This window comes from Anas acuta, chromosome 23, assembly GCF_963932015.1.
Source record: "Anas acuta chromosome 23, bAnaAcu1.1, whole genome shotgun sequence".
Taxonomy (NCBI): Eukaryota; Metazoa; Chordata; class Aves; order Anseriformes; family Anatidae; genus Anas; species Anas acuta.
In genome coordinates this window covers 7273512-7416394 of record NC_089001.1, presented here as the reverse complement: position 1 = coordinate 7416394, position 142883 = coordinate 7273512, and the positions used below count along the sequence as shown (strand labels likewise).

Below are 142883 nucleotides of genomic sequence, written 5' to 3'. Positions count from 1 at the left end.
TTTGGACCAAACAAACAAACAAACAAACAAACAAACAAAACTTTCCCCATGCTAAGCTAGCGAGACATTGGAATGAATCAAATGGCATCATAGGGATTTATTCATTGAAATTTTGCCTTTGGGATTTGCAATCTTGCCTTGAGATTTTGCCTTTTTCGCCCTGGAGGAACTTGCTCTGCAGATGGATGGGGACAGCTTTTGATGTCCTGGGGTGGCCATGGGGGCTCTTCCATAGGACATCTTTCAACTTGCCCCCTTTGGCAGGGAAAAAAAAGCAAGGAGGTTTTTTTTTCTACCTAGGTGCAATATTAGATATATCACCACATATTCCTCTGAGTGAAAAAAAATGCCGAAAAAAGTCAACTGAAAAAAAAAAGCAATACAAAACAAAACAAAACGAAATAACGCTTGTATTTATTCCCATGTTGGTTGGTGGCCAAATACCATCGCCTGCCGGCATTGGAGGTGGGCTGCATCTATTCAGCTGGGAGCAGCTGTGTAGGAGATTAGCCAATAATATCTCAACAGAGAGTAGAAAAGCTACAGTGAACCTCAAATCACTTTTGCTCTTATTTATCCAAGTGCCTGCAGCTCCCATTTCAAGGTAAATAAAATGGGGACAAACACCAGAGTCGAAAAACAAGCTGTGTCCAGCGCGGGTGGCCATACGGAAAGTGCATCAGGCAGTGGGTTGGCTTCCATGGGTATGCAATTAATTAGTTGGCTGCATTTCCAATTCGGTTGTGGTTGTTGGTATTTTTTTGTTTGTTTGTTCGTTTTTTTGTTAGGTCCTATTTTGGGGCAGGTGCATCTGGAGGTTTGAGGGAAAGCAGACATAAGGACTCCTGCATGGCTGGCAGGGATTTGTAGGTCATAGAATCACAGAATCGTGGAACATCCTGAGTCAGAGGGGACCCACAAGGGTCTTCAAGTCCATCTCCTGGCTCCATATAGGACAACCCAAAACACAGACCCTATGTCTGAGAGCATTGTCCAAATTCCTCTTGAACTCTGACAGCCTCAATTCTGTGACCCTGGGGAGCCTGTCCCAGAGCCTGACCACCTCTGGGTGCAGACCCTTTCCCTAACCCCCAGCCTGACCCTCCCCTGTCCCAGCTCCATGCCATTCCTTCGGGTCCTGTCGCTGTCCCCAGAGAGCAGAGCTCAGCACCTGCCCCTCTGCTCCCCTCGTGAGGGAGCTGCAGGTTGCCATGAGGCCTCCCCTCGGCCTGCTCTGCTCTGGGCTGAACAAGCCAAGGGACATCAGCCACTCCTCACACGTCTTTCCCTCCAGACCCTTCACCATCTTTTTAGCCCTCCTTTGGGCACTCTCTAGTAGTTTTATGTCCTTATGCCCAAACCTGCACACAGTGCCTGAGGTGAGGCCTCACCAGGCAGAGCACAGCTGAACAGTCCCTTCCCTTAGCGCCAGCTAGCAGCGCCATGCCTGAGGCACCCCAGGGTGCGGTTGGCCCTTTTGGCAGCCAGATCATGGTGATTTGGGTGTTTTCCATGGTGCCAATGTTGCCATGGTTGGGGCAGAGTGCTTCCTTCAGTGTGGCAGTGATAGGGAGGAGTCATGTTGTGGGTTAATGTGGTGTTGGTTAGAGAAAGGGCATTTCTGAATGCAAAAGGATGATGAGCACCATGTGTCTGCAGCCAGAGATGTTAGAAGAAGGTTTTGCTTCTTCTCATGGTTCTTCCATCACCCCAATAAAGAAACACAGAAAAATGCTTTTGGGGCACTGTTATTGGAATTTCTAGTGGTGTTGCTTGGTGTCTCTTAAGTGAAGGGAAATCAATGCTTTTTCCTGACAGACTCATTTTTGCCCACCAACTCCTTCTCCTAGACAACCCCTCTTCCAATAGAACAACAACAACAACAAAACTTTGGAAGCAGACAGTTCCTCTTCTTTCCACAAGTTAGGACAAGGAAATATTGAACAGAGGAGATTTCAGCTTTGGGAAAATTTCCATCTCCACTGGGTCCCTCAGTAGCATTTTGAAAAGTTCCTCTCAAGTTTGACCAGAATTGATGGCCAAGGCTACAACCACAGAGTGCTGTTTCCCGCCTAAATTGCCAAACGAGGTGATAAATAGTCTCTTTGGGGGGATTTCTTTTAATATCTGAAGTCACTTTATAGCAGTATTTGATTTTTATGGCAGTCTTTGGGCAGTTGGTTTAAGTCACGCTTCTGTGTAGCATAGCCACTGACACAGGATCAGCTCTCAGAAAGGTCAGTGCATTACTAATTGCTGCTGTTTAATAAAAGCACAAAGAAATCTACATCCAGAAGTTGCTCACAACCATGCTTTGTTACTCCAGGCGTGTGGGAAGCAGATAATCAATTTTCAAGAACTTTCAAGAATTTGCCTTTTTCTTGTTTGGAATTTGACTAAAAATAATGCAATTCTCAACTTCTATGGAAATAAAAGTACAGAATGATGATGATCTGGGAACATCCTAACATGAAGTTTCTGGAGTGTTACACTGCTAAATGTGAACTTTATAGCTTCCACTCATTTTCTTTGAATACTAATAACTAACAAATGTGGATTAACACCGATTAACAGGTCAACAGTGTGGGTTAACACCACACCAAACACTCTGCAGGGTAAATGCCTCATCAGCACTTATGCTCAAATTGCCAGATTTCATTCTGATGAAAAAATCCTGAAAGTATGCATTTTACCATGAGAAATGCCAGATTTCCTGGAACTGGATTTTTAGTGGAAGATTTCTGTGATTTTTTTTTGGTGTGCACTGACTGCAGATATCGGTAGTAACACCTTGCACTGAGGTGCACATAGCACATGCAGCTCAAATCTATCACAGGCTTACTGCAGGCTATTAATAGTTTATTAACTCTGTTTAAACTCTGCCTAAATGTTCCTGGTGTGCCAAGTGTCTCTGCATAGAAATTATGAAGAAAAGAGCTTTTTCATAGAATTACAGAATGTGTCAGGTCACGTTTGCAACTTGTGCCGTGCCCTGCATAGCCACATTTCTGAAAATAATGGTGTACATATAGTATTTGTGAAGGACGGGGGATGTTGTCCTTCTTTTTGTAAGAATTGGAGTGTCACCAAAAAGAAATGCTTCCTGAAAGCTTATTTCAAGAGTTGTTTCTTTCTTTATGAGCCAACCCAAAACCTGGCGTTTTGCGTGTGCAACAAAAAGCAGGCTGAGGTTTGCATTTGCTGCTGCTTATATTGGAGTGACTCAGGTAACAGGAGATTGATCAGCCCCAAACTTTACAAATTCATTCCCATAAGAAGGAAAGAGTTTTTCCAGCCCATTCCTGCCTATGGGGAAATAAAAGTTTGGGGAAGGGATTACAGATGACAAAAAAATTCTGCCACTGGAAGATTGGTGGGAACCTATAATTTATATTTGCTGTCATTGCTAATCCTCACCCATGGGGATCCCATCATTTGATCTCAAGCACTCTCTTCCTGCCAAACATGGAAAAAATACATTCTTTTTTCATCTCCCCACTTCACTTTGCTGTGATGTTTCTTTGTCTTCTGCCAGTCCCTGGGTATTGAGAGTCAAGCCAGGACATTAATATTGATGCAGACCTCAGTTATTAGGAGCCGCATTTCTGAGCGTGACAGCAGCATATAAATACTATTACTGGGTAATTAGTGAGCATCAAGCTGAGTTTGGATCTAGCAGGGCTTAGTGTCCTACTTTTGTGGGGTTTTTCTGCATGGAGTTGTTGGGTTTTTGCCCCCAGTAGGAGCTGAAGACTGGGTGGAAATCCCAGCTTGGGAGCGCCTGGTTGTTCAGTGAAATGGAAAGAAGCAAAACAGAGGTAAATACAGAAGGAAAAAACCTTTCAGGGTTTTTCATTTTTGAAAACCTTGTGTATTTGAAGTGTAAAGTTGTTTCCGAGTTTCTTAATCAAATTTTCCCATTTTTTGTTTGCTTCTATCCCTTCTTCCCAGAATGGAGTTTCTTGGTTTGCATTTTCTCCTCCTGTGCCATGTTTTAATTTTGGTGCTGCAGTCTTGTAAAGTTTGAGAAGGCTTCAGCATCGCCAAAGGGCAAATGCAGCACTGCTGCTCAGCAGCTTGCTGAGGGCCAGAAATGTTGCAGATCTCCCAGCCTACCAGAACCGCAACCATCTCATGCTTAAAAAAAAATAAATAAAAAAAATGCAAAGGGGAAAAATAATAAACAACTAATTCTTGGGGGGGGGGGGGGGGGGGGCGGGGAGGAGGAGGGGAGAGGAGTAACATCCAAAACATCTGGGTTATGTTGGATCTGAAAAATAGGTGCTCCTTGTGTTTCCTCACTCTCCAGCCTTTTCTAGACTGGGGACACCCTTTTATTTTACCCTCTCCTCCACTTCCTTCCCCCCAGCATATTCAAGAAGCATTTTTCCACCCAAATGGAGACAAAGAGACAACACAGGTCCGTGGCTCCATCCCCAGATCCTTCGCTTGATCCCATGCTGGTGCCGTTACCAGCTTCTACTGAAACACTGTGTGAATAATTCAGGGGCATTTTGCATCTTTTATAGCTCTGAACTTCAACTAAAAGGAGTTTTGAGATGGTGCTGCTTGTGCAATAAAGTATGAATGTGGCTGAAGGCGAAAAACCTCAATCTTGCATGACTGAAAAGGGACGTGGATGGGGAGGGTGACAGCAGCGGTTGCTGGGGAAGCCTCTGAATGCTGAGAGCTCTTAGAAGTGGTTTAACACATTATTTTCATGTGTTGACATGGGTGAAAGGGCATTCACTTGCAGGCTGGAAAGCACAGCTTGGCCCCAGTGTTTCCCTGACTGGGACTGTCAAGGGAAGTGGGAAGGTTTAGGGTTTGTCATTCCCCATGGGGAGCCAGCATCTTACCACCGCCCTGGTTTTTGCAGCTCGGTCGCTGCTGTTCTCTAGTGTTGGGTTTCCTTCTCCATGAGGTGTTTGAGCCAAATCATACTGTTTTAAGGACTCTTCATTGTTCGAGGCAGTTGCCGGGGATGAACATGAGAGGTGCAGCCTCATTAGCGGTGTGCTAATGGGCACACGTCCATGTCCCCTGCTTTGGGATGCTAGCAGAGGACTTTTCCTTCAGGGGTTGGCTGCAGCCCTGGGGCCATGCACCAACATGCCACCAACATGCGGGCTTTGGCAGGCGTCTGCATCAAGAAGCTGGAAAGATTTAAAATTCCTCACTAATTTCTTTTCCACAAAATAAATGAATCTTCAGAAGGGCCTTTTGTCACAGCTGCTAAGCCATTAAATTTATCTGAGTCGTTCACAATTTGTGATGGGACTGTTAATAGCCTGATGTGGGGATCAACATCACTTAAAGACATGGAGGTTGGTTTTTTCATTCCCCCTGCCCCCCCCCCCCCCCCTTTTTTTTTTCTGTTTTCCTTTTTTTCCTTTGGTTTTTAAGTTGCTTCTGGATTTGCCCCAGAGACACAAAGCTGTGTTTGGAAAACGTCAGCTCTGTGTCCCCAGCCCCTTTGTCACGCCAGGGCAGCTCGGGCTGAAAGCACAAACCACAGCCCACCCAGGGGGAAGTGCCGCCCTGCTACTACTTACAGCTTCAAAGTACCTGTCCATGATATGAAACATGCCATAAAATGAATATATTCCAGATGTCCCTACAAATTTCTGTCGGCTTCGCCATCCACCTGAAGGCGGCTGATGTGGTGAGGCTTCTCAGCATCTGTCACCTTGTTTCCATGGGGCTTCACTGCCCAAATGCATGGGCTGGTGGATTACTCGGCATCCCTGTGGCTAGCAGGGCAGTGGAGGGGGCCAGCTGGCCTGCAGGGTGATGGGGTGATCTCCCTTTTTCGGATCAGGGAAAGAGGTCTCTATCCTTACGTTTTGGTGAGATCTTCATCCTCGTCGACACAGGGAACCTCTCCTTGGAAGGTCTGCATAAACACATTAGGGAGGGTCTCCATCTTTGGAGTTTGGGGGGGTCTCCATCCTCAGGGCTGGGAGGGCCCACATCCTTGGCTTTTGAGGATCTCCACTTTTGTAGTGTGTGTGGGGGAGGGGGATTGCCATCCTAGGAGCTGGGTGTACTTCTGTGCTTGGGGTGAGGGGGATCTTTATCCTTGGTTTTTGTGGTGCTCCATCCTTGGAGCTGAGAGATCTTTACCTTCAGAGTTGGGGGACCTTCGTCTTTGGGTTATGGGGATCTTCTTCCCTGAGGTTGCTAGAGTTGCTTTGTCCTTGGAGTTGGCAGATCTCCATTCTCAGAGACAGATGTCCATCCTTGGACGATCTCCATACATGAGGATGGTGGCAGTGGTGGGATCTCCATCCTTGAAGGTTCTCCCTGCTCAGGGCTGGGGGAATCTCCAGCCGTGGAGGGATCTCCATGTTCAGAGGACCTCTGTCCTAGATCCTGGATAAAACCAGGACCCATTGCTTCTTCCATACAAACCACCTTGCATGAGAGCCATGAGTGTCTGGGCAGGCTTCTGCCCTTGGGCAGCTGCAGTTTTGGTATGCCATGAACCTGTACCTGTGAGAGATGCGTACTTTGCAGCCAGCTTAGCAACCACAACCTTTAGTTATTTAAAAGCACCACAGAAAACACACGGCAAATGTTTGGTGTTGGATAGGGGTATTTTCAGAAGACAGGACAACAATTTCCTTGGTACCCTCAGTATTGGGGCCCAGTTGGCTAAAAGGACCGTATAAAAGCTGGAATACTGGTGGTGTGGAAGGCAGTGAAATAGGTACAAAGCTAGAATTATTATTCATAGCTAATACGTTGCATGGCACTAATTAATTTTTAAACAGACTCACTGGGGACCTCATTGCTAAAACATGATGTTTTCTCCTCCGGCACCATAACTGTTAACTCAAAACAAAGCAGAAGAAAGGAAGATGAACCTCAGCACCCACAATACAGCATCGGAGCCGCCCACTTGTGAAGGGGATTTCTCCAATGGCCAAATCCTGCCACCAGGGTTGGGCCAAGGTCAACCAGATACACTCCTCCAAGGGGATTTTTTTTGGGGGGTGAGTCAAATCCAGCTTCCCTGAAGTGCAGAAATGTCACCTTAGCTGAGAGCATGCTGGGAGCAAAGGGAAGAGCTATTTTTGGCTCTGCTCTCACCTGTCTCGCTTTACCCAAGCATGGCTTTCCTGAATATTTTTAGCTGTGTTTTATTACCAGTCTTGCAAGCCCCAAACCAGGGGATCATACCATTGCACTGTTACTTGCCCATAGACAAGTTATTTTATTCAAATACTCTTTGGGAGTGCTAAGAACAGACTTCCCTGAACATACTTGTAGTCACTGGCATCTAGCAGAAATCAACATCCAGATATATTTATCTGACATTTCCCATCACATGATGTGTGGACTACTGCTCCTAACACAGCCAAAGTTGTAAATACTTTATCTTTGTGTTTAACTATTCTTTTTATCAGGCTGTCCTTTTCTCACCATCCCCTTGAATCTACCTATTAATTCCAACACTTCAAGTTTTCATCAGGGTGCATTTCTCCAAAAGAATGAGAATTTATCAAGCTTCTGCAAAACTGTTTAAAAAAAAAAAAAAACACATCAAATTTGATGGTTCTATTTCCACCTCCATGTTTACCTTTGCATTTAAAAATTAGGAAATTTGGTGGCTCAGGCCAAACCTTCCCTGCTAATGTCCAGAGTAGGTGATACCAGGGTCTGGTCTAAACTGGACTGAGGGAGAGGAATTATAACTGCAACATTGCAATATTATTATTTTCAGTTGTTGAGGGGAGGCTTTGTTGGGTGCTGGTAGCAACCCCAGGGTCACAGAGTGCTGCAATCACAAACACCCCCAGACGGGGTGATTTCTGTTTCCATATGGAAAAGGGATGTGGCATCTGGTTTCACTCCCAGCAGCTGGCAGCTTGAAGCCTGTGTTTTGCATGGTGTGGAGTAAAGAGAAAATAAAGTGTCGAATTGTTTGGCATTATCAAGGATTTCTGCTCCCCAGGACTCCTGCATAAAGAGATGGAAATTTTAGCTGCTGGAGCCAAGAAACACACAGAAGTATATGAATTTATTACATTTTATCTCATTCCCCTGCAAACAGTACTGGAAATGTCAAAAGATCATCTATTGTTTCATCATTTATAAAGAATTTTTGTTTTCTAGTTGTAATTTCTTTGATGCATGGCTGAGGGGAAGGGAAAGAAATTGGAGCAGGAGACAGCAGGTTGAACGTGCAGTTTGTCTGGCCGCAAAGCTACATGCATTTAAATTTCTCACATCCCAGTTTTTAATTTAACAAATGTAATTAAGGATGGGGTAGGTACTCGGATTATTCATTTACTCCAGATGGAAAAATTAAATTGAATGCAAATTCTGTAATCAGACATGAAGTTGAGAATGTCAGACGTGATGGGGAAGCGTCAGCACATTAATCGGACCACTTTCCCTAAACAGCCCCCAAATCTAGAGCCAGGGATTATTTGAATAATTGAGCTGGCATTTGATAAGATATCTGATTGCTGATATCTCCTTAAAATGGAGCCCTAATTGTAATTCTCCATCAAGAAGGATTAATCTGTGTAACAGAGTGCACTGGGAATAGCGCAGTGTCAGGCTGCCTCACTTGAGTTTTGGTCTTTTATTGAGGGCTGCTATTCCCAGCAAGTGTGCCAAAATGATTTATCACTTCTCCTGGTACAGTATACATGAGATGGGAGGCCAACAGATATCACGGCTTGGCCCTGGAATTTCAAGTCTGCCTGAGTCCCAGCAGTGTTGCCCATAGCCTTGGGTGTTGGGGCTGCATTTTGGACGTGCCTCCCATCCTTGCAGAGGGATTTCTCAAGAGTTGCACCAATGTTTTAATGTTCATACTAAAGATTGCCTTCGCTTCCTTTCTTCGTGGTGCAATTAAACCCTCAGTTACCTGAGAAACAGAGAAACAGGGAGAATTGCCCCCATCTTCAGAAGATCTCATTGGACCATGACTCTGGCCACTATGCTGGTCCTCTGATGGGTCACAGCCATCGGAAAGCTGTTGGGAGTGGATGGACATTGACTCCCAACTCAGGCTTGGCTGGGGTAGCAAGAGGAGTTTCCCCTCAGTCTTGTGGCAGATACCCAGTCACAATCATGGATTTCTTTTCTTGCATTTCCTCAGCAATTATGTATTCACTTCAGAGAAGTAGCTTTTCTGTAGTCTTTTTCACAACTTGCAGCATTTGTTCCTCTTGAAACAAGACATGGCAGGACAGAATTTGCTTCTTAAATCCCACACCATGGCAGATACTAAAAATAATTTTAATTGGTCACTGTTTTTGCTGAAAAAGATTATTTAAATTAAAAACAAAACAAACAAAAAAACACCCTTCAATATTGAATATCTGGAGTTGTAAACAAACAATGATTGCAGTCTTTCTCACCTCCTGTATCTAGCAGTAAATGAAAAAAAAAATATGGCAAAGAGATAAAGCTTCAAAGATATCTTGTTTTAAGAGCATGCATATTGTGGAACAAAATGTAAATGAAATTTAAAAAAGAAGGGGAGGGGAATACTCATGAGCCCTACCTGTAGATGCTAGAACTGCCCAGCAGTGAAAAGGGCAGCTCATATCTCTGTTTTCACTAAAGTAAAGCCAAGTGCAGCAATTTCTTCTTTTTTTCTTACCATCCCACCTCCTCCTGTGGCTGGGTGCTAATATCCACTTCTGTTAAATGGGTGCATTAATTATGTCAGCAATGTAATTTTAGCCCGAGTGCATGCATTCAGACATTTTCTTTTGTTAGCATTCACACTCCAGAACCAGAAGGGCAAGATTTCCCCCCAAAACTTAAATCACTTGAGATGAGTTGGGTGTTATCTTCAAGGTTGCAAATTGCTTGTTTGCTCCTCCAGCTGGAGCTCTTAATTCAGAACAATTAGCATGCCATTTAAAACAGAAACAAAGCATATGGAGGTGATCCCAGAGAAAAGAGCCTATTTGGTTTGGAGAGCCCCGGCACATTGCCTGACATTTGCAGAACCAACTGCTTGACTCCAGTTTGTCTTTCTTTTGAATTCCAACTGAACTGGTGGGCATGATAGGGAGTGATATGGATACCTAGCAGCTTCCCCCCCAAAAAACGTTGAGCACTACGTTGAGTGATGCTTTCTATCAAAGCAAGAACCAACTTGGTCTCTCCAGTGGACTAGAAATAAAGTGTTCATTGCTGGGACAAATTCACCATTGAGAGAGTATTGACACCACTGTGTCTAGCCCTAAAATATTGCATATTGACCACACCTGTGAATACTAGAATAGTGCCCAGCTTGCTTGACAAAACCCCTTTGCAGTGTTACAAAATGCCACTCCAGCTCCCTCCTTCAAACCTTTCTGCAGCATCATTACAGGTACCTGCTATCTACTTGCTCAGGTTCCTTTTTTTGATGCAGGTGAATGACAAAAGTGTAAATCTGGAAATAACCCCCCCAAACTTTTCCGTGGTGAGTGAGCTCAACCTGTTTAATGAATTTCTGTGCCAAGCAATGAAGAGGTGAGCTACTTGCTTTTGTGCAAGGACATAAAGCACTTTATTAGCACTTTATTATGTGAGACTGTGTAAAATATTGCTATGCTGGAAGATGCTGCATTTTTGCAGTCTGGTGGCAGCTCTTGGGACAGTGCCTGCCTGCTTGCCTTCCTTCCTTCTTTCCATGTCTCCATCGTTTTTGCTCATGTGGCTCACCCTATAATTGTACAACATTTGATTAAAAGCACTCAAGAGTTTGTTTTTTATGTGAAAAAGAAAAAAAAATCCAAATATTTTCCCTCAAGTCTTTGTAGGAATCAGCATTGCCCAACATGGGTTGTATCACAGGAGTTTTTCTGATTCCCCCACAAATGATCTGTACATCTTCCTAATGTGCTTTTCTGCCCTAAAGCTGGCACTAGGGTTTTTGAGAAGTCCTGCAGCATGAATTCCCCCAGACCTGCAGACAGTCAGGCTGTGAAAGCCACGCAGGTTGTCTTTAAGAGCTTTTCTGCAAACCCTTTCCTGCTATTCCCTGTCTGAGGATGGATGGAGGCAGCATCGGCAAATCTGAATAACTAATCAGAGTCCTCATTAACCCCCCGCAGAGATGCTCAAACATTCACTTTGCTGTTTGTGAAGCAGAAAAAAAAAAGAGGGGGGGGGGGGAGAGGGTGGAGGGGAGAACAAAAAACAAAACCCCAAAACCAAAAAAAAAAAAACAAAAAAAAAAAACCCACCCTGCATTAAAATTGATGTGTTATTAATCCCACTGTTCCAGACCTCATGGGCACCGAATTTTCCTCCATCTCGCCTGAGGCTGAACAGTATGGTGCCACTTCTGCGGGGCACTTTGACTTTCCATTATTTATCGGTGTGACGCTTTTGTTCCCCATGCCCAGATGTGCACACGTGCATGGGGGGGGTGGTCTCCAGTACTTCCATATGTGCCCCCCCCTTAGATAATGCAAATCGCCTATAGAGGGGCTGGGCTCTGCTGGTGGACTCAACTGGCTCATATCCTGGACTGCGCCTCACCATGGTGCTGGGTGCCATGGCTTCACTGTTGTGGAAGAGCAGAAATATCGCATGCATATTAGCATGTTTTAAATCTCTTTTTGCTCTCTTTACTCTCTGAGCAATGAAACAGGTTAGGCATCATCAGGTTTAGCCTATGGATCTGGGGAGGTGGAAGCATGAAAATGCCGTATTGCTCTTTGCACCTGCAAGCATTCCCACCTTGCAGCTCTGAACCATGTTCGGAGGCTGCTGAAGTTAGAAAAGAAATTGCACAGCTGGGAAAAAGACACACAAATCAAAGGTTTTTCTTGCAATGCTCCTCATTCCAGATTGCACTGGCTGTTGGAGCTGCATGACTGTGCTTGGGGAGCCACGATCACCCCTTGGCTGAGGCTGGAGCTCCTAAAAGAGTAAACCTGAAATTTGAGCTTTTGTACTGTTTTGAACATATACAGGGTTTCTCTAGTTTTTACCACATATGTAGAGTTTGGGGCCGGCACAGCTTGCAACAGACTTCCAGGTGTAGAGTGGGTAATGAAAATATTTCAGCAAAGCATTATTAGGGGGACTTCACTGTTTGTTAGTTTCACTCAGGTCAAAGGAGCTGGTATTAAATTTGTTAAAAACCAATAGCCACAATTAAACAGCACTGACCTGCTGACATTGGAAGCATTGTGATCTGCTCACACTGGAAGCAAGGTAACTTGACAGAAAACATCTTCAGTCAGAGCTTAAAAACCCTAATTTTTTTGCAAAGATCCTGGATTTTTTTTTTCTAACTAAATATCATCTTAATTAGCATTTACTTACCCTTATTTAGATGTTTATTAACAGAGATGCTCTAGCGGACCATTTGTTTGCAGCCTGGGTACAGGCTCAGGTCCTGGGATGCTGGTACCTGACCTGGGATCCCATCTCCACTGTTGTATGTCATTCAGGTTGGGAAGATGGGGATTTAGGATGTTTTGGGGATTGCCATTGATGCAATCTGTGCAATGATGTGATGCAGTCATGTTATTGCCACTGACAGGTGTCTCATTTGTAACCCTCCTGCGGATGCTCCACGTGACAGTGGGTACCCACTACACTGTGTGTCTCAGCAGCTTGTGTTGCCTGCAGTGGAACATCTTGGAGAGGCATCCCCTCCATTCCTCCTGCATCAGGAGGACTTCAAAGGCCTCTGCTAAACTTCAAAGGATGCCTTTTGAAGTTGCTAAAAGTGTGTGCTGGCTGAAAAAGATTTATCTCCCTTTGCAAGGGTGTTTGGGGAAATGTTGCTGGTGGGGTTGGCTATTTGCACGCTTTGTGACAGGGACAAAAATTGCATCTTTTGTGCGGAAACCACACAAATGCTGTTTATGTCCTGTCAGTGCAGGTGAATGCAGCATCCAAGATCTCAGCCCTGATCACCTCCAAAGAAGAAAATCTGCATCACTTGGGACTGCAGAGTCTGCCAAAGCTATTTTAGCACTAGCAAAGCCCTATTTATCTGCTTCTTTTCTTCCAGTTCTCATGTTTTGTTCCTGCAGCAAGCCCAGATGACAAAAGTCATTCCCATGGGAGAAAAAAAGACTCTATGGGGATGACAGATTGCTGCAAAATACAAAGTTTTTGTAACATTGTCGGGACAAATCCAAAGCAGGTCAAATCCTGGGTCCTTGACAGGTATTTGGCGTCAGCCCTTGCATGCTCTTCCAAGGCACGAGCCCGTTGTTTTTTTATTCCTGATCATAAATATCCTTAATGATATTTAAGCTGCTGTTGCAGTTGGAGAGTTTGGGAACTCAAGACCCATCTGAGTGTTTAGCATAGCCCAGATTAAGCTTCTAAACCTTTTGGCAGGACTCACACATGCCTGAGGAGTCAAGAGGCTTCTTGCCCTTCCTGCTCCTTCACCAAGGTTTCCATGTTTGGAGGTTTTGGGTCCAATTTCTGGATGGAAGAAGAAGGTTTTGGAGCAAGAGCAGATGCAGAAATGGGTGCTAAAACAATAGTGTTGAGAAGTCAGATGGTATTTTGGAAGGCTGGGTGGAGAAATCACATCGGTGATACTGAAACACTGTACAAACAGCTATTTTGCATTATCACTGTTGGGCTGTTTCTGCCTGGTTTTGCCTTGAAATCACCCACTTGCTTCCAACATCTGGAGGCCTCAATGTCGCCGAGTTTTCCAGGAACGGCACTTTCTGTGGGACCTTCCCCATGGCCCCTCCTCTTCTGTACCCTTGGCTGCAATCATGGATATAGTGTGTGAAGGCATGAAAACGTGAGTGCTGTCATTACAGGGGTTTCGGGGTAGACTTACAACCAGGGGGAATGGCTGTCATGAAGCTTCCACAAGGCGAGGTGCGGCTTTCTGCCGGTGAGATGTTGAAGATGTGTACCACAGGCATGTTGTGCAGACTGGAGGAGCTCCTCGGTAGTGGTGTGTGGCATGGTAAATGTACTGGATGGATCCTGGGGATCTGAGGAGCGCTCCGCCAGGTGATACACATCCAGTGCGTATTATCAGATGTATACCGGAGGTCTGAGGAGCTCTCTAGAGGTGATGTGTATCGAGGCACATATATCAGATGTACATTCAAGATCTGAGCAGTAGTACATTAAGGGATACTAGACATATGTTGGTGATCTGAGGAGGTCCATACAAGATAACATATATCGAGGTAGACGGACGTATTGAAGATCTGAGGAGCTTTCCAGAGGTGGTGTGTATCAAGGGATGTAGATGTTTAATGGAGATTTGCGGAGCTTTGTAGAGGTGTTCTATATAGCAGGGTAGATGTATTTGACATACATTGGAGATTTGAGGAGCTCTCTAGTGGTTATGTATATGATACATACTGGGAGATGTATCAGATATATATTGGACATTTTAGGAGCTCCAGACCCGTGGCGTATATCATAGATGTATGTATCAGACATATATTGGGCATGTGAGGAGCTCTCTAGAGGTGATTTATATCAAGGTAGATATATCAGACATATTGGAGATCTTAGGTGACATTTATCACTTAAGACAGAGGTAATATCTAGAGCTGATGTATATCTGTGTATATATCTCAGAGATCTGAGGAGTTTTGTCTCCTATTGCCTGGTTTTGCCTTGAAATTACCCACTTGCTTCCAGTATCTGTTGGAGGGAGGCCTTGATGTTTTCCAGGTTTCCAGGAATGGCACTTTCTTTGCTCACTTTTTTTTTTTCAGAAAACACGCAAAAGGCATTCATGGCCATGCCAGTCATTATTCAGTCCAACTTCACTTTTTACTTTTGTCTGATATGCAGAAGGTTTTAGGCAACACATATCTTTTTCTTGGTTTTGGTGGGTCTCTGGTTACTGTCCTGCCAAGGACTAGCACTGATTTGCCAAATTTCAAGTTGCCTTTACAGACCTTCTCCTGTGTTGTTGTTTTTCCCTTTCCCTTTCCCTTTCCTTTCCTCTCCTTTTTTTTTTTTTTTTTGTCATGGGAAGCACTGCAGAGAGGGAGATCTGTGAAGGCATTTAGTGAGATAATTAAAGCTGAACTGAGAAATACAGTAATTTGCAGACATGCTTAAGTGGGTTAGGCAGCTAAATCCCATTTAGGCAGGGAAATTTTGCCACTTGATCTGGTTGGATGGGCCTAGAAATCCTAATCTCAGCCTCCTTAAAGACCAGATCCTTGGAAGATGCAGCATCATCTCTAACATTTGTATGGACTTTTTCTTATTAAATAACCTCTTGATCCAGCTCTCCTTGTTTTTGAATTGTTTTTTTCCTAATTCACGCTGTCTGAGCTGGAGTGTAAAAGGCATATTTACACTCAAGCAATGATTATAATTAACCCCAGGGCTGGTGACAGCCAGTGCAAAACAGGGGCATGGCCAACAGCAACAGCAGTTTCACAGCTTTTCCCCTGTTTTCTCCATTTCAGACCCAGATCGTACTGCTAACCCACTGTGAGATCCCATGCCGGGGATTTGCCACCACTGAGGAGCAGCAAGGGACAGGACAGGACATAATGGCAGATATTCCTTTACAGATATGCTGGCAACGAGCACGTCTTCATTTTCCAGACATATCTTGGTTCACCCTCTAAAACTCTGATTTATTTTTGCCCTTCCTTGGAGATGTCCAGAGCTGCCTGGGCATGTCCCTGGGGTCTGATCTAGCTCAGCCATTGGCCCAGCTTTCCCAGGGGGGAAAGCTTTTCCAAGGGGCTATTCCCACCTGTATTTTCCTTGGTTCTACTTTCTGCCCCATCCTGGAAAAAGCATGCTATAAGAGCAGACTTGCCTGTTGGCGATGGCCACAGTGGCTTCACTGATGATGCCAAAGAACCTAGCACAGAAAGCTTCATCCTCTGCTTAATATTTAATCTTGTCATTTCACTGTTTTCTTTCAGTATTCAATATTTCACCATTTACTTTCCCAGGTTGTGCATACCCAGAAGTCTTGCTTTTGGGGCTGCGGGAGAACACCTGAAGGACAGCAGCTCCCTGAGCACCCCCCAAACGGTAAAGTGGCTTCATTTTATATTAACAGGGCAATAATAGATATTAATTGACAGGAACATGGTGACCTCAGTGGGGCTTTATTTGGGGGATTTCTGCTCTTCCTGGTACCCCTGTAATTATGTTGCCTCTTCCCTTCTTCAGTGAGCATTTAGAGGGGAATTACATATTTTTGCTGAGTTTTCTGTTATTTATTTATTTATTTTCGAAATCAGGCAGCTCAGGGAATCTTGCTTTAAAGCTCAAGTATTGAGAACACGTTGTTAAAAGCCATAAAGCCATGGCTAGCCTAGAGCAAAACACAGATTTCTATTTAAAAATACCCAAAATATGGGCTGTTATCACTGCAAAATATTGGCAGATCAGTAGGATATGGAGAAATGGTCACCAGTTAAAAATAACTTGAACACAGAGCTTAAAATAAGATGTATATGAAACCAAGGGTCTCAGAGTTCTTTAGTCAGACCCAATCACTAAAATTAGGGCTTGACAGAGTGACAAATGTGTTAGCTCTGTGCCAAAACTGTAGGCACCCAGAGGGTGACAAAGAAAATAAAACTCTGTTGGCTGCAACTTTCCTCCTAACGGAGCACAGAGGAATCTTTGGTCATTAACAAAACAGACTGAAAACAGAGGTGCTACTTTTGATTTGTGCATATGTCCTAGAAAGGCACTTTATCTCTTCCTAAATCAGTGAAGATTAGAGTGGGCACATCTCAGGGGAAAACCCCAAAGCTATTTCTGTTCTTCCAGCTCAAAGTGAAGCTTTACTTGGTCTGCTGAATGGCAGAACACAGTGCAAGACCTTTGGCTTCTTTTCTTTGAGTTTTGCCTACTCTGACAGCACTTCTAATAAATGGCAGCCAATAATGGCAGGATTATATTCCCTGGACTGCCCTTTTAGCCCCAGTTTTCACCAGTGACCTTCCCTTGGCCAAAAAAAACAGCATTAAGTGTGTGATGAAGTGGCTGAATTTCTCATAATTCCAGATTGGATGTGGGTTTGCCCCATTTCTATTAAAGGTGTAGGTTGGGTTGACCTTGAAAACGCTTCTCTGGTTCATTCATGAGGGCTTGGGGTCACCACGTGTACTTCTTTTGGGGGCGATCCTCCATACCTTGATGCTGTCTTTGCAATGAGTATTTTGATGTGAGCTGCCTGGTGCTTATAGGGCTCAGTGCCCTACAGATTGCTTTGGGGACATTGGATTGCTCCTCTGGAGGAAGCCACGGATATGGAAAACAAGAGCACATGCCCGTGGAGGACACAGCCTGGCCTCCAGCAAGGAGGCCAGACCCAATATATGCAGCAGACTGTGGCGAGGGCATGCAGACATATCCCACTGAAGGTATGGAAAGACACGATGCTGGGCGCATGCTTCAACATCTTCTGGAGCAGAAGGCTGATGTTGCTCTCGGCAGTTAATGATAGAAATTACCTACCCCAAAAGCCACCTTCTGAGATGGTCCCCTTGTTTTCCAGGGACAACCCCTTTTCCGCTTTCCTCTTGAAGCCTGTACATCTGTGGAGATGCAGCTCTGAGGCTAGGTTGTGCCTTTTTTCACTGTACAAAAAAAAATTGGCACATTTCACACCCTAAACACTTCGCAGTCTTGCTTTATACACATTTCATTTATTGGGTTGAGTTCAAACTAGGCTTTTACTTCCATCTCACATATTTTGGGGTCTACCATTTAGAGTAAAATGGAGAAGAGACTGTATTAAATATCAAACAAGCTTAAAGGAGCTCAAAACTATTTGTAACTCCCTAGTTAGCTGGAGACTGTATAAATCACCACATCATGTCTCAAAGTGCTCTTTTGTCATGAAGGCTGGAAATATGGGGAGAAAAAGCTTTCAAATGGGCAAATGAAAGATATTTAAATTGGGACAATTAATCTAGTGGCTCACATCACAGTCATTGATGTCTGGGTTGAGTTTCAGTAGCAGAAGCTGCTATGTGTTGGCTCTGGGACATGGACAGCACTCTGCTGATGCCAGAAAGCCTAGAAATTTTTTTTGTCAAGGAAAACTCATTGTGTCTTGTGGTCTGGAGAGCCATTTCTCATCGGGAATTACACAGTTACAAAAAAAAAAAAAAAAAAAAAAAAAAAAAACACAAAACGTAAAGATCCACATCCTTTTCCATGGGGGGAGTCAAGACAGGGAGAAGACGGAGAGCTGCAGCAGAGGGATGCGAAGCAGAAACTCAGCGAGTTGGGAGCTCTGATTTATCTGCCATATGGGAAAGAAGAAAACAGCCAGCTCCAAAGGGATTTCTTTCCCTCTCCCAAAGGGAAAATTTACAAGCGTGTTAGCAGAATTTAGTAAGAAACAAGGCAGATTTAAGTGAGAAAAGGGTTTTATAGGTGTGCCATAGCATTACTCTGCTTTTGGTGCTTTCCACAAGCAGGGAAATCTTTGCTTTGGTTCTTGTGCATGTCTCGCCACCCACATGTCTGAAATCAGGGAAGGTGGGCTGTTTTAATCCAATTCCTGCAATCTGATCAAAAAGCGGGTTTCCACTGGCATTTACCCACTGTAATCATTCACAGAGGTGTTGGGAGATTTGTGTGAAAACTGCAAGCATGGACACCCCAAAAAGGTTTTACTACAAACTGCACTGTCACTCATAAGATGTTTATGGGCTGTAGCAATGGTTGCAAAAAGCCATTGCCTGTTATCTGCTCCCGACTGCGTAGTTTGTGGTCAGATTTTTGCCAGGATCTTTGGAGTATCAGGGTTGGCTTTTGCACCAGTGCTGGTATGATCCACACTTGGCAGTGTTTGCGCCGGCTGAGAAATTGGTGATGGACTGCAGGATGGAAAAATGTAGCTGGCAGTTAAACTTCTGCTGAACAGGATTAACTTTGTCCTCCAAAAAGCTCTGTGACAAGGTCTGATCCTGGCTGGGACTTTGGAGTGAAACCTCCCCGTTTTGGGACTGGTGTGGGATCAAAATTTGGTGTTTGGGTGCTGGAAATGTGGCTGTGCAGCAGTTCCTCTGTCATTGGATTAGCAGGTTGCAGTCAAAAATGAAGTGTGTAAGGCAAGTTTTGAAAGCATTGGGCAAGATTTTAATCATAAATTATTCCCAGTTAATTGCTTGCAGCAAAAAACTGTTAGAAAATTAATCTGCTCCCTATTTTTGTTAATACTCTCCAAGTAATCAGAACCTTTTACCGGACAATTCATGTCTGGCATGAGGATGTTTGCACATTTTTAGGATCATCAGCTATGTTTCACTTCAAAGGTTTTCAATTTGCCCTCCAAAAAAACTCACAATCTGCTCTTTTGGGAACTTTTGCTGGGCTAGGGGCTGTATTGCCCAAAATTCAAGTATTTTCATGTTACTTTGAAGAGGCCTCTTTGATGTTTCCCTGTGCTTTTTTCCCTCAGCTTTTTTTGGAAGGTGCTTTAATGGTCTCCCTCTATAAAAGTAACACTTTAAAACGTGTGTAGGTATCTCAGCTCTCCACTTAAAAAAAGAACAAAGTTGTTTAATGCTGCCGTTCAAGGTACATTAACCTTGTCTACTAAAGCTCTGACTGGCTTTTGCAGGTTTTATTCTTGTGTTTATGTTGCAGAGATATCCCTGGAGCATTTTAGTTGGCAGCAGGGATGGGTATCTTTGGAGAGAAGAGAAGTATTTAGTGGTAATTGTTGTTCTCATCAGAAATGCACCACCGCAGCTCCCCCCCCACACCTACTCCTTTCCATGCAGCTGGAACTGGGGGTGATTTGCAAATGCAAAATGCTCTTTCCCCCACCAGGGGAGAGATTTCCCATCCTATGGGGAAGTTAGTTGTTTTTCGGCAAGTGTGTTTTGGCATCCCCAGCAGTGCAGCGTGTCCCTCTCCCTTTTATTGGTGCTTACGTATCAGTCAATAACTTTTCTAGAAGAAGAAAAGGGGTTTATCATGAAGAAATACCAAATCCCAACCTTCTTTAGACCATGGCAACAGCGGAAGCCGAGGCTTGGTTTGCTTTTTTTTTTTTTTTTTAATTGGGAAATAACTCAATAATGAGATGTCAGGAATATTGCAAAGGTTGGCATTTAGGGAACTGGTGTCTTGGCTGCTCCTGGTGCAGAAACTCTCCTGGAATGGAGTAAAGGAAATCTGGCTACCAAGTATTTAAAATATATATATATATATTTGCTGGCCCAGTGGTATTTCTGGCACATATCTGTAATGAGGCATCATGCAAGCCCACTTGGTAGGGAGGAATCATGAGAATCAACTGAGAATGGGTAATATCTTGAAAAATGTGTTTATTCCCCATTTTTGACCATTTAATAGCATCAGGTGTGTTTTTAGTGAGCTCAGGGTGGCAGTAGGGGGTTATTTTAACAGCTTGTGAGAAGATGGTGTTCATCTGCAGCTGGAAACTTTTGTTTTCAGGGAGATAGGTGAATCTTGACACTGAAGGTTGGCGGCAGGGGGAGGTTCAGACAGCAGATATAAATTTGGTGTTTGGGGGGAGGAGAGTCGCTCCTGATTCGCTTTACAGGCAAGCAGATGGATGCTGTCACCTGCAGAGGGTGAACCTGTCCCTGCTCATGCTTCAGAGCAAGATGTATCGTTCTCTGGAGGTTCCTCTCCCTTCCTGTCAGCCGTATTTCTTCATTTTAACTTATATACACATATATAATGAATGCATATATCATAAACATCAGCATGCGTAACCCCTCTGTGAAGACAGTGGCATAAAAAACTAGCAGCCCCTTGCGGAGCATGACTAACACACCATCATTGCGAACCCCCAGTTTAAAAAAAAAAACAACACCTTTTAGAAAAGTAATCTTCCACTAATACGCTGAAATACCTTCCTGTGCCTGGAAAAACACACTGAAGTGCCTTGAATAATTTTGCAACTTTGGGAAAAGAAAGGGAAATGCATGAAAACCTGACTTTATGGTTTTCCGCTTTGAATCCTCTCTTACAAATCACATGCTGCAGGGGAGAAGCTGTTGAATTAGCTGGAAAAAATGATCCCTATTTTCCATTGGTTTGGAAACAACAGTTGTATCTTGCAAAGCTAATATTAATGTTATCCACAGAAAATGGTAACGTGGAGTCCAACAACATTTTTTTTTTACATTTGGTGCTACTTCTAATACAGTTTTATAGCAGTTCTGCTAATCGCACAGGTCAGGGATTGTTTCCTCTTCACCTCCAGGATGGCAGATGACTGTTGGTAATACTCAGATTTTTTAAAACATTTTGAAGCATCAGTGGCCACTGTAAAAAGATGATTTCTCAACTCATTGTAATTATTTTAATTTGAAAAAGGAGCTGATATATGGCTGGCAAAAAGCAGCCTATAAATCTTTCTGAGCTGCAACTCTTTTAGATAGACACAAGCTCTTCGGGAAATACATTTCCAATTCAATGGCAATGTTTCAGTGGTAGCTAAAGTATTTTTTATTTCATAAGGAAATTTAGGATACTTTGATCTCAGGTTGCTGCCAAAACCTAAAGTACTGCCCCTTCTGGAAATGAAAAGAGCATTTATTGACTTTATTGCTCAAAAATTCTCTGCTCCGTGTGATGCCCTGTAAGGGGACTGCAATTACTCCTTCTGCCCTCATCGGCTCCCTGAAAATTCACTGATCTCCCAAGATGTGACCATTTGCTTGAGCTGGTCTGCAAGGTGTTGGTAGGGTTGGTTGTTGCTCTGTGCATCCTCCCATATCTCCTTTCATCCTCTGGATGATTATAGCAAAGAGCTCACTCACTTAAAATCATTTGGAGGGGGGGAGAAGATGTTAAAAAAATAAGGATTAATGCATAGTATAGCAGCTTTTGAACCTTCCCTGTGCTTAGAAGAAGCGCCTCGCTGCCAATAAATCTTCGTGGCTGCAGGAAAGTGCTGACAGCTTTGCACCGTTATCCTGAGATTCATGGCTGGGGGCTCCCACACAAGGCACCCGTCCGGCACTTCCGTGGGCGCCAGCCACTTCCCTGGATATTTACGGCGCCCAAGTGCATTTGTTTCCCCGAGATAAATATACCGCTATCAGCAACAGCTGTCTCTCATTTTTATCCCTTTTTATATTTGGCTATAAGTCCTATTCTCCAAACAAATCAACGCCCGTAAAGCCTCAAAGAATGGCTTGATTTAGTGAGCAGGTTAGATGATATTCAGCAATTAAATTGGGCTCCGGACTGCCACCTTCTGGGAATATATTCAGCCAAAAAGCCCACACCCTGTAATAAATTGCCACCTGCTAAAGGTAGGCTTGCTCCCAGCATGAACAATAAATGCCAAGCAGGGTTTTTCCCCCGAGATATCCATCTCTGGGTGTGTTTTCTTTTTTTTTTTTTTAGTCTCCCACCAAGATGTCTGGCCTGGCAGAATGCTGAACTCTGCTTTTCTCCAGGCTGCAGCTATTTCTGCTGAGGCCATTTCCCCCAGGGGCTTTTGCACTGCCTCTTGAGGATGGGGATGCCTGAGCCGTAAACCAAATTTTAACATCTGACCCCACAGATTCTAAGCTGGAAGGAGCAGATAATTTTGCTAGAGGAAAAAAAAGATAAAAAGCATAATTTCAGGACTTAGACTCAATGATCCTCATGTGTCCTCTCCATCTCAGGAGATTCTAGGGTTTTAATCCCTTAAATACAATAGTCTTCTTCAAGGTGTTTGTGTCATGCAAGGACCCCACTCTGCCTTCCCAATGCACAGCATTTTGGGTGTGCTCTCCTAATAAGCTATTCGTGGGGCACCATACTAGTGCAAAGTGTGTGCATGTTGCTTTTTTTTTTTAATTATTCATTCAAAACAATAAGGGTGGCTAACAATCGTGACATGTAGACAGCACTCAGCTTTCCACATGGACATGGCCTCTTGTGATCTTGGTGCCCTGTGGTTCCTATAAAGCCCAAAGCCTCGTGGAGAAGACTAGAATATTGCAGATCTACCGCTGAATGACTGTGGGGACTGATCTGAAGACTCCAAACCCACCTCTGCTCTTGTGCCCTGGGTGAGAACATTTCTTCCCACGGGTCAGCGTTGCACTGCAGAAGCAACTCTATCACTACTTACTGGTAGATCCGCTGGCAATATCAGAGGACTTTGCACGGGGCTCCTCTCCAGATGAGAAGCCAGCACAGCTCAATGACAGGCAGAGCAACCAAGCGAAGTCTTTGAGAGACATCATCTCTGACAAAAATGAGCTGTGCCTTGTTTTGCAGGGAGAAATGCACCTTTGGAAGTTCTGGGGAGATTTCGCCAGGTGGCTTTGTGAATTTACTCAATACAGAGCTCAGAGCCTCAGAGAGGACCCAGGATGGTGGTGGGTTGCTTTTTTTTTTTTTTTTTTTTTTTTGTAGGTTGGTTGGCTTGTTGTTTGCTTGCTTGTTTATTTATTTATTTATTTTAGCAAGTTTATTGGCTTGCTTTTTGAAGCCACCCTCCATCTGCAACCAAATAATAAGAGGCATTTTTGAGCAAAGACCTGCTTCTTTGGTTGCTCTTGGCCATCAGGTCTGTCTTGGAGACCGTGTCCAGCCAAAAGCTCCTCTGCAAATTTGTTCCGTCACAGTGTCTCTCTTCTTTGCCCATTGCCATGGGGCCTGAAGATACCTCCAATAAAACTCTGTTCCACCCCCACCCCTCCCCAAATAGGTATGCATTTGCAGAAAGAACAGCAACTTCAGGAGAGGTTGAGGGGAGCATATCTCACCCTTTCACTGGCTTCAGGAATGTCCATTTGGGTTGTGCAACATCAGGGTTATCTCCCTAGCTCAAATCAAGCAAAGGTTTGAATCTACTTTCCTCATTTCTGTGTGTTCAATTGCCATGGGGTCAGTCAACTCAACATAGGAACCAGCTGGATTGGTCAACCCAACATCAGATACTCAACATAAGTTTAGTGTGCAACGGATTGAGCAGACAGCATTACTCCATGGTGGCAAAATGAGAAGAGACATCATTTTTTAGGTTGTTCTTTTTTTTGGTATGTAGTTTCAGGAAAGAGAAGATTTTGCATTTTTGACTTCCTTTCCTGCTTCCCAAAAAGAAGAATAACGGGAAAAGGGAATGGAAATCTCCATATAGGCACGTAGCTATAGGAGTAAGGGGTGGAAAGCAACCTGGATGCACCGGGGTTCACATGGGGAAAATCATAATGAGCTCCACCAATTGCAGCCATCATTTCCAAGAGCTCTGCTCTCACCTGGCCACTCTCCTTTCTGTATTTTTTTTTCCCTTTTGGGAGGGTTTGGGGAATAGTTTTCCCCTTAATCCAGCAGAATTTCTCTTGCCCTCAGGTTCTCGATGTGACTCCCACCCAGGATGCACCATGTCTCCCCGGCGCCGGCTCTGACGATGATGGCCACCCAGACGGTGCCCCCTCCTCCCTACCAAGACACCCCACAGGTGAGTGTCCGCACCTGCACCCCCCAAAAAACTCTCTGTGACCCCCAGCCCAGCTTATCTTCTCAAGCATTATTTACCCCTCCTTGCTAAATATGAGCAGTATAAAATATTTCACCTCAAACTCTTCATTTCAGAGACTGGTAAAAATGAAACCCCTCTCCCTGCATCCAAGGTTGCAGTATTAAAGGATCTGGGGACAACCCCCTTGTGGTTTTTGCTGTTGTTGTTTCCCCCATTTCTGGCTCATTTTGAGGTTGCAGGGTTTTCTTGGTGGCATACTTGGGTGTGCATCTTGCCTCTGTTGATGCAATGAGTGCCCCCATCCAGTCCAGCCTCCCAGTGCAGTGTCGATATTTTGCAGTAAAGTGTCTTTTGAGGCAATTTGAATGGCATTTTGATTGATTTTACGGCACTTTTGGCAATCCGTCTCAGGGAAAAAAAGACTTCATCTACAATGTTGCTCCAAGGGGTCAAATAACCTCCTTTCCAAGCGTCATTACAGAGTTAGTTATTATAAGAACAGGAATTTGTTCCAAGAGAAACTCAGACAGAGCACCCCAACGTGCTGGATGTGGGGATTTGGGCTTCACTGAGGTCAGATTTTGGGGACGATCCCACTCCTCACAGCCTACTGCAAACTTTTGGGGGGTAAATCTATATTTCTGATTTGGGGTGCAGTGACCATCTGTGGAGACTGAATGTGAATGATCCGGATGAAGCACTGAACTGGCACAATGTTTAAGGCAGCTTTTTAGGGCTTTTATAGGAAACCGTTTTTTCCCCACTTTGAAAGGGGCTTGTGCTGCAAAGCGTGGCCCTGCTGCATTTCTCCACCATTTGTATCCTGGTGTCACTGCAAAAACAGAAAATCCCCCCCAAGAAAAAAAATAGAGACCCTTCCCTGCAAGTAAAATAAATAAATTGCTGCCTTGCCGCGACTTTTACGCTCCCCCGAAGCCACCCGGGCCTCCTTTCTGCTCGTCTCCTTCGATGGGAAAAGGTCACTTTTGCAAATGACGCCTCGGTGGGGCTTTTATGGCTCCTCCAACTTCTGTGTCATCATTTGCTCGCTCCACTGCTCTGCTCGGAGCGTCTTTTTTTTTTTTCTTTCTCACTTTCTCCTATTTTTTTAGTGCCTCTCTGTTGAAACGCAGTGCCTTTCTCGCTTACGCAGCAGGGAGCAGGGACACCGATTTAGTCCTAATGGGCAATTTAAGGGACTTTTAAAATAGCAGAGCTTTTCCATGGCATCCTACAGAGACATCCCCTATACCTTTCCCTGTCCCTTCTGCACCCCCATTTTCATTTAAAATGTTGCATTTGGACACCCTTGGGACCATTGTCATCTGAACACCTTCTTTTTTATCCTTTTGAGGGGGTTGATCAAGCATTTTTTCTTCATTTCAGGAGATTTAGAGGAAATGCTGCTGTGAAGAGCACTTTGTGTTTGTCTTTTTATTATTATTATTATTATTATTATTATTATTATTTGGTTTGTTTGTTGGTTTGTTTTGTTTTTCCTGTATGCTGTGGCTGCTGTGAGCTCTTCACCTGAAAATGGAAGGATTTGTTATTTCTTGGTTTTGGAAAAGCAAATTGCATGTTTATTCCTCTTCCCAAAGATGGGGCAGAGATGGGGAGGTCAGTGGTAAATAAGAAAACAAGTTGAACCATCAATTACAAGAGCTACAACCAATATTGCAAAACTTGTCTCACCAAGGGGACCATCCTGGGGAGAAAAATACTAAAAAAGGGGTTTGGGGGAGCTTTACATTAATACTGTTACTGCAGAGGCCATGCAAGCAATCAACCTCACTGTCGGAAATGTGCAAAAATGAAGAAGTGATGGAAAAAGCTGCCTTTCAGAGGAAAAATATGCTGTAATAATCACCTGGTTCTGCTACCAGCATATAACACAGAGCATAATTTATACCAAGTGTGATCACGCTCGCCAAGTGACTCTACCTGTTGGAAATAAGGAGTCTGCATAAAAATCCATGTGTTTGCCATAGTAAATTAAAAAGAAAAAACAACAGAAAGTCATCGGCCATTTCATTGTCAAAATTGGACAAATATAACTAGCAAAAAGAGGTTGTTTTAAAAATACATTCTCATTTTAATCACAGAAACTGATGAAAGAAGGCTTCTCCTGAAAAAGTGTTTTGTGGATGGTGTCTGACATATCACAAACAAAAACAGAAGCTCTACTGTTGTTGCAGCTTAAAAATTGGGTGGAGATGTCGATTTTTCACTAGGATCAGTGACACACACACACATTGGGTGGAGATGTCGATTTTTCACTAGGATCAGCCTCACACAAACACACACACACTGGTGTCCTTGGCACATTTTGGGCTCGGAACCAGCATTAATGGCATATGGATTTCACGCAGTTACACTGAGAAATTTCACTGTGAAATGCTGATGAATAAGTTAAATAATGCCAATTTAGCAGGTTGCCTTGACCTGAAGACTTTCACCCTGGCTGCTTTCAGGACTTGACATACTATAGGACTACTTTGACCATAGTTTTCAAAACAGTGAAGCAAAAAGGATTGCTGCAGTTACCTGCAAGACATCCTGGATCACCGACAGGGAGCCAGGCGAGCAGCCACTGGTTCTGGCAAAGTGTTTTCTTCCTAAAGAACCAAAAAAAGAAGAATATAATATAAATATGAATATAACTGGGAGGTGATGCAGCAAGTGATGCTGCAGAAATCCCTGATGCTCCCTCAGCTCAGCATTCACCCCTGGCTTTAACCAGGAGGCTTACGAAAGCATGGGGATATTTTACATTTTTTTTCTCTCATGCATATTTTTGGCTGTTTTCTGGAAGAAAAAAAAAATGCACCGATGCAGCTTGTGTGCGAAACTCCAGCATTTACTGGGCAGGACATCTAAGAGGAGAGAATGCAGGCACGACATCCCTATCTACATTTTTTTCTGTTTCCTGCACTTCTACCTAAATCCAGACTCTTTTTCCCATCTTTTTCTGCATTTTCTCCCCATTTTTCCACCATGGAGACACTCATGCTCCTGGGACAGAAACCGGCTGCGTTTTTCTTCCCGTCTCATCCCTGTAAAGCCCCTTTCAGCCATGTTTTTGGCTTCCTCCCTGCCCGGCACCCCCATCCGTCTGCAAACACTTGCATTGGAGCAACCTTTCCTATTTTTTTCTGCCGACTTGGCACGGCCGAGCTGTTCATCAGAGGTTGCATTAGGCGCGGGGATTATTTTCTTTAGTCCAAGGTGAGGTAATGGCTTCGAAACAGCCGCAGAGGAGGCTTTTTTGTGAGTAATAGCCCAATTAGTTGCAGACTCAGCTGCAAACAGCCAACTTGGCAGGATTTTGGGGCTCCAACTGCCGGCGAGGACACGAAATGGGCTTCTACGTCCTGGTAAATGAATGTCAAAGTAAAAAAAGGGGAAAAGGAAAAAAAATAGCCATTTCCCCCCCAAAAATGTAAAGTAATTCTCAGTGGAGCTAGCAAGGAGGAAGAAAGGGAAAAATGAGAAAAGAGGAAGGGGAGGTATTTAATGGCACAGCCAGAGCGCTGTGCAAATGCAATATTTGCATTTTGGTTTTAGTTACAAATTGGGAAGAAAGAAGACAGAAACCCAAACTGGTAGGGTGAACCCCACTTTTTTACCCAAAACCATGTATTCTCCCAGGGGAGAGAAGACGGAGGGAAATCAAGGCAATCCAGCAGCTTACTTCTGTGTTGCAAGCATTTGAAATTAAATGGTGCTAGGTGACTTTACAGGAGCCAAACTTCAGAGTTATGAACAATAACAGTGATTAAAAAGAGCCGTTGCAGCAGTGAAAGGTCAGGCAGGAGATATTAAAGTCAAACATTTTAGAACCAACGGGTGCCGGAGGTTGGGCCCAACATGGGTTTACGCAGCTTTTAATCAAGGTGAGAAATCTGCTTTTCCATGCCAAGACCCTGACTATAAGGGTGAGTTTTGCTGAAGACAACCGTGGGCATCTGCACATATACACACAAGTCTTTATAAACATATATAAAATATTTAGCAAGACACAGAGGCTTCTTTTTGCTACCCAGCTTGGGGGTGGATAGAAGATTTATGGAGGAAAACAGGCAAATGCTAATTTTTACAGAATTTCAGCACTAGAGCAGGTAAAGCATCCACTTTGTGCATTAATTTTACACTGGGATTTTGAGTTAAGAACTGCACAAGTTTGGAGAGTTGGGGGTGCTGATGCATTTGAAACCAAAGAGATTGAACTTCTACCCCAGGCTTTCTTAATTACTTTTTAAAACCAAATCTGGTAAAGCAACATGTTGCATGGTGTATGTGAGACCCATCTGCAGTCTGGCAGGAAACAATGCAGATTTCTCTAATGCAATGTTAAGCTTAAGTGGAAATTACCCTTAAATGTGTGCACAAGCATGTGCAAATGAGGAAACACATCCTGTGCACATGGACATGGATGTTTTGGGAGTGCTTTGGGGGTGATGCTGGGAGGATGTGAAGTGATTTGCATGTGTGCTGGTGCAGACTCGTTTCACATATTAAACTCACATTTATTTAACTAAAATAATTGCACACTTTTTAAAAGCAAGTCATTAGTTAGCAGAGGCATTTATTACATAGCGGACATAATTTTAATGGTAGATTTTCAACCCTGGTGCATTGTGCGTCCTGTCCCAGCAGCCTTCTGGGGCTGCATCGGCAATAAAGACAGGTGATTTGAACCAAAAAAAAAAAGTTGCTTTTCTGTCTGGCTGCTTGCTTTGCTAAAATGACTCATCCCTGGGCTCAGCACACCAGAGAGTTGGAAGAGGCTCCCATTATTTTTGAAGAACGCAGACTGCCTGTGTGTCTAGAGAATCACACCTTCTTGCTTTGAGCAACCTCTGTTCAGTCACGAGACAAATGTTGCAGCTGATTTAATCAGGGACTTCTGAGTGCTTCTGTGGAGAGGAGGTCAGAGCACCTGCATTTCCCCCTAACAAATTACCCCCGTGTCTGCTGTCTCATCGTGCACTGAGGAAGACATCAAGCTTTCTCCCTTGCAGGTCTGACTGTATTTCCCCCATGAAGTGGAATAAGTGCTAATCCTGCTGCCAAACTCAGCGATGCTCAAGCTGGGCGACGTGAGCAGAAGTGCAATAAACCCCATTTTTGTGTTTTTTTCCTTCCTTCCTTCCTTCCTTCCTTCCTTCCTTCCTTCCTTCCTTCCTTCCTTCCTTCCTTCCTTCCTTCCTTCCTTCCTTCCTTCCTTCCTTCCTTCCTTCCTTCCTTCCTTCCTTCTTTTTTCTTCTTTCCTCCCTTCCTCCCTTCCTTCCCAGATGACAGCCACAGCCCAGCAGCCCACCAAGGCTCAGCCTGTGCACCTCACCACCACACCAGCAGCCACCAACACGCCCGTGCCCACTGCAGCTGGTGACCCCCAGGCGCAGCTGGAGGCCGACAAGCGAGCCGTCTACAGGTGATGCAAGCCAACATCAGTGTGCATTAATTACTTAGTGCGTCACTGAATGCATTATTTCGTTAATGTATTCCTTAGTCTCGTGAATGCCTTGAGTCAGTAATGCATTGATTTAACGCATTGGGTAATGCAGCAACTCACTGATTCATTAATTATTATAATGCACTACTAACTTGCTAATGTTCAAACACATTAATTAATGCACAGGAATGGATTCATTAGCAATTAGCTCCTTTTTAGCAATAATAGCTATCAGTAATATTGCATAGTGGTGGAGCTTCTTTGTGGAACTAGTTTTGCAACACCATGGGATCTCCTGTGTTCAGCAGCACCTGTCCCCCCCGAGAAATATTCACCTCCAGGAATTCCAAATCAGGTGTTTTTTGCAAAACTCTGTGATTTGAGGCACAAAAAGCACTCAGGAGGAGCAAAGACAGACGTTAACCTGAAACATGCAGTTTGTGCATCCGTACAGTGCTCAGGCACCTGCGCCTCTCCGGTCTGCTTTTTTGTCACTGTGGGGATAATAATATATCATACTATAATGTATACAGCAATGATGTAGGATAATTGTACTAAGTAATATAATAAGTAATGTAATTATATATGATATGTAATTAATTACAATATTATAATGTATACAGTACTTATATAACAATAATGTATGATCTTTTAATATAATAAGGCTTATATAAGGCTTAAGGATAAGGAGTAACACCCAGTTAACAGCCAGGGCTATGGTTCATGGATGTGTGGAGCCACATGGGCCCTGTGGGAGGTTCTGGGGGCTCCTGAGCCAAAACCTGCAGATTGGAAGTTAAGAAATTAAAATATTTCACCTCCAAATATTCACATATAGTGAGTCCAAAATGCCCTGAAAGGGAAAGGGATCAGTGAAGAAAAAACCACCTTTTTCCTTTTGCAGCTGTGCAATGAGTTTCTGCTGGGTTAAAGGAAGAATTTCCACAGCATTCATGGGTGTGGCTTTATTGCAAAACTGAAAAATATTTTGGAGTTTTAACAGCCTTAATCTGATGGGTCAAAAATGCCATACATGCCATTTTGGGTATATTTCCTACATGGGAAAGTGGTGACAAAACTGCAGGCGGCATCTTGGCTGGTACTATGTGTAGACTCAGACATCCAAATCCGGGTAGTCATTTTTGGGTACCAGCCACAATTAGCCCCAAAAGTATGTTTTTGTGTATAAAAGCATACTGAATGAACCGGTTTTGCTGCATACATGGCCTGGGGGGTTTCAGCCCTGTGCAAAATCTGAATATTAACCTATACAGTTTTCATGTAGAGTATGTATATGTAATTAGATATCAAATAGGTGTTTTAGCAGCTGGCTACATGCCATGCTCCCAGTACTGCATCCTCTACCAAAAGCAATAGATTTTTGTTAATTTTCAGTAATTACACAAAGGCAGAAAGCAGTGGCTGTATACATTGGTCAATCAACCTGGAGGGAAATCACCAGGAAAATGCAATGGGAAATATAAAAGGCAATGGATGAGTGGCCACTAAGTCACCACCAGGTTTTATGCTCTAGCAGGAGTTTCATCACCCATTAAAAAAAAAAAAAAAGGAAACTAATTCACCCCCTCCCTGCTTTGTGTGGTGACAGCCGAGCATCCTTGTGGGGACTGGTTCCCAGCAGCATCACTTAAGGTTTGGACAAAGAAAAGATGATGCCCCAAAGAAATGGGCACTGAAAACTGCTCTTGTGAGCTCTGTGCACTGGATTTCCAAGCAGGACAAGTCCATGCTTCCTTGCAGACTGTTTCTTTTTAATGGAGAAAAAGAAAATGGATTTTGGCGCTGGGGGAAAGAATACGAGTGCATGTTGTGCTGTGCTGCCCTCTCTGTGCCTGCGTCGCAGCCCCGCTGCCAGCTCGCAGGCAGCGCCCTGCTGAATGTGCGAAATTAGGCCATTAGAGGAATTCATTTCTCTTTATTAGCCCGTGTCAAATCCTTTTTATTAGTGGCTGCGAACGACCTCTCTCCTGCAGGAAAATGTCAGGCCGGTTCAGCCCTTTTATTTGCTCCGTGCCACTGCGGAACAAGCTCTTCTACTTTTATTCCCTCTCGGCTTGGGGTGGGCACAAATGGGTTGGGAAGGCAGGCAGCTGAGCTGTGTACAGACCACATTTGGGGCCAGATCCAGAGGACTGCCTCCCAAAAAAACAGATTTTTGCAAAAGCAGATTCTGCCAAAGCAGGTGTTTCTACCCCCAAACTCTTCCCAGTTCCACAGGGCTGAATCTCTGCCTCCATAACATCTGTGGTGTGGGGAATACCCCTGTTTCCCCATACATCCTGGATATCCATCCCGTATTTCACAGTGAGGGTGGGATCCAGATGTAAAATGCCAAAGCCCCACAGTGCCCATACCATTCCCCTACATTTGGCAGCCACAGGAAGGCTAGAAATGCAGAAAAATACATTTATTTTTTTTCACGGAAAAGGAAGAAGAATTTGCAACAATTTAGCACTCAGCTCATGGCAGAAATCCAAATTTCACTGGTCCTCAAGACTGTTCAAAAAGGGGCCTTCATGCTCTCCCTGAACCTGCCCCTGGGGGTTTTGCATTTCGACCTTTGTTTTGTTTTGTTTTGTTGTTATTTTTATTGTTATTTTTATTGTTATTTTTATTTATTTTTTATTATTATTATTATTTTCCAGATAAAAATCAAACCATCATACCCTCAGCCACATTGCTTCCCCATCTTGCCAGCACTGCAAGAAATTTGTGAAGGTCAATCATTAATACATAACAGCACGGGGATGCAGGTACCCTTGGTACCTGCAGATCCTCAAAGCAAAGGGGCTAAATATGCAACTCCCCCACCAAAAAAGCACACAATAATTTCACTCACTAGCGCAGGGTGGGTTCATGCATTTCCTTCCTCATTGGTTTTTGAAATGGCATCTGCTGCGAGCCATGGGTTCATAAGGCCAGTAATTCATACCACAGCTTGGAATTTGCCGTTCATATCCCTCAGCTAAGCCCCAGCGGGGTGGCTGAAATTATGGAATTATTCCCCCCCAGCCCCTCCCCATCCTCTCCAGCCTTGGCGAATCTTGCATTAAACCAGGATCAGGCCAGATTAGACCATAATATGCTGCAGTATTAGCAGCTGCAAATGAAGACTTAGCCGAGGTGGTTAACCCCTTCGCCTGACTCTGGTTTGGAAGAGACCTGCAGGAAGCCTGGAATTGAGCCGTAATCATCTCTCCTTTGGGCCAAAATTGCTTTTTTTGCCCAGCACTTTTTAGAGCTGTATGTATTAGAGGCACCTCCAGAATATTTTTCTGAAGGAGGTGAGACCAGGAGGCAAACCCTGCTGCACTGGGATAACTGGGGTGCCCTTGCTGCACACAGGGGGAAGGGAACAATCCCTGCAGCAGCCTTTTGCCTTCCTCTCCTGAAAGTTGCCTCAAATACTTCAGTGTTTTTAAAATTGCACTGCTGGAGAGGCTCCCTGAGGGAGGCACTAACTCCTGGTCTTCATCACCTGCTTTGCCACGTGTTTTGGTGTAGCACATATATATTTGCATTTTATATTGCGTCAGTTTAGTGTCATTGTTAGAGCTAATTGTGGATTCACAAACAGGAAGGCAAGCCTGTTTTTGAAGGGGGTCTTGTGTTGAGAAAGAAGAGGGATTTGGCCCAACTTCTCCTTTGTGTGTAGACACAAATGTGCTTGAAGAAGGAGAAAAGAGCCCTCTCAATGGGGTAGCAACCCATGCAGCAGAAGTGAGCGGTATCTGTGGCATAAAGAGACATCGTGGGTGTGTAGAAATGCCAGCCTTTCCCTGCCCATCATCTCCAACTGACCCATATTTTTGGGTGCCTTTTGGCCTGGATCCCAGTGCAGATGTCAATTCCTGAAGCATGAAGAAATCAGGATGACAGCCAGTGCCAAGACAACTGCCACAAAGCCAAAGCTTTTTGGCCATTGCAAAACGATTCTGAAACAGGTGACTCTGGTGCAATGCTGTGAAGCACCAAGATGTCAGGAGAAGCCGTGCCTAGAGGAGAAGATGGTGCATTTTGCAATTTTTATTTTTAATTTTTATTTTTTAATTTTTGTAAAAAAGTATTGGCTTGGGAGTGAGGTTTGCAGTACCGGACTCTTACAGGCTGGGAGGGAACAGATAGGTGATGTGGGGTAAAAGCAGATGGGGGACCTAAAACAGTTGACATTATAGGGGGATCTTCTCTGTCCTTCACAGGCACCCGTTGTTCCCGCTGCTTACTCTGCTCTTTGAGAAGTGTGAGCAGGCAACACAGGGCTCTGAGTGCATCACCTCGGCCAGCTTTGACGTTGACATCGAGAACTTTGTCCACCAGCAGGAGCAGGAGCACAAGCCCTTCTTCAGCGATGACCCGGAGCTGGACAACTTGGTAGAGTGGGCTGGGGCTTGGTGTATGGCCTGGGGGGCTGAGGAAGGGGTAGGGATGAGGAATGTGTCACTGGGGCCTAACAACTTGGCGATCTGGTTGTAGCAGTGGCCACCTTGGCAATGTTCTCCATAGACCCTGAGAGATTTTTCTCTGAGACCTTCTCTGAGACCTTCTCTATAAAATCCTCTGCAAGAACAAACTCCAGCTGAATTTTTGACTAGTTTTCTTGCACAGATACCACAGAATCAACGCATCTGGAAACAGCCAAGCTTGATGGCTGGTTTGTGCCCCTAAACCAACAGTCTTTGCAGGAATCGCTCTTTTTGGTGTAGCATGTGATGCTGTCCACCTTCTTGTCTGTCACCACCTCAGCTCACTCATGAGCAGCTCTTGTTCAACAAACAGGGCAAAATAAGAGTTTTTTTTTCCAGAAAAGGAGATGTATATCAAAGGTTTGGGCCACTTTGGGCTGTTCTGGTACTTTCCCCCCAGTAGCAATCTACATTTCCTACCAGAAACATTTCCTGAGAAGCCTGTGCTTTGGATGGAGCTTTTCTCTTGCAGGGACTTAGGGAACGTCCCCAAATCCTATTACTTTCTCCGGAAAGCCTCCATACGTGGTCTTCGTGGCAGGCGTGTGGGTGGGCATGACCACAGCACTGTCCTATCACTCTCACCCAGTGCTCCACAAGCAGGTTTTATAGTCAAAAAAAGACATTTCACCCACCTGAGATGATGCAAAGAGCAAAACTCCTTCTCTGGGGGATGGCATGGCCCCTGGAAGCCATTGTAGAGGGATTTCCAACAGAAAAGAAGCAAAATGCAATTCACAAGCAGTTTGTCTGATGACCTGGCACAAGGGAAAGAAGAGCAAGCAATGCACATCCAAAACAAGTGCTTTCCTAAAATCAAGTATTTTCAAAATGGATTAAAATACTGCATCTTTTGGGCCAAATTTCAGCTCATGGAGGGGAGCTTTGTGAGATCGCTAACTTCAGACTGGCTTAGCCCCTCCAAAAATTATGGGATGTGCAAAGTTCTGTTTGCAGATTACTGAGCTCATTTTGTCATGTCTTACGGACAAGAAAAGAAACTGCTCTGGGACAAGTGACAAAAAAAGCAACATTTTGGGTTGTTCCGATGTAGATCCTGGGGATGAACATGCACCAGATGTTGAGGTGCACCAAAAAATAAAAATTAAATTAGATAAAAATAGGTGCAACGATCTAGCAAAAGGAGAGTGACAGAGTTGGAGCCAGCTGGAGCTAAACAAAATTAAAATTTATGAGGGAGGGAAACCTATTCCCACATGTATCAGGCTGAAACATCTCCAGCAAATGGTCAGTGTGGGAGATATGTCCACAGAGATGGCTTCTTTTAATAAAAAAAAACAACAACAACAACACACAGGTGATGGGTTTGGGTTCATAAATGTTTAATTTGGGAGCATCTCTTGCTGCCATGGTGCAATTTGCCTGTGGCAATTTAACCCCAAGCAGAGCTACAGGCTGGGAGATGAGTGGTTGGAGAGCTGCCTGGCAGAGAAGGACCTGGGAGTGATGGTGGACAGTCGGCTGAATATGAGCCAGCAGTGTGCTCAGGTGGCCAAGAAGGCCAACGGCATCCTGGCTTGTATCAGAAGCAGTGTGGCCAGCAGGGCTAGGGAGGTGATTGTCCCCCTGTACTCGGCTCTGGTGAGGCCGCACCTCGAGTACTGTGTTCAGTTTTGGGCCCCTGGCTACAAGAAGGACATGGAGGTGCTTGAGAGAAGGGCAACGAAGCTGGTGAGGGGCCTGGAGAACAAGTCCTACGAGGAGCGGCTGAGGGAGCTGGGCTTGTTCAGCCTGGAGAAGAGGAGGCTCAGGGGTGACCTTATTGCTCTGTACAGATACCTTAAAGGAGGCTGTAGCGAGGTGGGGGTTGGCCTGTTCTCCCACGTGCCTGGTAACAGGACGAGGGGGAATGGGCTTAAGTTGCGCCAGGGGAGTTTTAGGTTAGATGTTAGGAAGAGCTTCTTTACTGAAAGGGTTGTTAGGCACTGGAACAGGCTGCCCAGGGAGGTGGTGGAGTCACCATCCCTGGAAGTCTTTAAAAGATGTTTAGATGTAGAGCTTAGGGATATGGTTTAGTGGGGACTGTTAGCGTTAGGTCAGAGGTTGGACTCGATGATCTTGAGGTCTCTTCCAACCTAGAAATTCTGTGATTCTGTGATTCTGTGATTCATGTACACATATATGTGCATATTTGTACATTTGCCTTGTTTCTAGGACATTTATATAAATTATATATACATGTATATATTCTGACCCAGTCCCCCAAAATTCTCCAAAGCCATCCAAATCCCTAAGTGCACGTGGACTCCAGCAAGGCAGAGATGGATGGGGATGCTGAGGAAGGACCACTTCTGTTGGTGGGAAGCACCGACTGGAGGGGATTTCAGATGAAAATGTCTTGCAGTGCTCAAAACTCAACATTTCCACCTGTTCCTGAGGCAACACTTTTGCCAGGCTTTTCCCCATCCAAAATCTGTTTGCGTTGTCATTTTTTTTTGAATTTTTTTTTAACGCCACTGATTCCCTGGAAATCGGTGGTGGCAAAGTGGGGATGAAAAGGCCAGCGGCATTAGCTATCATTAGAATAAGAGTCATGTATTCCTCACTGCCGAGATGCACATAATTAGAAATTAGAAAAAGGTCAGATCTCACCATTATCAACTCAATCAGCTGCCGAGTGCCACACAGTCAATTAATTCAGCATCTGTATTTTTTACAACCCCGCGCACGTACGCCGTTGGACTGTAACTCTTTATCCGGACAGATATACGGCGCAGCGGAGCAGGGACATAAAATGAGACCCTAAGCAAATGAGCTGAGATAATTGAGAGATTTATTTTTTATACATATATGTGTCAGGTCTTTTTGCCTGTGCCCTTGAATATTGACTTTCATGGCCATGAGCCCCGGGAGGATGTGGAGAGGTGGGGCGCGACACCTCCACCTTGCACTTAACCTGTGCCAAGTACAGAGGAGGGCAAAAGCACAGAAAAAGCATAAAAAAGGGAAAAATTCTGGCCACACCTGAAATTTGTGTGCAAACCAAAAATTGGCTTTCTCCATCATGGAGCTGCTACCTGAGTTTGGCCCTGGATTTTTCGGGATGTTTCCCAACCTCGGCAACTCACAGTTTGTAAAGATGACCACTAAAATTTGCAAGTTAAAAAAACCCTTTGAAATGCAAAGACTCTTTGTTACATAAAACTGGATTTATTGCCCCGGAGTGAATAGCTGAAATTTTATATATTATGCAAGATTTCAAACAGCGGCTGTAAAACTTAAGGTTTCAGCTTGGCAAGAGGAATGTTTCATGTGTAAATTTTTTAATGTTTATGGGGTACGTTTTAATGAGGCCCAGGCTTTGCACCAGCAACAGCTTACGGCAGTGCTGCAGCCCCATAATCTTGTTAGAAAAAGTGGCCTCTGGAGAATAACCAAACGCATTTCTATATCCAGGGTTTTGCATCAAACTTTTTTTTGGGCATTGGGAGAAATTCCCATGAAGGCAATGGTAATTTTTGTGAATTTTCACCTCTTGGGATCACAGAGATAGCAGGGGTGTGGAGGGAAAAGAAATGCAGCAGTGCAGAAGGATGGGCTCTGGGATGGACTTCGGGTGAGAATATTGATCTTTTTGGCTTTTTTTGGTTTGTTGAGAGTGGAGATGCTTTAAACTCTGCCATTGTGCCCGTGCACAGATGGTGAAGGCAATCCAGGTGCTGCGCATCCACCTCCTGGAGCTGGAGAAGGTCAACGAGTTGTGCAAGGACTTTTGCAACCGCTACATCACCTGCCTCAAAACCAAGATGCACAGTGACAACCTACTCAGGAACGACCTGGGGGGCCCCTACTCCCCCAACCCCTCCTCCATCAGCCTCCACCCTCAGGTAACGCCTTAAAATCGCCTGCAGTCGCCATCGTTGCACGTTGGCCAACATGCAAGTCACATGAGGTTTGGGGATTGCTCTGCAGCTCCCGTGGGCTCCAGGAAGTTTGTTAAAATCCATCCCAACCTGAGGAAAATCATTTTTAAAAAAGGTATCTTGCTCATATCATGCAAAAATTGTGAAGATTTTTTTTTTCCTTTTTTTTCTTATACAGTTTTGTAGTGGGTTTTTCTCATGGCCTTTTTTGTGTGCATGTATGTGTGTGTGTTTGGATTTGGCTGCAGCCCCAATGCTTGCAGCTCCTGCTGCAATGCAAGGACTTCTGCTTAATCTCCTATTGCCGCAGCAACATGCACAGGGAGGGAAATGCAGAAGCCATGCAAACGCGTGGGCAAATGGACAAGAAATTTGCATTTGTGCTTTGCAACTGTTTCATGAAAAATACAGTTGTTGGTGGGAGGGATGGGAACACCTCAGTTTTCTCTGCCACTTCCTCACTCCACATTGTCATCTTCATTTCAAGGCATCTCAACAAATTTTGGGTCTCAAGTGACCCTTTTTAGCTTTGCTGCTCCAGCACTCTCTGCATGATCAAGGTTCACACCATGGTATTTTTTTGTATAATTTGAGTTTTAGCCTGGAGGAGAAAACAGCTGGTGCCTCAAGCATAGTGGGAAAGTACAAGGAGATGCACAAGAACTGCAGAAATATCAACTGAAATAGCCAAACTAAAAAAAAAAACACCACCTTGGTGGCTTTAGGGACAACACAGGGGACTTTACCTTAATATTTGGAAGAAAAATCAGGTATTGCTTGGGTATTTATCTCTTTCCGATACTGATTTATTTTTTTTTGAGTGGGAAAATGACACTTGGGGTTGCCCAATCCCCCCAGAAATAATGGTAGCCAACTCAAAAATAGCCAGAAGGTTGCCAGGCACCTCTTGGCACTATTCCCACAAGGGAGGCAGATGCCAGGGGCTTTTTTTGGATTTTCAAGGCACTTTGAAGGTGGTGGAAAGGAAAAAAAAAACAATCATTTTTAGCTGCTTAGCTGCAAGTACTGCACAGATCAAAACTCCTGGTATGACACTCAGAGCCACTTTGTTTCCCCAGCACAGGGAAGGAAAACATGGAAAAGTTTTATTTCTTATTTGGGTTTCCTGAGAGCACCAAACCACTTAATCATTGATCTAAAAAAACAGCTTCTCTCTATTTTCTAATAATCTCTAGAAATGGACTTACTATCCCTTCACTGCTTTATGGTAGCATTCCTTATGATCAAAATTAGCAAGACACTTGCATAAAAGAGAACAATAATTGCTCAACGAGCATCTCGTTTGTAATTTATTAGTTTCTATTATTGTGCATTGCCATGGCAACAGCTCGCATCCCGGGTGATGAGAGAGATGTTAGATATGAGCCGACGAAGCTCCCGGTCCCAGCAAATGGAGATGCACGTTTTTTATCAGTAATTTTCATGAAAATAATAAGTGAGGGAGTTAATGAGATGGAAAGCCGTCCTGTGGCTATTGTGATTTTTTTTCCTCTCTTCCTTTTTTTTTTTTTAAGTGTTGATCTAATTAGAATGCATCGGTCAGGAAAAGTAATGAGGATTTAGTGCCTCACAAAGAGGTGGGGATCGTATCAGAAAATTAGCACAAGTCTTTGGAAAATAATCAGGCCCATGTAGAGGTGCTGCACACCTCAGATTTCTGCAATGATGGAGCTGCCCCCATTTCCCTTCCAGGCAGGACAGGAAAGTTGAGAAACTCAAGTGAGGCCTTGGAGGCAGTTGCTAAATAAATGGGAACTCACCCAGGAAAAAAGCAATTGGAGGGAAAATGCTGCAGGATTGTCACACTGGCTCAAGGATGAAAGGATTTTCAGTGGCAACAGCAGCTGAAATATTCATGGTGACAGCCCAGAAGGAGACACCATCTCATCTGGTCACTGGATGAGGATGACATTCCAGTGTCAATATAAAGGCAATTTTTTTCTAATTACCCAACTCAGCAATGTCAAGTGCCTGAGTGCTTCAGCTGGTTCAGCTTCAGCTTGAGTATACTTGACTTGAGCATGGATAAAGCTTAGAAAAACAACAGTGGACACACTTTGAATTGGTAGTGTTAGGTCAGAGGTTGGACTAGGTGATCTTGGAGGTCTCTTCCAACCTAGATGATTCTGTGATTCTGTGACTTTTTGTCCATCAGCTAGGTCTTAAGAGCAGGGGATGCTCCTGAGAACTGAAGAACTGTGGGATCTGTATTTAAAAGATGGCAAGTGGGACGATTTTGCTAATTATTGTTCTAGTAATCTCACACCACAGGTAGGTAAACACCTAAGCAGCTACTAATTTAGGATTTTTTGTTTTTATTCCAAATAATAGAAATGTGATTAATTGACGAGGTTTCTCAGAAAAGAAAATAGGTTTTCTCAGAGCATGGGAGGGACATCAATCATGTTGTGGGGAGATACACCAGGTCAGTCATGAAAGCTTGTGCAAAGTTTTTGACCACATGACAGCCTGCTTAAAAAACGATGCATATGCCATAACAAGGATGTTAACTGAATCTGAGGAAACAGCAGATGGAACTGTCAAAATGCCACTGTGGAAAACTCGCAGTTGGATTTTCCTGTTGTCTCTGAAAAAAGAGAGCTCATGGCTTGGCTTTTTGTGGGTTTTTTAATATGAAAAATTCAAGAATTGCTGGAAATGCAAAAATGCCAGAAGATGATGAGAAGAGAGAGAACCTGGACAGGTGCATGATTTGCAAATCATGCAAACAGGTTTTTCCTTTGTTGCTGAAATCTTCTCATGTCACTAAGTTTGTAGGTGACTCCTGGCATTGAACAACTTCAGGTGAAATGTTTTTTCCTGTGCAGTGAGCCTTCCCCAAACCTTTGATAACTTAATGATATTTTTCTAGCCCATTTTCTCCATTGCTTTCTCATTTGCTTGCAAGAAAAAATATACTGCAAAACCAATCACATTGGGAACCAAATCACCACCAAGGAGGTTTAATTTTGATTACATCTTCTGTTTTTCAGTCCCTGTTTTAAGTGAGAATTGAAGCAGATTAGCAACATTTGTATGGGCATTGCCAGGATGGCAGTTCTTCTTGTCTTCCTCCTCAACTTTTCTGGTGGTTGGAGACTGGTGGTTGGATTGCCCTGACTCAGTGAAGTGTTTTCTGTATAGGCCTTAATTTATCCAAGTTTTGCCAGGTGGACATGCCTTGATTTCTTAGTTATTTAAAGACAACATATTTTTATCCCCGTCTATTCACCCATTTATCCTTGATAAAGCCCTACATTTCCTGTGTTTGAGTTTGGCCAACTCTCCCGTGGCAGACCTGTAGGTGTCTTTTTTCTCCAACTAATCCAGATTTTCCCCAGTTCAACTCAAGAACAAATAAATTTCACAAATTTAGGAGGGGAAAAAAACTTTTATGCATGTGTGCCACCCAAAAATAAATTGCCATATCATGAAGCACAAGCAGTAGGACAGCAGTGCAAGTGCACTTACTCTTGGGCACTTCGCCTTTGACACTTGCCTTGTTGTAACAAAGTTTTTGTTGTTCAATGCAATATGTACCAGGTCTGTTTCCTCGTTAAACTACTTTTAATTTGGAGAAAGCATGTTTTGCTGTGGAGTTGTAGAACGCTGGTGCCAAGATGTATCTGCAGAGACACCTAGTGATGCATTTTTTTACACTCAAGTGCCAAAATTGCTAGAAACATTCCAGTCCTGAAATATAAAACATTTTCCAGTACAACAAAATAATGAGCATAATGTAATTTGGCTGAACAATTGCAATCCAATGCACTTAGTATGTGAAATAGATTTTAAATTTTCTTGAAGGTACCTACATTTATTTTAAGGCAGAGCCTCCACTTCCATTGGGTACCTTTGGTTTTACAGTGCTGATGTAGAAACACCATGAAATTCTCTCATTCTTTTTCTAATAATCCCTAGTATTCATTTCTGGACACAACTGAGCTAGTATTTTGGGACAACTCTCCTTTACACTACCAAAGTATCTTTCCAGGGAGGGAAAAATGCAATTTTTGTCATCATAGAATGCTGCTGAAAATGGCTATGACAATTATGTCTGGAGATGGTTGTTTCTCGTTACCACTTTCATCTATTCTGAATTATTTCTTCCCAATGCAATTCCAGGAGAGGAGCTCTGGATGTCCCCAGGCTGATCCAAGTCTCCAGTCACCCCTTGATGTATCTGACTGCTTCTCAAGGCTCTCCCAGGAGCCCATTTTGTTTTATATGACTACTTCCATCATGTTCATTAGACGGCCACTTACCAAAAACCTCATCACAGTGCATCAAAACTGACTGGTTTTTGCTTTCTGTATGTTAAGCAGCCCTTCTTTTTCAAAATTCCTCTGGAACTAGGGAAAGGATATAAAAAATCACAAGTATTTTATGGTCATATTTGCAGTCTTTTTATTAGTTTAACTACTTGTTACAAGGAATGTCTGGGATTCAAAGCAAAAATTCATTGTCCCACAGCTGTTGCAGCACAGTTTCCAGGTAAATAATGTTCAAATTGTCAATGCAGAGGATAAAAATAACACACTATGGAGACAGTGGTTATATTGTTTTGGGCTTGCTGAGGACAGTCAGTTTGATGGAAAAATCGGAGCAGGGGATTTTAACAGCAAAAGTGTGCAGGAGAATCAGAGTTTATTCAGAACATTTTCATGGGGAAAAAAAAAAAAGAAAAAAAAAAGAAAAACACAAGATGAAATGTGCCCCGTGCTGATGAAGAGCACTATCTGTGTACTGGCAGAGAGGGTGACTTTGTGGGATTATTCAGCATAAATAAATATGTAAGCAGGGAAAACCTTTTTAATCGCATTATGACCTGTCATGCCAAAAAATGGTCTCCTTTGCAACAATTATTTAGGGGTACTGCAGTAGCATGACAGCTGACAGCCAAAACAGGAAAAGAAGGAAGAAAAACACCGTGTTGGTGATGTCATCATGATGTCAACAGTGATAACTCGGGGAAAAAGTGAAAAAGAAACATGAAAAAAAATTAATTGATCATTGATCTGTGTGTTCAAATTATCATCTCCATCATTTTATTGCTAGAAAGAGGGGATCTATGGCTTTTTCTGACCCAGTCATATTTGCATTGCCAGTGTTCTTGTACATAAATAGTCCAGAGAAATTCTCTTTCCTTAGACCAAGAAATAGGTTTCTTGAAGAAAAGCATCAAAATGAGGGGAAGTTTAAATAAGAAGATCCCTTCCGTTGGTATTTTGTTCAACAGTTGAGAAACAGCAGGACAACAGAGAATTGAGACAGAATGGGAAAATGGGTCAAAAAGGGAGAGGAAAGATCCTAGTTTTCTTCCTACTTTTCTGGAAAAAAAAAAAAAAAAAAGTGCATTTTTATCTCAACTACAGCTGGGAAAATTGTAGATCTGTAGCTGTCTCAGGCTTATTTTGAAAGGATGATTTTATCAATATTAATGGCATAACACACAAAAATCTTGCACTTCCAGGAGACTGTGGTACTTCGCCTTGTATTCCCACATATCCTCCCATCATGACACCCTTTCCTCCCCAAAGTGTTTCATTAAATACTCAAATAACCAATTTGTTCTTATTCCACTTGCAGCTCACAGGTGAAAGCTATGCTGGAGCTGGGGTTCATACTGACATTACAGTACGAGGGGAAGAAATGCCCATTTTTGCAGAAAGTTAGCTTAAGGCTACAAAGAATTACGTCAAATGAGTCATATTATTATTATTTTCACTTTTTAATTACTATTCTGGCAAGGGGAAACTGCTGGTTGTTATTTTCTGGTGCTCTTATTGGAGACCTGTGCTGTTTACGTGCTTTTTTTTTGAAAGTTTAACTTCTTTTCTGAGCTCTCTGCTGTGCTTGACCTGGCATTTAGGAAAAGCTGCTTCATCCAGTTCCAGCCGAAGGACAAAAAAATAAAGACATTTGTAAAAAGAAGATGACAGTGGGAGAAATTGCTTCTCATCATCTAGTGTGCACTTTTTTTCTTGCTGGAAATAGTGGCTGCACAAAAAGGGTGGGGTTGGTTAGACATCAAGCAAGAGCTTTGCAAAGTGCCATTCCTTATTTTTCTTTCTTTTTTTTTTCTTTCCAGCTGGGTCAAAAGGAAAGCCCCCTTCTGCACTTTTGCCTGTAAAAAAGGTCAAGGAGGAAAACCCCAAACCCTTACTGCATGTGCAACTTCTGTCTTCCCTCTTTTCGCAGGAGATGCTGCAGAGCTCACCCGCGGCACTGCCGGCTGCGTCCAACCCCCCACCAGGCATCGTGGTGCCCGCAGCCGCGCTGCCCCCGGGCAACCTGGCCATGGGTGCCGGGAGCGGGTCGCCCGCCGTGCCAGGTAGGGCCAGCGGGGAGCACAGCAGGGGCCAGCTGGGGGGGTTGCGGCACCCCCACGAGCCCTCTCTTCCGCAGGTGGAGCCCTGTACCAGCCCGTGACGATGGTGACGTCGCAGGGCCAGGTCCTCACCCAAGCCATCGCCCCCGGAGCCCTGCAGATCCCCAACGCCCAGGTACAGCCACCCCCATGCCAGTTCCCTTGATTTACCCATTTTCCACGGCGATTTGCGCTGCTGAGACTTGGGCAGGGGGCGAAGGAGGAGGAATAAATTCTCCCCAAATTCCAAAGGGTTCAATCCTTGGAGTATCCCAAATATATCATGAGCAAGGAAGATCCAGTCCTTCTGCTGCATGCATCAAGCTTTTTTGTGGGTTCACTGGTTTTATTTCCATCCATGTACAAGCCCTTTCTTAACCCAGGTTGAGGAGAATTGCAGCGATTTCTCATGGGGGATTTTTGTGTAGGGTAAAGGATCTGCACCAAAATGATCCACCAAAATGTAGCAATGATCTTGACAGATCACCTGCATCATCTGTCCCACACAGCAATGAAAAGGGTCCTTTTTTCCCTTTCTTATCATCACTTAATGGATTTAGGGTATTTTTTAGGCATTTGCTCTATTATTACTCCTTGTTTGATTAGCCATGCAGGGGTTCCCTGCTGTCTCTCAATAAGGCAATGATCTGGACAACTTGCTGTCTGCACCAGAACGACTGCGTCATCTACAATCTCTTAAAAACCCCTGTAATTTCTCAGGAATTTAGGCAAAAATACATCAGTCTCTGCCACACTGTTCCCTGGGGGAAGATTGGCAAAGATCCCCCTGTATACATTTTTCCTGTTTTTCCTGCAACTCCTAATTGTAGGAGCCCCCTAATGCTATCAGAAATAATGCACATGGAAAAAAATAAAATAAAATAAAATAAAATAAAATAAAATAAAATAAAATAAAATAAAATAAAATAAAATAAAATAAAATAAAATAAAATAAAATAAAATAAAATAAAATAAAATAAAATAAAATGAAAAAGAAATCCACCTCCCCAGCAGGTTTTATTGCCTGCAGGGCCTTTTTTCCTCTTTCTTTCTTTAATATTTCACTGTCACTGGTTTGGATCTCGCAGAGAAGCCCTCTGAGGTATGAGAAACACACGAGCAGGGAATATCAGGGCAGGGAGAGAGGCCTGGACAAGCACCTCCGGATGCTCTTCCTGCGCCGCTGGTGTGATTTATTCATCTGGAGCCCAAGGGAATCGCAGGGACCTGCCTGTCTGATGTTTAATTCATCCAGGAGAAGTGTTTTGATTAAGAGCTGGGGAAAAAAAAAAAAAAGAAAAAAAAAAACTTTTTATCTTAGCACTGAGATTTCAGTTCTTTCCCCATGACCTCATTAAAACTTTTCTTGCAGCTTCCCAATGTATTTATTTTTTATTTTTATGTTTAAAAATAACACATTTTCATGCAATGAGCATGTTTGTCCTCATAATGGGAATAAAAGGCGTGAGGATCAAGGGGTTAATGTATCACAGGGTTTTTATCTCATGCTGCAAAAAACAGTTTAGAAAGCTGTCTCCTTTTTAATTCTTTTGTTTTGTTTGTTTGTTTGAAGTGTCCTTCTTCTGAAATGTACATTGCAGGTGGTTGTGGCCTTGCCCCATGGTCCCTAGCTGTGCTGGTGCCACATTGTTGGGAAAAGGCCAACTGCTCATTGCAAACGGCACTGGGTAAAAAAATAAATGGAGGTTTTAAATGATACAGATCCTGGTGTAAAATGGAATTTAATTGAAATTTTGAGTAACAGATAAGTTTGGGGAGTTTCTCACCATGGTTTGTTTTTTGTACTCACCACACTCCCCATTTGGGCTGGTTGTGCTCACGGCTAGGGTTCTTGATCGCCATTTTCATCTGTATTTCTCCCTGTTCCTCTCCCTGGCAGGTGAACCTGGATCTCACCTCGCTCCTTGATGGCGAGGACAAGAAGTCCAAGAACAAGCGGGGCGTTCTGCCCAAACACGCCACCAACATAATGCGCTCCTGGCTCTTCCAGCACCTCATGGTGAGCATCGCAGCCACTGGAATGCCCTGTGGGGCATACCAGGTTGACTGCATGAGGTGGGGAAAGGCTGCTTTGCAAGCTGGAAAGAAAAGAAAAGCAAACAAACAAACAAAATGTACAAATTGTGGTGGTTATTTGTCTCAATTTAGGGTATTTGGAGGCACAAAGTGGCTTTGCTTTTATTTTGAGAGTACTGGGGGCTTGAGTGTTTTCACCACAGGAGCAAAATTATGCTTTTTATGCCTTAACACTTTGCATGGAAAAGCAAACAAAACCAAGGGGGGAAAAAGCCCAAATACATGATTTTCACCCATCTTTGCAGATGGGTCAATGAACATTTTGTACAGTTAACAGTTCCCAAATACACCTTTCTAGCAAGCCAAAAGGGGCTGCCTGCAACAGCTGCCCTTGCAGATATCATTGCGGCACTGCGGCGACTGACCAAAATACAAAATCACAAAATTGACCCATTTTGGGGATTGTTGCTGGGTGGACATGTACCTACACAGAGGGTCCTCAGAGGATGCAAACAGGATATTTTCATGCCAGGAGACTGCTTGCCCACCTGTGGGCTGGAAAAGGGGCAAAAACTAAATTTTCTTTTTTTTCCTGTGTAATTGGGCCAAGAAATTATTTAGATGTCACTTGCAAAGAGTTACAAGATGGTATCCAGGTTGGTGGGTGAGTGTCCCCCCCACACACCACCCCAGAAATGGCAAGATGGAAGATAGCCCCAAGAAGCACCTTGGGGAAAAACCTATCTTGAAGGTGACTCATGACATGGAGCAGCATGGAAACTTCCCAGCCTTTTTTTTTATGGGAAATTCTGGCTTTGAGGACAAGGGCGTTGCTGTGTTCAGCTGCATCTCTTGAGCTTCAGAGGGCTGAGCTGCAGATTTGCAAGCATAAAAAAGACTTCGAAGACCAGAAACTGAAGAGCAATTTAATTTTAGGACACATGCCCATGGATGGACATTTCAAAAGTTGGATCAAAAAGTTAAAAGAAATTCTTCTGCTACTGGGACAGTAGCAGACCTTTGGTCTGAGTCTGGTCGTCATGGCCAGGAGATGCTTCAGCTTCCTGATGGGATTACTCCATCCTAAATTTCTTCATGATCACTCATGTCTCAAAGCCCTTTCCTGAAGTTCCCTAGTGCAGAAGGACTAAAAGCCATTTTGCAAATTTTCCCACAAAGCATTTTACCAGGCAATTTTTGACCACTTGGGATGATGGCACAAGTCACTGCATCTTTCTGTATATCCCATCTTCTTACCCCAAGGGAACCAGCATCATAAATAGGTTTGTAACCTATTAACAAGATGTTCATCATTCTGTTGGGTTCGGGAATTTTGTAGAACCAGCAGGAGGAAGAAATGCTGGAAATAATACTGAAAATGCGGGAATGGATGACAGCATCATAGGAAATGGCACCAGGAACAGTGAAACACCCCTGGGAAATCCCAAATGCAACCAGCTCTGGGAGCACTTGGCTGAGGTGGTACTTTTTAGGGATGCTTTTGCAAATAAAGAGCTATTTCTTTTTTTTCATCTTGGCATCCGTTATGCCGTGGTGAGATGGCAGTCTCCTACATAACTTAGGGTGTTTTTATGAAGGAAATCACACCATTTTGGTGGCAAACAGATGGAAAAGCCATGTGAATCAATGTTGGGAAATACCCCTTCTTACAGTGCTGGCTTGGGGCTCCAAAAACTGTCATGTGAGGCTGGCTTGATTAATTTTAGGGTCTGGAAAGGAGGATTTTAGCACAGCTGGGCGATGGGTGAGGATGTTGGAATTCTGAATGCTAGTAGCATCCCAGTGCAGACATTTCAGGGGGGGGTTTCAGCACAGCAATTGCACCAGACATAGAGAGCTGTCAGTAGCCACAGGTTTTAAAGCCCAAATCCCAAATTTACCAACTGTAATTAGAAGACGGTGGTAAAATCACTAAAACTAGCACAAGTTCTCCTTTTCCTTCAAGGAAAAGCCTTGGAAAAGAGCCTTAAGGATACTGGGGAAATAGCGGTGCCTTCCATCTTGCAAGTTCAAGAAGCCACCAAACTTGGGGGGGGAGGGAGGGAGAATAAGTGCTTTTTTTTTTTTTTTTTTTTTTTTTTTACCCCTACTTGGGGCTGCCACTTTGCACACAAGGATGCCATTTTGCTGCCCATCTCTTTTTTCCAGCACCCCTACCCTACGGAGGACGAGAAGAGGCAAATCGCCGCCCAAACCAACCTGACCCTCTTGCAAGTCAACAACTGGTGAGCATAGTGGTGGCCTGTGCTGTTGTCCCACTGGTTTTGGAGATTTCAAGCTATTTTGTCTCTTTTTAATATATTTGTGGGGGTAACATGGTTGGTTAAGACTGACTTGGGTAGCACCATGGGTATGGGTTGCAATGTTCATCTGCAATATCTCAGTGCCCTCTCCTGGCAAGCACAACATACAGCAGCCGGTATTTTCCCTCCTGCAATTATTATATTATTTATATTATTATATTATTTAAATTATATTTATATTATATATTATTAGTTGGAAAAATTAGGACAATGGCCTAACATGCCACAGACAAATGAAATGGGGTGGATCGCTTGGGAAAAAAACAGCTTTATGGACCAAGCAGCCTCTTATGAAAGGGTTTTATAGTGCAATTCATTGTTGTTATAGTTTCTACTCAAAATTGTTATAACAACTGTTACTTACTTTAATGGCCACTGTCTTCCTGGGAAAGGTTCATCAATGCCAGGCGGCGCATCCTACAACCCATGCTCGATGCCAGCAACCCGGACCCAGCCCCCAAAGCCAAGAAAATCAAATCTCAGCACCGGCCCACCCAGCGGTTCTGGCCCAACTCCATTGCTGCTGGAGTGCTGCAGCAGCAGGGTGGCAATTCGGGGACAAATCCTGATGGTAAGGACAAATCCAGATGGCTCCTGTTCCTCCTGGATGGGGTGGCTGCATGTTAAATTAGGTCCTGATGTTGGTAATTAAAGATTAAAGGAAAAACATTTTGAAGGAATGGCCCGTGCAAGAAAGTCCTTGCAGCTGGCCATCATAGGTGCACTGACAATGGTGCCACTGCTACAGCAGTGCCATGGTCCCCATGTGCCAGGCACTGCCATTACCTGGGCATGGGAATGGCCCTCAGGGGTGACCTGCTATGGGGACATCAGCTGGGGTATTCCTGAGGTGCACGGAGAGGAGAGGAGACAAGATGAGACAAGACAAGATAAAATGAAGAAAACAGAAGATGAAGGAAAGGAGAAACAAACAGAGAAGATGAAAAGAAAGAGAGCAGAGATGAGACCAGAGAAGATGAGAAAAGAGAAGATAAAGAAAAGTGGAAATGAAGAGAAAACGAAGTGAGAAGAAGAGATGAGAAGATGAAATTCTTCACTCAGAGGGTGGTGAGGCACTGGCACGGGTTTCCCAGAGTAGCTGTGGATGCCCCATCCCTGGAAGTGTTCAAGGCCAGGCTGGATGGGGCTTTGTGCAACCTGGTCTGGTGTAGGTGTCCCTGCTCATGGCAGGTGAGTTGCAACTGGATGGTCTTTGAGGTCCCTTCCAACCCAACCCATTCCGTGATTCTATGATGCCATGAGCCAAAGAAAAAAGACGATGACAGAAGATGAAAAGAAAGAATCATAGAATCATTAAGGTTGGAAAAGACCTCCAAGATCATCTGGTCCAACTATCACCCTACTACTCTCTAAACCATGTCCCTAAGCACCACGTCCAACCTTTCCTTAAACATCCCCAGGGACAGTGACTCCACCACCTCCCTGGGCAACCCAATGCCTGACCCACTCTTTCTAAGAAATGTTTCCTAGTTTCCAACCTAAACCTCCCCTGGTGCAACTTAAGGCCATTCCCTCTAGTCCTATCACTAATTACCTGTGAAAAGAGGCTGACTCCCAGCTCCCCAGACCTTCCTGTCAGGCAGCTGCAGAGAGCAATAAGGTCTCCCCTGAGCCTCCTCTTTTCTAGACTAAACAACCCCAGTTCCCTCAGCCGCTCCTCACAGGACTTGTGTTCCAGGCCCTTCACCAGCTCACAGCCCTGCTCTGGACATGTTCCAGGCCCTCAATGTCCTTGTAGTGAGGGGCCCAAAGCTGAACACAGCACTCGAGGTGCGGCCTCACCAGAGCAGAATACCAGGAGACGATCACCTCCCTGGCCCTGCTGCACTGTTCCTGACACAAGCCAGGAGGCCGTTGGCCTTCTTGGCCACCTGAGCACACTGCTGGCTCATGTTCAGGTGAGCATCAACCAACACCCCCATCTCCTTTTCCCCTGCACAGCTTTTGAGTTACTCTGCCCCAGCCTGTAGCACTGCATGGGGTTGTTGTGGCCAAAGTGCAGGACCCGGCACTTGGCCATGCTGAACCTCATCCCTTGGCCTCTGCCCATCAAAGGTGGAGAAGACAAAAACGAGAACAGAAGATGAGGAAGTTGTAAAGAAAGATGAAGAGAGATCTTCCCAACCATTTTGGACATCCTCTTGCTGAAAAAAAATGAGTGTTTCCTGTTATTCAGCAAAGATGCATGAGCTAAAATGTTAATGTTTGGACTTTGGGGGATGGCTGAATCAGGTGGGACACCCTACAGAGTATTCTGTATAGATACAGTTTTCCGCTTGTGTTATTCTAGGTTTATGTACTTTTTGTCCTTTTGATGTTGGCTGGGGAGTCCATACATATATTTTTTAAATTTCAGGCTCAGTTGGCATGGACAACCTGCAGCCCCTGTCATCAGCCACAGCCACCATGGCCATGCAGCAAGCTATGCTGGCAGTCCATGATGACTCCCTAGACGGTACCGAGGAAGAGGAGGAAGACGAGGAGGAGGATGAGGACGAGATGGAAGAGGAGGAAGAGGAGGAGGAGGAGCTGGAGGAAGAGCCTGGTGGCCTCCCAGCTGCACCCGGCACTGACCTTGGCTTGGACCACAGTGACTCACTGGAGTAGCTCCCCCTACGCCCTCCTCAAATCGTTGATGGCAGCAGAAACACCTCCCTCCCAAATGGCAAAAAATGGCAAGAACAACAACAAATTGGTGAGAGAAAAGCAAATTGGAGGCACTGACAGGTGCCCTATCTGCCTGTGGGAGCACGGGGGCCACCACACCAGCGCGTGAAGGACATGCGTTTACAAGGCACATATTGTGGCCGGATTTTTTGTTTTGTTTTGTTTTGTTTTCCAAGTTTTATCCTTGTTTTCCCCCTTTGCCCTTTGTTTTTGGTGAGGAAAGCATTTTTAGTGGAAGATGTTATGCCCACAATGCTTGGATGACATGGGGTAACACGTTTTTTTCACTGTGGGCTGCTGCATCCTCTTGGATTTCTTGGTGCAAAAAAAAAACAAAAACAAAACAACCCAGGACTGATGTTTTTTTGGGAAGGCTTCCCCAGAAAAAAATCACTCACAGGCATAAAGATCAGCAGGTGGGAAAAAAATTGCCAAGTGCAAATTCTGCTTCAGATCAGATTTGAGGAAAGTTTCACACTCTTGACCCACTGGATTGCCCAAACCTCCAATGTTGTGGCCATTTGGTGACTCCGTACGTGACTTTCTGGAAAAGGGAGAAAGCTCCCCTGAACTCTTTAATTTATGTGCTAAAAACCCATCAAATCTGGAAAAAGAAAACACCCTTTTCCTTAAGGGCTGAGACTAGATGCAAAGTTGGGCAAAACCTGCCAGGAGTGAGACCTTCCCAGGGTGCTTTGGTACCAAAAAGGAAAAAATGGTTAAAAAAAAATCCACATACTTTCACCCAAAGTTGAACAGTGAACCCCAGGCTTTGCCCGGGAGGAAGGAAATTCAGTATTGTTGCTGAAAAGATGATTTCTCCCCAATATCATCCACCTGCACAGGAAAACATTGGGTTTCTCACCCCCAAGTGCTCTGAATGAGGTGTCAGGGAGGGCAGCTCTACAAAAACAATTCATTTGGAGACTTTTGAATGGTAGTTAAAGGGCAAATTTTGCCTTAGAATATGAGACAAAAGCAGCCCAGGTGACACAGGGGCTCTTCTTTGTACCATGGGGAGGAAACAAAAGTTTTTTTCTGCAGGTTCTTCCCCATAACTGTGGGGTTTCTCCTTCTGTAGTAAGGAAGGATTTGGGCGGCTGCAACAATTGCCATTTTTGTCCTTCTTTTGGCTCTTGAGGAGTTGAGAAGAAACAGCAGCCACAGAAAAACAGCTGCAGCAACAAAGTGATGCAATGGGCAGAAAAGCCTATTTTTCGATACTGATCTGGCGTGAATGTAATCCATAATTTCATAAAGGATTCATTGTAATTTAGTATTAATTCATGTCCATTTATTATAAAGTACTAAGAGATGAGGTTTTGCAGCTGTATTTTATTGTCAGCTTCTTCTGGGGGGAGCTGAAGAGGAACCCCAAAATGGGTGAGTACCCCCACCCCGCAAAACAGGCAATTCACCCAGATCCCAAATAGGCGAATCTCCCCCAGATGGGTAACTCACCCTAAGCCCACAAATGAGTGATGCAGCCCAAAAAGGATTCCTGTTTGTACAACAGTGATGCACCCCTCCTTTAGGGAAGTGAGGCCTCCCTACAGAGCTCCAAAATGGAGTGGTTTGCCCTCAATGTGAACAGTGCAACCCCCCAGATTGGTGACTCTCCCCCAAAATGCATTATACTCTTCCAAATATGCAGTATGCCCCCAAATGGCTGTCCCAGCCCCAAATGGATGATGTTTCCCTGAAATGTGTTATGCTTACTCAAAATAAGCAGTGTGCACCAAAATGAATGATGTTCCCCAAAAAGGAGGGATGTTCCCCAAACTAGTGATTTTCTCCAAAGTGTTTTTCTCAAAAAATGAGTTACTCCCCACAGAAAGAGTGATGTTCCCCAAAATGTGTGACTCTCAAAAGCAGTTGATGCTCCCATAAATGAGCAAAACTCCCCATAGTGCCTTCCCCCCTGAATAAGACAAGTTGACTCAAAATGATGGCTGCACCCCCAAAATAGAACATGTTCTCTAAAAGAGAAAGTACCCCCAAACTAGTGACTCTTACCCAAAATGAGCAACACTCCCCAAATCTGATTGGTTCTCTCCAAAATGGAAGCTCCCAACTTCTTCCATGTCCTAATGAGCACCCAGCAGCTCACTAGCCAAAATGTGCATATTTTGCAAAATGCTGAATATTCATGAGCCTCAAAGCAGTTTCCTCCTTGGCATTTTCCTCAAAAAGCTGTTTTTTCTATCTAAAAGCTGCAAAACACAGTGAGTGTTGCAGGCAGGGAAAGAAGATACTGGAGGACAGTTGTTTAATTAATGAAACAAATTATTTATTTTCCAGCTGTGAAAAGGTGGGGGGAGGGAGGGAGTGTGGGGCAGGGGGGCCACAGGCGACCTGTTTTCCTTGTGTTTGGCCCCATTTTGGGGGGCGCCGGGGTGGGGGAGCTCAAGGGCAGCGCCACATCAGGTTGGGCAGAGCACTGCAAAGAGAGAGGCCATGGGCGTTTGCCAGTGCACGGGTGTGCACAAGGCTGCACTGGGCTGCACGATGATGCACAAGCAGACAGGGGTGCACAACGATGGACAGGCTTGCACCAGGAGGCACAAGAGTGCACTAGCATTCAGAGATGTACAAGGGTTTGCAAAGGCACACAGTGATGCGTGAGCATGCACCAAGTTGCATGAGGACGCGTAAGTATGCACAGATGCGTGGGGGTGCACAGAGGAGCCTAAGCATACTTAGGGGCTCACATGCACAAGTATGCCTGAGAGTGCATGAGTGTGCACCAAGGATGCATGAGCACGAGTGCACTAGGACACACGAGGGTACACAAGCATGCATGAGTGCTGCATGAGGTTGCACAGTGGCTGCAAATGGGATGCACGAGGGATATGGAAGGAACATGGAAGGGATGCAGGAGGGATGTACAAGGCATACCCAAGAGGTGCATGAGGGGACACAGGGGATGTGCAAGGGGCAGATGATGGTGCAAAGGGTACACGGAATGCACAACTGATGTCCAGCAGATGGGATGAATGGGGGCACAAGGGATAAAAAGGGAGGCACAGGAGATACTCATGAAGGTACATGAAAGATGCACAAGGACAATGTAAGGGTGCAAGGGGGATGAAGGAGAATGGACAACGAGGGTGCATGAGGATGCATAAGGCCTGCAGGCCTTAAGGATGCACAAAGGATGCACAGGAGACGAGTAAGGGATGCCTGCAGATACATTGAGGGATGATCAGGGCATGCAAAAAGGATGCACAGGAGATGCAGAAGGGAAGCATGGTGGATGCACAGTGGCACAAGCATGCACATAGGATACCTGAGAAATGCATGAGGGGTGCATAGGGGATGTGTGGGATATGCATGAGGGATGATGCACAAGGATAAACAGGAATGCGTGGGGGCTGTACGGAGGATGACCAGGGGATGTGCAGGGTCAGCAGGTACCTTTGAGGATGTAATCCGTCAGCAGTGTGGGCACCTTCTCGTTCCCCTCTTTCATAGCAAACAGGACTGCAAGGGGAAATAGTGCCGTGAGCCCAGCCCCCACATGCCCCTCCAAAATTTCCCCTCTGTCCCAAAAGTCACCCGAGACATGGCCAGAGTCTCCCACAATACACCAAGCATGGCAATATCCAAAATGAGCATTTTTTCACCCCCACTCAGCCAGTCTGTATGCAGAATGGGTGTTTCACACCCAAATTGGCACTGGCATAGTGTGTAAAAATAGGGGCTTGCTGCAGATCGGCTGTGCTGCAGTGATGCAAAATGGGTGATTATACCCCAAATAGGCCAGGGCACAACAACGCAAAATGGGCAATTTTACCCCAAATAGGCCGTGTTGGGGGTTGCAAAGTGGGTCTGCCACCGTGGCTGGACCACTGTGATGCAAAAAACAGCTGTGCTCCAAATCAGCCATGTTGGCACAAAGCAAAAGAGGTATTTTCACCCCAGATAGGTTTTTCCATAGTGCTGCAAATCAGACAACTGTGCCCAAAAATTGTCAATGCTGTATTGATGTAAAATGGTGATTGTGCCCCAAAGCAGCTGTACTGCCATGACACAAATGGGTGTTTTCCCCCCAAATCAGCTGTATCGCAATGGCATTATTTGGCTGATTGCACCTCAAACAGCCTACGCTACGATTCAGCCAAAACTGGCTGTGCTACAACAGTGCAAAAATCACAGGTGCTGCAGCAATGTACATTTGTGCCCCAAATCGGCCGTCTTGTGGCAATGCAAAATGGCTGATTCTGATGCAAAATGACTGCCCAAGCAAGGACTCACTGTTGGTGAGCATCTGCAGGTCCTCAACGGAGGGGGGTGATCCCTTCTTCTCATAAGGAATCACTGTGTTCAGGTACTGCAAAACAGAAAAAATAACCACAGAAACACCTTCATGCTACAAAACTATATATTTTTGTTCATCTCGGTGATGCAAATTGCACCAAATCAGCATGAAAGCACAAATGCAAAGTATGTCTGCAACTTTCCTGCAATCACATTTAATTTGCAGACATTTGGGGGATATTGAATTATTTTGATGCTGCAAAAACTGCCCAAACATGAAGGGAGGATTTTGTGGATGAAAAAAGATGATTTTGCAAGGTGGATTTGCAAAGAAGGGAAAAGTGTGTTGCAAAACTGTAAGACTAAATAATATTTTAAAAGGGGAAAATGGGGTTTGGGGGATGCAGGGGAATAGGGTGTGCAAGAGGGCAGGTGAAAGGGGACAGATCTGGGCCATTTGGGGGGAAAAAGGCAGCACCTGCTTCTCGTTGGTGGCAGGGCCAAAGGTCTGGCGCAGGCCGGAATGCAGGATGCTGGAGATGCCCTCCATGCTGAAGCGCTGGGGACGCGTTACCACGTCACCTCCTGGGCACCTGCACGCCTCCCTCGACACCAATGTCCCCATCCCACATCCCTCTCCCCACCATGGCCTTGTCCCATGCCCTGCTGTCCCCCCTCCCCTCTATCCCCATGGCCCCCATCCCCACATCGCCCTGCCCCCACATCCCCATTTCCACGTGCCCTCTCCATGTCCCCCCATCCCAACATTCCCATCACACCCCTTCACGTTCCCTGTCCCATATGCATTGTCCACTTCTCCTGTCCCTCATCCCATCTGCCCAACCTCATGTCCCCCCATGCTGTCCCCAAGTTCCTACCTCCCCAGTCCCATGTGCCCCCATTCCTTCCCACATTCCATGTCCCACCATCCCATTCCCACATCTCCTGGATTGTGTCCATCCCATCCCATGTCCCCCTGTCCGCACCTCCCGTCCTCATATCCCCACATCCCATCCCCACATGCCCCTGTCCCATGTCCCCCCATCCTGTCCCATGTCGTCCCCATTCCATGTGCCCTCATCCCAAGTCCCCCCATTCCACATCCCTGTCCCATTTTATATCTACATCCCATCCCATTCCTCATCCACCTAGCCCCATGTCCCCACCTCCCTCTCTCCTATATCCCCTTGTTCCATACTACGTCCCCATGTTCCCACCTTCCCCTGTACTCCTTTTATTCCAAGTATCTTGTCTCCCATCCCATCCCATCCCATCCCATCCCATCCCGTCTCCCCATCCTCACCACACCCTGTCCCATGTCCCCACGTTTCCCTGTCCCCACCTCTCCATATCCCATTCCAACATCCCCAGGGTCCCATGGACCCCCTTCCCATCCCATGTCCTCCCGTCCCCACATTCCCCCACCCTCCCACATCTCCCCCCCACGGCCGCCGCATCTCCCACCTTCCTGGGCATGTGTCCCCCGCGTTCGGGGCGCCCCCCCTGCAGGCTCAGCCCCCGTTCGCGGTGGCGGCGCCGAGCGGCCTCCCGCTGCTCCCGCTGTTCCCCCTGCACCGCCAGCAGCGCCCCGATGAACGCCGTCTTCACCTCCTTCTCGAAGGCCAGCTCGTCCCGCCGGGCCAGCTGTGCCACCAGCTCCGCTGACAGCGCCCGGCTCGCCGCCTCTGCCCGCCCCGCCGCTGCCACCAGCTCCCCAGCTGAGAGCTGCTCCAGCCCTGCTGCCAGCAGGGCGGTTAGAGACAGGACATGCATTGCACGATTGCAAAATGCATTGCTCCATTAGTGGCATGCACACTGTAGTTACTGGGCTGCCCGGTGCAAGTGGTGAGATGTCCAGTGCAATTAGTGCAATGCACAGTGCAATTTGGCAATGCCCAGTGCAGTTAGTGCAATGCATGGTGCAATTCGGCAACGCCCAGTGCGGTTAGTACAATGCATGGTGTAATTCAGCAATGTCCAGTGCAGTTAGTGCAATGCACAGTGCGATTCGGCAATGCCCAGTGTAGTTAGTGCAATGCATGGTGCAAAACAGCAACGCCCCCGTGCAGTTATTGGTATGCCTGTTGCAATTAGTGCAATGCACAGAGGAATCAGTGATATTCCTGGTGCAACCAGTGAAAGGCATAGTGCATTAGTGAAACACGTGGTGCAATTAGTGACATGCATTATTTGAACACACACTACATTTAGTAAAATTCCACAGAGGCAATTAATGAAATGCACAGTGCAATTAGTGAAATGCATATTGAAACTTTTTTAATGTGTTGTGATTATGAAGATGCACAGTGAATTTATTGGAACACCCAACACTGTCATAGTACGATTACTGAAATGCCCAGTGTCATAAGTTAAATGCCCAGAGCAATTACAGAGTTGCTTGGTGCAATTACTGACATGCACGGTGCAATAAATGAAATGTACTATGTGTAATTAGGGGAATACACAGAGCAATTAGCAAAATGCCTATGAGATTAATGAAACTCTCCATGCAGTTAGTGAAATGTATGCATGGTGCTTTTGAGTGCAATTACTGAAAAGCATCAAAAAGTTTTCTACACATTATGTATGGTGCACAGTGCATTTAGTGGCACAGTGCATTCAGGGAGGTGCACAAAACATTCAGTAAAATGCACAGTGAAATCAGGAAAATGCACCATGCACAGATCAGGGAAGAGTCTGCTGCATGCAGTCACATGCATTGTGTCATGGGGAAAGTGCAGTTACTGAAATGCAGGATGCAAACAGTGAAGCGCAGGACACGTAAGACATTTTTGCAAAATACACAGGTTATTTAATGAACTGCATGGTATGTTTAGCAAAATGCTTGGTATACATGAAGAAAAGATGGTGATAACAGTGCAAGGTATAGCACATTTAATGAATGGCACAGTGTTTTGCAAAATGTTTTAGAGAAATGCACTACATGCATTTAGCAAAAGGCATTTAGTACAATGCACAATGCAGGAGATACTCTGCAAAATGTGTGGTGTGCTTGGTGACACACAGGGTGCACTTAATGCAACACTAAAAGCAAGATCTCCATAGGCTTATTTTTTTTTTATAAGAGCCCTCTTCTGGCCAAACAGTGCTTAAACACTGGGTCCAGCCAGCCCTGAAACCTGGAGATTTGTTTGCCCAATTTGGTGGGAATTTCCCCCAAAAAGGGACTGGCCTGGGTCTTGCTGGCCGTACCTTCATGGGAGCAGTTGTTGTTGAAGGTGGGGGAGAAAGTGTGCAGGTCACGCAGGAGGATGGGCTCCATGCCCCCACTGCCACTATCTGCATCAGCCTCAGTTTCCTCCTCCTCCTCCTCCTCCTCTTCATCACCGTCAGGGTCAGCCTCAGGGTCAGGCGAACTCTGCATCAGCTCCTCCAGCTCCTCAATGACCTGTGGGGCATTGTGCCCTCCAGTTGCACTTTGCACCCCACCTCATCCCACACCTGCACCCTGTACTTGTCCTGCACCTGCACCCTGCTGCCTGCACCGCACCATGTTGCACCATCTCATGTCTGCACCAAGAATCCTGCAGCTGAATCCCTTACCTACACCTGAATCCTGCTCCCTACACCCTACGTTGCATCCTCCATCCTGCACCCCGTACTTGTCCCCATACCCTCCATCTGCACCCCACAATCCAAACCTGCACATTGCGCACTACATGGGTATTCTGCACCTGCACTGTGCTGTCCATTCACATCTTGTATGTGCATCCTACATCCCGATCTGCACCCAACCCCCACACCCCACATCAGCACCCCCATTTCTAACTCTGCATCCCACACATCCCATCTGTCATCTGCATATGGCTTCCCCCTTGCAACTCATGTCTGTGTCCTGCACCCCTGCCCACAGAGAAGGGACAGCGCTCCAAACTGATGGGATTTGGCCTTTTTTGCATTTTGAGCATACAACCATGGGGCTGGGATGGGCTGAGGTTGTCCTGGGGAATGCAAGCCCAGTGTTATGGGCACACTTGGGTGTTTGGGTACACACAGGAGCTGAGGGTACCTGCTCAGCCGTCAGCAGTGGCTCCTCATTGATGCCTGAGTCATGCTCGCTCCTCTCAGCAAGCTCCTCCTCCTCTTCCTTCTCACAAAGCTGCAGAAGACACAAGCTGGGTGGCCCCAGTGGCACCATGGACACTGCCTGGTGCAGGCACAGACACAGACATGGTCCCCACAGCTCATGGGGACAGCTGCCAGGGAGCCACAGCTCCGGGGATGTGCTACCTGCAGGGTCTGCACTGGGGAGATATTGGATGGAGACAACGGATGGGGAGATGCTGGATGGGGAGGTAGGACAGGGATACATTGGATGGGAGACACTGGATCAGGGTGCTGGATGGAGACGTTGCCTTAGATGTTAGATGGAAACCTCATTTGAGGATACTGGATGGGGACACCAGACAGCCGTGTGTTCGATGGGGATGTTGGATAGAAACACTGAGTGGGGATGTTGGACAGGGAGATGATGTTGGATGGGGACATTATGGTGATGCTGGGTGAAAATAATGGATGGGGGCAAGTTTGACGAAGATACAGCATGCAGAGATGTTGCATGGAGACATTGGATGGTGAGATGATAGGGAGATATTGGAGGGGAATGGAAGAAGTCAATGGATGTGGACACTGGATGGGGAGACATTGGATGGAGACATTGGACTGAGAGAAGCAGAGGGATGTCAGAAAGAGATGCTGGATGGGGAGACAACGAACACGTTGGATGAAGATGATGGGAATGTTGGAAGGGGAGATATCGGACATGGGATGGAAATGTTAAATGAGGAGAGGCTGGATGGAGATGTTGGATGGGGACATTAGGCAGGGAGATGTCAGAGAGGGATGCTGGATAGGGGTGTGAACAACTAAGTTGTTGGATGGGGAGACATCTTTTTTACTATATTTCAAAGGTTATTTTGCTTTTTTTTTAGCAGAAAATAAACCAAGAAATGGACTTTCTCCTCACCTTCTCTAGTGACAGGTTGTGTGACATCCAAATGGGCTTAATTCAGTGGGTTTGGGGACATTTTTACTGCCCTCCCACAATTCCAAACACAGCTACTCACAGCACACACTCACTACAAAGAAGTAAACACTATTTTCTCCCTCCAAAATACACCACCTTACCCCCAGCTTAGGGACAGATTGGCAGGGACCAGATTGCCAAACCAAGCACTTAATCTTGCCTGTCTTAGTGCAATTGTCTTGGTGTTGCATGAAAGAACAGGCCCCCAAATGCACTATTTCTGGGTGGTCTGAAGCACCCTGGCTCAGCTCCCTCCCTGATGGTCGCTAAGCCTTGGGACTGATTGACAACTGTCAATCATCACTGGAGGTCACATGGGAACAGGAGGGTTTTGGGGTGTTAAGGGTGCCACAGCCATACCTGGGGGTCGGTGCCATCAGGGGCCTCAGCTTCAGGGTGCAGCCAGGGTCGGGGGGAGTCCCGGGGGGCGAAGCCATCAGTGAGGGCATCCCAGACCCTGCAGGGAGGTGAGTGGTGAGCGGCAACTGCCAAAATGGCCCAAAATGCCCCAAGAAGCACTGCGTTCCAGACAGCCATCCTGAAATGCCATGACAAAATGCCTCAAAGCAGCCCCAAATGCAGCCCCGGAACACCCAGAAATGCCCCAAAACAATGCATGGAGACAACCTGAAACATCACTCAGATGCACAAAACATCCCAAATCACCCCAAATGCTGCCTCAGGACACCCTAAAACATCCCAAAATATCATTCTGCAATACTACCCTGAAATATCCCAGAGTACCCCTACACTTGTGATGCCCCCAACACATCATTTTGTAACTTTACCCCTAAAAGGCCACAGCAATGCTCTGAATGAGCCCAAACACCCCAAAACGCCATCCTAAATCACTCCTAAATATCCCCAAATACCACCCCAAAACATTGCCCAGATGCCCTGAAATGTCCACCCAAAAAATGGAAAAGTCCCTAAAGCCCCAGAAATGCTCAAAAATGCTGTACTAAAATACTGCCCCAAAGCCCTGAGATGTCCCAAGACACTCTGAAAAGCCCCAAAGGATCTCAAAATGCCTTGGAACACCTAAAATGCTCCACAGAGACACAGAGATACAACAACACCCCGGAACAACCACAGATACCCTCAAATGCCCCCAAAATATTCCAATATACAACATTTGAACACCCAGAAATTTCCCAAAATGCTGTTCTGAAACACTACCCTGAAATGCTCCAAAATGCCCCAAAATGTTGCACCAGAACACCTCTGTATATCTTAAAATTCTGTCCCTTAACAGCATCCCAAAACACTCTCAAGTGCCCCAGCATACTGCCCTGACACCCCAAAACGCCACTCTTAAAGAATCAAAAAACGATGTCCTGAAATGTTGCCCTAAGACTAAGATGATTTCTAGAATGCCTCAGAAATCTGTTCCAGAAGCACCAAAACACTGTTCTGAAACACCCCCAAAATGCCACCGCACTGCTCCAGAACATCTCCAACTGCCCCAAAAGACAATGATAGAAACACAACACCCCAAAAAGCTTCTGCAATGTCCAAAATGCTTCAAAACTCCCCCAAAATGCTGTCCTGCATCATGCTGAAATGCCTCAAAATGCAGCCACAACACCCCATAGTGCCCCAAAATGCCCTTTTGAAACACCTCAAACTGTCACCCTGAAAAAAAAAAACTAAATCACCTCCAAAACTGCCCTGAAATTCCCCCCAAATTGGATCTGGAACACCCAAAAATACTGCTATGAAATAAACCAAAACTGCACCAAGTGACAGCAAAACTGTCCAGATTCACTGCCCTGATGCCCTGAAACCCTCCAAAACTGCCCTGGAACACCCCAAAACACAGCTGTGATACCCTGAAAACAAACAAACAAAAAAACCTCAAAGCCTCCCAAAATACCCTGGTTTGCTGCCCCAGAACATAGCAGTGAAATGCCTGAAGCCACCCTGCAAAACAGCTCTGAAATAGAACACCCCAAAATTCATCTGACACTCCAAAATAAACTGCAACAGACCAAAAAAAAATCAAGAAAAAAAATCTGTGAAACATGGCCCTGAAATACCCCAAGTCACTCCACAAAACTGCGCTAAACACCCCAAACCATGGCAGCTGCCCGGAGCTCCCTGCCAACACTACTGTGTTGCCCATATTCCCCCGCAGGGCTGGGCCAGTTTTGCCCTATTTGACCAAAAAAAGGTGCATGGGGAATAGTAGAGGGAGGGTAGAGGGGAGAAAAACTGAAAATGAAAAAAGAGAAAAAAAAAAGAAAAAAGATAAAAGAGGTAAAAAGGAGGAAAGGGCAGAAAAATGGAAAAGAAAATGGGAATAAAAGAAGGGAAATAAAAGAAATGAGAAAAGAGGAAAAAAAAAAGGGGGAAATGACAAAGTAGAAAAAAGTGGGGAAAAAGAAAAATTGGGAAAATGGAGAATGAGGTTAGACAGTGGAAGGAGGAAAATAGGAAAAAGAAAGAGAAAAGGGATAAAAGGAAAAAAAAGGGGGGAAGGGAACTGAGGAAAAAGAAAATGTAAGAAAAAATTAAGTACGAGGAAAATGGCAAATAGATAAAAAGGGATAAAATGGGAATTAACTAAAAAAAAAATAGGGAAAACTGGGTATGGAAGAAGAGGGGATAAAAGAGCTGAAAAGTGGCAACACAGGGAAAAAGGTAAAAAATGGGAAAAAAGGCAAGGTTAGAACACCAACCCCCATGTATTTTCTCAGGTCTTGACACCTCCTCCCCTAAATTTAGACAAAACCACCCATATTCCCACCACAACAAATTGAAGTTTTAGTCCATCCCATCCAACACAGTGCCACATCCACACACGTCCCAATTCCCCCTAAACCATCCCAAAACAGCTCGCCCCTCCCCAAATGCCCCCAGTCCCAAACCAACGACAAAAACATCAATTTCAGGAATTCATCTCATCCCTCTCCTTGCCTGATCTTAATTTCCCCCTTATTCATATATTTCACAAATCAATACACAAAAATGCACATTAAATATATATATATATTCCCAGATTCAACAAAACTGCAACAAATAAGGAAAAAGCAAGTGATTATATCTGCTTTTTTTTTTCTCTGCTTTTAAAGGGACAGCACCTTGCAGAGCCAGGCAAGCAACGGAAGGAGATTTCTGGGTTAATTTTGGAAATAATTGGTTAATAATTAGTGGAAAATGGTGCCTTTAAGGCCCCAGCCCATCCTCCACCCATGCACACAGGGCTCATTCAAGAGTGGGGAAAAAAAAAGCCTGTTTTGCCCAAACTGACCCAAAATGACACAATAAGCAGCACAAAGCAGCACCGTGGGCCGGCTGCCGGCGACAGCGCGGCGCTCCCGGCACCAGGCCAAAACACATTTTTTCTCTGAAAAACTACTGATTTTTCTCTGGGAAAAAAAAAAAAAAAAAAAAAAAAAAAAAAAAAAAAAAAAAAAAAGATTTGGGAGCTTTTGGGTTGAAAACAACCACTTTGCTTGGTGAAAAAATTAGCATTAGGAACTGCAGCCTGGGGAATAATCCCAATTAAACACATACAAAAAAATCCACTAGAAAGGCGTTTATAGACAAACACCACTCAAAAAGAAAAAAAAAGGCAAATTCTGTCCCCAAATGGCATTTTTGCAACAACAAAAAAAAAAGGTTTCTAAGGAAAATTAAGATTTCAGTACAAATGCCACCATTTTTGGCCAAATAGGCAAGGTTGGGCAGATTTTGCTCCAGATTGGCTGCCCCGCCTTGCTGCACTGCTTGCATGTTGAAAGGAGGAGGCTGAGCCCTACTCACACCTTACTCTAAGTTTACACTTAACCACCCCCTGCTGCAGTCACAAAGTCTGGGCCTGCTGTGGCCCATCGCAATGCCAGATGGAGCACCCTGCTGTACCTACTCATAGGATACTACACAGCTACTCCAAGGTGTTGCATGATCAAGCTGCAATGCAGTGATGTGATTTGCATGCAAAGGGCATCTTGCGAGCATGCAAGTGCATACGCACCAGTGGTGCCTTACTCATAGGATACAATGTTTTTACTCTGATGCCCTACATTAACCATGCTGCAGTGGCGGAAGCTGGTTTGTGTGCTGCGGCCGCATGTGTGTATCTCATAATGCTGCAAGGAGGCATGCAGGCCCAACAGTGCCCTACTCATAGGATACTACACAGCTACTCCATGCTACTGCACAGCTTTGCCATGACGCGAGGTGTTGGGCTGCATGTGGAAGAAGCCTCTCAAGGGTTCAAGAAGGCACACAGGCCCCAAGGGGGCTTACCCACAGGTTACTACAACATTACTTCAGCATGCTGCATGACCATGCTGCAATGCAGGGAGCCAGACTCCACAGGGGTGCAGAGGCAGGCATCCCTGGGAGGAAGGGGCCTTACTCACTCCTCGTCCTGAAGGCGCTCCTCCTCCTCCTGTGCCTGCAGGCGGCCCCGCACAGGGGCCAGGCCCTCGGTGGCGGCGTCGTAGTTACGGAAGCAGACAGTGAGCTTCTCGTCGAACTCCTGCACCAGGTCCTCCATCGACTTGAAGCTCATCATCTCAGCTGAGAAGCTCTCCAGCTCGGCCAGCGCAGGGTCCGCAGTGCGCCGGGGGGTCCCCCCATCGTCCCCAGGCCCCTCCTCGAACTCCTCCTCCAGGCTTACCAGGGGTGCCTCCATCCTCCTTGCCCCCACCTTAGCTGTAGGGAGAGGGCACCTGTGAGGTTCCTGCTGCTCAGGGTCACACCAGCCGGGCTCCCAATTCCCTTGGCTTGCACTGTGCTGGCTGTAACCCCAGTACAGGGCTAGTAGTGTCCCAGGGGTAACTTAGCAGCATCCCTACAGCATTTTACTACTGTCTTCATAGCATCTTAGTAGTGCTAAAGTAATATGCTGATTGTCTCTAAGTATGATCCCAACACTTAGTAGCAAAGTATTTTAAAAGCCCCTAGAGTATCTTACTGCTACCCTGACAGTATGTCAACAGTATCACATCACCAGCTTCATTACTGAACTTATAGTATCTCAGCAGTATCCTCCTACTATATCACTAGTACCTTAGTAGTGGCATCAAAGTATCATACTGGTATCAGCAATGTTTTGACAGTATTCTAAGCTCGACTGTTGCCCTGATAGTATTCCAGAAGCATCTTACCAATACCTTTTATCATTCCCTAGTAGTATCTCAGAAGTATCCTCCCTAGTAGCATCCTGACAGCATCCTACTAAAAACTGAGTTCTGTACTGAAAGCACCTTATCAGTGTTGTGACAGTATCATGGCGGTACTCTGATTCTGTGTCAAGAGCATCCTGATAGCATCCTGGTCATATCTTAATAGTGTCCTGAAAGTATCACAGTAGTACCTGATAGGATACTAACAGTATATGGCTGGTATGTTAGCAGTGTTCTGATAGTATCTCAGTAGTGCAATGTAAAATCCAGATATCTATTATTTTAGTGCTTTCCTGTGAATATTCTACTGATATCTCAGTAGTACCTTCATAGTGTCTTATCAATGTGCTGAAAGCATTTTTGTAGAGTTCCAATAATATTCTAGTAATATGTTAGTAGTGCCCTGACAGAATCTCAGTAGTATCCTGACAGGATTCTATCAATAAATTACTAGTAGAGTCCTGAAAGTATCATGGTGACACTTTACAATGTCCTGCTAATCTTACTAGTGTGTCCACTGTATCTCAGCAAGATCCTGGTAGTATCCTGAGAATGTCCTAGTCCTGCCATGTTACTACACCAAAAGCATCTTAACGCTATCATTTGTAGTATCTTGAGAGTACCCTGAAGGTATGTTAGCACTAGCCCAGTGGCACCTTCCTAATGCCCCAATAGTATTGCACTATCATCCCAAGAAAGATCCTGGTAATAATTCTGCAGTGTCCTGACAGCATCCTGGTTGTGCCCTACTTCCTACAGTACCTTACTGGTGTTCTCACAGTATCTACTCAGCATCCACATAGTATCCTGCCAGTACCTTAGTGCCATCCAGGAAGTACCCAAGCACTATCTTCACTGTATCCTAATGGCATTTTAGTAAACTCCTGGTAGCATCTTAGTAGTATCCCGTAAGTATCCTATAGGCACACACCCCTGTACATGCATGCACCCCCACTCTGGAGGGGGGCACACCTGCACAGGGGCATATGCACATGAGGGTGCACCTGTGCACTGTGCATACATGTGCTGCATGCATTCTGGGGGGTGCATGAGTGTCAGGGTGCACACGTGCAAGGGGTACATGCACACGTAGATGTAAGTGAGCCCTATGCACATATGCACACACCTCCACACACACGTGTCCCCATGCATGCACACACACCCCCCTGCATGCATTCACCAGGGACTTCCACACCCCACGGGTGATGTGCCCTAGATGTGTGCACTGAGCAGGTACCTCCTGTGCCTGCCTTCAGCTCTGCACGTATGCAGCCCTGCACACATGCAGCCCTGCACATGCAGGCACAGTGCACACATACAGGGGTGCACAGGCGTGGGGTGCACCATTATGTGTGTGTGTGTGTGTGAAGGTGCATGCATGCACAGTGCACATGCTGCATGCGTGCTCAGGGGGTATGTGCAAAGCATGTTTGCATGCACAGAGGTGCGAGCACACACTGCACACACACATGCCTTCCTGTGTGTGCACCACTGCACATGGATGCACTGCTGTACATGCAAGCACTGCTGTACACGCATGCAGCCCCATCCCACGCACTGTACGTGTGCCCTGTGCACCATTCACATCCACCCCCTTGTCTGCCCCTCCCGAGCTCCCTGTAGCATGCACACACCTGCACTTGTGCACTGCGCATGCACTCCCCCTGCCAGCAACCCCCCCGTACGTGCAGCTCTGTGCATGCGCCCCCCACACCTACCACCCCCGTTGCACCCCAAAACGCCTCCACAGCCCCAAATCACCTCCCCCTGCTTCATGCCCCCCCTCCCCGTGCAGCGCGTGCGCAGCGCACAGTGCACCACCCCTGCATGGATGCTGATGCGCATCGGGCACCCCCGGGGCACGCAGCATCCTGGTGTCCCCCACCCCCGCGAAGAAGCCCCCCCCTCCCACAGCGCACCAGGGCGCGACGCCCCTCCGTGCTGCACCCCCCCACACACCTTGTGCACTGCCCCGCAACGCCCAACGCACCCCCCAGCCCCGGGGGTGGGGGAGGGTGAAGGTTGGAAAGGTGGCACCCCCCCCCCCCATGCACCGCTGCGGTGCGAGCCGCCCCCCCCCCTTCCCCGCGAGCTCGCCCCTCGATGCCCCCCCCCGCAGCGCTGCACCCCACAACGCACGCCTTCCCCTAGGGTGGGGGGGGGGGGGGCGCAAAGCACCGAGCTGCATCCCCAAAAGCAACCCCCACCCCCCGTGCTTCCATGCAATGTCAACGCCCCGTGCGCCCCCCCACCGTGGTCACCCCCCCTCCCCCCTCCCGGCTGCACCTCAAATCCCCCCCCCCCCAGCCCGTGCGGCCCCATGACCCCCGCATTGCCCGCAGCGCACCCCGGGGGGGTCGCTCTGTGCCCCCCGTCCCCGCACCCACCTGCGGCCCCGCATCCTCCGCGCGCCGGGGGGGGGCTGGGGGGGGCAGGGGACGAGCTACGCAGGCGCTGATGCGGGAGGGGGGTGGGGGTGACGTCATCAGGAGCCTACACCCCCCCCCCCCGGGGGAAGGGCAAGGGGAGGGGGGAGCGGGGCCAGCAGAGGCCCCGGCTGCATCCTCCCTCCCCCCTCGTCCTCCTCCTCCTCCTCGTCCTCCCCCTCATCCTCATCTTAATCCTCGCCTCCCCCCCGGCTTCATCCTCCTCCTCCTCCTCCCCCTCCTCGCAGATGCAGCAGCGGTCCCCAGCCTTTTTGGGGGTCGTGCATCCCCACCAACGCGCAATTTTCGCCTCCCCCTCCTCCCCCATAGATATTTATTTATTCATGCACTTTCCCAAGCGTATGAATACACTGCAGCCATTATGAAAGCAGACCAAAAAAAAAAAAAAAATCACACACAAAAGGCATAAAAACTGATGAAACAAAGAGGAAATAACATCTTAAAAAATTCTCAGTGTTACAATCCAGCCCTTTTTCCTCAAAAATATCCCCCCAAAATATCCAGTTCTGCAAAGTGGCCACATCCTCGTCCTTTACAACGCTGGCTCAGTGGGTGGAGGTGCAGCAATTCCTGGTTGGGTGCTGGCCGCAATGGCTGGCGGTGACAAAGGTGGGTCCCGAGGGAGGCCGCGCACTGTCACTGTGCTTGCTGCATCCTGAGACTCGTTTTCCAGCAATGTTGCAGCAGTTTTTGTCAGAATTCAGCTGGAAATTTCCATCCTCCCTGCTGTCGATCAATCAGTCTTGCGAACTATTGTGAAGGTCTTGTGGTTTTGTTTGTTTGTTTGTCGGTTCGTTTGTTTTAACAAATGGGTTCAAAACACACTGAAGATTGAAGATTTTTAATGGGTTAGAAAATTTGGTTGCCGAGGTTTTAAGGCTATGGATGTGAGAGCTTGTGTAGATGACACATCACACTCGTGACAGCTGCTTGTCCTTGCAGAAGAGCTCAGCACGCCAGGAGCACTGGCCTTTTGGGGAAGAAAAGCTGCATTTTCCAGTTCAACAGCTCTTTGAAGCACTTTGCCATGAGAAAACCAGCACACTTCTGGGTGGTACAATGGATTTATATTTTCCCTTCCAATTTCATAATTAAAGCATTATGAAAATCTGACTATGTAAAGGTCTTGGTGAGTTTTATTTCATGTTGTTTTATTTTTTTCTGTTCTGTTCCATCCTGTTCCATCCTATCCTGTCCAGTCCTGTCCTGCCCTGTCCTATTCACTTTATTTTATGAAGTTAACCACATCCATGACATCCCCCAGGAACTTCTAGCTCCAACACCTTTGCTGTGCTAGCTTGCCCAGGGCTGATGCTGACTTCCCGGTGTGTCCCTGTCCCTGTAACCTCACCCTAGCACCTTTTTTAATTCTGGTCACAGTAGCCACTCCACCAGCAGTTGCACTGACAGAGTTTTTCTGTGAAACACTGTTTTGTTAAAGAAATCATTTACTGTTGAGAACCGGTCCTCTCCCACAGATCTTTCCTTCACTGGCCCACCAGAGTCCTTCAAGCAGTTTGCTGTTGAAGCAGAAACCAGCAAATGTCACCAGACATGGCCAAGGACATTGGTGCTTTCACCCAGCTGTACCGCACGCCTCCTGCACCCCATCATTTGTGCCTCATCTTTCTTCTGATCCCCAGGAGCACTTCCTGAGCACCTCCCAGAAACATTTGCAGGCAAAGGCATGCACTTCTGCATGTCACCAAATCCCTTTCCATTCATTATCTCACCTGTTTTTACTTCATTAGGAAGAACGAAGTTTTCTCCACCACTACATGGCTTTTTACCTTGCATAAGAAACCTCAAAAAAGGCTCCAAAACATGGATCATTAAGCTTAGGGAAATTTTGCGAAATAGTTGAGTATGTGCAGCATGATGCATCTCTGAAGAGACCAAAGCAGCTTGTCTCTGTCCTGGATGCTCATTGCTGGTCGTGGTGGCTCACGTCTTAAGGCACAATACACCGTTAGGGTAAGGGTTATGTAAATCTGTATTTCAAACAGCCTTCTTGACAATTTTGAATATTTATGGCCAAATTCTTGTCAGATCTCATTAGATCATTGTTGCTTTTACCCCATCATGTGGCTGACAAAGGTTTCCTTTGAGGAGAGAAGTGCCAGTTCTGCTTCTTCCTCACTGCCTGTCTGCACTGGCGTTGGCAGTTGCATCTTCAATATGCAGTTCGAGGACGGTGTAGCTACCACTAAGAAACACGATCTGTAAATCCACCTAACACAAAGCAGAGTGAGTCACAACAGCTGAAAGCAAGCAAACGAGCAAGGGCACCACTGCTGCCCCCGCCATGCTGTGAGCACAAGACCCCAGGACACCAAGCGCCTGGCATCCCACAGGCCCCTCTGACATGCACACCGTTTTATTTTCTCATTTTTCAGATAAAAATTCAATACAAATAGAAGAACCAACATTTTCTTCCTGCACTTCCTTTGGATACCAATGCTCTAGAAGATCTCTGGAGCAAACAATCTCCTTGCCCTGGCTTAAAGCTTTCCCTGAGCAACCAGAGACCATTCAGACACACTCCAAAAATCCTTGCAGAGAGCTGTGAGGGCTCTGGGAGAGCAGGGTTAAGAACGGAAAGAAAACCCCAGCTCAGTGCAGGAGGAGCTAAAGGACTGAGATGGAAGTTGAACCTGAGAAGAAGCAGGCTGGGATGAAGGTGTGTTAGTTATATTTTAGTTCTCACTGTTCTGCTCCCTTATTAATCAGCAATAAATTAACTAACCTTCCCTATGTCGAGCCTGTTTGGCCCATGATGGTAATTGTCCTTATCTCAGCCCATGAGCTTCTCCGTTGCATTTTCTCCCTCTGTGGGGACAGGGAGGAGAGAGTGGCGTGGTGGGCACCTGGTGGCCAGCCATGATCCACAAGGAGCCTTGCTGATGTGTCCCTGGGTCTTGAGCCAAGGCATCAACTGCAAAGGAATCCGTACAGATCTAAAAAGGCTATTTTTGTTAAAGGAGGTTTGAACTTTTCTACAGTTTAAAAATGCATTGGAATGGGAAAGAGAAGGTGGGAGATTTATCCCTGTTTCTGGAAAATGTTTACTGTAATTTACTGTAAATTTACAAATTTTAATGACTGACTTATCCAAAACAAGCTTTCCATAGTTGATATTAATCAAGGTAAAACAGTAATAGAACACAACCCTCTGCTATCTCGTAGGTTCAGAAGTTGTAAATAGAAGAGCTCACAAACATTTACATAGAAATCTATTTAAAGAGATCTCCAGCTGACATGGAAATCCTGACAGCACCCTAAGGTTGCTCTGAGTAGAACAAAACTCTTACAGCTTAAAAACTTGTATATGGAAATAAATGAAAAGAGACATGGCCAACCACACAAAATAGCATGTATGTAATCTACAAAATCTTTTGTAGTTTTCTTCTTTTCTTCTTTCTGTTTATTTATGTTAACCCCCACCAAAAAGCTATACTATATATCATAATGAAAATCTGTGAAGAAAGCAAATTTATTAAAAATGGGAGGACCAAAGCACATTCTTCTATCAACAAGTGGACAAGTGTAGCTGCTCTTCCTGGCCCAAACATCATGTTAACCTTTCATTCTGCAGTTAGCATCCCTGCCTCTCTCTCCAAAATTTTCTTCCATTCTCACCTTCATACTCAGGACTTCAAATTAGATCAACTAGAAACCACTGTCATAATCTACAAAATCTTTGATCTTCCGAGCAGATTTGTGTCTATGTCATACTTGTCTCCAAGGATATCAACAAAAAACAAGTGTGAGTTTTCGTATTAGATGCCTTAGCACCCCATAGCACATACCATGGTCTTGCCAGTGGTTTTCATGGCTTATATTTTTGCCTTTAAAAATTCCAGGGACATTGCAATACAAATTTGGTAGAAAAGTTTAAATGTATTATTTTTAGTACCCAAACCTCTCACGTACTCCTTGGCTACAGCAGGATTCCCTTCTCAACACTTCCAGTTGATCAGGTGTTTCAGGGCCAGTAGTTGTAACAGAATTAGCTTGTTACTAGTGGCTACCAGCATTTAAGATGCTGTATCGTTCAGCCCTTCCCAAAACAGATGTGAAAACACTCTTGTTAATACAAACTGCTATTGTAATTTTACAGACAACTCATAAACACATGGTGCATGGGAGGATATAAGTTGAATGCATAAGTGCTAGACTTTGTGCAGATTCCTAGTAGTGCAGGTCTGATGTTCCCAGAGTAATGAATTACCATTAACACTAATAAAGAATTTAACTGCAGTCATTTCCCCATCAAAAATACATGGTAGCCAAGAAAAACAATGAAAAAAAAATTAAACAGAGGTAAAAAAAAAATAATTAAAAAAAAAAAAATAATAAAAAAAAAAGATTAAGAGTCTAGTAGCTGGTCAAAGTCTCATCCCAAGTCCTGTCCTATTTACTGCAGCACCAGGCCACAGTGAGCTGCTGCAAACCACTTTCTTCTTTAGTTGTTCTATGTCCAGTCCAGAAGGAAAGACTGCACTGAGGGTTAAGGGAATACCCTGGTAAGAATGAATCAGTTAAACCAGAAAATCAATACACTACTACTTCTTGAAGGGTCATGCCTAGCAGCCACACCATTACGTCCCTTTAATCTTAGACCTGCAAACCTGCTCCCTCCCCTTGTCCTACTTCTCCCTAACCAAAAGAGGGGGCAAAAGCTCCACTGCAGCACCGGGAAGGAGCTTCGGTGGTAGGAGCCACCAGTGCAGAGCTCTCCAGCGGTTTTTTTTGGCTGTACTTTGTCCATCGCTGCCACTGAGCGTCATGACACAAGGACTGCACATGTCATGTGCTAATTCGGACTCCCCATTTTCTGCTGATTCTGCTTGCTCTTTTGACAAGAACAGCACATTTATTTTCCACAGCTGGTTGTACAGATAGGTTCCTAAGTTATGTGCTGCAGAAATTTCCCATGTGCTGGAAGGATTTACTCAGAGACATGTTTCTTGTTCATGCATTACGTTGAAATAGACAACTCAAGCAACCTCTTTGCTGGACAGGCACCCGCAAACAGTGAATCAAAATGTTCTGACGTACCACAGCATTCAAGCTACAAGAGAAAATAGGAGAAAAGAACCAGGTCAAATAACCATTATTATTGCTTTGTATTTGGTACAAAGCAGAAATACATTATGCTAGATTTTATTACAGACCTTATGAAAGTTTGCTTAAAGTCCTGCCAAGTTGACTTCTATAAACCTAATTCAAAAACTCCTTTATTGCATTAAATGTCAAGATTCTGAACACAAGAGCTAGATCTCCTTAAACAGATACACTTCAATTTGGTGGCAGCTTGTATTCCTTATATATGCAAAGATGAACTCCTCATACATGCAGCTATGCATCTTCTGGTGCTTCTAGATCAGTGCCACAGATCTTGAGTTTCCCAGTTTGCTTCTGAGATTGTTTAGGAAAAGAAGAACGAGTTCTACAGATTTCACAGGTTTCACGGGACAAAAAGGGATACCAAATTCTTGAACGGTATACAAAACTATCTTCTCTCTGCACCTTGTTACTAACACTCCTTTGATTTCTTCTAGCTAGTAAGGTTTGTACAGGAGACTTGACTTCATGAAGAACAGTGTGAACTAATTGCATTAGTGCCTAGTTGGCGTACGACCATGTACCTAGAGAAAACTGGAGGGTCTCAGGTTTTTCTGGCAGCTTCTTCATGTCTCTTTTCATACATTTATATATACAGGTTTTTAAGCCGTTCAATTACCTGGGAGATAGTGAAATCGAGGAAGTAATGGATTTTACAGTTTTATATATCTTTCTGCTGTTTCCTAGAACAAAAGCAGACTGGTAGGAAATTTCATGTATGGAATCATCCCAAACTTAGGCCCATTCTGCTAACCTTATCAAATGCTGGGTATGTACCCACTTACCCTCTCAGGGAGCGACAGGATTACCTCTGTTAGCTGTCCCCCTGGAAGCACCTGCCAAGGCTCCCTGGGGAGAACTCAGCCAGTCAATGGATGGGCTTCCTCCAAAGCTCTGAACGCAGGGACGCTGCGGGTCCCTGACTCTGCATGTTTGCATTCCCAGTGAACTGGGAATTTCATGAAGAGAGGAGGTAGGAAAGGAACACGGGTGTGAAGCAACGTTCCAGTATGTGTGGAATGCCAGTAGTGTGCATGTCACCACAAGGGTCATGTCACCAAGCCAGGTCCAGATGGGAACACACATTTAATTCTTCTCTATAGTGCAAGTTGCAGTACAAGCTACACTGCAGGTTACTTATTTCCTTATAATAGAATTAAGGATTTCTCATGTGGAAACTGCCATCCCTGCCACACCCTGTTGTACGATAATGCACGTTCCCCAGGATTTATTAATCATAGAGGGTTGCGCTGTATTGTGCATGTTAGGGCCTGTCATTATACAGCACAGCCACCTGAACGCTGGGAGGGTTACTGACACACTGAGAAGTACAACATGCTCTGCTAGTGGAGTCTGCCCAGGAGTTACATGGAGATATTCCATCTCCTAACCCTCTAGTGGGAAGATCAAAACCCAAATGTAAAGTGTCTCAAATCCTGTTCCTGAATCTTGGTGCAATCAAATTTGTAGCCACCATCATGAATGTAGCCCAAACTGTAGAATCTATGGGCAGTGCCAGCGTTGATGCAATTTTGGCCTTGTAAGAAGTATCAGGAATTTGCAAAGGTAGCATTCCAAAATCCGGTGGTATTGGATGTGGCATCAGCTTCTGAAGGTGGCATGTGCATATTGGGAAATACCACCTGTTGTACTTATGCTGATCAATCTGGACATATCTCCACCAACAGTCCCATCATTAAAGTCAAAAACCTTTCACAAAATTGGACAAACCAAGTGGAACACAGACATATTGGGGTAGCGACACAATTTGGAGGTTGGTTTGGGAATGCCACTAGGTCAATTTTGAACTGGGTCATTTTTGTCTTACTGCTATTTGAAATATTCATACATCAGCAAAACCGACTGTATGTTTTCTGTAGTCCCTGCTCTCTATGGAGGGTGAGTGGAAGAGGAGCCACGTCCCTTGCCCCCTCGTGTGATCAGTAGGTAATTTTGACAGCCTCCAGGGGCCTAAACACAGAGCATTAAATACCACCCGAAGGTGCAGCCTTTACAGAGCTTTTCTCACATTCAGTTGTGCTGGAAGGGCAGGGCACTCGGACGAGCTCCTGCAGTTAAGCTTTAACGGAGAAATCTCTGGTGAAAGCTGCTGCTAACTGCAGATACCTTGCATTTTAGCAAGTTCTCATTCTGCAGGGGCTTCAGCGGCAGCGTGGGAGCCTATTTTCTGCCCTGAGAGACCACCTGGTAGAGAAATTTAGGTTTTCCGATCGTGGCTCCTCGTTTTGGGTTAGGCCGTTTCCAAATGGGGGATGAGGCGATCGCTCGGGCTGGGTCCCGAGGGAGGCGTCCCCGTTACAGGGGGCACTCGGAACCCGCTCCCGGGCTCCGGGGGGGCTCCGGGGGGGCTCCGGGGGGGCTCCGGGGCCCGCTCCCCGCCTCGGCCCCCTCGTCCCGCCCGGCGGCGGAGCTCTCTGGAGGCCCGAGGCCGGGCTCCCCTCCGGGCCGCTGCCGGAGCCGGAGCCGGAGCCGGAGCCGGAGCCGGGGGCCGCTGTCCCGGCCCTCCCGGGACGGCCCCGAGCGGGCGGCCCCGGGGCTCGAACCGGCGGCGACACCGCCGGGAGGGGCGGGAGGAGGCCCCGCCCCGCGCCGCCGCCAGGGGGCGCCGCCCCTCCCCTGCTCCCGCCGCGCCCGCGCAGAAGCCGCCCGGGGCCCGGCCCTCAGGCCCCTCCCCGCCCCCCCCGAGCGGGCTGCGAGGCCCGGCGGGGCCCGCCAGGGGGCGGCGGGGCCTCGCGGCGGGGCCGCTGCCCCGAAGGCCGCCGGGCCCCCGCGGAGCGCTCGGAGCTGCCTCGGCCGCGGCTGCGGCTGCGGCTGCGGGGCTGGGCTCGTCCCGCGGGGCTGGGCTCGTCTGGCAGCGAGCCGCAGTGACACGGAATCAGAGCCACTCGTTAGAAGCCCCCGCAGATTTGTCCGCCCTGTCCCTGGGGTCCCCGTGAGGCCGCCGTGCCCACGGCTTCGTTCGGCCGGGGGCTGCCCCACAGCAAGGGGCACCATGAGGACGCCAGCACCACCCCACGATGCTGGGAAAGGCGGGATTTTTATGATTTTTATGATTTTTATGATTTTTATGATTTTTATCCCCTTCCCTCTCACCCCCAGCACTCTTCCTGTGCTGTTCTGCAGCAGAATCCGTGCCCCACGCCCCCTGCCCCTGCTCCCACATCCCCCAGCTATGGGGCTGGGCTGCAGATCTGCCCCGTGCTGCGATGGAGACACCAGCAGGAAAGATGAAAAAGATCAGGGGGCCAATTTAATTAATAATTGACTGTGGGGGAGTAATCAGGAACCCTTCTTTTGAGGAGCATGGCAGCTGCACACAGGGACAGGGCACAGTAGGATGTGGCGTCCCCCCCTCCACGCCACCTGCACCCCGACATCCTCCTGCTGTAGGGGCAGCCTCGCCGAGCCCCCCCCGGTGTCCCATTACTGTGCCGCCCCCCCCATCAATGTTTCATGGCTGGGGCTCGGCAAGGAGCTGGAGATGAAATATCAAACCCTGCTCTCAGCGTCGCGTCTGCTGGAGGATCAAAACCGATGTTTTTTTGCACGGGGGGGGGGGGGGGGGGGGGGGGGGGGTCACAGCTTGTTTTCCCCTCCTGTAGCTAGAAAATGAGAAGGGGGCTCAGGGGAGTGCCCACTGCTGAGGACACCCCTGCTGTGGGGGCAGGAGGCAACGCTGCCACTCCTGCCACGAGTGTGCCCGTCCTCATCCCTGGCACGGGAGTGGCCAGATTGCAGCGGCATTGGGTTTCTGCTGGTGGCTTGTTAATAACTAGGCTCATTAATAACTGATACCTAATCAGGGCCGGGACAGGGAAACCCAAGAGGAGGTCGGGGTGGGGAGCACAGCCCGCCATGGGGGGCTCAGGGCCAGGCATGGGGGGCTCCTGGCTGCTCTGCCTGCTGCCGGCGCTGGTGGCAGGTGGGTGGCCGGGGGTCCCCGGGGGGCCGGGCTGGGGGAGCCGCAGAGACCTGGCCAACTCGCTGCGCCTCTCGCCCAGCTCAGCCGCTGGACGCCGGTTCTGTGTCCTACGAGGAGCGGACGGTGACGGGGGTGCGGGGCCAGGCAGTGGAGCTGAGCTGCGGGCCCGCGGTGCCGGCGGTGGTCTTCTGGAGCTTCACGGCGGCAGGGAGCACCGGGCCGCCACAGGCGGTGGCAGTGGGCTCGGGCCTGGAGGCGATGGTGGCCCCCGGCGTGGGGGCGCTGGGTCAGGCCAGCCTGCTCAACGGCACGCTGGAGCTGCGGGAGCTGCGCACCGCCGCCGCCGGGCGCTTCTTCTGCCAGGGGCTCTTCCCAGAGCCCGGGAGGCTCCGCGTGGGATACGCCGCCGTGCTGCTGCGAGTCCTGGGTAAGTCACCCCCTGGCCCAGATGAGCCCCTCGCATGTGTCACCCCCACGGTGGGCTGGCAGATCATCCCCTCAGCCAGCAGCCGGACCGCGTGGTGCCCGCTGGTCACCACACCATGCAGTGGAGGCCGTGTAGCTGCGCATGAGGGTATCATGTCCTAACAGCCAGCACAGCACCCCACTAGCCAGCATCCTGCCCCAATAATCAGCATAGCGACCTGCTAGCCCACATAGCCCCCCACTAGCCAGCATAGCCCCCCACTAACCAGCATAGCACCCCACTAGCCAGCATAGGAGCTCACTAACCACTGAAGCACCCTGTTAACCAATGTAGCACCCCACTAGCCATCCCATCACCTTGACCACCAGGCCACATAGCACACCAGTAGCCACCTCCCATCTCCTTCTCCTGTCCAACCTGGCATCCTGCTAGCCAACATATTGGCTCATCCACCCATACTCACCCTCACCAGCCACTCTATCCCCTCACTGCTGGTTGTGGGTTATCTGAGTCAGAAAGGCCACCTCTGGTTGGGAAAGTGGGTTGTGGGGGCTCTGGGTGGGATCAGGAGCAAGGGGCTGGTGGCCTTGGGGCTGCTCACAACTGGGTACCCCCAGTGCCTGTCTCCAGGCCTTTTGTGCGGCTGACGGCGGCGGCAGCAGTGGAGGGGACAGAGGTGACCCTGATGTGTGCCGTGAGGGAGGGGACGGCGCCGCTCAGCTTCTCCTGGCAGCACCGGGAGCCCCGGGGGGGGGCCCTGGCAGCACCCATGGGGCTGGGGGGCTCTGGGGCAGAGCTGCGCCTGGCACCCGCCAACCGCAGCCACGCCGGCTGGTACGTCTGCACGGCCCGCAACGAGGTCAACAACCGCAGCAGCGAGCCTGTCTACCTCGACATTATCTGTGAGTGTGACATGGGTTTGGCCCCATTTCCCCAGGGGGCCCCAAGGTGGGGGGCTTGGCCGTAGGGGCAGCCCCAAGACTGGAGATGCCGCTGTAATGCATCCATGGCCACCGTGGTGCCTCCAGGGCCACTGTGCACCCTGCTGCTGTGATGCCTCCCTGGCCACCATACCACCAACACACACCCATAGCCACCGTGCCACCAAGCTGTGTCCATGGCCACCACATGGCCACCACGCAGCACAGGACGTCCATGGGCACCGTGGCGTGCTTGCAGCCACCACACGGCACCATTTCTAAGGAGGCTCCCCTAGAAGCAGGAGGATGCCCCAGATGGGGCTGCATCCCCTCAGCAGCAAGTCCCCACAGCTCAGGGGCCCCATGTCCCCACAGATGGCCCCGACGAGCCAGCCATCAGCATGGAGCCCTTTTCCCCCGAGCAGGGGGGCTTCTCCGCGGGCGAGCGGGAGGACGTGGTGCTGAGCTGCCTGGCACCCTCCAACCCCCCCAGCCGCTACATCTGGCTCCACAACGGCTCCCAGGTCCACACCGGGCAGACTTTTGTCATCGCTGCCATTGCCCGGGGACAGGCAGGCACCTACACCTGCCTGGCCGAAAACACCCACCTCCAAACCCGCACCCAGGCCACCATCATCCTCACTGTCTACTGTAAGTACCTCCAGGGGCAGCCCTGGACCAACGTGGAGAAGAGGCAGTGCCCGGAGAGGACATGGGTGCGAGGGGCAAGTTGGGGAGATAAAAGTGGGGGGAGAACCCTGGCCATGATGTCCCCCCCGCCCTGTGCAGATCCGCCGGCTGGGAGCCCCAGCTGCTCTGCCTTGGCCACCGCTGACCTGCGGGATGTTGCCCTGCGGTGCCGCTGGCCGGGGGGCTTCCCCCCAGCCCAGCTGCGCTGGGTGGGCCCCGGGGAGGAGGAAGAGGAGGAGGAGGAAGAGGAGGTGGCAGGGCCAAGCTTTTCCATGGCCACCAACATCCGTCCAGGGGTGACCACAAGGAACGGCAGCTCCTTCGCCTGCCTGGCCACCCACCCCACGCTGCGGGAGGGGGCCATGTGCAGGACCACCCTGTGTGAGTGCAAACTGGTCCCCAACACCCCGACATCCCCCTAAAACACGTCCCTTGCCCTCCCCCCCGCCTTCAACCCATGTGCCACAGCCATGCCACAGGGCAAACGTGCCCCACAGCTGGGCGATCCCCAAAGCAGTCCCATGGTGGCTGCCCCTTCCTTGCTCCCAAAGGGGATGAAGCTGGGCGGGGATCGCCCAGTGCCACCCCCCAACGCCTTTCTGTCTCCCAGGGGTCCCAGCTGGCAGCCCTGCCTGCACGGCTGTGGCCAGCAAGCATGATGAGTTCGTGATGCTGCGGTGCCGCTGGGAGGGGGGCATGCCACCGGCCACCCTGCGCTGGTGGGACAGCCGGGGTGAGGCGCTGGGTGTCCCCATGCCCTCGGCTGCTGTCCTTGTGCTGAGCGCTGACGCCAGCCTAGGGGGCCAAGACTTCATCTGCGTGGCCACCCACCCACTGCGGGTGGCTGCTGCTCAGTGTCACCTCCGGCTTGGTAAGGCGGGATGTCCCCACGCGCTGTCCCCAGCGGCGCTGCAGCACGCCACGCCGGCAGCTTGCACAGCCCCAGTGTCTCCGTGCCCTCTCGCTGTGCAGACATCCCCAAGCTGGAGGTGGAGCGGAGCGAGGTGGCGGTGCTGGAGGGTGGTGAGGCGCGGCTGGCGTGCCGGTGGTGCGGTGTCACCCAGCTGGGTGCCGAAATGGTCTGGTACGACCCCCAGGAGCGGGAGGTGCCACCGGGCATGGCTAAGTACTGGCTGGAGCAGGATGAAGCGTGGGCCAACCTCACTGTACGGGATGCCGAGTGGCCGGGGGATGGTGGGACCTACCGCTGCACTGCAGCCAACGCCGTGGGCACCACCAGCCTCCCCGTCCACCTCCGTGTAGACCGTGAGTCTGGGGGAGGGGGTGGCACCGGAGGGGTCCCCAGGGCGGACTGGGGACGAGCCCATCCCTGCTGGGTGCCATTTCGCTGCAGGGTACCCAGCCCCTCCCAACGTCACCATCAGCAAGCTGCGGTACACGCGGGCACGAACTGAGGTGCGGCTGGAGTGGCGGACGCAGGGCACGGGCAACCTCACCGGCTTCGTGGTGCAGCGGCGGCAGGCAAAGAAGCCCCAGCGCCGGGCCCCCGGCCCCTGGGAAACAGCCGCCGGTGACATCGAGCCCCACTCCCGTGACCGGCGCCTGGGGGGGCTGGACCCCACTGTGGTCTATGCCTTCCGCGTCCTGGCTGTCAACCACCGCACGGCCGGGCACCCCTCTGAGGTGCAGACGCCAGGTGAAGTGGGAAAGGGCATGTGGGAAAGTGCATCCAACCTCCTCCGGCATCCCCTCTGGAGCGGCCACATGGTGTCAGACATCAGTAGGGGCTGGAAAAACATCCCAGGGGCTGTCTCCCTACCGGGAGAGCAGGGATTAAGTGGAGAAAGGCAGCATTTGCATCCAAGCGTGAGCAGCCATCAGTAGGTTTCAGAGTAAACAGGTGCAGGCTTCCATCTCTCTCCACCTCCGAGGCTCTGCCAGTCCTTGCGCTGGGGTGCCTGGTGCCCACCTTGCTCACTCCTGTCCCCCTGCACACCTTGCACCCGTGCACTGTCCCTGCTGCCCCTCACCTCGTTACCTTAATTGCCCCTAGCAGGGACAAGCTGACAGGTAGCCGCTCTCTTCCAGCTGAGCCTCCCTTCGAGGCACTCCCCGCAGTGACGGGGGCGGCGGTGGTGGGGATGCTGGTGGCCACTGCGGTGTCTCTGCTGGCTGTGCGCTGCGTCGCCCGCCACCGGGACAACCTGCCACGTGAGTGCCGGGGGGGAGGCTCGGCAGGGCACCCGGGGCAGTGGAAGGGCCCCCAACGCCCTCACCTCGTGTATTCCCAGGGCTGCACAACCTACTCTTCCACACGTGAGTGTCCCAACCCCCTTGCCCTGGTGCCCAGCTCTCACTGTGCTCACCTGGCCCCGGGTGAGAGCCTCGTGCCCCCCAGGGCCAGCCCTGAAGCCCCAGAGATCCCCAGCACAACCGAGGATGCTCCAGGAGCCACAAACAGGGAGGACAGAGCAGAACAGGGACAGGGAGATGCAGGTGGCCCCAGCACAACAGCCTCATCAGGTACTGGTGCCCACGGGGCCAGATGAGAGTGCAGCCACCAGCTGAGGGGGCTGTCACCAAGGCTCCCCCATCCCACCCTTGCAGAGCCTCTCTCAGCCCTGCCAGATGCTGCTGCTGCCGACCTGCCGGTTGATGTCCCCATCGTGGTGATGGCCACGCCATGAGCCTGGCTTAACCTCACCCCAGGGGCTTCTCCCAGTTGCTTCCTTTCCTTCAGTTTGATGCTGGGGACAAGCTCAGGTCTGGCAAAAGCACCAGTGCCCACCCCGATCCCTGCAGCATCTCCGGGGACAGACCCCAGTGAGAGCCGCAGGGGCTCAGCCCCCTCCTCGTGTGCTGCCCAGGCTGTACCTTACTCATTTCATTGCGTCAATAAAGCTGGAAGGGTGCATGGGTTTGTGCCAGGCAGCCACTGCAGCAAGCACGGAGGGGATGTGTTTTGGAAAAACCTGACGGGAGGGGGCTGGTGATGAGAAGCAGGGGTCGCATGAGCAAGGCTGCGGGTGTCGGGCACCAGTGAAGGAGTCGGGCTCTCAGCCCTCGTGCTTTTCTCGGAAGTGCCCAGTGGCCGGGTGCTGCTTCACACACAGAAAACCTTCCTTTGTGTCCCGCCCGGATACACGCTCCCTCCTCCCATAACGCGGACTGTCATAAAAATTTTGGCTGGCGGAGACAGATTGGGTTGCAGTGCAGAGGGCTGCTGGCGAGGAGCCACAGAGGAAATTCTTTGGGCTGCTTTAATGTGCTTCGACACGAACTGCCAACGTGCAAACAAGTGAGCCAAGGCCTGGTTTTGCTTCTTTATAGTGTTTAAGAAGATGGTGAGGAAGATCCATAATTTTTCCCTTCCCCCTCCTGCCCTACAGGGAAGGGAAGGGAAGGGAAGGGAAGGGAAGGGAAGGGAAGGGAAGGGAAGGGAAGGGAAGGGAAGGGAAGGGAAGGGAAGGGAAGGGAAGGGAAGGGAAGGGAAGGGAAGGGAAGGGAAGGGAAGGGAAGGGAAGGCTTTTCTCTCCTGGATAGTGCTGAGGGCTGACAAAACCACAATAGATACAAGGTCTTGAAGCATTATTGGGGCTGCTAAAGAGGAAGCTGGCTCAGGGATTTACCCACCAGTCACAGAAGGCAGCACAGCCCCAGTGCATGGATGAGCCTGCTCGCACATGGGGCTTCCAGCCCTGCGCCCTCTGGCACCAGCACCGGCCTCCAGCTCTGCTGTTACTGCTGGGGCTAAAGAAAATATTTAGGTGCCCGCTCATCCTCCCTGAGTGGAGGAGAGCCAAGCACTGAAGTGCCACTCCCAGCCCACTGCAAGCCAGGGCCTCCCCCAGCGGTGGGTTTGTCAGGAGGTTTTGGGACCACACTGAATTTCTGAAGTTTATGCAGTGTAAAGAGAGCACAGCCACAAACCTTCAGTGGGGTAAGGAGCTGGTGCTCATCTTTACCCCAGAAGTCCACATTTTTCAGGCCAAAATGCAGGATATCAAAAATCACCATTAATGATTTTTTTTCCCCCTTTTTGGTACAAACACAGAGGAAGGCAGGGTGCAAGGAAAGCAGCCCCTCAGCTCTGCTCATCCTTTGTCTTTAGGTTTATGAAGAAAAAAAAAAAAGGAGAGTTCCTGGTAATTTCGCCTGTGTTTTGTTAATAACATGTCCACTAAGAATTGAGTAATGAGAACCAACCTTGCTTCAGTGCCTGCACAGTGTTTGTCTGTCCATCCGCTTGAGACCCCGGATGGCACCAATCACCACTCCTGCCACTCTCCGTAAAGCAGCAGCATTCTCTTTAATATTTCTCAAACCACCAAAAAAAAAAACAAACCAAAAAAAAAAAAAGCTTGCAAAAACTACATCATTTCAAAATACGTACAGCTTCTGAAGGAATATTACAGCTTCTTAGAACAACACAGATCATTTGCCATATGACAACAAACATGCATCTTGAATTCATCACTGCCAGAGGTGACACCAGTGTAACTCCAGAACTATTTTCCTTGGGTAGAACTGCAGCCAGGTGATACCTGGAGAATCAGGGAGGGTTGTTTTTTTGCCCCTTTTTTTTTTTCTTTTAAATATGCAGACCCCTATTAAGTAACGTAATTGCCAACTAGGGCACAAACCACTAGGGAGGGAATCAGGTGACAGCCGTAGGTTTAACATTAGGTGAGGATCTTGCTTGTAACTGCCTGGAGGACACAGTGCCCCATGGTTTAAAACCCTGAGGAGGAGGAGCAGGCACAGGGGCTGAGGAACATGAGGGTTGCTTAAAAATGTGGCTAAATGCAGTGCTTGGGGAAACAATGAACCTGGAGTTCAAACCAAGCTCCTAACCATTCATCCACCAAAGCTCCAAGGAGGCAAATACTGAGAAAGCCTCGCATCAGGGTCTGCGATGGGAAAATGCAGCAAGGGCAAAGCTGTGCTCCTAGGAGTGAAGCAGAAGGGCAGGTTTAGGAGAGAAGGCGTTAAACAGAGGGAGGAGTGTGGCTTGCACAGCATCGCTAGGGCAGAAAGCAATCCAAGCCCAAGGATTTTGTGGCCCCAGGCCCACAGTGCCTGGGTGGGACCAGCAGGAAGGTTCAGAATTAGGCACCTCTAGCTGGGAGCACACACCAAACCCCTGCAATAAAGGTAAAAGTTATATATTTTTTATAAATAAAATACAATAAAATGAAAAAAACACTTAAAACAGTGTAATTCGATATAAATAAAGCAGTCCACAAAGAGATTCTGCTAACAAGGCAGATTACAACAGTTTCATCCTTGAACAGAACCAGTCCCAAATCTGACACTTGTGGTGTCTTGCAGCCTGTGGCCTTGGGCTCCTTTCTGTGCTCTCACATCAATCCTGCCCACCAAACTCACACCGGCATCCTACACTTCAGCATCAAAAATGCAGACCAGCACATTTCCAGGAAATCAGGACAGGACATTGCACTCAAGCCATGTTCATTCAGATGCTCTTGCCTCCCTCTGACATGCACTCAGCCTTGCAACCATGAAAATCAAAGCCACAGTCGCGCATGGACAAGCAGAGTGGAGTCACGTACACAGTACAGCATCGGCACCAGGCTCTGGACACAAGCAAAAATAAAGCATCAACTACTGGAATAGTCTTGCATAGTAACCCAGCTCAGACCTAGTAAATTCTTATTAAGGACTCTATTTATAAAGCATATAACACATTATATATATCTCTTCATGCTGCATGCACACACACCACTTGGCATTCAGTGGGGAAAGGAGACTTTTTGGGCCAGGCACAGTTTCTGAGCAAGGCACGCTGCACCTGTAGCGCCTTTGCAGGCATTCCCCGAGGGGTTTGCAGCTCCAGCCAGACCGGCTTCGCTTCCTCCCTTCCCAGCTCCAGGGCTGTTGCTGGCGCTCACTAGAAAAATACTTGTTCCATTAAAAGAAGGCTGCACATGTGTCGCCTTGGGGCAGCTGTAATTGTAATTTATGTGCCTCAAAGCTGGGGTTATGCGCGCTGATTTCTGGAGAGAGTGCTTTACAGGCACAAGTTTGTTTTATTTACTTTGATTAAATTTGAAAGAAAAAAAAAAACAACCCTGCAGTTAACATTGCAACACCTACATCATGCTGCATGTGCTGTTTCTGAAAAGGCAGGCAGGTTTCTCAGAGCTGCGTGCACAGCCAGGCTGGAGCACTTTGACAAGGCTCATTTCACCTAGAAGGCAAAGGCAGCTAGTCAAGCAATTAGTAGTATCCCCTTTTTTCCACTCCAAACCAAGGAGTTTAAATGCAGTCAAACTGAATTTGTCTTCTGCAAGTGAGCAGGACAGCAGGAATAAAGCACCACAAACACAGTGTTTTGGGTTTGATTTTCTAACAGCTCATGGAGGTCTCACCGGGCTCGGGAGCTGCACTGCAGTGGGTGACATGGTGTGGGAGGAGCACAGTCAGGGAAACTCAGAGGAGGTTCTGCTGCAAGTTTAACAGCTCCACACCATAGCCACTGGAAATTAAACCACCTGACTTAGCAGCAATTATTTACTAATGAGCTGTAAAAGTCAGTTCAGCTGGATCACCTTTGGCAGCAGCCCTCTTAAGCATCTCCTGCTTACTGCCATCCCTCCTGCTCTGTGGGTGTATCTGTGGGATACACTGGGTGAAGGTGACTGTGAGACTTACTTTAGGCTGGATCACTTCACCAAACCATCCTGCCATCCAGCTCTACAGACATTACCTGGAGCAGAAGAAAGCAGATGCCCATACCCATGCTGCTGCCAGGAAAAAGGCTGGCTGCAGCCTGCCCTGAGCACTTGCTGGAGAGCAGGGAGGGAGACCAGTACACCAGGTGGGTTCCAAAGCACCCCGACAATCCCTCCTCCTGCCCAGGTTCTGATGACTGCTTGGATTACCAAAGCACTTGTAAAAAGAAAAGAGCTAGCTGCTAGTTCAAACAGGCTGGGCTTTTGCACACGCTTCTGAAAAGGAAAGAATCACTGAAATAGTGGCAAAGACCTACAGATGCAAACAGTTGCCAGAACATCTCTGAGCTCTGCCTCTGAAGCCATATTGTAACTACTCAGCTACTCATTTTCTTACCCACAGTCCCTTATTCACCCTTGTTCCATGAGTTCTTCCCAGAGAAACTGAAAGAGGACATGGAAATAAGTGTTCAAGCACTGTGTTGTCATGTTGCCAGGGATGTGGCAGCCCCTGTGAAGGTGGTCGTAACATCAGAACTGCTCAGGTGTGCTCCAAACTGCTAACTCCATGTGTAAGACACTTTTTGTCTCCTTGGAAGTGCTTCTCACACTGGTCATATTCCATGGAAGACACACTACACACTTCCCATTGTTGTTCTTTATATTATTACAAATCTTTTTTATACACATACCCAGGCTAGTTTCATGGTGCATGGGGAAAAAAAAAAGGGATTTCAATGCATAAATAATATAAAAAGGCAACCATTTAAAAACAAGATACATTCATTCATATGACACTACTACAAAAAATAAATAGTGACTCTCTCTGTTATAATTAACATCCCTCCATTAGTCCCTTTCAGCGACTCTGCTGTGCAGTTACTGGCGTTATGTGGGGAAAGCGGTCACTTCCTCAGGTTTCCTGAAGCTGGAGCTGTCGGAGGTCCCCAGAACCATTTAATGTGATGCCAGATGAGCTCCATCCTGGCTTTTCCTTACAGTCCTTTGAAACAGGCTGAAGAATAAGGGGACTCCAGCTCAAAGCGTGGTTCGATGTTTCTGAGTGCAAACAGTTGTCACCTGCAAAGCAAGTGTAGGGTTTTTTGTTTGTTTTTAAACAGATTATCTCCTCTTTAAACTCAGACTCACAAGCACATTAAAAATTCAGATTAACAGATCCTGGCAAAGCACTCTGAGCACAGATTTATTCTTATCTAAGCAGGCACAAAGCCTACATGCAGCATTAGGCAACGGTTTAGAGCATCAGCTCTATCCAAGCACATTGATGGACTTATATCTAATAGGTTACATTAATTAGGTCAGGATTATGCAGCCTAATCTCCATCTACATTTCTGTGCCTGTTCTCACCTACGGGATGAATCTAAGCCATTATGGATGCTTGCTCATTAGGAAAAACTCCATTAGGCAGCATTTCAGCTGTCTAGGTCTGGGAGACCACGAGTATGCTGTACCACAGGCAACTACAAGCCAGCATAAATCAGTCTCAGCCTCATTATCTGGAGCACGCCTGCTAAATGAGCTCCATTAGAGGCATCAATCATAAAGGGCATGGCAGCCACAGGCACCTGAGCATTGCCACTTCTATTTTCTACAACGGGAAAGGTGGAACACTTAATAGTTTTTCCAAAGGACAGGTTTGTGGGCCTAACTACTAGTTCCTCCGCAATAAATTATCATACTGCTTTTCTGCGGAATCTACCTGGCTTCAAAGCCCAGCGGTATCCTCTTCAAAATGACTTACCATCTGTGTACTCCAGGGAGAGCTGATTCATGCTTTCTCGACAGCAGGGATGCTGGGCGGAGGGCTGCTCTGTCTTCTCTTTGCTGTCCTCCTCCAGCTGTGCGCTGCACTCAGGAATGCTGGAAGCTAAGCACATGGCCACCATGACATGATTCAGAGGTTTCATCTCCAGACTGTCCTGCTGGTAAGGTGCTACGATGGGCATGACAGGTAGCGTGTTGCTGCTGAAAGTGCCATTGGTTTTGGTGAAACACCTGAGGACATAAGCCAAAATGAAGTTACTCAGAGCCCTGATCACCCGCACGTTTTTTCTTTCCACTACTTGACTTATCTTGAGAAACTACAATTTTTAAGTACTTTACCATGACTTATTTACTATAGCAACAGTAAGAATCTTGCCAAGTAAGTTTTGACTATATTTTTGGATCAATCCTGACATTAAGAAAAAGATCAAGCATTTTTTCTCCCAACAGACAGCTGAAAACATTGTAAACATTTGCTCAGTTACTTCCCCCATCTGTTGTGACCTGATGACCTGACTTGCAAGTCCATTTCTTCATCAAGGCAGCCCCATAAAGCAGGTTTTCACTGCCAAGAAAAAGAGCTCAAGTTTGAAACCCAAGCAGCAAGCTTAAGTACCTTGGAAAATAAATACTAAGTGCTATTGGAGAGAATGCAAATTAGAAAAATATATTCAACACTATAAACATAAAACCCCTGTGTGGTGCAACTCAGATTGTGGCCCTACAATACACGTGTAAGGCTGTGAAACTGAAGTTAAACTGCTAAATCAATTGTTACAGCCAAGGTATTTAACCTTTAAACAAAAAGGAGCTAGAGACCTTAACAGACATTCATACCACTGCAGTAAGCAGGGAAAATGCCTTGTGTTTAGAGTTCCATTAACAACATAGATTCACCGAACATTTATGTAAGTAATTCCTACAAAAGGAAACCCAAAATCACACTTCACTGTGGTTTTATACAAAACCATAATTACCAGAAAAAGTAAAAGGTTGATTTGTATAATTGCCATAAACTAGGAAACCACCCCCAAAATGCTCCTGGTTTTGAGGCATGGAACAGAGATGGATAAGCAGATGAAGTGAAAGCAAGTATCCCACAATGATAACCTGATGCTATCACTGCGTCCTGTCCTTTAACCACTTGTTTCACAGTGACCAGTGAGGGAAAAAACAAACAACACTGCCCACTCCCATCTGAACCATGACATCAGACCCCTCAGCATGGAGATATGGATGAAAAATGACTCAGCAATGCTGTTTTCTGGCATTAGTGAGACCACTAGAAAGGGGAGCATGTTCAAAACTAGTGCTAGGGAATGATACTCTGAAGCACTCAAGAGAAAGTTAAACAGGCTTCAAATTTTACACACAAATGATATGCTGATATGCCAAATGGATACAACTCAGAGCATTCTTTTGCTGCCAAACCTAAATATAACTGTCGCCTGTTCTGCTCACGATGACAAGCCCCATCCATCTCACTGCACGCCGTTGTTTATTACCACTTACTACACCACCTAAGTGCTGGCATTCGGAGCTGGCACCCACGGCTGTGCGCAGCTCTCCGTGGGATCAGATGCATTTAACTGATGCACAGCAGAAAAACCTACGGTGTGTAACAAGATACAGGGGAGCTTCTGGAAAGGAATCCATCCAGGAATCATTGAATACTTTTTTCCTCCTAAATAAGCTTGTTTCAGTAATCACCTCTAGCCAAAATAACATGGCTGTACATACTTATGATGTAGTTGTGCAGTTTGAACTACGAGCTCGGTAGAGCTGGAGTACCTGTCATGCCTGTATTGAATAAAAACAGCTGGAGCACTAACGCATTTGTGAGGCTTCTTCCACAGAAGAACTGATACCCAGGACCTGGCTGTTCAGATGCTACCTCATCCGATATAAAGTGTTTCTTTAGAGTGACTCTGGCCCAAAACTGGGCAGAGCTGATCTTTACGCTGCTGAAGGAGGGGAAACATTACTTTGACATTACCACTGATAGGGTATCGGCAATCAGAGCTTACTTGGATAGCAGCTGATGCCTCAGCACCAAAGGACTGAACTCAGAAACAGATTTAAAACTGGGAGACACTAAGCCTGGCAGTTACAGAAAGGTCCTGACAACTCCCACGGTGTGCTTTTATTCTAAGGTGATGGTGATGAGTAAAAACACCACACTTGAGGTACTTCTGCTATGCACATGGCCAGAGCCTCACGTTATACTTCCACCTGAAAATGGCAATTGACATGGCCAGAACTGAGGAGCAAAACATCCCTTATCTGCGGAACGCAAACAAACTTTCTAGACAAGAAGTGGACAGCGCTCCCCCCTCACAGATGAGGTGGGACAAGCGGCAGCATGGGATGGGGCTGGGAGATGGCCATGGGCTCCTGCAGAGACCCCCCCAGGGGCTGTGGCAGGGTCCAGGAACCTGCTGCCTCCGGAGTGGCACGAGGACAGGGCTGCGCCTCACTTCGGCACGCAGCAGCTCTCCTATTTTGTCCTTCCGCTCACACAGCGGCCTCCAAGTCATTATTCCAAGTACCAAAATACCACAAAAGCCACTGAAGAATCCACATGAAACACATCTGGTCTTCAAACAAATCCATTTATTAGTTTGCATTTCTTTCCGCAGAGGTTTTGACTATACTCACTCATTATTTAAAAAATTCTTAGAGAAACCCATTTAAAATGTTTGGTTTTGCATGTTTATAGGACTTGCTTTTTAAAGATACAGAGATCAGTGCAGTTCTTTGTATTACTCTACTGGCTTGAGTGAAGTTTCAAGACAGCAGTTCAGCTTTTCAAGCTTAAAAAACCACATTCTGACGGAAACTAGCCATGGGCGTATCCAGAGCAGAGCATGTGTGAATAGCAATGGAAAATCTCTGCTGCAGAAAACACATTTGGCATCATTTCTCAGTGCCAAAATCCTACAAACCATAATCTGACTTAGAAATCTGCACCAGCCTAATTTAGATTTAAAGAGCTGGACATTTGGAACATGTATGCTGAATTTGATCAGGACACAGCAATGTGCCAAAGTGAACTTGCAAAGAAGAGAACTACAAAAATGTAAATTCCTCTGCAACCACAACAATCTAGAAAATTTTAGCGCAAAAGCACCAAAGAACAAAAAATCAGTTTTGAATCCTAATGTAGTAAGTATAAATCACACTTGTCTTACTGGCTTTGTCCACAACAGCAAAATGGGTATCCACATTTCAGCAGCTTCTACCTCTGGCAAGCCTCCATGAGCGGTAACAAGAGCATGAAGTGCTAATTTAAACAGAAGACCAAGGGATTTCATTACCACAGTGGTGAAACCTGCTTCAAGATGGCTCTTGGTGCAAATAGCCATGGTAGCCAGCTATTAGATACACTAAATTATCAAGATTCATATGTGCATGTTCACAATTAAAAAAAATTGCCAAGTTTAGTCCAAATCAGCAATAACACCAGGTATTAAGTGGAAATAGGCTACTTCTGGAACTGACAGTGAAGTGTTCTAGCAGAGCACCACGCACCTGGCATGCTCATGTTTTACTGAGATCCTCCTGTTGAAGGTGTCTCCACTTCAACCAAGGAACTGTCTGCTTTTTGTGCAGTAATTCGAGGACAGGACAAGGCACGGGTCCTCTCTGTGTGCGGAGGACTCGGCGCAAACAGAGGGGACAGCCCTGAGCAGAGAGAGGGCATGGGCCCCAAAACCTTGCTGAAACCCACATACTAGGCTGTGCCTACCGCTGTGGCTTTCTCCTCCTCCTCACCCAAGCCATAAATGCAGCTCAGAAGCCCCTGGGGTAACATCGAGCCGTGTCCTCAGTCCTCCCTGCTCCCCTCTCCCATGTCCTCCTTCCGTTCCCCAAGCACAAACAAGGGGACGGAGAGGTCCCAGCTCCCAGTGAGCGGCTGCGCAGCTCCCCTGCCAAGCGGCACTTCAGGCTCTCCTCTGGGGTAGGCAGCTCCAAGGGACAACTTGTTTCCGAATCAAGCAGTCAAATATAGAACAGGGAGGTGAAAATTCAAAGTTCAGCCACTGCTAATGACCCATCTGGGAAGAACATCAGTCGCACAGGATGGAACACATTCTCCCCTTTCTCTTAAGAAAAAAGTGTAATTAAAAAATTAAATATGCTTAAAACTGGAAAACAAGCTATTAATTACAGCATAACGCATACAATATGTTCCAAATTATGGCCAGTTGTACACATCTTGATGACTGCTGTTACACACGCTGCCTTGAAAACAGACAATTGGCTCATAATGAAACGGTAGCTCTTTTCCCCTGCGACATCGGTCCCAACAACACAAGCCCAACTCCACCTGCAAGTAACACCTTGTCCCCTTTGCACTATGGGGATGAAAGATTTTAATCCTATTTTAAGCTATATATTAAAAAATAAAACAATGAAAACAAACAGCTTTTCTGTCTTCTGTAACAGATTAATTCCAACTCAGCTTCTTCAGATGTAAACTGGAGGGCAGCTGCCAATTTTAATATGAGAAAATTCAAAGTATGATTTAAAAGACCCCAAGTTTACCAGTCAAACTGGTCCAATATGTCTGACTTTCAGTCCTATTTTCAGTCATTACAATAACCAGAGATTTAATCAGAAGCCTGGATGGATATTCGTTAAAAAAAATAATAATAAAAATCTAGATTGCCTACTACTACATAGAAGACAGATTTTCCCTTATTCTATACAAGAATCTTCTTTCTCATGCAAAAATATATCCTGTGCTAACAAAGGCTGACCAAACTGCTACTGAAGGTCTGAAGAATCTCAAGTACCAGGTTTCACAAAGAATTGTGTTTTGAAAGCAAAGCTGCCATTCTAGTTCATTGGCATTCTTAAGAGAATGACAGGAAATGCAAAATACAGAAGACTTGATTAAATCCTATTTGAGAACTCTGCTTTGTATTATTCCACATGGAATGGTTTTCTCTCAAAGCTGAAGAAAAAAAGGTTTAAAAAAAATACTGTGCCCAACCTGCCTCACATTCTAGAGACCATCAAACGAAGAGATCGATCAAGATGAGTTCTGGAGGTTCAATAACTCAATTATTCCACCCCACAGCTTATCGGCACTGCTCTGAGACACTCTCTACTTCAGTTTGCCCCACACAGCCTATAAAGGAAGGGCTTCTGCTGAAGGCCCTGACCATAGGTGCAGGTTTTACGTTACCTGTTATTGTTCCGACAGTTTCGGCAGCTGATGCACTCGGAGGGGTCAGCCTGCGGCACTGCCGTGTACATCCCACCACCCTGAAGCAGGAAGATTCAACAATCAGTGGCTGTGAAAGCATACAAGAGACAGTCACGGAGAAAGGAGAAGGCAGTTCAGTGTCAGCTGGTGCCCCCAAGACACTTCATTTCCAAACCCTAATCACCTTATCAATCTTCAGATCCATGTCCCGTAATATGGCATGGCAACACTGAGCCATTATACAAAGTCAAGCAGAGCGCTTTTGCCAGCATGTGTGTCAGAGAAAAGTAAATAACTGTAGCTTAGACAAGTATGTGGTAATTTCCCTGGTCTGTTTTCAGCTTAATATGCTCAGGTTTAATTTAATAAACACACTGTAAATATGTTTATTTTTAACACTGATGACAGACATGAAAGCAAATTGCTTTTCATTAGCAAACTGTGCCCATTTGGGGAGACGGAGTACTAAATTTGCAGGGCTGATGTCACAACATAAACCCATCCCACTTTCCTGTAATTACTCCGATTAGATCAGTTTACTTCACTACACTGATTTTTGAAACATTTAATATTTTTACAGATGGGGTAATTCCTCAGCCAGCAATGACTCTGGGTGAGAGGGATTTTGTGTTGTTAGTTTTGGCTAGAGGGGCCATTACAAGCAAGTAAAATGCCCAGATTAACACATACCTCATTGTTAAAGCCTAGGCGGACACCGATGTGAGAGCCATTTGAAAATGGTGCCATGGAGCCAGGCTACCACAGCGTATTTTGGGAGGGGAGCAAGTTTGGGAAAGCTCATTTGACTTTGGAGATCTTAAACAGTAGGTAAGGGTAAGGGCAGCTTATGCAAAAACAGGGCTAGCCCTAAGTTTTTGAGGCTGCTTGGTCAGATATGGATCACTGAGGAAATGCCTAATTAGTCCTGATTTCCATACTGGCCAGTTTTTCTCTTCCTCATTCAGCCCAATCAATGAAACAATAAAGAGTCCTAATGAGAACGAGAACATCCTGTTCCTCTGCTGTGCCTCATCAGCGTGCCAGTCCGAGCTCTTCTGTGTGGGAATGGATCGCCGTACTCAACTCTGCACAACATGGAGGGGAAAACCAAAGAAACCAACCCAGTCACTGCTCACAGGACAGCATACTGTGACATTTCATGTTTGTATCTCGTGGCACAGGGTTTTGCAGAGGAGCTCCAAGTTACCAAGTGCCCTGCACAAGACCCCTATTTCCCTAATTTTTTTCTTGGAGGCAGGAAGGACAAAGCAGCAATGCAAAGTCCACAGCGCTGTGTTGCAAGTTTTCTTATGGGCTGGCTTTCAAATGCTACAAAGTCTTCCCTTCCTGAGGGCTTGTGCAGTTTGAAACTTTCGAGAGTTCACCCGCTGGGGGGTAGACAGGTCAAAAAAAAAACATGGTTCTGGCCTGGGTTGCTCTTTGAAGCAATCAAAAAGCAATACTATTTGTTACATGAGCAAACCAACGAAAAAATCAGGTGAAGAACCAACTGGTCTAGCCTCAAAACCAGAGTTATCTGAAGTGGCAACTACTGTGCAAGTGCTAATTTGTTGTTCAATAAAACGAAGTACTTGTGTTCAATTACTAACACAAACAATAGCCTCTTTTTTTTTTTCCTCCAAAACCAGCATGCTGTTTCTCAGACTTTTGAACTTTTTCTTTCAGTTTTCCTGGGCAATGTTCACAGTTTTGAGTAAGTTTAGTAAGTTTGAATGCAAGCCATCTGTTTCCATAGACAATAATGAAATCATTATTGTCTCTTGGAAACAGGACACATTTCAGCAAATGAAGTATTTTTCCACAGCATACAAAGGCTGGATCGCAGACTTAAATTAGTTTTTATTTATTTTTTTTTATTTTTTAAAAAGGAGCCTGTCTCAAAAGTCACAAACAAGGGCCTTAAAAAAAAAAAAAAGCAGTCTTATACTGCTGCATTTCAAGATGTATGGGACATTTTATTTTATGGAAGCTCCTGCTACATTCGTGCTTTGCAATAATTAATAGCATTGCTTAGAGTTATAGATCTGAAACAGGTGGGGGAAAAACGGGTGATCCATAAAGCTGCAGAATAAGCAGCTATAATTAAATCTATTTAATTTGAAGATTGAGAAATACCATATGTACAAGTAAAGTATCTCAACCCAGTACAAAAGTATTCTCAGAGCTTACATGCTGTTAGGAGGAGGGTAGAGGCAGATTTCCCAGAGTAAGAGGAATTCTTGCTGTCATCTGATATTCTCAAATGAAAACCATGATGTTTGTATCAGAAATATCAGCCCAGTTGCTTCCTTTGGGAAAAGTCATTTAGTGGAACTGGCTGTTATCAATGGATGAGTATTTCCCCACCCGAACTAAGCCTGCTTCTACAAACTGCGTAAATCCCATGGTCTAGTCTGAGCCTTTCACTCCGTGTAAGAGCTTACATTCACAAGGTGGTGGGTATGTTTGTAGTCCACGTGTGTCCTGGACAGGGAGTTGGTGTGCCCTGGGTAAAGTCCAGCTCCTCCGTTCACAATCCCATTAACTCCGTTAGCAACTTTATGATGGATGTGTGGACAGCCATTGCTGAGGCCGCCGTTGCTTATGAAGTTCCCGTGGATGCTGCCGTTGACACGACTTGTGCCAGGTAAAGTCGTGTACTCAATCCTTTGCCCATTGATATCTGAACCTTGGTACAGATAGCCAGGAGGGTCATATTCTGCAAAAAGACCCAGGCATTATTACGGCAGTTCTGCTACAAACAGCTTTCTTATTGCCAAATTAAAAGTTTAACGTAAGAAATAAAATAATCTCATTTTCTCTTTCTGCAGCTTTTGTAAATTAACTGTAGTGTCTAAGTGCTTAGTATGCAAATGTAGAAATGGAAAGCAGCCATATCCTGGAGAACAGACGAGGAACATTGGTCTGAAAGGACTCGGTCAGCCAGTCCCAGCAAAGAACATTCTAAAGACAGATCATCTGTATGTATAATCAATAGATCCTTCTGCTGTCTGTTATGAACTACTTCCAGAAAATATTTTTGGGCTGCAATTGAAGACACTATCTTATCTTGCAAGCTTTGCTTAATTTCTCGTTGTCAGAGAGTAAGGACGTTTAAAAATAAACGCAGACTATGGAAAGAACAAGGCAGGCTGATTTATGCATTAGGAAGAGAGAAGACTACAAAGAACCTCCATTAGCTCAGAATCATTTTGTGGTCATGGAGCACCTTACAAAGGCTGCTTAAGCTCCAGTGCATCTGCTCAAGGCTCCTACATGCAAACTGGCAGGTTTTCCCTATTACCACCTTTCTGGAAGACCAATACATTGAACACACTTTTACTGTGAAGGGACTAAGCAGTAACACAGGACTTGTCCTTCTACTGCAAGAAGTCCCTTCACTTTCCAGATACACACAGGGCAGGGACATAGACAGATGTGGCATTTAAGTCTCTGCATTTTAACAACTACTTAGGATTACATACAAGTTCTGTCATTGCAAACAAACAGAAATCTGTGCAGGTTCTTAAGGACAGAGGCTGAAGATCTTCATGCACTGGCATTTCAACACACCACTCTTTAGATAAAACTGCAACACAACCTTACAGCAATGCAACAGGGCAGTGAGCATCTATGCAAGGAAACAGAGACATGGCTGTTCTCAAATATTCACTTAAGGCACATCTAGAAAGCACAAATCCCTAAATAAATGCCAGTTGGCTCTTAACAGGAGGATCCCTGTTCATAAATTGTAATAGGAATGTTACTAATTTTACTCTGATAATATTTTTGTCTTGAACACTGAAATGAAAGGAAAACAAAAATAACTCACTCTGCATGGTGTTTTGTTGACGGTTCTTCCACAGGCACATGGCAATGAAAACAATCAGAATAAGGACCATCACTCCAAGGACACACCCCACAATCAAATACAGCATGTCACTGCTTCGAACGGGGCCGTTTGAAAGCCCACCGCTGCTTCCCCCAACCCGGTCAGGGGAATTTGGTGGCGTGCTCAGGTCTTTTATTGGATATTCAGATGCTCCTGGCATGCGTTTCACTAGGTGAAAGAATAGACAAGAATAGGTACGTTCACTAAACAAGTCTTCTAAAGGTATTTTTTCATTATGAAACAAAAATAATTACTGCTGGAGTTTGAATGCTAATACCTCAAAGAGAAAGCTTCCAAGTCAATATTAAAAACTATATTGAGAAGGCCAACTACTATTGGGTAATAACTATTTGCCTTGGAAAACGGTTATTATCCAGCCTGCTAACCCTCTCATTGAGGTCACTTGAAACTTTAACAAGCAACTCGACGTATGCAAGGCCAGAACTGCTCTAACTCCCAACTTGAAAGAGCACAAATCTTTCCACTTCTGAGGTCAGGAAAAACCACAACACGCATTTCTATCATATAACCACTGCCAGATGACCTACTTTTATCTGATGTGAACCCTGCTAACCCCATTTTCTAAACCATACTATTTAAGATGCTAAGAGCTGAACAGAAATCACAGAAAGCTAGTCTAACGCAGAAATTAAATTTACATTAATTTTCAGCACACCACAACTCAGATTCACTCCACTTGACACTAAAAAGTAGGCTTAAAGAGGTGCCTGGCTTAGGAGTGAAGCTGGTCAATAGAGAGACACAGGCACCTCCATACAGATGTGTTAGATAAGCAGAATCCCTGCGAGCCTGGAAGAGATGTATTTTAAGGAAGAAGTGGTATGAACGATAGATTACATCTTGCCAAGTTTAAAATTAGGGAGGAAGGTTATATTCCTTGCAGGAGGAAAACCAACTGCGCACACAGCCTGAAACCCTGCAGCTCCTAACCTTTCTTTCAAGGGCTTTGCTACTAACTTAACGAAATTTTGATGCTTCCGCTCCTAGAGGGCTTTTAAATTTTTTTTTAAAAAAACAACATTTTTTCATAGCTCTGCATTTGAAGTTTACTGTCTGCATTTCCCCTTTACAGCCTTACTTGGTTTTAGAGATTAAAGGAGACAGGAATTCTTCGCAAAATAAATGTGACTGCCATATCTGACACTTCCAGAGAACAGTACAAACTTTGTGCCAGAGGCATGCAGGATTAGCGATGGAGGCAGCCAACATAACCATCAATTGCTGTGGTCTGCACTTATACAATGTGTCACAGAGCCCTGAAGACATAAAACAGACGTACAAATCAATTCTGTCATCTCTGAGAGCATGGTTGTCTCCTAAGGAGAGGCTATCATCATAGCAGAAAAACAACCCAGAACAACAGTACTATTGCGTTGGCCAGGCAAATCTACAGAGTTTTGCTAAGAGTCTTTCTTGGGAGTGTAACATATCAGTTTCCACATGCTCAAAACAATCCTAGCTATCAAAGACAAAACAATCCCACAAAACATTCCAGAAAATTACAGTCTTCATTACAGCTAGCTTTTGTGCTGAAAAAAAAAAAAAAAAATCAACACAACAGATATTTGATGGCACAGAACACCACCTTTCACACGATCTCACAGACAAGCAGACGCACTAGCTACGTGCTCACCTTTAGTTTCACAGATCATCACGTTGCTGTACTCGCTTTCACCACCTTCATTATAGCACTGCATTTTTATGTCATAAGATGTTTCTGGCTGCAGGTGATTTATCAAGTGCCATTGCTTTGTACCTATGAAAAATAATCAACTGCATTTAATTTATTTGTATGAGTCAGAGTTAGGTATGAGTATGTTGCAGTGTCTTTATAAAACATGGGGTATTGCAGCTTTTGTGGCTGGCACAGAAGTTTTATTATCAATTTATGGACTTTTTGAAAGTCTAAGCATCTTGTGAAATATATTAAAAAAACCTTTGGATGAATGAAGTGCTGGAGGGGTGTGTTTTTCCCCCCCCCCAAGTGTCTTTCTTCACAAGAACTGGAAGTCCCTGAACTCAAAAAAGACATCGAAGTTTCCAACATCATCTTTACATTTGAAATCAGCAGCAGTTCTGGGTATCTTTCATATGGAACTGCTCTGTTCTACCCTGAAGTGTCCCACAGCATTTTACAAACAATTTTTTTTTATTTTTTTTTTTTTTATAGAATAAGCTTTCCTTCACTACTTATTTGAAGATGGGTTATGCTAGTTATTCACAATATGCCAGGCAAAGAACAAGGTGAAACTGGCAAGGCAATCAGAAAACAGATTAGCTGCAGACAGGAAAGACTTCACAGCAATAAGACCCTCTCCCAGTTTGCTGTCCTGTGGGATCTCTGGAAATGCACAGTACCAACTGAAGCAGCCTGTTTTCACAGTAAGGATACATCTGGGTTACTCAACTAGCAGAAACCGCAAATAATTGAACATACATTTTATTAAACATACTAGGAAACAAAATTAGACAGTAAGGCTGTCTCTTGCGCTGCCTGCCCCTGCAGAGACAAATTCCAAGCCAAGCAATCTTCTCTAATAGGACGGTTTTGTCATCTCTGGCTCCCGGCCAGCATTTCATTTAGACACCCTCCTGAAGTACTGAGCACTTCAATATAAATCACTCTCAGTTTTTACTTTCACGGGCTTGTGACAAATTTTAATAAACAGGGATCCTTTTTTTTTTTAGTGAGTTTAATTAACTGTTTGAGCACTCCTAATCCCTCTTGGAAAATACCACCTTGAACTGTTTCCACTGTTTCTAAGAAACTGTCATACCACCTACTGATTTAAGCATTAATAAAAAATAAAGCCTCTTTGGCTGGCAGGGGCTGTCACCACGACTCCACTCGAACTCTCCCAGACCCACGCCAGGGCACAGGTACCCGTGCCCAGCTGCAAAAGGCCCCCTGGAAAGGGCAGCAGGCAGCATTGCAGGGTTCGGGAGCTTCGGGAATGGATGCACCACGCGGTCCAGGCTCTGTCTTGTGCACTGCAGGCATCCCGAGTGACCGCACGCGAGTCCTGGCTGAGGCTGGAACTGGCCTTTTCCCTAAAGCGCACGTTTTCCCAAGATCCACAGTTCTTCCCACCCGCCCCCCTCCCCAAGCATTCCTTTCGGTAATTACTACACCAGGTTTTAGGTTTCCGCTTCAAGCCATTAGTGGAACTGGAATCAGTACAGGCACTTTAACTGTCCTCTTCGTGCACCATTAGCAAGGAAAAACATTTAAACAACTGAGATCAGACTGCATTTACATTTTAAATTGAATCTCCAGGACCCTCGAAACAGAGAAACACTGAATGTAGATGCAGGATAGGGTAGAGTTTTCTTTGCTTTTGCTTAAAACTGCTGAAAGATAGCAAGGAGCCATCTGAGTTGAGATTTTTTTTTTTTTTTTTAAAATAAAATCTGATTTGGCCTGTAGCAGCATTCATTAGAAGAAAGTCTTCTGCAGCATTTTGAATGTCTCGAAAGACAAGACTTAACAGGAAACGGTAAGGAAAGCCTACGGCAAGTACTTAGCTAACACAGGCATCACAACACTTTTTCCACTACACACACAGTCATTTCAAGATAAAATTCCCAGTCAAAAACAGACAGATAAATTCAAATGAAACAGAGGGGAAAAAAATTTAAGAACAAGTGACTTACAGAAAAACGTCCTAAGTCACGTGTTTCTATACATATTTCACTTCAAGTGCTTCCAATCACACTTTAATTGAAAATAGCTCTTTTTTCTTCCCCCTAAAAAGCTAATTTAGGGGAGCACAGTAAAGAAAAGTTCTTGTTTAAATATTTCCACCAAATGAGTTTTTGTTCCAGGGTTTGGCAGAGCAGAGCAGCTGCTAATGGTTTCAGACTGCCACAAAGAGTTCAATACACACACACACACACACACACACACACACACACACGGGGAGAAAAAAATCAGAAACAAGCTAATTTCACAGCACAGTGGAGCCCACTTAAACAACTAACTGCTTAGTGTATAAGATTTATAAACACACAAGTTCTGTCTAGCAAAGGCTAAAATACATTTGCAGATGAAGCTGCAGTCTGCATAAGCTTCTTTAAAGCAAACCTCTGAGCAGAAACTCTGGATCTTTAATAGCTTTAGAGAGTGCAAAAGCTTATGTCACGCATCAAAGTCCTATACAGAGTATTGTCTAGCTGGGAAAAACGTTCAAAATAAAGGCCCATTCCCCTTGAAACTGAAATAAATGAGGGGAAAAAATAATTAACGTCATTGGGACAGAATGAGATCACTGCGTTTACTCAGCCCAAGTAATAAGGACATTAAGTAAAATATTTTTAAAAGGCTTTTCCACTTCTGGACTAATATAGACATTATCTAATAACTTCTTCCAGGAAAATGATGATCTAATACGCACAGAGAAAAAAACTGATTAACAGGCAAAATGAAGCACAAACATACCTGCATTTGCAGCACACTACTACACCTGAGGCTAAAAGCAGCTTCCTTATAGCAGGAGAAGCAACTAAGCAATGTAAAAGGAGAGAAGGAAAATCACACACGAAGTACTGCCTAGTTTAGAAAACCCATGCTGAAGTAAATCATCATAAAATCCATCTAGTTATAATACTGTCTGTAACAGATACACTTAATTCTGGGTTAAAACTAATCTGCAATGGTTTCCCTTTACTAAATTACTTTAAACTAAACCGGTTTAAATAGAGCTACATCAAGGATTTGCAGCAGCCTAACAAGACAAACTTAAAAACATATTTAATTTTCAAGTTTCAACGTAGATGAGGCTTCAGAAGGAAAAAAACAAGTTCATGTGTGGGCAGAATTTGATGTTATGTAGTTGAGATAGCTACTTCTGTGAAATATATTGTAAAGACTCAGTTTGGGAAAAGCAGTTTAGATTTCTTATAAACACAGCCAACATGGCTACATGATGTTCTTCCCCATCAAGTAGTGTTACTAAGCAAGCAAAGTGCACTGTACCTTCTACAATATCCCTCTTGTAGTCGCTATCATTGTCACTGTCCGTAGGCCGATAATAGATATAAAATCCTTGGATAGGTGTGTTGTTGTTGCTTGATGTAATATACTAAAAGAGAATTCCAGAAGACAGCATTAGGGAAGAAAAAATTCAATTCAGTCCTACTGAATTGTCATCACTGAGTCTCTTCTCACCTTGAAATATCTATTTTATTTTTTATTTTTTTTAATAAGACTGTGCAAACAAGGTATAGAAGAAGGTTTGCATAGAAACCACAACACAAAAAAGGGCTGTCAATTGCTGTGGATGTGCAGACATAGGTATGACTGACACAATGCTGAAGAGGATGAAAGTTTCCTGCAGAGCTGCAGAAAGAAGAGTTCTCTGCATCTCAACTCCTCAGACCAGCCAAAAGAGGAAGGGTAGCACTGGGACAGAGCTTGAGCTGGGGATGACACCTTCCTCCCACATCACTACGGACATTGAAGTAGGGGGTCTGAGCATCAACAACCTGAAAATTTGAGTGATTAATGGAATGGAGAAGTTAAGACCATTTTTAGTACAGCAAGAATTAAAGTCACTCTAAAATTCAGTTCAGGATATTTTACTATAACTTTAAATTATGTAGCCTCCTGAGGAACCAGAGGTTATTTCAAGTTTATTATCCTTAACATCTCTTAAGACTAAGCTAGTGGAACGAACTAACATTGCAAACTCCACACGTTAAATCCTCCAAAGTATACTAGGGGGTTAGATTTCAAAACAAGAGCAAAGAATTTCTATGGCTTTCAATAAGGACTTTAAAGTACTTGTTTACAAAAGACAAGGTACTGGGGTAAGGAAAGTGTTTCTCTATCATGATACCTCTATTAGATGCAAGGGAAGACGTCAGGTTTCTAAATACAGCACCAGTTTGAGCCATCTCTGCCTGGATTGACACAAGCAGCAGAAATTGTAGCAAATGAGGCCAACTGCTCACAACTGATGGCATTAGCAGTGGTTTGGACAGGGTGGTGCCTTCAGGTATGTCAGTGCAAAACCCTGGTGTACTGAGAATGCTGCAGCCTTTCACTGAAGCTGCCACTTGGTGCATCTGTCATAACCCAAGGAGTGCTCAGACCGTGAGTGACATCCCCAGGGAGTGGGGAGAGGAGAGTAATGTGGAGGGAGGCTGGGAGACAGTGCAAAAGCGAGCAAACAACTGACAGGGCTGCCTCCACAGAGGAAAAAGGGTTTGGAAGTGGAGAGCAAAGGGTGCGAGAGGCACACAGCCTGGTAAGTTATCCTATTCTACCATACAAGAATGAAGTACATTTACCCTCTTCTAGAAACAAGATCACCTCTGACTATCAGGGGAAAGAGAAAACACTCACTATTCCACAATTAGCTTTTAATCCTTGACTTTTAAGAGCTTCTAATTAGCCAAAGCAGTAAAAACTGTCCCACAACTGTGAGAAGACCAGAAGCTGATGATACTCACTGTCCATTTTAACATGATCTGAGTGTCACTGATGGCTTCCGTATAAGCTATGTGAGGTCCTGTGATGGGGCGGTTGGAAAACCGGTTGGTGAAACCAGCTACTTGGTAAGGGCGAGACGCTGCACTTCGTGGACTCTCCCCATAGTTGTTCACAGCAATCACACGGAACTTATACATTTCTCCTTTTAAGGGAAAAAAGTGAAAGAAAGAGTTATAGCAAAACAAGTACTAGAAACAGGATTCAAGGAGAGACTAAACAGATTAGGAAATAGTTTTTGCACAACATCCAATTAGAAAAAAAGCGTAGGACTCATTGCCACAGACTAATGTGGCCATCAGAAATATAAACAGCTTATAAAAGTGATTAGGGATATTCACTCAAGAAAAATCCAAAGGCACAGAGGCAGCCATAAGGCTCAGGAAGTCCCTAACTGCTGGACATCGAGAAGATGCTTCAAAGGATACCTATCATAATCCATTCCCCCCTACTCATAACTCCTTCCCTAACATTTTATGGAAGGACAATGGGAGAAACCAAAAGCTAGTACAGACAACTTTCCCTTAATGCATTTTTCTTTTCTTTTACTTTCTGAGTGCTTTCTAGAATGACAATTAAGTTAAAAATAGCAATAATACACAAAGCTCCCCTCCACTTGGAAAAGTATTAACTTATGGTGTGGAATTTTTTTCCACTGGGAAAGCCAGAAATCAGCTTGAATTCATATGATGAACTCCTATCCCACAAAAGTTAAAATGAGAGAAAACTTGAACTCTGTCTCTTCAACTGGAGTACTCATCTGAGCAAACACAGCAGCATTAATTGCTTCAGAGGAAAAAACATTTTTAATACCTGGCTCCAAGTTACGAACTTCCACAGACAGCTTGGAAGGAGAAATGTTATCAGCTGCAATTAGCCAGTCACTGTTTCGTCCCAAACGTTTATACTCTACTTTAAAGGCAGTAATGGGGGAGCCACCGTTTGCTCGTGGTATCCATGTGACATAGACAGATGATTCTGATGCTGTGGAGATCGTGGGTCGATCAGGAGCTTCTGGAACTGAAATAAGAAATTCAGTTAAAAGAGCATTAGAGGCAGCTGAAACTTCGTTTTCTACAACTGATTAATTTATGATTAAATTAGACTTTGTGTATTAACACAGAGAATCTCAAATCCTCTTATAATAACTATCCCTCTTACTCTTCTGAAAAATATGCTTGAAGAGCAGGAGTTGAGAAAATGGAGGAATCAACTATTTTACCAATGTAATAATCAAACAGGTATGGTGTTACACTACCCCAACCCATCTCTACATGGAAATGGAAACACATACTAAGTGAATGCAGAAAAAATTGGTTATCATTTTTAAAACCCTGAAATTGCCCTAGATCCAGATGAGACATCAACCCATCCACACTAATGAGCTATATTGCCAAAATCATAATTTGGAAGAAATAATAACAAACAGCAAACAAAACATGCAACAAATGATATACTTACTGAACTCACTTGAAGTTACAGACAGCAGTAGAACAGAGAGAACGGAAAGAGGGGGTGTTAGTAAATCTGGTTTTAACCATTCTGAGAGCTAAGACTTCACTGGACTATCTTACATTCATTAACGTGGAGCCTGCCACTGATGAGAGGAGGAACCAAACAAGGAACAGAAAGCTGACAGCTTTTGGGGCATTAAACAGGCTGACCATTTGCAGCTGGACATATGTAAGCTGTCTCTTTGTCTGGCCCCTCTGATACTTAGTAATGTCATGAGCATGCAATGCTCAGCTCCCCTCACCTGCATTATTAACAAACCTCTCTACTCAACTTTGGTTCTACACAAACTTTACACGTCATATCACCTTTGATGTCTCAGCCCAAGTAAATTTACCAGATCAGGTCAATGAGTTCAAAGGCTAGGGTGATAAAAAAGGACTATAACCATTGTTTTCATGGGAAACCAAGCTTTAAAACAAAAAAAATTACACCTAACTGGAAGTGGTTTTTATTTTCTTGCAGTAAGAAATAAGTGTAGCCTTGAGAAGCCACAGGAGAACATTCAGAACAGAGATAGTCCACTCAGAGAACTTAAAACTTTGACACGAACATTTCCCATTTCCTCTCTCCCTCTGCATCTTTTACAGTGAAAGAGAAAAGCAGAGTATTTAACAAAAAGCAACTGCAGGTTTAAAAATTAGCAGCAAGAACGATACACATTAAAGACTACTTTTATCTAATTTTTGAGAACCAAACACGCAGGTGATTCCTGCATGATATCCTTTCAAATCCTATATTCACTATATTAGGACATGCATTTGCTAAATTCATAGCTTCAAATACCTCCCCATGGAAGCTGCACTCTGTAAGAAGTGCACTACAACTTGGTGACTTAAAGTAGCTGTGGAAACATGAGATATCAAGGCAGCTACATACAATGCTAGCTCACAAACTGGAATAAGCTAACCTTTCAGTTAACCCCAAAGGCATGAACTACCATCTCTTCTTCTGGAAATGCAATAAACAGAAAATCTGACAGCTTGAAGTTGCTGCTATCTGATCTCACTCACTGAAGTTCCACAAGACAAAAAAAATAACTGTCTCAAAGAGGCTTAAGGAATACATAAGAAATAAAGAATAGAAGCGTCTAGAACAGTAATAAGCACTTCACAAATTAACCTAGATGCATCTCAGTTCACACTAACTTCTAGCACGTGGATTACAAGCAACCCATATACCTACCTCCGCTATGTCGAGACAGATCTGGAAGTACGACACCAAAATTATTTGTCCCTTCATGAATGACGGGATGTTTAGGAATGCCTACTGGTGGAGATGGAGCCTGAGTGTTTTTCGAGGATGATGTTCTTTCTAAGAAATGTTTGATATACAGTCAATCAATTCAGGGATTGGATAAGAAAGTGCTGTTCATTGCTTCTTGCAACATGCTTGCTCTGCAAAATCACATGCTATAGTGCAGAGGGATAAAGCCCTGGCTCCAAATCACAACTTACACAGTCAAGACAGCAATTAGGAAGTTTCTTCAGGGGAGCAAGAGAGGAAACCTCTTCCATCCACAGTGCAAGAGTCCCTGGGCTGGTATGTGACTGTGCTAACATCTTCAGTACTGTACTGTGCTGTGCTTTGTGGTGGTACTTGCTGACTGCTACCTGAGTTTTGAAGTTCTCTCATCACAAAATCACAACAGGCAGAAAAAAAAAAAGAGTACACTAAAATCTACATCTAGAAAAAGAAGTTAAAAAAATACTGTGGAAACTGGTTACAGCTGGACCCAGGATACTGGCTTGAAGGGGCTTTTGGCCTGTGTCAATACAGCCATAAGTACTTAAGTACGTATCATGACTTCACAGATTTCACAATACTACATTTTTAACAAAATTTTGAACTATCCTGTTCTTGTACAGAAGTATGAAAAATATATATATTTTTATATGCTTGAGAGTACAGCCCACAGCTTCCAAACTTGAAAGAAAAAATTACTTCGACTGGAAACACTCTTTTGCTTGTTGTCTGCACGCAACAATCAAAACAGCTGGCTCCTGGTCAAAACCACTGAGATATTTTTACTGAAGCTTCTGCAAATCAAACCAGAAGCAGTACTGCTTTTACGATATGAAAACTTAAAGGCGACTGTGCAATTCAAACAGTTTCTGCTGATACTCTGTGCAGAAACCTGAACCAAGGACAGACTGATTCCTGACCACAATTAAGCTCATTTAAGCAATAGAAAATTTTCCTGTATAAAAATCTCCACAATCACATCAAAAATAAAACTATCATACATTTAATGGCCTTTACTTACCAACAGACCTGGTACTGCTCAGGAAAGCTTGCCCTACAGCTATTTTAGCTATTAGAGGCTGTTCTTCAGCAACTGTATTGCAGAACATTTCATACATGTATATGGCTCAGCAGACAACATACAGCTGACGTAATTTAAATAAATGTCCTCTTTAAAGCCTAGGACACAGGGAGCATTGTGCTGCACCTACCTTTGCTGGTGCGAAATGTCAGCATAGCAGGCTGGCCTTCGCCAGCAGCACTCCTCGCCACCATTAAAACTTCATACAGGCTTGAAGGCTCCAGCTCGGTGAGCCGGAGCTCGTTCTCACTGCCAGGGACACGCACCGTGTGCCAGCTCCCCGCTGCACTGACGTTGTCGTCCAGCTGCATGGGACAGCAAGACAAAGTTCAACATCAGCAGTGAATTACATCAAACTCAATGTAGCGCTCAAATCCCTAATTGCTTTAGCACACAAATATCCAGAGGACCTCTACAACTTGCCAAATATCCTCATGTTTTCCTATATCTAACTATGGTACATTTGTTGGGTGTTGCCATCTGCAAGTACTTTGGCCACAAATCAGCATTTCTGCAAGTGTCTTCACAGTGCTCCTTCCATAGGCTTCTCTTGCGTTCCCTCTCCGCACAAACGTGCTTGTTTTTGAAAAAACAGATCACTTCATCTTTCATCTAAAACTAGTGAGAGTCCAAGTTATTTTAAATACTTCAACCAGCCTTTAGCTTGGGGATGTTGGGGTGTGCGTGTGTGTCATTAAAGGCTGGACCTAACGCCCTAATAAGAAAGATATGTTCCCTGAACTATTCCAGCTTTTCCTGCGCTTAAGCATTTCAAAATATTTACTGGCTAAAATGGGCAACAAAAGTATGTCTTAGTTACTTCTGGAAGCTGGAAAAGAAAAGTCAGAGAGAGCAAAGATTTGGTTTTTACTAATGCATTTTTCCAAAAAACAACACTTTTAAATTTAACAGTGAAATCACCATTTAAGAAAGAAAAGAGACTGAGGGTAGTCTCTTAATGCTTGACCTCTGCAGCAAAACATTACCCCCAAATCCCAAACAAAAAGACAAAGACTCTAGCAAAAATAAACTACTAAACAATGTAAGATTTTAATATAACATGGAAGGCAGGTCTAAATGCCACGGATTATCAATGGTTATGCCAGCAGTCTTTGTTCAAGTATTCCCCTCTGTAGAGACCCCTCTTTCAAAGTTTTAATTCCCCCTCATTTTTTGTTTTTTTTTTTCCCTTTTTTTTTTTTTTTTTTCAAAAGAGAGAAATTAAAAAAAATAATTTATGGCAACGTAAACACCGCCATGAAATAACATAGTAAGCTCCCTACTGAGAAATGCATGAGTGAGCACATTTAATGTGGAAAGGATTGTTATGAGTGAAGGGTAAGCATCAGAAAGGTCAAATAAGTATTCAAAGCTTTCAGTGCTTACGTGAAACAGCTACCTTTGGATGAGAAATTGTATCAACAGACTTTGGCATTAGGTTTTCAGGAACTAACAGGTCAAAAATCTAAGCGTTCCCCCCAGGCTAAGACAAGATCAGGATGTAGAGGATTAAAAAGCTTATGAAAAATAAAACAAACAGCTCTGCCATACAGAAAACTACACTTGGAAGAACGGGCATAGGCATTGCTTAGTTCTGATTTTTGTCAGAACAGCTCACTGCTGACACACCATATTTAAGGACATGACATGTATCTGCTTAAGGAATATTAGTTCACTTTCGTATTTGGTAATTTCAGTTTAAAATAGTCTCTTTGGGATGCAAGGTAGCAAATTCTTTGACAGATTAGTCTAATACTCATCTTCCCTTCTGATCTCAAGTGTACCCACCGCAAACCAGATTCAGGCTTGCTCACATGAATGCATTTCTAACATCACTGAAATTGCATATAACATGCCCTGGAGCCCAATTCCCCAGAGACCATAATGATACTGTAAAGGAAATAAAAGCTTGGGCTCCCCCAAATAAATCTCATTTAAATCTTGATAGAACAGCATACTTGTGACCAACTTCAGTCATCCCTAAAATAAGCTGCCTGTGTGGCCACAATAAAGCTGTGGTTCAACTACGTTCTATATTCTCTCTGGCCTGACACCACATTCTTGTTAACACCAGCAATGCAACAATTATTGGTTCCTTGAGAAACCTAAAACAATGAAATCCATCTGCTGTGGTGCACTGCTTCAGCGCTGCGATGAAATATTACCTTGCGGTATTTAACAAAATAGGCATTGATGGGCAAGCCGCCATCCCGTCCCGAACGCCACACCAGGGTGTATGTGTCCGGCTTGAGAGTCTGCGGGGGACTGAGGATGATGGGGGCTTCTGGGGCGGAGATGCTATTCAAGGGCTTTTCTGTCACAGCTGCATCAAAATGCAGCTTTGTTGGAGGCAAGCTTGAAACCGCTGTTTCCACACCAAAGTCACCATCGCTTTCATTGCTCTGGACAATCTCCACAGGAGCCATTTCTTCTGCTGCTGCTTTCGTGCCAGTTTCTAAGGGAACTGTAAAGGGAGGAGTCTGGTTACATCTCTGAGATGACGTATATTCGCCCCACACAGAGGGGACACTAAATCATTTAAGAACGTCATTTCCAAACAAACCCTGCTGCAAAGCCAGTTCAAGGGATCCCCACGCAGGCCTGGCCGTAGTGCCAAGCTGAACCTTTGCATGCTGGCTTTCTGCTCTTTTTTTTTTTTGTGGCATTTCACAGTAGCAAAGAGAAAACCTGAAATGCAGTGTCCACGGGCACGCTTTGATTACCATCTCCAAGAAATTAAGTAGCAGCAATGTATGTTAGAAGTAAAAACACAGACAGAGCTACACTTGTGACACAAACGGAGTAATTTTAAATTAATTGCAGTTGTACAAGGAACTTTTCATGCCCTGAATTGGCGTGCACACAAGAGGACATTCTCCTACCTCAGTTTCTGAGGTTTTAGCTGTAATTTCAATCAGCTTTGAAAGCTGCACGACCCGACTATTTCATTTGAAAATTTATGCTGAGAACAAACTCGGTTTACAGGCAGATCTAACATGCAATTTAATACCAACGCATTTCTAGAAATCCTGCTCCAGCCTCCTCCAGCCTATTTACTTTGCCCGGTTTGAAATAAAAAAAATAAAAAAATAATATCAGTAGTTCGAAAGAGACCACGAGACAGAAAAATACTGTTTGGCTGATGCAGGGCTTGTCAGCATTCCATCCAGGAAAGGGGTGGCAGGTTGGACATCTGAGATTATCCAGGACAAGAAAATGTCAGTGCTTCAGATGAGAGCATTTGGGAACCAGCACAGCCCTTAAAGGTTGCATGCTGCTATGTCAGGACTGCCAGATGTTCTTAGCCCTGTCCTTTCTTTCAGATTTGTGTAGGTTTATGTTACGTGCAGGGGTCTGGAAGGGGAAGGGAATGAAGGGAACTTGGTTTACAAAACAAACAAATTCCTTGGTAATGTAAAGCCTCGGCAGTGTTAGCCTGGCTGACTCAAATTCCTCCAAACCTCCATTAAAATACCAGCAGCAAGTGTGGCTGCTATTTTGGGCCACTTTTTAAAAAGCTGTGAAGGGAAGGAAAGTTCTCTTTTCAAACTGAAGACACTCTGCAAGCATGTGCTGTTTGTTTCTTCCTATTTGTTTAGGAATGCTAAAAAATTCAGGGGCAGCAGAAGGGAACAACGCAAGGAGAAGCCCCCATGGCCAGACATAGTTTGCTTAAAATGTCAGAAACCCTAGGACGACCTCAAAGTGAAAGGATATCTACTACAGTCAGTAAGCAGTGGGAAAGTGATGCATTGCCACACATTAATATTGGAAACAAATGCTGTATTCACTTGAGGAGCCAGAAGGCCCAGTGCATTGTGACGGACTCCGAGGATTTGTGGGTGGGCACAACATGGTTCGATGCCTGCTGGCATGGGGAAATGGACTGCTGCGCATGGAGAATTAGTTGTGGTTTAGGCTGGTGACAGGAGACCTGCAGTTGTTGCTGTGTTTATTGCTCCAAGAAGGGAGTCATCAACAACTGGCAAATAATTTGTATTTTGCTTTTGGAAAAACAACCCTGGGTAACAATTTCCATTAAGCAATTCAGAGCTGAGCTCTTTTTACTAAGTTTCTGGTATAATTGCTACCCATACAAACCAGTACATCAGACTTCCGTTGGCTGCTGTGTCATCATGTAACTCTCTCCAGCTGCTGCAAGAGCATCATCCCTTCCCCCTTCACTTCTTCAGGCTTTCTCTTCTTCCTCATCTGCCTAGCCCCACCTCAGAACAAAAGCGTGACTCAACTGGGTCAGCCCAAAGGATGAAGTGCCCCAAGATCTCATCTCCAACAGTGACCAGAAGTAGAATTTAGGGAAGGTTTTAAGCCTGTTCATCTCCAGCCTTTCATAATGCTTCAGTAACAGTATTTCTAGTTCAACAGGGTGCTGTGAAAAAAAAAAAATACTCCCTTGCAAACAGAGAAGCACTGAGCATCCCAAGTTGAAGCATCAGGAGAATGTATTCACAGCTTTTACTTGTATGCTCTGTAATACCCCAGGTTTTATAGCTCACTATCATGTTTCACCTTTGGGTGCCTCACTTTGAAGACAGAGCCCTCATTCGTTTCAGTCTCTTCTCCTGCAGAAACTGTTCCATATCCATATGAATCCCCCTGCCAGGTTTTACAGCATCTTTACTACTTATTCTACACCCGTCTTTAATCAGGGCTGCAGATGTACAAGCAGTTTTCAACCTGTTGGCATTCCTTTTATTTGTATGGCAGCAGAGCAACCTTTGTATTTTGTCATCAGTGCTGTCTCTGCTGTGCAAACAGATCACATTCCCAGGCATTTCTTCCCCGCTTCTTAAACAACCAAAGGATCCCCCCTTCTATGAGCTTGCTAAGTACGTTAGCAAAGGCTGGGAAAGTGCTCTGAAAACGTGAACATAGCACATCAGTGAAGTCACCCCCGCCTGGCAAGCCTTTCAAATTACCCTAAAACTTCTCAGACATGTCTGGCCTCTATAAAAGATAGCTTGAGCCTGCTTTCCAATATAACATCAACCTAACTCTAGCAAACACTGCTCTTTCTTGGGTTTTGTACTAACCTGCCTGCCACTTGGATTTCCTGCAGTGTATTTTTCTCCTTAATTTCCATTAGACAAAAGTTATTTTGAAGAATTAAGTGTAATTAGTAGCTATGGAAAGATACTGCCATACATGCAAACACCACAACTGTCTAAAAAAGACTTAAAATAAATGTTATGCCTATAGGATGCTAAGGCTATTGTTTTATACTTTGTTTTCTCACTATGATGGTGGCTTAAGTTGCCCTGCCTGTTTTTAAGACCATGCAATGGATCAGGTCATGGAACAGATCCAGCAGAAAATAAAATAAAATTAAAAAAAAAAAACCAACAACATTTTTCAGCCAAATAATCTTTTACTCTGTGCTTGAGCAAGGCAAATTACAGAGACAAGCTGCTGAGGCAGAGAGCTTCTTATATTAATCCTAACACCAATGAAATGCACTGGAATCACAGCTTAAGCATTTCTGAAGCACCTGAACAACTGACTACCTGGCACAAATTCTTCATTAGAATTTCTAAATGTTTGAGCATGTCTCCTGGCATGGATGGGAACTGTTTAAAAACCTTAACAGCTCCCAGAAACTACTTAAGGAGTTTTATATCAAAACCAAATGCCATAACCACCTTCTACATCATAATCAGCAGCATATTAGAAACCGATAAAAGTTAATAAACAAAACATTAAACTTGAACTTACTGCCATAAAATTCTGAGGCAAAGCAGTGTGATTTTTCTGTTTGATACAGATTTAATTCTGTGATGATATTTAGCTTTGTTTCCTCTTAGCAAGGTCCAGCAATAATTTATAAATAAAACTATATGATGGGATCACTTTCATTAGTTCCCCCCCCCCCTTCCTCTAAGAGAACCTTTCAGCATATTTTCACATCATATAAATGAGCTTAACTGGTGATAGAGAACTTTAAGTATGGGACCACGTATATGGAGAATCTTAAAATGCACTGACATTCTGTTAAACGTCCAGAGACAAGATGCTGTAGCAGATGAAAAGCTAAGTCACTTCATGTAATTAAAACCTGTACCTTAGTTCTTGTGGATGGAATTTATGAAGGGAACTTAAAATTGTACTAACATAACATTCCAATGTCAAAAAAAGACAGTACTTCTTTCCCTATCTTGCCTTTAATTAAGAATTCTCTTTTCCTAGCAGCACAGCACCCACCTTGGAAAGTTTCTTAATCACATATTAGAATGCTAAGCACCATGCAATACACGCAGCCATTTCCTCTCTGCCTATCAGTTGAGGAAAGAGGGAAAGGAGAAAGAGGACCATGAAGGCAGCTTGGACCCCTCTGCTGTGTTTCCCCAGGATACCTCCACTACCTACCTTCATTTTGATTCTTACTTAGATACATTTCTCACCTAAATCTGTACGCTGACTACCTCTACTCTCCGTGTTACGGCACTAGATTCCATATCGGTTTTGTGATTCAGGCTTACCAACTGTGAGGAAGGCTTCCGACTTCGCAGAGCCATGCTCGTTGATGGCTTCGCAGGTATACTCCCCCACACGACCTGGAGTCACATTCCGAATGTGCAAGGAACTTGACCCTGCTTGAGATGCGGTGAAATAGGTGGTGGGCTCTGCAGTGGTGCTGCTCTGCATTGCTTGGGAAGGTTCTTGTGGGTTTGGATGAAGCACCTGGGAGGGGTGGCTGGTAATGAGGCCTCTGCTATCATACCAATGGATCACAGGAACGGGCAGGCCAGTGGCGTTGCAGGACAGTGTGACATCCCCACCTTCTGTCACACTGATGCTTGCTGGTGGAGAGACTATAACTGGCCTTGACCCACTGCCTAAGGAAAAAGGCCAAAAAATAAGTGTGGTTAAGGAACATGTTTAATGCCAAACTGAGTCAATGCAATTAAAAAAAGAAGTCATGCATACATCTTGTTAATCATTTCAACTGTTATTCCTTGTCTAGATGGCTTCTCTAGACTTCCTTTCCAGACTTAAGAGATCAGATGAAATTTATGCTTAGAGAAGACTTGTAGAAAACCACACTGAAAACACACTACCTTTTCCATACATGAAGGGGTTGACTGTCAAGGAGGAACATATGCATGCCTGGCTTAGCCCACTCCACAGGCGAACAGGTAATAATATCTGTTCAACCAGTACATCTCACATCAATTTGAATTTAGTTAAAAAAAATATGCCAAAAGCGACACAAAATGGCAAGAAAACAAGAAACGTAAAGTTCTTGTCCACGTCTGTGTAATAGCAGAAATCAAGTTCTGCAATATTGCAAAGTATCTTAGACTGAAGAGTGACCAAAAGCACTGTAGGTACCTGCTAGTCTGATACTAGCGAGCGTGCATTAACTCCAGATATGAAAATCATTTTGTAAACTGAGGGTATGAAAAAGTCATTACTCAGCAGCCAATACTGGTAAGAATACCAGTTCATCCAGCACAACAGTACCCTGATTCCATTTAAGAATAAATTGTATCAAGTTCAACCAATTGACTTAATTGCAGCTGGTAATCTACACTTTAATTATCAGATAACCGCAATACAGAAACACCTACTGCTTTTTAAATTCAACTGAGAGCACCTTATTTGTAAAATTTGTCACATATAGTGGTCAGAAGCAAATAGATACATAATCAAGTTGGGGGGGAAAAATAAAGTTTCAAGTAGAAATGCTTAATTTGAGTTCTTGTAGGCCTGCAACTGCTCCTACCTGGCTGTACATAAAGTCTCCCAGTGGACTGCACAAATCCAATCCCATTGTTTGCTACACACTGGTACAAGCCAGAGTCCTCTGCAATGACACCGTGGATCTGCAGGCTGTTTCCCAATAGCAGGTGCCGTGGAGAATGATTGAGGGGAGCTGCATTGTGCAGCCAGGTGAGGGTTGGAGCAGGGCTTCCATGGACATCACACCAGAAATGCACAGTTGCTCCAGCAGCCACAGTTTCATCTTGCAGTCCCTTGGAAATTGAGACTGGCTCTAAGAAGAGAAATAATTTTACATTGTATGTTGATCTTAGCCTAAATCCTGAAAAATAATACTGTGAAATATTAAACAAACTTATCCATACAAAGGCTAAGTAAGCACCACATACTTCTGGTTCTACGCATAAGTTAAGCTGTTTTTCCCCCACATTCTTGCTTATTTTAATGGTCTTTTCCCTCTATTCCAGTGATGTTTTTATTAACAATATTAATGCAACTTATATTTTCAAAAAAAATATCTTTAGTAACATCCTCATTACAAAAGGTGTATTTTGTGTCAACAACTTATTTTCCAAGTTCCTCTAGTGTACACATTTCAAAAACCAAACAAAAACAGTCATGGAGACAAAAAACTCAAACACAGGAAAATCTGCTACAAAGGAAAAGGGAGTTTAGGAACAACTTGCAAACACATCAAGCCGGTCAAATAAGTTTCTTTAGCCTTTGTTTTTGTCTCGACATACCACCTCTACTTGTCAGCTTTTTGCTTACATGTATACACAGCCTCAAAAGAGAAACATCTCTGCTACATTATTGATACAATATCCCATATATACTTGGCAAACTGCAGAAAAGTAAATAGATTGGTTCTTGCCTCAGAGTGTGTTTTCCTTTATTGTTAAATTATTTCAGACTGTAAAGGATTTGAGAAGAGATAGTCATGAATTTTAATTTGGGAGAGATGATGAGATATGCTCATAATGAACATACCTTTATTTTACTATGCTTATGTTGAGAAAAAATACTAAGCTGCTTGCAATCTAATACCAAAAATCACAAGTATACAACCAAAACAAATATTTTGGTTAGACATCAAGATTTCTTTATTTCTTACCGAGTATCGTAAGTGAATAGTTAATGTATTTCACTACTCCAAATTCATTTCCCACTACACAGGAATAATTTCCAGAGTCCGATGCTTCAAGCCTGTCTGATACGAGATGGGAGTGCAGCAGTTTCCACCTGCCTCTGCTCAGTGCGTCCTGGCCATCTTTCACCCAGTGGACTGAGGCTGGAGGCAGTCCACTGACAACACATTCTAGTGTCAAAGAGCTGTGCTGGGGCACTGCCAGGGTCTGGGAGACCAAGGGATGAAGTATGTGGAAGCCTTCTGAGGAAGAGCCTGGAAAAAAAAGAGACAAAACTTATCGCTAACCTAGTTTTTAAATTTCCAATTCCGTCCTCCAGTCCTGAAGCTTTACCATGTCTTTTTAAACACAGGTATTTCTCCACGTGACTAAGCACAATACTATAATTCTTGCCAAACTGATTTTTGAGCAAGATTTCTGGAACTGCAGAATTAGCCCTTGAAAAGGGAATACTCCTAAGTGATCTGTCCTCTTGGGATTTGAGAAGCAGCCTCATTGCTCCTCTGAGGCAAAGGGAAGTAAGAATTTAATGTGCAAATAGCACAGGACAATTTTTTTTTTATTTATAATATTTGAGACCAGTGAACATTTAGGCTGATACATCCATGCCAAAATCTTTTTCTGTGTGCTTTTTTTTTTTTGACTCAGATTTAACCACAGAAAATGAAAAATAACATTCAGCAGATATTTACCAACCACTTCATATACAGCAGAGGACAAACATTTGATTGTCATAGTGGTAAAAATTTAAGATCTAGCCAAATGTATGATTTATTCAGTTTGAGATGTATTAATTCTGCAAAATCCAATCAAATACTTACGTGTGACTATAAGCTTACGTCCAGCAGGTTCTACTTTGAGATCATGAGTGACTGGGTTGTACACAGCACATTTGTAGGATCCCTTGTCTTCTAAAGATACATTCAAAATCTGCAGGTTTCCAGATGGAAGAATTAGGTAGTTATCTAAACAAGTAGGGAAGGAAAAATGATTATATTTAACTTAGTTTCAGATAAAGAATTGCTTCTTTTAAATAACCTGTCATAAAAATCAATCTGTTCTAAATTTAGGATCACAAAGAGATCATACTGCTATGAAAAGGATATTAAGTTACAAAGCTAGATTTAGATGAAGTGATTTGTGCATAAAGTTGTGCAAGTTTCTGGAAGGTTTTAAGTTACTTCAGATAAAATTCCAAGAAAGAGTTTGTTGGATATTTATATTGCTGGTTAATGCCACAAAACTTCTCACCTGTTGATTGTTCCAGCCATTTTCCCCGCACTCGAAAACGAACTTGTGCTTTAGGATTACTTTCTGGCACCTTGCAGCCAATGAAAGCTGTGCCACCTTCCTCCGCTACAATGACAGGTTTCACCGAAGTATCAAAATTAGCTAGACCTAGAAGGGAATTGGTAAAAGGTTAAAAGCAGCAAAGGCTTGGGAAAGGTGAAGGGAAGTAATCACATTAAAAAAAAAAAAAAAAAGCTGGTATCAAGCTGGTTATCTTTCCTGGCCCAGCATTTAAATGTTCACATCCACAGGCATGGTCCTTTCTGTATCCTGTAATACCATAAGCTTTCTGGTGTAGACATGCTTTCTTACCCCAGGAAGGACTAGCATTTAAACAGGAATAGTGAAGAGAAAAAGTAGTCCCTATGTTCCCTCAACTTCTCCAGGAAAAGAAAGCAGCAAAATCAGTAAGAGAAGACTGTGGTGTTAATCTTGGGCTCTGAAGGCAATACAGAAGACAATTTGAACTAACACAAGGAAGCCTTCTCATAAGAAACATTAAATTGTCTTTCTGTTTCTCTTAACACAACAGTGAGTACAATAGTATTTTCCACTCACTGCCATGAGCAGCGAGGCAAGCAGAAAGTCTCAACAATCAACAGCACCTTCAAATTTGCTACTAAAATCTTAAAAGGAGGATAAAAGTACAAAGGCTGCTCTTCTACTCCCTTCATGTAGAAAGCATCTTCTAGGTCGAGAAGTTTTTCTATACTAGCTACCCTTATAGCTCTCTTGAGAGGGTCTTACTATGGGTCAGTACTCTACCAAAACACTTACAAGAAATTTTCCTCCCAGGGGGATTTTGGACATGCTCCATAGATGAGATACCCTTACAGAAAAATCACTCAAATCCTGCTTGACAAAGGCCCAATTCAGGCAGCACTGCAATCTTAAGCAGACAAATCATCCTCATGGAGGAATACTACATTCCTATTCTCAGCACTACGTCATCCTTTCCACGTTGAAAACATTGCACTTCCTCTAAACTCTTTTAAATCAAGTAATTTACAGATCAAGCACCAAAGACTGATAGAAGAATCAATGCTACAGAGATGGGAAATTTCACCTAGAATAGCAGAAGACAGTGCCCCCCAAAGAACAGCATTTCATTAGTGAAAACCATCTAGATGTGGATGGAAGGTGCACAAGTTCCCTTCCTTTCCTAGGCAACAATTCTGACTCATTTCTCCTCTCCTTTCTTACTGACTCTCTAGCATGCTTCTGCAATGGTATGGCAGCTCACTTGCTGCTTTTTTATCCGTTTTGAAGAAAAGTTTTCAGGAACCTTGCATTTTAAGGCATTCATTGAAGGGAATGTTATTTTCTTGAATAATATTTGCATCTGCCAGAAAGCTCTCTTAAGGTCTCTAACCCAGAGTTCAGCTAAAAAGGGGCCAATGCTAAATCAGTCAACTGTGGCTTTGCTAGTGGAGTCTTTAAAAGCCTCTAAGGATGAATATCCACAAGCTCTCCAGGGGAGCTGTTCCACATGTGCATCACCTGACAAATATGTAAAGGGTGAGTGTCAGGAGGATAGAGCCAGGTTCTTCTCAATGACACCTAATGATAAGACAAAGGGCAATGGATGTGCACAGGAACATAGGAGGTTCCACTTAAATATGAGAAGAAACTTTCACAGTGAGGGTGACAGAGCCCTGGAACAGGCTGCCCAGAGGGGTTGTGTAGTCTCTTTCTCTGGAGACTACAAACCCACCTGGACGTGTTCCTGTGTGACATGATTTAGCCATCCCTGCTCTGGCAGGGGGATTGGACTACAAGATCTTTCAAGGTCCCTTCCAATCCTTCCATTCTGTGATTCTGTGTGACAGGTCTCACATGACACAGAAGACCTATCAGTGAAAAACATAACTGATCACATACTAAGTGCTGGCGGGGTGAGGGGGGGGATTTAAAACTAGGCTTTTTCTACAAGTCAACTAGATGAGATCTATGCAATTTGCAGAGTAAGGAACACAAAAATTAACTTACTGCCTATTGATATCGCTGCAGCCCTACTCACAACAGCGCCCACACTGCTGTTGGCAATGCACTGATAGTGACCAGATGTTGACAGGCTTAGAGAGACGATTGTCAAAGATCCTGACTGGATTTCCACTTCTCCCAACCTGCTGTCCAAAGGCTCTCCATTAAACAGCCAAGAAATGTGAGCTGTGGAGGGCTCAGCAGAGCAGTGTAGTTGTATGGGCGCACCAGACTTCTGGACAGTAGACAGGGGCTCAGAAGTAAAATGGGGAATTAAACCTAAAATGAAAAAAAACACAATATTAAGTTCATGAACAGCATTTATTAATGCATTTTGCATGAGCACATGCAATGAGATTAAGGATGTATTGACTCATGTTGGAGACTGATCATAGACTGTATTATAGCAATCCTCTTTTGTAAGGTTTGTGTCACTTCACAAACCAGACTTCTTTTATCAGTGCTGGAAGGCACTGGTTGCTTCAGGAAAAAGTTTCTCAAGAGGCATAAATATTCCTTAAAAGACTTCTCATATCGTACACTGACAAATGCAGAGTCTCTAAATACCAATTTGGTAGTGATACTCACTCAAGTAGGTATCACCTTTTCTTTTGCAAGAAGAAATCGTTACAAATTCCCACTCTCAAATGCCAGGGAAAACTTCTGGACAAGATTCAAACCCCATGAAGACAGTAACAACGATTAAATGAAGGTAGGTTCTGCTTAAAGGAAGGCAAGATACATCCCCAACTACAGACAATGCGAGTGTGAACATCAAATCCAAAAATTAAATCTAAACACTTGCATCCAGATATGGCCGATATCACTTGATAAAAGCATGATGAGAGACCATGTTTGCAAGAGCCAGAAAAAGGGGAAAGGCAGTAACTGCAATCACACTGGTTTTAATCAGAGTGAAACAGCACCCGTCACCTGAACAGAGTCTAGTAACACAGCTGTAGCTGATCTGTCCCATATGAAGCAGGCCCGGACGTGATTTGTAAAATTTTAGAAATGGTAGCAGCCTGCCACGTATTTATGCAGAACTGCCTCTGAGTCTGCAGAACTAATTAAAAATAGCAGGATAAAAACGCTGGATGAACAGCAAAGGCTCTTGATAATTCCAAATACATGGACTTCATCAGGATGAGAATGATGAATTGGGCGCCCATTATCTTTACTGAGTCAAGACGAACAGAAACAGGAAAAGCTGCTAATAAATAAAAGGTTCGGTTGTACAAAACTTGGGTTATGAGAATCCATTTATTTGCCAGAAGAAAATTCCTGCTTGTGGAGGAAATTTTTTCCAATCCTGGCCAATGAAACATTGGGAATTATTTCCATTTGTTTTCTATGGAATTTTCTGCTAAGGATTTTGTACAAACAGATCAAGAGAGGCAATTAACACCAATGACTCCTATTTGGTTAGAAACATGGAAGAAAAAGTGTTTGTAAAGAGACAGAACAGCAAGGGAAAACAATTTTAGTTTGTGAGTAAGCTAAAAAAGTCCAGATAGTACAGGTCAAGACAAGATTAAATGACATCCAAATACGAGACAGTTTTCTTGTAGGTGGGGCTCTCAGTTCGTGCTTTTCTTCCAAAGTCAGTCTGTCCAAGCTCTGTCTATACAGATGAATTTCAGATGAGAAACTGTGCATTTTTAACAGAACCATAAACTAAACTATCTGCATAAACAAAATAAAACTGGAAATTAAAGTGTGGCTTCACTTAAAAAATATGAAATCCATAAAAATGGTATCCAAGCATTTCACAGGACTCCAGATGTACATTTTTAGCTTTTAATTAGAAAACTGTTTTTCCTATTAGTTCAGTTTGAATTTCCAGGGATAAGAGAAAAGCATTGGCCTTCTTAGTTCAAGAGCCACCAATAGCTCTGAAACTGCACTGTTACTTTCATCTTCCCTCATCTTTGTCCCTGTCCTTGCTTCTAACACCAATACTTTACATTCAATGTAAAAGTCAAAATTGGTAGCAGTGACCCTGCAGTTAGAATTTATCTCCTATGACTGCTTGAAAAATAAAATTTATCCCATTTGCTTATAACGATTGGCTGTGAAGTGCTAAAAGTAGTAAAAGCTTCTTTTTGGTGTGGTTACATTAAGACAAGCTGACTATGCAGAGCAGATGTGTCAATTAAAACCATCCCTCTTCTTTTTTTAACGCAAGAGCTGTTCCAACTACAGCCACGCATCAATGTTCGTGTTTCAAAGATCTCATTCCCCCTTTCCCTTGCAAATTTCAATCCCCTCCCAAACCCATGGGAACACAAGATGCATGGTACACAGCGAAATCAGAGTCCAGCTAGTCCATGGAGATCCCAAAGAACAAACCTACATAACAGAGCCTTCTAAATTCCAGCATTTGTTTTGAGCCAAGTTTTCAAAAACAAGTCATATATCCAGCGTAAGACATTTGAGCTTCAGAGTGTCAGCGCTCTGTGTGTCCTTAAAATCAGCCTATCATTAACACGCATTAAAATTGGCATTAAGATTGAAATGCACTCTAAATCACTGCTTGTTCAGAAGTACACGCTCAAGCCTGCAAATACATTTTGATTAGGGCAAGAAGGCCTTACCTGAACTTGTGGCAGATATGAGAACTGTGACGGCGACAAAGAGTGGTGCCTGTAAATGTCCAGGATCTGGATGCATAGCGCCTGATTGCAGAAGTTGAAAGCACAAAGCTCCAGATTAAGATGAGGCACTGAAACAGCTACAAAACAAACAAACAGATGTCTACTGTAAATTTCAGGAGTTATTCTTTTAACTCTCTTACAACAAAGTGTTTGGGGTTTAAAAAAAAAGCACGACCAGGAAACAGCCAGTATTCTTCACAATATAGAAACCATCTGTAAAAATGAGTTAGATGTTGAACTTAACTATGTTTCCAAGTACTATTCTTAATATAAGATTTTTCCACAGCTGGGATGTGAGGCATACGCGCTGAACCATACAGCCTTGATAAATTAGACTACTTTCCAACCAGAGGAACTGAAGTCCAAAGTAAACAGCTTATCTATTTGAGATAATATTGTTTGCAAACAATAATCATTTGGTCATCTATCACCAGGCTACACTTGTTTTACAAGTTTTTGTGAATCTATATTCTGCAATGCAGCTACTGCTTGTGGTTGTGCTAAACCTGCTTAGTGAGATATGTCATCTGCTTTCCTCGTCACGTTGGTCAAGAACCACGCTGCTTACATGCACTGTCCCTCAGTGGATTTACAGGCAAACTGTGGCAAATCCTACTGAAAAAAACATTATCAATGTCGATCTTGTTCTCATTTATATTCCAGAACTGAAACTGCTTTCTCATACATACTGCTGGGGTGTCTACACAGCTGCTTCTACAACAGGACAGCCCTTTCCTCAGCTGTATCACACCTGGCAGTTGCACTGCAGAAGACCTCCCTTTCAGCACCTACATATAGGGACCAAGTTGTGAAACCAGCAGCCCCCCTTGCATGAGGTAAGTCTCAGCCACTGTGTTTGTGACACTCAGAGTCCCCATCTCTTCTCGAAAAAAAAGTTAAAAAAAAAAAGCAAACACAAAACCCTGCACCTGTCACTCATTTAAGTTTTTTATTTGCCTTTTGTATTATGATTAATAAGATTTTTAGTTCATTTAGCATAGTTACTTCATTTATCAGTCTGCCTGAAACAGGTCATACAATTTTGCTGCTGATAACATTCAACATATATTTTAAACATCTCATATATCAGATATATATATAAACACATATCTAACACAAATACAATAACCATGAGTTTTACTGGCATCGTACAGAAACAAGTGCAACAATGCATATGTTTGATAGGAATAAGTCCTAAGCAGCACTCTCAGTTTATTGAGTGTTTGCATAGCCATTTGGTTCCAAGAATCTGGATCCAGATATCAACAGCAAAATTATTCCCACAGTTTATTTAAAATTACAGTATTTTATCATCAGAATGTCACTGTAAAAAGTATATGCAAAATAAGCATCAGGAAAAGACTCCAATAACAATAAAAGTATCACTTCAGATTTTATAGAACTATTTGCTTACAACTACTTCTCCCTGCAAATTGCACTTCAAGTTTATAATGACAGTTTTAGAAGGCTGAGAGAAAATCTGATGAGTTCTGCTCCTGTTTCTGGGCAGTTTTATCTGATCCAGCAAATTTATTTCAGCTGTTCAGAAGATCCAGTAATCCTGCAGACCACGCTGCAACGGTTTGCTGGTTCCTGAAGTAGTCAGGACTGTTTTGGTAAGATACAGATGGCAAGGAAGACTGGCTGTGCGGAAAGTATTTTGGTTTATTTGAGTTCTCACTCGGTTCAAGGGCAGCAGAGCCGCTCCACCAGCGAGCACAGAGGACAAAGTAAACATGCAGAGAACTTGTTAACATCAAACACTTTTCTGAAGAGGGTGGGGGGCAATGTTGCTTTTCGCCAAATCTTCCCTTGACTATTTATTTATGAAAAGCAATGAAACGTATATTCTAGGTCAACTTTAACCCCAGCACATGGAGCTACTGGGTTATTTTGCAGCTGTCTTTTTAAACAAGGCCAGCTCATTATCTTTAACTAAACTTTATCTTTGGAGATCTACTTTATCCAGGCTCTGATTTCCCTTTGTTTATCTTTCTCTTTACATGTTCCTAGCTGCCAGTATCAACAGCTACTCCTCTTTTGACCTACCAGTTTGGCTTTCATAGGCTTGTGGAGTGGTAAGACCAACTGTAAAACAGGGAGTATGCAAAGAAAGCCACAAATACCAGTGCTCTTTGACTGGAGAAAAAAAGAAAAATATTAACTTTAACTTGTGTAGCATTGTTCAGCAACAATGCCCAGGCATCAGAATAAAGTTTGTCTGCCATCTAGTTTTGAGAGGACTGCAAAGACCTCCTATCCACTGGTAAATATGCAAACACTCAGAGAAGGTGGGATCCCGCAAGACCAAGAAATATTTGCTTTTTTCTTCTGCAGGTGCTTTACCTCATGTCACTATAGAAGGCCCTCACTATGTAGAGGAGGAAAAACTACAGCTCATAGTTTTGGGGGGTCTTTAGACACCCAGTGGAGAAGGCTTGCCTCTAACATTCCATTAATATGTACCCAAGTGTTAAAAGGTCTAAGCAATGGAAGAACAGGACTCTTCCTCTTTGCCACCATTTCAATAATCCTGAACTTTCATTTTGCCCGTGACATTTGACAGCAAGTATGGGTCATTGGGGATCTACCTGGAACAGAAAAAGGAGCACTTTGGCTGGATGCAACTCCACTTTAGTATCTCAGTATCCAGGTTGAGTTCACCCAGGAACATTGGTGTGATCCTCCATTTGCTGTTCCTCATGTGAGATCATCTATTTCCATCACTGGTAAATCAGATAGTTATTTTGAAGGACGAGGTGTCACTGAGAAGATAGGGCTATTTAAGACCCTTGTAAAATAAAGTAGTACCAACAGGCGTTATTCATTAAAATAACAATTGAATTGAGGTGGCCACAATTTTCATGGATCAAAAAAAGCCCTTTCCACTTCTGATGGCAGCTTCTCTAGACCATCAGGGACACACACCAGAAAGCCACAGCATGGCAAAAGCACATACTTTTCCTACCTCCACATCTTTATCTAAAGTCATTTTCCAATTATTTTCCTCCAGTACTTGAGCTCCTTATCAACTATGATGTAACCGCTGCTCTTGCATTTCTCAGGTCAAGGGAAACAAGGAAGACAAAGGGCTTGTGTCACAAGACGGCGGAGTCACGACCACTCCGATGGATATTTATCTCTGGAGCACGCTGCATGCACAGGGCTGTAAATGTGCAGCCAACCTTCCGGGACTTAAATCATTACAATGGAATATTTCTGAGGACAAGATAATTCTAGTTGTGTGCCTCATTTGTCACAGACACTTCATAAAAGGGACTCCCCATCCAACAGCCCTGGGGACAGGCATGTGCCCCTCACCCATCAGCTGGCAGCTTCATGCCCAAGACCTTCAGGATGCCACCTACTGGCAAGCAAAGAAGTCAGAGCTGATGTGAAACAGCACAACAGCCTGGAAGGTGACCTTTTAATCAGCAGGTTCAGGGTCCCCACAAGGTTCCCGCTGCTGGGCAGGCAGACGGGCCTCAGCACAAGCCTCCTCACAGCTCCACAGCTGCCTCCATTGGGCAACTTGCAGACAATCACCAGGATTTCAAGGCCTAAAGAGAGAATTAGGAGGGGCAGGAGCAACCCTGGGCCAAGATGAGGAGATCCAGGCCTCAGAGCAGCCAGGCAGGCTCCTCGCTGTTGCCTCACACCCACGTGCCAGGGCAGCACATCCCTGGCAGCAGCCCTCTCCCTCTCTTTGCACTTCTCAACATCCCTCCAGACACCAGTGGTCTTTGATGTAAAGCTGATGTCTTCAGTGCAGCTGTCTCAACCCAACACCTTCCAAACTAACTCATTCCCCCAAAAGCAAGTCTGACACTCCAAAAAATGACAAGTGCTGCTGTTTACCACACATTCGTGTGGCACCTGGGCTGAGAGGATCCTGTCTCCTTCAGGACACAGCGGAGAACCTGCCTTCCTGCTCCTTTCCCAAACCATAAAGTCACCTCCACCCTTTCAGCCAAGGGCAGAGTCACTACTAAAACGAACATTATTCCATACCTATTTTTTACAGCTCCCTGAATCACTTTCCTGCCATGCCCAAGAGCAAGCAGCCGCCAGCGCCATTTAGCTGTAGCCCCCTGTCAATCCAGATACTGCAGTATTCTCACCCCAGCACTCCCCCCAGACTCCTGACCTTCAGCCACGTTCCATCATGCCAGGACAAACTGAAGCTAAAAGAAGAAAGTTTTTTCCAGCCAAACGCACCCTACACGTTTGGTGCAGGACCCTGTGAACACCAGAGCCGGCGCAAAGCAGGAGAGGAGGAGGAAGGAAACTGCTCAGGAACAGAGGGAGTTATTCAGGTTACCCACTCCACCTCCAGAAGCTGACAGCCTTCTCCAAGACGACCTAGGAAAAAGTGACGTTTGCTTGACAGAGCGGCTGCTTCAGGGGCAGCACTGCCTGCGAGCTGCCAGCAGGACAACAGCCTTGACTTGCAGCAAAACAGCTTTAGATTCCAGAGACTGCATATTTCTGTTAAGCTGCAACACAAAATCAGTTACTCCAACCTCACTCTATACTACTGTATGCAATATAAAAAGACAGCAAGTGCTGAGAATACTTTTATTTTTTCCTGGTTTATTTATTAAATTGCCACATTACCAAGAAAAGAGTAATTTTAACTCGCTTTCCCAGATTCGCGCTGTACTGACAAAACAATTACAGGTTTTCAAAGAATCTAAATTTGGGGCAAATAAACCCCTCAGAATTAACTAAAATACTATGCCTTTAGTACAAGCAAGCTGAGTTAGATCATTAAATCTCACACCAAGACACCTTAAAAAAAAAAAAAAAGGTATTGAAGCCTGTGGCATTCCAAGAGAAAGCAATCAGACATTCCTGCAGCCCGGGCTCCTCAGTGATCTCCAAAGCCTTTGATCACTGACTGTCTTCATGCTGTCCTCCTGGGGTCTGGCAAAATGAGTGTAACAGCTGGCATATATACTTCATTAGCTTTTTGTGTTCGGAGGAATGGTTGGGAGCCCAGTAGCAACTGACAATCCGCCCATCGGCTTTGCAGACTAACCTCTGAGGTTTCTTCCTGGGTCTTTTGGTGGCTGGGAAATCCTTGAAGCAGCCACGAGCAAGCGACGCCAAGGCGCCTGCAGTTATTTCACACATTTGCGGCCTGCACCTCTCCTGGAGCCGCTGCGCACCAAGGATGCGGCAGATGGATTTTTATGCCAGCATGCTTGGGTCTGAGGTCGCTCGAAGGCAACCCAGGCTGCTGCTGAAGCACCATTTTTATGAATGCTTAATGATTACTCCATCATTAGCATCAGCCTTTAAAAAGCAAATGCAGCACCTACAGTGTTCATTACCCTCCCCCTCCCCCCTTTTCAGGGTCTCAATCGAGTCAGTCAAGCATGCAAACTGATCCTGTCGCCAGAAAAAGCATTTCCTTTCACTGTGGTCAGCCAAAAGCAGGGGAAGAAAATGGAAGTGACTTGGAGTTATGGCACCAAAAAGGCCAGACAAGCAAGGAAATAATCAACTCCACATGAGCCACTTCTAGCCCATCACAATGCAAAGGGCCCACGACTAACCCCAGGAAAGGTCACCGGGACTATGGGGGTCAGAAGCTGAAAAAGGCAATAGTGAGCAGCTGCCAGCTGCAATAAGAATCAATGTGTTCCTAATTACACTCAGAAGAGAGGACCCAAGCACCGAGAAAAGTTGTGCTGTAGTCACAGCTTGTGTAAAAAAAATAAAAAAAAAAAGTCAAGCGCTCCCGTTTTACACTCTCCACCTCAAGCACTGAAACTGCAGTTTCTGTGTTACTAAATTACAGGAAGCCGAGCAATGTAGATAAGGAATCAGGCTTTTACATAAGTGTTGGGGTCTTTTTTTCTTCCTTTTTAAAAATACCAGAACTAGGCACTTGAATTAGAATTATGGCATCATGAAAGAGCATTTTGAGAATGTAAGTAATAAAATTACATACTTCAAAGGGATTTTTGGGTGCTTTTATAAAACTTTATAAAACAAACTGAACTCTGCCCAGCAGTCCTGAAAGACCAGCATTTTTCTCCATCCTAAAACACACTTGAAAATCTGAAAAGGAAAACTCCACAAAAACAGTTCGCTGACAGTGACCCTATAAAGCAAGCATGAAAGATACAGAGATCAGAGAACACAATGAAACATACTCAAAGGCATCTACAGAAACAAACCAAATGGAAATGTATTTAAAATTACAAGAAACAGCATCCTTGGATGTTGTGTTCATATTTATTTATTATGTTTTAAACTGGTAGTAAACTTTCTATGCTGTTATCATAACAACTTAATGAAGCTGCAGAACAAAATTGCACAGCCTTTTCAATCCTTACCTTGAATTCCATTAACATCTCCAAATTTCTGTCCATCCCCATGCTTAGTGTCCAAATGAATCAGTGCTAAGCTCATGATCAAATGTTTTCTATAAGCATTCATGCTTAATGAGTCAATTAATATTTTCACTCTTGATAAGTAACATGCATTTTTATAGTCTTGCACGGGTGTGCACAAAAGCTCTCTAGCTTGCAAGTGATGGCAGCTTCATATTTGCTCCACGATTCAACCCGCACTGCGAGTCAGTGGCCTGCAGCTAGTGACAAAACCTGACAGCATCTTTATGGCTAAAGTGTATTATCAGCTGTGCAACAATTTCAAATGGCACATTATTTTTGTCACAATTTAGACTGAATGTTTGCTCAGGATAAAGGACAGCAGATGGCAGGAGAAACTTGACTGGCACTGAGCAAAGAAGATGAATTCTGAACATGCAGAATGTGAATTTACTCAAACTCTTCTAAAGGTAAGGTTTGGTGTCATGGGACAAAGGAGACGCATGAAGACATTAAGTAACTGAGAAAAACAAGAAGTATCAGTCTAAAAACATGACCAAAAAGTTGGATTGCCTCAAAGACAGAGAAGCAGATCTTTTCCTGAGTTGTTCACTGGATTTTTCTATTTTGCTTTCAGGCCTGGAAAGTCTCATGGTTGGTATCAGCTGTTGGACTCTGATCAAAGTTTAGCTTTCCATTAATCCTTTGAGTTATATGTGAGGCTGATAGCAAATTTTTTTGAGAAGACAGTTAAGATTACTCAGATACTTAATTTGCACTCCAATATTTCAAAAACACCTTGACTTTAAAACCTCAGTCTTGGCGTACATATGGTCTTGATAGAAGAACGCATGCTTTGGCGTTGACTGAAGAAATGGATTTGTGAGCAGAGTGAAGAAAATTTAACAGTTTGTGTACTGTGCTTCTGCAGCACACTGCTCTCTTCCCTGCCCTGTAAGAGAACACAGCTAAAAACACTCCCGACTCTGTATCTGCCACAGGCACATCCTGATCACTGACACTTGGAATTTGCATCCAGTGATAGCAGCACTGGTCACAGCAAGAGAGGCATCAGGAAAATGCACCCAAGTCACACTTTCTTGCCCACAAACTGGCATAACAATTAGGTTAATTTTATTATTAAGCTTCAAAAAAAAAAAAAGCTGACACAGTCCCCCTGCTGCCACACTAATGAAGTGGGTATGGTTTCTGACTCTTCTAGCCTCCAGGGAAGAAAAAGAACAGAGCATTAGCCTAATATACAGTTCTGCTGTGCTGCAATTATGTTTAAATGCCTAAATAAGGGCTTTTAGACCCCAAGGGATTGAAAGGTATCATTAGCCTAACAGTTCTATCAGAGTAACCGTAGACCAAATAAATACAAAATTCTTGCCCTTTGCTCTTTAAGACCCTTGAGATCTCACCCTGTTCTCATTTTCTTTCTTCCCTGTATCTTCAGCTCAACACCTGTACTGGTTCTCTCACAGCACCTTATGACTTCCAAGGAAAATTCTGCTCAACTTCAGTCATGTACAAGGTATTTCTGAATGCTCCCCTCCCCAATCCTTTCCACTCTTCTTCCTGCAGGGCTGACCTGATCCCTGGAGTACAGCGTTGTTTTTCACATTATTCAACCAAATAATTTTACCGAGAACAAGATTTCACAACCAGTTTAAGCCAATCTGAATTCAGGCTACTGCTGAGCAGGGCAGCAACACCTTCCTTCAGGACCTGGCTTGCATCCTCCTATCTGCACCCATGACTGCATGGCCAGTGAGTCAGACCTGCTGGCAGATCCAGCTGGAACCTCAGCCAAAGAAAAATGAGGTTTAGTTTTCACCTGGATCAGGGAGCGGTTTCAGCTCACCACGCAGTCTCAGAGCACAAGCACAAAGGAAGGGGTAGGAACCAACGTCCACAAAAGGGAACTTTGCACCCAAACAGCAAAAAGATTCACATCAACCTACCAGGCACCTTTCCCTGTATCTTTAATAGACCCTGAACTGCAAGAACGTAGACCAAAATTAAGGGAAAATATCCAAAACCAAACTCCATGTGAGACATACCCATTTTCAACAAGCTAGGGGACTTGCAATCCTAATTACCAGAGTTACACATACACAGGAAGGACATTCGCCCTTGTTTGTAAACTCTCTAATTCCTATATCCAGAATTGAGCACAATTTCAAAAAGGACTAGAACCACAGACTTGCTCTGCTCATCAACAAAAACCTCTCAGATTCACAGACAAAGGAGCTTGTGTCCACACATGCTGCCTGAAGTCCAGCTCCCACAGTGCACTGATGCCTGCTCAGTTCTGAGATGAGAAAAGGTTCCCTGAACCTTCATCAAGAAGAGCAGCGATAGCTGAGCTGTGCTAGAGGACAGCAAGCTCATTGTTGAGGTGACTCCGGATAAACTGATACCTCAACAGCCTCCAGCAAGCAGCATCTCTAAAAAAAAAAAAAATGTAGGCAAATGGCTCTTGTAGATGCCGTGCCCCAAAGTCCAACTCCATCTGTTGTAACTTGCAGGGATCCATGCTCTCCGTGATCCCTTAAAGGGAAGCACAACTATTAAATCCACACCTGCAGCCAGAATTTATAGCAGCCCCATCTACTGCTGTCTTACATCATAGGCAATTAGGAGCCTGTGAACTCATGGCTGCAGGATATGGGAGGTGCGCTGGAAACAGAGAGCAAAGCCTGTGCATTACAGCACAGTTGTTAGTCACCCTTTAGAATTCACTGCTTGTGGAGAGCTGAAATTATACATAAAAACAGAGTAACCAACTGTTTTTGACTCTTTCCTAAAAAGAAGTGCTACACTCTGCTTGAAATGGTTGTTCTCCCTTTTTACAGTAGTCCGTACTAGTCCATATTTACCATAGTACGCCACGCCAACATGCACTGCTGCAGAACAAGGTCTCCAGGGTAGACACACAGAACAATGCTTATTAAAGAGCAAACTGGCTAACCAGTGACAGCTGAGGGAGAAAGCAGCGAAGAGTCAGTCTTTCTTCCCCTGATTAAAAAAAGCCTTCTAACAATTCATCTTTCAGCCTTACTGTAAGCTAACTGGGTAACTTTTTTTTTTTTTTTACTGCCCTCCTCCCCTCCCTTCCCCCATGCTCACAGATCAAACCTGGTTTCAAATTTGAAGTCCAAACTCTTGGCCAAAAACTTGCTTCTGCCCTTCTTAATCTAGAGGGAAGGTATCCTGACAATGGACAGAGCAGCCCCACCAGCTTGGGGCCTGGATAGAAGCTGTCTCAATGCAATGTCTGGTTAAAAAAAAAAATAAAAAAAAATATTGAAAAATCACTTTGGTCAGGACACCTTTTTGTTGCAAAAAACGGGAGGCTGGCACCATCCTCCAGCACTGTCTCCCCGCGGTGGCTGGTGGTGAAACGCTGTGGTCTGAGGGTTCAGTTCCCATCGTCCTACTGCCCCGCACGGGGCAGCACCAGCACCCACACCGCTGGCTGGGGCCACATCCCCACTGCCCACCTGGAGAGACACCCGAGTGCTGCTGCAAGCCTGCCAGTGGCTGAGTCAGAGCCCCATGTCTCCTCCCGCCGCCTGTGAATCATGGCAATGGCAGCTATTACCAGCATAACCAGTTCAAACACGAGCAAGTTAACTGATAGGAAAGTAGCTGGGTTTCATTGCAGGTATCATGGAGAACTTTGTCGGGTTAACCTGACCGAGCCCTGTTTTCACTCGCACAGACACATCCTACGCTCTGACTTCGCTGAGCGGGATTTCACTTCATTCAAGGGCAGGCCCAAGCTTCTGGAAGACATGCCCAAAGGAAGAGGGACACAATTACCAAGGCATCAAGACACAGAAAAGGGTCAAGGCTTCACAGCATGTCAGCTCGCCCAAAAACATAATGCTGAGCTCAGCAACACAGTGCCCCTGTGAAGATAACTGCTGCCAGGACCTATTCCATCCCTTCCATCTTGCATCCATCAGACAGCAAGAAAAACAAGATTAAGAAGCACCACAGCATTAGTCTTCATTTAAACTTGGCAAAGGAAGCAAATGCTTTTTTGTTGGCTCCTCTTTGTGTTTTTAAAGCAATCTCAGACATAGCCAGAGAAAGGTGCCTGGACTTTTTAATATTCAGGGATTAGAACGGACACCACTTGTACACTTGCCAGACCCCAGATAAGTAGTGAATGCTTAGGTTAAGCAGGCTAGCATCTGCCTCATGCAATATATACATTTCCAGAGTGAAAATAAACAGCTTCACACCTTTGGCTCAGAGAAGGACTTCAATTCTTTTACATCCTCAACCTGCAACCTATCCACTCGAGGAAAAAGGGTTGAAAGGGTGAAGGTTACTCACAGTTCTCTTTTTCTAGCCTACAAGAGCAAAGCTGAGAAGTTTTGGTCTCCCTTTGCACCGGTCAGGCTAATTAGGGTCTTTGCCACAGCACTTCGTTTTGTGTTACTGTAATCAATAAGCGCTGTTTTAGGCAAACTCAAAACGTACAGGTTGTCCAAGCTTCCATAAGCAATAAGCGTAAGCAATGACAAATGCACTAATTATAAGAAATGCTAATTTAAGAATTAGACCTTTTTTTTTTCAAGTGCTCAATTCAAAAGTACATAATCCAGAAAACTACACTCCATTTTATTGCTACCAACAAATTCAAGATCTGTTTCTGTGATGACTTCTAGTGCTGCAGAGACTCAAGTGACACAACTGCAGATCCACTTACTTCAGTACCCACCATCTATGACCTGGTCCTAGACTCTTCTCTGCTTGATCCTGACTTGCACAGCGATCTGAAAGTGCAGTCTGCACCCAAAAAAAATGCCTCAGTCTGAATATCTGAATTTAAAATTACATCATTAGGCCTGAAATTTCAACATATTTAGAAAGTTTTGATAGCATTTCTGATTACATCCATTGCCAGCTTCCTTCTACACCCTTACAAAGACTTAAAGTATACATTCCTATTTTGTTCTGCAACAAAGATTAGTGGCAAGAACAGAAAACATCTTCTGTTCCAAAAAGCCCTCAGGGTTTTCCTCCTTAGCTTGCATTTTATTAGAGGAGACTCAAATCTCCAAACTGCGATACACTGTCACAGCAAAACACTTACGCAAGGAGCATCTGAGTGCTACACCAAAACGCAAATTTTGAAAAGGCTGTTGAGAAACAAAGATTTCCTGAAGCTATTGCAAACAAAACAGATCCTCAGAAGTAACAGCCTTGAGCAAACTTTATGAAAATCTGGGCCTACACTTTAGTATATGCACACGCACCTGCAATTTGAAAACTTTTTTGGAGAGGGAAGTGGGGGGACAAGAAAAAAACAACACATGCTATTGTTCAGTTCAACTCTGCAATATATTTAATCTACATGGAGTTGGAACATTATGCAGCAAACCTCTTCAGCTACCAGGAATCATGTACTGCCAACGCAACCAGAACCCATTCCCCAGGTGGGTAAATGCTGTTTTAAAAGATCTTATCTTTACCCACACAGCAAATATAGCCTGGGGAAAAATTACAGCTGGAAGCTGTCACTAGCACTTCCAGTGTCACCGCATCCCCAGCAGAGGAACACCAGCTTTCACAAAACCAAGGCAATCCAATGCCGATGGGTTTCACTGACGACCTTGCGTGACGAGAGCATTTGCCAGCATGCAGACCGTGGTGCTGAGCAGAGGGCACCCAGTCAACCGTGGCCATCAAATACCACAGGCCCTTTGAGTCCTAAGCCCGCATCCATCCAAGAAGGTCCTGGGGAACAGCCCTGGAGCAGCCAAATGGTGCCCATGCCACTGGGCCCCTTGAGATCCACCACACCAAAGCAGCTCTGAAGCAGCCCAGGGGCTGAAAGCAGGCAGTGGCTCCTCGCACTGGCAGGTCTGTGGGGCTAGTGTCAGAAGGGCAGGCTAACCTGGCACCTAACACTCTTCCCCAGCACCCAGGCACACTGCCTTGCACTGTGACCCCACGAGTTGCTTCACGGGCAGCAAAGCACGAGCCCCAGCCCAGCCACTTCCATGAGATCTGGCTGTGGGCTGAGGCAGCCCTTTCCCCACGCTGCAGTGGGGCACAGAGGGACATTGCAGGCTCCTCACACCGAGGACCACTGCCTGCCTTCAGGGCCCAGCGGACTGCTCTGGCAGGCCCAGCGCCAGCACCTGCACCTCTAGCGGGGTACTGAGGAGAGGCAGGGGGCAAAGTGGGCCGCGGGCACCTCCCAAAGCCGAGCGCACCCCCTCCTTGCCCACCTGGAGCAGAGACACCTGACACGGTCCCATCCTCATCCCCCGCGGCAGGGGGCTGGCACGCAGGCAGGCTGCTCTAGGATTTCAGCAGGCCTGCCGGATGAAACCGTGAAGAAAGAAGCTTTTCAGTGGGGGAGGAGAGGCACACACGTATTAAACGCATCATCTGTTTGGAGCGCTGGCTCCTACTTGTTCTTGGTTATATTATTCACTCAAGAGTGGATTAACCCATCACTGCAAAAGAATCTCCTGATCTCAGAGATAAAGGCAACAAGTCATGCACTGACTGTCTGTGGATCCTCCTGAAAATCTCCAGCCTCTTCCATACCCTTATTTGGGCTGATCTATAATGTCTTCGCAAACAGGAAGGGGGGAAAAAAAAGGAAAAAAATACCACCTAATGACAGTAACTTTACTTGGGAAAGCCTAGCTTAGGTCAATCTGGAAGTAGCTGGGGGATCTGAACCCAGAAAAGTCACCTTTGGTTTGCTTCAGAAGGGGTTACGTTAACCACCCTCAGCTGCAGATCCCCACACTGGACTCATTCCCACAAGAGGAGCAGTCGCATGGGGTCACCTTCTAAACTGGTGCATCAAAAGAAGAAATCATTCCTCTTAAGATTCTCTGGAGTGAGGCCTTTTAGCCAAACGAACAGTTTATTTTACTGGGTGAGAACTGTGACAGGAAAACCCCAAGTACCATCCCCTTCCAAGAACTGGAGCATCTCCAGCTACACCTCCACCAGAACAGGTTGCCATCCAACACAGGGTGTCCACACGGGAACTAAAGACACTGCAGTAGGAATGCAACCTCCAGTACCCAGCCATCCTCCAGCGATTCAGTAGATGACATAGAACAATCGGGGGCATCCACGAAATACCTCCATGAGGGAGGATGGGGGTTGGAGAAAAGCCCCTCACCTCACTGCAGCTGCCAACCCACTGGGCAGGGAACTCAACCCACAAAACACATTTCACCCCAACAACGCAAGCCAGAAGTGCCCAGCCCCTTCCCACAGAGGGGCAGCACAAACTCCTTTTGCTTGAGCTGATGCACCAAGGCCAGACACAGTTATTGGGTACATATTTAGCTAGTAACACACAAGTTCAATGCCGTAGCCTGCTGCAGGATGGTCGTACCAGGCCAACCCAGTCAGCATGCCTACCAGCTGAGCACACAGCAGCTCAGCCTTGCAAGCCAGAAGGCACCAAAGACACCCAGCACCACTGCTGCAGCCAGACAAAACCCATGGCATTTCCCCTGCTATGCTCACTGCACTGCCCTCAGCCTGGATGAGCCCCTGGAGTGCCCCTGTCCCACATGGGAACCGGGCTGCATCTTTGTGAACACCACCAGGATGCCACAGCGAGCTGTAGGAGCACGCCTTACACCATCACAGATCCCATCTTCCAGCACCAGGCTGCTCACGGCACAAGTGCTTCCCCACCACCACCCCTCTCCTTGGGCATTTTTGCAGGTTCACCGTAAGGAAAACCAAAGTCTGCAAGGCAGGCAGACTTTGCACAACTCCAAGGTAGGAACTATTAACTCGTCTTTGAATTAAACAAATAAGGCTCAACCACTTGGTTCATTATCAGATACAATGGTTAAAGTCTGCGGGGAAAACTAAACAGCAAAATCTAGCATATAAATCAAAGGCATGATCAGACAGACAGGTGAGGCAGGGGGTGCGGTTTCACATTACAGCTAAGCCGAACTGAAGGCCCGCTGCTGCCAGAAGGGATGGTCTCATGCCCCCGGCACGCTCTGCTCCCCCCGCCGCCAGTCCCTCAGTCCCTCCTGCTGCTTTTGGCATTGCCCCCAGCTGCCAAGGTGGATAAGAAAAAAATATTCCAATTGAGCCGGCTTATCTTGCTCTGGTTTTTGGTGGATTTTTCCCCCCCTGCCATTTTAGCGAGCTGAACAGGTTAATATGGGGCATTTTGAGCAAGGGGCAGGAGATGGGGGAACAGCAAGCCCTCCCCCTCAGCAAGGCAACCAGCCCTTCGCTCAGCTGCAGCTACAGCATCCAGCTAGGCCGTGAGAGCACAGCGAGCACAGCTTTATGAGACAGCTAAGCCAATTTAAAAACCGGCTGCTGCCAAAAGGGCCCACCCCCCCACTCCTGCAGCCCCCCCCCCCCGCGAGGTCTCTCCAGAAATCAGCGTGGAGGATTTGGCAGCTCCCTAGCTGCATGGCAGGTCCCCGAAGTGGTCAGTTGAGGGCTTGCTCTCTGCAGGCAAGCTGCAGTCAGCCCCCGCAGCCAGACCCCACTGGGGGAGGCAGGCACCAGCAGCATCCCACTGTGCGAGGCTGTGCCCGAGGAGCCAGAGAGGGGGAAAAGAGGCCTCAACCTGGCCAGAGGAGCTCAGGCAGCTCATAGGAATGGGAATCGGAAAGCAACCCACCTTGTGTGATTGTTTTCCCCGCTGCTAAAAGACAGCAGGTATTTCTCATATAGGAAGAGCAAACAGGGGCTTAATGGGAAAGACAGGCAGTGTGGATGCACAACTCATTCCCTAGGAGGGAGAAAAAAGTTTCTTACCCTGCAGGGACAACCGCCACAGGATAACCAGCACTGAAACAGGGAGACAAGCTGGGGAAGCTGAGTGGAAAACTATGACACGCTCAGTCCTGGAAGAGGCACTAAGCCATCTAGCAATGAAATTACTGGAAGAACACTCAAACAACAAAGTACGCACACACACAGGCAACTATCCCAAAAATTCTTGAGACAGGGTAATTGGAGACTACTCATGTTAACTCAAGGAGCCTTCATGCTGAATTTGCCGTGGAAACTGGAGGAGTAGGTGCAGGAAGAGGGAAGATATCTCCCTGGAGCAAGAAGGATGAGATACAACAAGTTCAGGCGGGGTTTTGAAGTCAACAGCAGAGACTCATCAGATGTTACGCTAGAGAACATCTTGCAGAACCACGCAGGTCACTCCACTGGGCCTGGGCAAGCACAGCAAGGGAGCGAGACAGCGCTGAGTCCTCTGGTCCCAGCAGCAAAAGACAATACCCCAGAGCGAGACGTCAGCATGCCACAGCAATACGCCTCAAGAACAGACCTGGTGCCAGCAACCCATTAACAAATCAGACCAAAATAGCAAAGAAGCATACAGAGAACACAGTTCAGTCCCCACATACCAGCTTTAAGTATTGCTAGGAAAGCTGGAAGTTCCATTTAAAGATAAAATTTGATGAACTACACTTGGTACAAGCAGAATTGATCAGTGTCAACTATATGATGTTAATGCTAGATTCCCAAACACGCAATGGCATCTTTTCCCAAGTACTTCTACTTGTTTGGTCTTAGAAGGACTGAGACATCATCTGTATCTGAAAACTTGTGTGTAAATAAGAGCAAGCTGTCAGTTAAATCAGAGAAAGTTGAAGAGACCAAAGACTCCAAACAAAGAAAATGTGCTACAGATGCTGGGCTTTTTTGTTAAAAACAAAATTTCAAGCAATAGGATACTTCATTACGCAGCATTAAACACTGCAGGAAGAAGGAAATAATTCAGTCTACTTCTCTTCTGCATTTGGAAAATAGAGGTTCTACTCACAACATAAGGTTAAAAAAGTTAACAAGATTTTAAGCAGCATAAACAATCATTTTTGATCAGCCTTACCCCAATTACAGACAGGATTCAGTTCAGAAGCTCCCTGGACCACTGGAAAAACAGAAACCAGATAGAGAAATACTGCAGCAGGTGAGAAAGCTACATGACTCAGCTGAAGCAGAGCCACTCACAAGTCCACAGAGTGTAAGCAAACCAGTTGACACAAACTGTACACAGAAGGGTCAGGTCTCCAGTACCCATTCATGCAAGTTCCATGTTGTCTAACTAAGGACATCAGGCAGGTTTATAAGCTGCATGCAGCATGCCAACCAGAGTGGTTCCACATAAAACGTGATCTGAAACACCAGATCTCCACAGGTTTGAGAAGTCCCAGTCTCAAGGCTTCCTCAAGAGACACACTAAATTTAAGTGTTTTAAGCCCCACTGGAACCACATTCACCAGCAGCAAAATCCACAGCTGTCACACAGACCTAACAGCAGTCACAGGACAGGGTACTATGGACCTGAGGCAATCAAAATAAATGAGACAAAACAAAACGCATCTTAATGTAGTTTCGCATGTCTGTATGCCCAAGAAGGCACAGCACAAGTGGCACCAGCACGCTGGACTGAAGTGCCAGCAGATCACAGCAAACAGCCACCTCCACATGAGCTGGAGCACACAGAGACCGCTACTCAGGACCACAGCGCTGTATTCAAAAGAAGAAACAACACCCAAGATTCGCATCTTAAGCATGGAAAAGTTAAAGATGCAAAGGTTTCCCAGTGCATGTTAACGGACCTTACAAGAGGAAACAAATAAACAAACTTACAGGCAGCATGAGGAGCAGGCCTGGTACAAGAGACAGGCAAGCCAGGTGAAGCCTAGTGCCTACTCACATCCAGAATGAAAAATAGCTCACGCCACCTCCACACATTAAACGTCTCTCATACAGCTCACGTCACAGCAGCGTGACACACACACACACACGTGCAAACTGCTGCTCAGATGCTGCTGCCTGGGCAAACAGCTTCCCATGGCACGCACCGTGCCAGCACTGCACAGTTGGCGACATCCCCATCAGCACCAGGCACTGCTTCAGCAAACAGCCTCATCCCGAAAATGGCTCAGGCAGCACACGCCTCCCAGCTAGGCTTTTTGGAGGCTGCAGCTTTGCTGTCCTTATACCTCAGGGAGGTGCCTGGAGCAGGATCCTATCCCAACAGCCACCAAACGCACTCCAGAGGTCTTGGTGCAGCCCAGCACGCAGAGGAGGATTTACGAGATGACGAACGCCAGCACAGCTCTGTGCTCATGCAAGGGCAGCAGTTGCTTTACTTCACAGTTTCCACATCTGCAGAAGCAGCCTGTACACAAGCCAGTGTATTTTTACGCTTTGACAGTTAAAACCCTCAAGTGACGCCACCTGAGGCTGCAGCACAGCTGCCTCATTCCTCCGGCACAACCCCGCGCCAAAGCAAGCAGGAGCCCCGCTCTGCGGGCTGCCGGCACCCCTCGGGGTACGGAACCCGCTGCCGGGACCCCCCCCCCCCAGCAGCCGGGGCTCTCCCCACTCGGTTCTCCCCCGGTGTGTGGGGGGGGGCGAGGCGCAGCCCCACGCCAGCAGAGAGCGCGCACCGGAGCCCCGGTGTCCCCCCCGCGGCTCACGGGCACCGCAGAGCGGGGTCCGCCCGCCCGCCACCTGCCGCGGCAGCGCCCCGCTCCCGCTCCCTGCCTCCGCGGGGGGAGCGCCGGGGCTCGGTGCCCGGTGCCCGGTGCCCGCCCCCCCCCGTCCCCGGGAGCCCCGCTCAGGTGCCGCCGCCCCGCTCCCGCCGCCGCCGTACCTCGGGGCCCGGCCCCCCGCTGCCGGCGCCTTCCAGGCGGGGCGGGCGACCCGGCCGGGCGCCTCCGTCCTGCACCGCCCGCTGCCCGCCGCCGCCGGCCCCGGCCGCGCCGCCCCCGCCCCGCGGAGCGTACCAACGGCCGGTGGGGGGAGCGCGGCGCCGGCCCCCGCGGGCGGCAGCGGGGCGGAGGGGCTGCGGGCCCTTTAAGGCGAAGAGGGGAGGGAGGGGGGCGGGCCGCGCGCCGCGGCGGGGCGGGAGGGGCGCGCGCGGCCCCGGGGGCTCCGCACCGGGCTGGGGAGGGGGGGGGGGGCGCGGGGGGGGGCTCGGAGCGCGCTCCGTGAGCCCCGCGCGGTCGTGGCGTGGAAAGCGCGTTCCCGAGTAGTGCTCGGATCTGCGGCTGCCACCCGTGCAGGCTTCACCTGTGCGCGCCCGCATCTTCGTGTGCCCCCCCCCCCCCACACACACACACACAGCCCGGGCGGGGGCTGCTGGCGGCATGAGGAGTGCAGGCGCCGAGCAGCACGCAGCGTTTGTGCCTGTGAAAACTGCACCCGTGCAAACTTCACCCCTGCACCCGGTGTCTGCATGTGCCCCGTGCGAGTGGGGACTTGTTTGCAGCAGGAAAATGTGTGCCTGAGCGCCATGCAAAGCTCCCCCCGTGCCCCACGCCTCTCCGTGCCCCCATGCAAAGGGCATCCCCATGCCAAGGCTGCTCGCACACCCGTGAGGCCTCTCGGGACCTGCTGCAAGCCCCTGCATTGCCCGACTCACCTCTCTGCCCTTGCACTGCAGAGTTTTTTTCAGCCAGGCAGGAGCTGGAGTTGCAAACCGTGGGGCTTAAAAAGCAGTATGAAGGCTCTGGCATGGGAGCTCTGCAGGAGCGTCGTGCTGCAGAGGGGGAGTTGCTTGAGCCTTTCCAGAGAGCGGGGCCAGGCAGGGCTGGAAATGCTCCTCCACTCTGCACACATGCTCTGTGCGTGATCCTCCAACAGATAACGCCGAAAAAAAAAAGCCCTGCTTGGGCAGACAGCACTAAAACCAACAAAAGTGGGCTTATCTGGGCTTGGAACACGTCCAAACGCAAACCGCAAGAAGATCATATTAAGCATTCGGGAAGCTCCCATCATTTGCAGCGTAATTTAATATTAACAGCTCACTAAATTGCCCAGCATTAAACCTAATCTTTGGAATTAAACATTGAACCAGGGCGTTACGGCTCCATCTCTTGCACTGCGCCCAAACCCTTCACTGCTTTTCCCAGCCCCTTCCAACAGGCTGTTTGTCAAGGCCAGCAGGGATGTTGCCCAAAATGACCTCTTTTTGGACTTGCTCTGCTAAATTTAGGCTGGGCCTGCATGTGGCGGTTGTGGGCTGGAGAAGGGACTTTTGCCCAGGAAGGGTTTCATGTGAAAAGGCCTCAGTTTGTGGAGTTTTGGGTAAACCTGGGAGGCCAACAGGCTGTGCTACCCTGTGTTTACCAGCCCTAATTTTATCCATGCAAAGGTTTCCTGCAGGACGTAATTATTTCCACAAGTGCAAAAGGGGAAAAAAAAAAAAAAAAAAAAAAAGAGAGAGAGAGAGAGAGAAAACACTCAAAGTCCCCAAGATGCCAGAACAGGGTGGGTGTGGGCACCTTCCCTGGAGAGCTGGGGTCAGGTGGAAATGTTTTTTAGTGAAGAAATCACCCAAAACAAAGTATGAGTCAGGCGGTGAGTTAAATCACTACACACATGCCTTGCATGGCCAGGGAAAGTGGAATAAGCAAGAGATCACCAAAAGGCTGGCACCTGCCAGAAGAGCCAAAGCCTCAAGCATGGCCCTGCAGAGAAGTTTCTGCTGAGAATTTGGGAAGAACCTGGAAGACACCACACTGCTTTGATGGCCGAGATGGCATAACCTCGATCTCTGACACATATTTGATGGCTGGCGAGGGCTAAATACAAGTGGCGAAGATGGCCCTGATGGAAGGTGTTTGTGATAGAAGATGGACATGATAGAAGATGGCCCTGATGGAAGGGGGCTCTGTTGGAAAATCATAGTGTCATAAGTCATTTAGGCTGAAAAAGACCTTCAAGATCATCAAGTCCAACCACCAGTATCACCTATCATGTCCCATCACAAAACCGTATCCCTTATGCCACATCCGTGTGTCTTAAACCCCCCTGGGGGTGGAGACTCCACCACTTCCTTGGGAGACTGTTCCCATGTTTGATCACCCTCCTTGTGATCAACCTAAACCTCCCCTGGCACAACTTGAGGCTGTTTCCCTGTGTCCTAACACTCGACTGGCAGCCTCGTCGCTGCAAGCTCCTTTCACGGAGTCCAGGGTGCAGGCCCTTGGCCCTCTTGGCCGCCTGGGCGCACCACGGGCTCGTGTTTGGCTGGCTCTCGACCAGCATCCCTCTGGGCAGCTTTCCAGCCACTCTTCCCCCAGGCTGTCTCGCTGCACAGGGTTGTTGTGCCCCAGCCGTGGTACGTGTCATTTGGCCTTGCTGAAGGCCATAC

The 142883-nt window shown here is 45.7% G+C and overlaps 4 protein-coding genes and 1 long non-coding RNA gene across 20 annotated transcripts in view; 2 read left to right on the top strand and 3 right to left on the bottom strand.

Annotated features, from left to right (window-relative positions):
* Positions 1–52972, top strand: part of PKNOX2 (PBX/knotted 1 homeobox 2) — an 87256-nt gene extending 34284 nt beyond the window's left edge. For 2 of the 5 annotated variants that reach the window (XM_068659451.1, XM_068659452.1), the window contains exons 3-13: positions 15903–15984; positions 24259–24367; positions 29686–29825; positions 34067–34238; positions 37990–38178; positions 44437–44569; positions 44644–44741; positions 46506–46625; positions 48812–48888; positions 49359–49537; positions 51344–52972. In XM_068659451.1, the coding sequence (XP_068515552.1) occupies positions 24284–24367; positions 29686–29825; positions 34067–34238; positions 37990–38178; positions 44437–44569; positions 44644–44741; positions 46506–46625; positions 48812–48888; positions 49359–49537; positions 51344–51594 (1443 nt within the window). In that variant the 5' untranslated portion in view covers positions 15903–15984; positions 24259–24283 and the 3' untranslated portion in view covers positions 51595–52972. Of the gene's footprint in view, positions 1–12081; positions 12187–15902; positions 15985–23181; positions 23283–24258; positions 24368–29685; positions 29826–34066; positions 34239–37989; positions 38179–44436; positions 44570–44643; positions 44742–46505; positions 46626–48811; positions 48889–49358; positions 49538–51343 lie in introns of all 5 variants that reach the window. The other 3 variants (XM_068659456.1, XM_068659455.1, XM_068659454.1) reach the window with 3 other exon arrangements.
* LOC137843807 (uncharacterized) lies at positions 4600–9959 on the bottom strand. 2 transcript variants are annotated; one of them, XR_011089702.1, is made up of 3 exons: positions 9527–9851; positions 8885–9246; positions 4600–7965 (listed from the first exon to the last, which is right to left on the bottom strand). It is a non-coding gene; the product is annotated as an uncharacterized lncRNA (long non-coding RNA). The 2 variants fall into 2 exon arrangements; XR_011089701.1 differs by lacking the exon at positions 4600–7965 and having other exon boundaries at positions 8006–9246; positions 9527–9959.
* A 947-nt stretch (positions 52973–53919) lies between the features above and the next one.
* Positions 53920–68623, bottom strand: FEZ1 (fasciculation and elongation protein zeta 1). 2 transcript variants are annotated; one of them, XM_068659459.1, is made up of 10 exons: positions 68487–68623; positions 65332–65626; positions 61322–61418; positions 59945–60034; positions 59128–59323; positions 57379–57650; positions 56393–56473; positions 55912–55987; positions 55072–55137; positions 53920–54094 (listed from the first exon to the last, which is right to left on the bottom strand). In XM_068659459.1, exons 2-10 carry the CDS (start codon positions 65604–65606, stop codon positions 54078–54080), a joined length of 1170 nt encoding a protein of 389 aa, XP_068515560.1. In that variant the 5' UTR covers positions 65607–65626; positions 68487–68623; the 3' UTR covers positions 53920–54077. The 2 variants fall into 2 exon arrangements, with proteins under 2 accessions (XP_068515560.1, XP_068515561.1); XM_068659460.1 differs by lacking the exon at positions 56393–56473.
* A 513-nt stretch (positions 68624–69136) lies between these two features.
* VSIG10L2 (V-set and immunoglobulin domain containing 10 like 2) lies at positions 69137–82915 on the top strand. The gene is given in 11 exon segments (XM_068659055.1): positions 69137–69155; positions 77498–78043; positions 78661–78945; positions 79339–80034; positions 80264–80529; positions 80532–80919; positions 81008–81310; positions 81703–81825; positions 81906–81930; positions 82013–82137; positions 82222–82915. Coding segments are annotated over 11 exon segments (2856 nt in total). The 3' UTR covers positions 82302–82915.
* A 989-nt stretch (positions 82916–83904) lies between these two features.
* On the bottom strand, positions 83905–141307 carry CDON (cell adhesion associated, oncogene regulated). 10 transcript variants are annotated; one of them, XM_068659078.1, is made up of 20 exons: positions 141150–141307; positions 122310–122446; positions 119719–119991; positions 117691–117837; positions 117261–117404; positions 116406–116693; positions 115296–115565; positions 114049–114405; positions 109717–110015; positions 107682–107856; positions 106411–106539; positions 104527–104733; positions 103677–103858; positions 102199–102304; positions 98857–98979; positions 97143–97370; positions 95755–96029; positions 93290–93369; positions 88073–88326; positions 83905–87389 (listed from the first exon to the last, which is right to left on the bottom strand). In XM_068659078.1, the coding sequence occupies exons 2-20, from the start codon at positions 122383–122385 to the stop codon at positions 87223–87225; spliced, it is 3780 nt and encodes a 1259-aa protein (XP_068515179.1). In that variant the 5' UTR covers positions 122386–122446; positions 141150–141307; the 3' UTR covers positions 83905–87222. The 10 variants fall into 10 exon arrangements, with proteins under 10 accessions (XP_068515179.1, XP_068515178.1, XP_068515184.1 ...); XM_068659077.1 differs by lacking the exon at positions 141150–141307 and adding an exon at positions 140379–140516; XM_068659083.1 differs by lacking the exon at positions 141150–141307 and adding an exon at positions 139723–139890.
* Positions 141308–142883: the final 1576 nt, after the last annotated feature.

What these genes read in the sequence shown, in the direction of transcription:
- CDON (XM_068659078.1), bottom strand. Translation starts at nt 122,385, where the DNA reads ATGCATCCAGATCCTGGACATTTACAGGCACCACTCTTTGTCGCCGTC. An exon ending in ATGGCTGGAACAATCAACAG is followed by an intron (nt 117,405 to 117,690) that starts GTGAGAAGTTTT and finishes CTACTTGTTTAG; the next exon opens with ATAACTACCTAATTCTTCCA. An exon ending in GATGATCTGTGAAACTAAAG is followed by an intron (nt 97,371 to 98,856) that starts GTGAGCACGTAG and finishes TCTTTCACCTAG; the next exon opens with TGAAACGCATGCCAGGAGCA.
- FEZ1 (XM_068659459.1), bottom strand. Translation starts at nt 65,606, where the DNA reads ATGGAGGCACCCCTGGTAAGCCTGGAGGAGGAGTTCGAGGAGGGGCCT. An exon ending in GAGCGCCTTCAGGACGAGGA is followed by an intron (nt 61,419 to 65,331) that starts GTGAGTAAGGCC and finishes ACCTCCCTGCAG; the next exon opens with GGTCTGGGATGCCCTCACTG. An exon ending in CACTGCTGACGGCTGAGCAG is followed by an intron (nt 59,324 to 59,944) that starts GTACCCTCAGCT and finishes AATGCCCCACAG; the next exon opens with GTCATTGAGGAGCTGGAGGA.